General features: G+C 41.6%; 3 protein-coding genes and 2 long non-coding RNA genes across 12 annotated transcripts; 4 read left to right on the top strand and 1 right to left on the bottom strand.

The window, feature by feature from the left end:
• Positions 1-17,435: 17,435 nt before the first annotated feature.
• FAM20B (FAM20B glycosaminoglycan xylosylkinase) lies at positions 17,436-35,414 on the top strand. Of its 2 annotated transcripts, none has more exons than XM_060774433.2 (8): positions 17,436-17,454; positions 23,236-23,763; positions 24,293-24,379; positions 26,259-26,368; positions 28,591-28,762; positions 30,289-30,480; positions 30,793-30,852; positions 33,713-35,414. In XM_060774433.2, exons 2-8 carry the CDS (start codon positions 23,387-23,389, stop codon positions 33,942-33,944), a joined length of 1,230 nt encoding a protein of 409 aa, XP_060630416.2. In that variant the 5' UTR covers positions 17,436-17,454; positions 23,236-23,386; the 3' UTR covers positions 33,945-35,414. The 2 variants fall into 2 exon arrangements, with proteins under 2 accessions (XP_060630416.2, XP_060630415.2); XM_060774432.2 differs by lacking the exon at positions 17,436-17,454 and adding an exon at positions 17,622-17,694.
• Positions 35,415-44,505: 9,091 nt separating this feature from the next.
• ABL2 (ABL proto-oncogene 2, non-receptor tyrosine kinase) lies at positions 44,506-104,999 on the top strand. 4 transcript variants are annotated; one of them, XM_060774436.2, is made up of 11 exons: positions 44,506-44,968; positions 76,702-76,872; positions 78,493-78,788; positions 81,526-81,798; positions 83,062-83,146; positions 84,660-84,837; positions 86,431-86,615; positions 87,926-88,078; positions 91,411-91,500; positions 94,402-94,575; positions 98,503-104,999. In XM_060774436.2, exons 1-11 carry the CDS (start codon positions 44,722-44,724, stop codon positions 100,194-100,196), a joined length of 3,546 nt encoding a protein of 1,181 aa, XP_060630419.2. In that variant the 5' UTR covers positions 44,506-44,721; the 3' UTR covers positions 100,197-104,999. The 4 variants fall into 4 exon arrangements, with proteins under 4 accessions (XP_060630419.2, XP_060630418.2, XP_067323746.1 ...); XM_060774435.2 differs by having other exon boundaries at positions 94,321-94,575; XM_067467645.1 differs by lacking the exon at positions 44,506-44,968 and adding an exon at positions 71,866-72,040 and having other exon boundaries at positions 94,321-94,575.
• On the bottom strand, positions 93,977-133,470 carry TOR3A (torsin family 3 member A). 4 transcript variants are annotated; one of them, XM_060774438.2, is made up of 7 exons: positions 133,013-133,462; positions 124,850-124,951; positions 122,277-122,542; positions 119,919-120,094; positions 117,217-117,341; positions 115,201-115,474; positions 93,977-94,492 (listed from the first exon to the last, which is right to left on the bottom strand). In XM_060774438.2, exons 1-6 carry the CDS (start codon positions 133,350-133,352, stop codon positions 115,224-115,226), a joined length of 1,260 nt encoding a protein of 419 aa, XP_060630421.2. In that variant the 5' UTR covers positions 133,353-133,462; the 3' UTR covers positions 93,977-94,492; positions 115,201-115,223. The 4 variants fall into 4 exon arrangements, with proteins under 4 accessions (XP_060630421.2, XP_060630422.2, XP_067323748.1 ...); XM_060774439.2 differs by lacking the exon at positions 115,201-115,474 and having other exon boundaries at positions 133,013-133,470; XM_067467647.1 differs by lacking the exons at positions 93,977-94,492; positions 115,201-115,474 and adding an exon at positions 107,880-108,207 and having other exon boundaries at positions 133,013-133,470.
• Positions 109,588-110,216, top strand: LOC137096943 (uncharacterized). The gene is made up of 2 exons (XR_010909833.1): positions 109,588-109,752; positions 109,896-110,216. It is a non-coding gene; the product is annotated as an uncharacterized lncRNA (long non-coding RNA).
• On the top strand, positions 110,812-111,422 carry LOC137096944 (uncharacterized). The gene is made up of 2 exons (XR_010909834.1): positions 110,812-110,865; positions 111,217-111,422. It is a non-coding gene; the product is annotated as an uncharacterized lncRNA (long non-coding RNA).
• Positions 133,471-144,179: the final 10,709 nt, after the last annotated feature.

Below are 144,179 nucleotides of genomic sequence, written 5' to 3'. Positions count from 1 at the left end.
CAATAAAGGAAATCCGTAAGCATGTCAGAAATAACCTGCAAAACTGTGCAGTTATCTTGAATAATTTTTTTAATGAAGTGGAAGTGGCAAAAGTTGGAAGTTGTAGCAATGTTTCCATCTGTCTCGATGAAAGCAGAGAAGTAAAGCTGGGGAAAATGATGCCGACAATATATATCCTCCCAAATGCATTGCATCAGTACTTCTGATTTACCACACCATGGCCAACATTGGAAGAAACTGCCCTCTGCAGGCTATTAACAGGGTTCCCCCGTTCATAGAAAGGGACGGCCTAACAATTGCTTGAGAACTGGTTTGAAATGAGATTGAGACAATATCATGCCGATCAGGAGCATTTCCACTTATTTATTTATTTACTTACTTACTATATTTGTATACCGCCCCTCTCAGCCCGGAGGCGACTCGAGGCGGTTTACAGTTGGCAATCAATGCCCCACAAATAAAATACAGTCAAAAACAAAAATTCATGGTTAGGAAGGTGCCTCAACTCTTATACAATCATCTCTTTATTGAAAACGAGGTGCATTCCAACACATTCCTAACACAATAAGATGGTTGCTGAAGGGATAGGAAATGTATGTGGTCCTTCTGATGTTGCTGGAAAAGTCACCTAGGCACAATCTACACTACTGTATAATCCAGATTGTCAAAACAGATAATCCAGATCAGGGGTCTTCAAACTTTTTAAACAGAGGGCCAGGTCACAGTCCCTTAAACTGTTCGAGGACTGGATTATAATTTGAAAGAAACATGAATGAATTCCTATGCACACTGCACAAATCTTATTTGTAGTGCAAAAAACACTTAAAAACAATACAATAATTAAAACAAAGAACAGTTTTAACTAATATAAATTTACTAGCAGTCCCCTGCCATGCGTTGCTGTGGCCCAGTCTGGTGATATGGAAAATAAAGTAATTAGAAAGTGCTGATTTCTAATATATGTAATGGCTTTATGCTTGTGGGTAAACAGTATTTCTTGATGTTTCTTTCACAGTGTTGACGTAGAGATTGTCTGGTTTGCCTACTCTGGAACATGCAGCATATAATTGTCCATCTTTAGGAGTCCCTTTCAAATCTATAATACTTTATCTGTGTGAGTGTGAATCATATATATCTATCTATGGCTGGATGGCTCTCTGTCAGGAGGGCTTTGATTACGTTTTCTTGCCCTGGTGAAGGGAGTTGGACTGGATGGCCTTAAGTATCTTCTGTTGGTCATGGGGGTTCTGTGTCGGAAGTTTGCCCCAGTTCTGTCATTCGTGGAGTTCATTCAGAATAGTCTTTGATTGTAGGTGAACTATAAATCCCAGTAACTACGACTCCCAAATGCCAAGGTCTATTTTCCCCAAATTCCATCTGTGTTCATATTTGGGCAAATGGAATATTTGTGCCAAGTTTGGTCCAGATCCATCATTGTTTGAGTCCACAGTGCTCTCTGGATGTAGGTGAACTACAACTCCCAAACTCAAGGTCAAAGCCCACCAAATGCTGCTAGTATTTTCTGTTGGGCATGGGAGGCCTGTGTGCCAAGTTTGGTACAATTCCATCGTTGGTGGAGTTCAGAATGGTCTTTGATTATAGGTGAACTATAAATCCCAGCAACTACAACTCCCAAATGACAAAATCATAATTTTTTGAGTGATAGTCACTCCTTGTGTTGTGAGATGTTTTGTTGCCAAATTTGGTGTGATTTCGTTCTTTTGTTTTTAAGGTACTCATTATGCACAGAGCATTTTTATATATATAGAAGATTAGTATTTCAATGAGAAGTATGGGCCTGCTTTTGGCTGATGATATAGGATTGTTGTTGTTGTTGTTGTTGTTGTGTGCTTTCAAGTAGTTTCAGACTTAGGTTGACCCTGAGCGTGGGCCGGGTAAATGACCTTGGGGGGGCGTATCTGGCCTCCGGGCCTTAGCTTGAGGACCCCTGATCCAGATTATCCTCCTGAACTGGATTATATGAGTCTACACTGCCAAATAATCCAGTTCAAAATAGATAATCTGAATTTTACATGGCAGTGTAGATGGGGCCTTAGTCTCAGCACCTGACAGTGCAGGAATTCACCACTCAACCACCACTGAGAGATGGCAAGCTATCCTCTGTATCAAAACCCGCAGTGAAAGATAATCCGCCACCTTCCAAGATAGTCCATTGTAAATATTGTAGTCCAGAAGCATCTGGAGGGAAATGCAAGACTTACTGTCTCATCTTTTTGTCTGCCATCTTTCCCATCAATTACCTTGTCTTTAGCAAAAACCTTCAGGGACTGGTTGAGAGAGAGACACATACTTTAATTTATGGGGTTTGGGGGGGGGGGGTAGCATTCTTGCAAGGAACACATTTCATCCTCCCCTGGAGCATCAAGGGATTTTAGTCATACTTTCTTCGTTCATACTGTTCAGATATTTACTGTGGAAAATCTCCAGGGAACTTTGGCTTTGGGAACACATATTCCTTCCGAACACTGTAAAAAATATGTCAGCATTGTCTGTGGGAAAACATTCATTGTTCAAAGCAATGTCAGTAGCTCACTCCGCTGCCAAACTGCAATTTATCCAAGTTTATTGTCTCCAAATGTGAATTACTGATCATCACATCACATGCTTTTCTCACAGAATTCCAAGTATAAACAGTGCTTTTTAAACGCATACATATCGTTCCCTCTCCTGTTAGGAAGAGGTCAAGTTTTGATACAATACTTTCTGCCCATTCAAATGCTTTAGGAGATGAAAGCTTGTACAGAATCACACAGAAAAATTATATCTATCAGTACATAATCCCATGAAGGATTATATGAAATCACATTGAGATTATATGCTTTATGACATCGATTTAGGATCAATGAATGTATTCATTTCTCTGCCTGCATTTGTTAAAATCAACAATTTCAATCTTCTATATAAATAAATTCAATCTTCTATATAAATAAAAATGTAATGTTCGTTTGTGGGATTAACGTAACTCAAAAACCACTGGACGAATTGACAGCAAACACCTAACAACCCAATGTATGTCTTTCACTCAAAAAAATTGATTCTGTCATTTGGGAGTTATAGTTGCTGGGATTTATAGTTCATCTACAATCAAAGAGCATTCTGAACTCCACCAATGATGGAATTGAACCAAATGTGGCATACAGGACTTCCATGACCAACAGAAAACACTAGAAGGGTTTGGTGGCATTGACCTTGAGTTTGGGAGTTGTAGTTCACCCACATCCAGAGAGTACTGTGGACTCAAACAATGATAGATCTGGACCAAACTTGGCATGAATATTCCATATACCCATATATGAACTCAGATGGAGTTTGAGGGAAATAGACCTTTGGGAGTTGTTGTTCAGCTAAACCCAGAGAGCACTGTGGACTCAAACAATGATTGATCTGGACCAAACTTGGCACAAATATTCCATATGCCCAAATATGAACATGGAGTTTGGGGGAAATAGATGTTGACATTTGGGAGTTGTAGTTACTGGGATTTATAGTTCACCTACAATCAAAGAGCATTCTGAACCCTACGAATGACAGAATTGGGGCAACCTTCCCACACAGAACCCCCATGACCAACAGAAAATGCTTAAGGCCATCCAGTCCAACTCCCTTCACCAGGGCAAGAAAACGTAATCAAAGCCCTTCTGACCAAGAGCCATCCAGCCATAGATATAGTTAGATATATATGATTCACACACACACAGATATAGTATCATAGATTTGAAAGGAACCCCTAAAGAAGGACAAGACCACCATATGTTATACAAGGATCCTGTCTGCTGCTCACATTTCCAACACATGTTAGATGTGCCTTTGTTAGGTGCATTTGTGTATTTTCAGGTTTTTGTGTGTTTTTCAAATAAATGATCCTTATACTTAATGTATGCCTGAAATAATGGTGCCATCTTGTGGTTTGGGAGGGAATGGCAGCAAAGCATTTCCATCTGGATTTCTCTAGGTTGCATATGAGTTGAGAAATGAGGACAATGGCATTTAGTTAGTTCGTTAGCTACGCCTCATCCTTTAGCAACAGATCTCAGAATGGCCTACAAATAGCATTAAAGCAGGTTAAATGGTAAGATAATTTGGTACTGTTCCATTATCTGGGTGGAGGTCAAAAGGGGGTGCTAGAGAGAGAGGGATAGTCCATTTAATGGGAGTGGGAGGTGGGTTGAAGGAGTAAAACCATTTCCTACTGTTTTCCTGTTATTTTCCCCACCCATTTCCCCATTGTGGAAACAACCCCCATTTATGATCTGTGAAGGGGTTGGGGGAATAACCAGCGAAAATGTGGGAAATAGTTTTCCTCCTTCAACTCCAGGAGCCCCCGCTGGCGCAATGGGTTAAACCCTTGTTCTGGCAGGACTGAAGACTGACAGGTCAGAGATACGAAACCGGGGAGAGCGCGGATATGCTCCTTCCGTCAGCTCCAGCTCCCTCTGCAGGGACCTGAGAGAAGCTTCACACAAGGATGGTAAAACAGCAAACATCCAGGAGTCCCCAGGGCAACAACCTTGCAGACAGCCAATTCTCTCACACCAGATGTGACTTTCAGTTTCTCAAGTCACTCCTGACATGAAAAAAAAACTCACTCCCTGTAAAATGGACTATCCTTCTCTATCTAGCACCCCCTAGTGGCCTCCACTCGGATAATAGAACAGCACTGATAATTCATATAAGGTAAAATATATGGAGCTGCCAGATGTACAAGCTGGGTTCAGAAAAGGCAGAGGAACAAGAGACCAAATTACCAATATCTGCTGGATAATGGAGAAAGGCAGGAAGTCTCAGAAAAACATCTATTTCTGTTTCATTGACTATTCTAAAGCCTTTGACTGTGTGGATCATAATAAATTGTGGCAAGTTCTTGGTGGTATGGGGATACCAAATCACCTTATCTCTCTCCTGAGGAATCTGTATAAGGTCAAGGAAACACAGATATCTATAACAATAACAAGGACCAAGGAGCAACAGTAAGAACTAACCATGCAACAACAGACTGGTTCAACATTGGGAAAGGCGTATGGCAGGGTTGTATACTCCCACCCAACCTATTCAACTTGTATGCAGAACACATCATGCAATGTGCGGGGCTTGACGAAGGCAAGCTTAGGGTAAAAATTGCTGGAAGAAACATTAACAACCTTAGATATGCAGATGACACCACTTTGATGGCAGAAAGCGACGAGGAGTTGAGGAGCTTTCTAACCAAGGTGAAATAAGAAAGTGCAAAAGCTGGGTTGCAGCTAAACATCAAAAAAACCAAGATTATGTCAACAAGAATGATTGACAACTGGGAAATAGAGGGAGAAAACGTGGAGGCCGTGACAGACTTTGTATTTCTAGGTACAAAGATCACTACAGGCACAGACTGCAGCCAGGAAATCAGGAGATGCTTACTTCTTGGGAGGAGTGCAATGACCAATCTTGATAAAATAGTGAAGAATAGAGACATCACACTGGGAACAAAAATCCGCATAGTAAAAGCAATGGTATTCCCCGTAGTAACCTATGGGTGTTGGAACCGGATCTTAGGGAAGGCTGAGCGAAGGAAGATAGATGCTTTTGAACTGTGGTGTTGGAGGAAAGTTCTGAGAGTGCCTTGGTCAGTGAGAAGATCCAACCAGTCCATACTTCAGGAAATAAAGCCTGACTTCTCATTGGAGGGAATGATAGTAGAGGCAAAGATGAAGTACTTCGGCCACATCATGGAAAGAAAGGAAAGCTTAGAGAAGACAATGATGCTGGGGAAAATGGAAGGAAAAAGGAAGATGGGCTGACCAAGGGTAAGATGGATGGATGGGATCCTTGAAGTGACTGGACTGACCTTGAAGGAGCTGGGGGTCGTGACGGCCGACAGGGAGCTCTGGCGTGGGCTGGTCCATGAGGTCACGAAGAGTCAGGAACGACTGAACGAATGAACAACATATGGAACAATATATAGCACAGTGTTTCTCAACCTGGGGTCCCCAGATGTTTTTGGCCTTCAACTCCCAGAAATCTTAACAGCTGGTAAACTGGCTGGGATTTCTGGGAGTTGTAGGCCAAAAACACCTGGGGACCCCAGGTTGAGAACCACTGAATAGCACAAAGCCCATATCTTCCAGAACTTTCTATAGAAACAGGAAACTGTGGATAATAGTGAACATTGCTGAAATGAACAAAAGCCACCATAGCATTATGTTGAAGGGAAGCAGCAGCTTGTAAATATATGATCAGCAAGACTTCGTTTTTATAAAGGAATTCCCAGCTCACTCTTATGATCCCTACAATCCCTACATGTGACTACATAAAATGCAGTCATCTGATGCACATGAAGAAAAGTTACTGGGTTTTGGCCCTGCTCCCAGGAATTCTTTTTAAAGTATAGTCTACAGTCTTAAAGCTTTTTTCCTTGTTTTATTTTAGCTGAAAAAAGAAACCAAAGTGATAAGAGAACATAGAATCATAGAATCAAAGAGTTGGAAGAGAGCTCATGGGCCATGCAGCCCAACCCCCTGCCAAGAAGCAGGAATATTGCATTCAAATCACCCCTGACAGATGGCCATCCAGCCTCTGTTTAAAAGCTTCCAAAGAAGGAGCCTCCACCACACTCTGGGGCAGAGAGTTCCACCTCTGAACGGAAAATGGACTCATCTCTGAAAAAGGGGCAGGAAGGAAAATACCAAGTAGAGGGAGCTGAAGACAACAGCCTTTAAAACATGTTTCTAATGTCCACCTTCATGTGTTCTTTGCACCACCTTCACCTGCCAGCTGGAGACATATTTTGTTCTTATTAAGTTCTGGCGTGCTTTTCATCGTTCTCTCCCTCCTCCACTTGCGTATTTCTTTTTAAAACTGATTCAGCCAAGCCCATTGTGGGGTATTGACAGAATCCAGAACTGGTTTCACATCTGGCTTTCATGAAAATCATAATCAGCTTTCCTGTCTTCAATGGATGAGGCCTGGAAGACGTTTATGTGGTTTCCACACACACACAACACACCAGCCCCCTTCACTCCATGAAAAACAGAATTTTGCCTCTTCTCCTCCACAGACACTTCAGCTGGCCTGTGCTCTGGTCAGCTGGCTGTGGTTCAATCTGAAATGAAATGCTTATTTGGATATCTGGTGGCTCTTGGATGGGAAGGCAGGGGTGGGAGCAACCAGACGAAGCGGAGAAGGAACTTTGTGGTTAGCAGACCATTTGGCTGATAGGAGATAGGATGATACGAATTTTCCTGTTGTGGTGCCAAGCAGGTGTTTGCGAGCGTCCAGAGAGATGAGGGAGAGAAAAATCTACGTGAGAAAAAAAATGGGGAGGGGGGTATATGGAATAGATTACTAGAAAACGTAAAAGAAATGGCCTCTTTTGCCAGATTTGCTGTGCTAAAAGTAAAAAAGTATTCTCGTACTATTTGCTCTCAGCTTCCATTCACTGATGGAATACAGGGTGAATCCACACCTGCAAAATAATCCATCTGTATCTCAGACTAAGTCTTTGTCAAACACATTATGTTCCTCCAGTTTTCAAATGAAAGCGCTTTATGCTAGCACAGGGCTTTTTAAGCCTTTTCCACTCGTGGGCCCTTTTTGCTTGATAATTGTTTATACGACTCCAGATATTTAGGTATATAAAACAGGCATAAAAATAAAACATAGACTAACAATGGTATTAGCTTAACTGTGTGACCGCATTTCCGTCTATGAACCTACACGATCTCTTCGATCTTCTGGAGAGGCCCTTCTCTTGCTCCTGCCCCCATCGCAAGTGCGACTTGTGGGGATGAGGGAGAGATACGTTCTGATAGGTAAGTTGGACCGAAACCATTTAGGGCTTTCAATATTAATGTCAAAAATATGCAGTATGATTTTACATAGGATTTCTGCTACATTAGAAGACAAATATCACTTAAGTAAAATAAACATTAAATATTAAATAACCAGAAAAATAAAATAAGATGTAAACACTATACTAATCTGGAAATCTGCTATTGCAATACATCCAGTAGTAAATTCCCATAGGTCCAATACCCCATTAGACCTGGACTTTTCAGGAAGGCTCAGATCTAATGGGGTATCTAATTAATTCGGAACAAACAAAAGAAACTGGTTTGTTCCAAATTTATTGGGTCTACTGGAAGCGTCATTTGGACACCTCCGGCAAAACCGAGACAAGTCCTGGTTTTTGGGCCTCTGATGCACTTAATATAATGGTAACTGGCTGATTTCCTTCCAAGTTGGTGTTTTCCCTCCTGTTAACACATGAACAGTTATCATATCAGTTATCATATTACTATTAATGTATTGTTATAAGTGTCTTATTTTAACTTACTACGTGGAGTGTGATTAGGTCTTGTCAGGCCTTGTTGTTCTGTTTCATATTGTGATATGGCCTAAGGGCTAATCAATAAAATTACTGCCACATGAACAGTTGCATGATGGCTCATAGATAGTTTCCAAACTGTTTTTAAGCCGTTTCATATAGAGCATGTTTCAGTCATTTAAGTCTCAAGGTATGATCAATTAGGCCTTCTGTCATAATTTTGATTGGTGACAAACAGATCTAGCTGTTTGGTCATGACAAGTCTGAATGTTTGTTTGCTCTTTAGTCTCATTCAGCCAGTTTTAAAGAATTTAGATTTGTAATTTAGAATGAGCAATGTTTAGTCTATAGCCATGTAGTTGTTTTAATCTGCATAATGTACATCCTGTTTAGGTTCATGATTCAATAGAAAAAGTTTGTTTCTTTAAAAGCACATGTTTATCAAAAATGAAGCCAACACACATAAGAGTCCAATTCCAGTAGATATTGGTTGCTGCTAAGTGCTCATCAAAGGCTCAGCCATTTGGTTTGAGCAGTATCCCAGGACTACTTTCCTCCATTACATAAGAGAAAGGCAAGAAACATGTGGATAGAAACAGTTATGAAAGGGGAAAAGGCACAAGAATAGAAATCAATCAGGCACTGGAGAATAAACATCTGGTTGGATGGTCTTGGGTTCTGGCATCGCAAACTTGCCTTGCTGGGAGCTGGTGCATGTCAAGATAGCCAGTATTTTTATTGCACCAATTTTTGCTGGAAGAGTTTTCAGTAAGTAAAAAGTGCTATTAGCTCACGACTTCAGTTTGGACATAACTCCTGACAATCCATTAATGCCTATGATTGTTATTATTATGATTTTCTTATGGATGATTTGTTCCTCTTATGACACATTAACCATCGACCATAGTTGCATGGACTTTTGTTTTTAAGCATTTTCATGAATGCTGTTTTTAGATTTGATCCCATCTCCAAATACAGGTATTTCAAAATCCAAAGAAAAATCTGACATTCAATCACTTTGAGTCCCAATCAGAGGCGGCCATAGGTAATTTTCAATGGTAAGCAAACAGTATCCCCCCCAACCAATCACTGATATATATTTTCTGTTCGTCGTGGGAGTTCTGTGTGCCATATTTGGTTCAATTCCATCATTGGTGGAGTTCAGAATGCTCTTTGATTGTAGGTGAACTATGTTGTTGTTGTTGTTGTTCATTCGTTCAGTCGTCTCCGACTCTCCATGACCTCATGGACCAGCCCACGCCAGAGCTCCCTGTCAGCTGTCACCACCCCCAGCTCCTTCAAGGTCAGTCCAGTCACTTCAAGGATGCCATCCATCCATCTTGCCCTTGGTCGGCCCCTCTTCCTTTTTCCTTCCACTTTCCCCAGCATAATTGTCTTCTCTAGGCTTTGCTGTCTCCTCATGATGTGGCCAAAGTACTTCAACTTTGTCTCTAGTATCCCTCCCTCCAATGAGCAGTCGGGCTTTATTTCCTGGAGGATGGAGTGGTTGGATCTTCTCGCAGTCCAAGGCACTCTCAGAACTTCCCTCCAACACCACAGTTCAAAAGCATCTATCTTCCTTCGCTCAGCCTTCCCTAAGGTCCAGTTCTCACATTCATAGGTTACTACAGGAAATACCATGCTTTGACTATGCGGATCTTTGTTGCCAGTGTGATGTCTCTACTCTTTACTATTTTATCGAGATTGGACATTGCTCTCCTCCCAAGAAGTAAGCGTCTTCTGATTTCCTGGCCACAGTCTGCATCTGCAGTAATCTTTGCACCTAGAAATACAAAGTCTGTCACGGCCTCCACGTTTTCTCCCTCTATTTCCCAGTTGCCAATCATTCTTGTTGCCATAATCTTAGCTGCAACCCAGCTTTTGCGCTTTCTTCTTTCAGGTGAACCATACATCCTAGTAACTACAACTCACATATGTCAAGGTCTATTTTCCCCCAAGAGCGCCTCAAGAGTACCCCTGGGCAAAATCAACTATACTGCAAATGCTTACTTTGCGTAATGGTTGAGCTGCTCCTGGTCCCAGTAACTTCAGATAAGGGATACTCAACTTTTATATACCAGAGACCCAAATACCCAAAAAGCACCAGATCCCACATGATCAGCTGTGGTTAATACTGGGATAGAACCAATGAACAGCAGGTGCCATAGGCTCCTTCTATTCTGCTATATAAAATCTAGATTATCTGCTTTCAACTGGATTATATGGCAGTGTAGACTCATAGTATATAATAGTAATATATTAATAATTTAATTTTTATACACCACCACCACCTCCCCAAAGGGACTCAGGGTGGCATAAAAGGGGACAAGCTCAGAATACAGGTTAAAAAAAACACAATAAAATAATAATAATAATAATAATCTATAGAAATAAAAATGTAATGTTCATTTGTGGGATTAAAAGAACTCAAAACCCACTGGACAAATTGACACCAAATTTAGACACAAGACACCTAACAACTTAATGTATGTCCTTCACTCAAAAAAACTGATTTTGTCATTTGGGAGTTGTACTTGTTGGGATTTATAGTTCACCTACAATCAAAGAGCATTCTGAACCCCATCAAGGATGGAATTGAACCAAACTTGGCACACAGTTCTCCCATGACCAACAGAAAATCCTGGAAGGGTTTGGTGGGCAGTGTCCTTTGGTTTTGGAGTTGTAGTTCACCTACATCCAGAGATCACTGTGGACTCAAACACTGATGGATCTGGACCAAACTCTACACGAATACTCAATAGGCCCAAATGGGAACACTGGTGGAGTTTGGGGAAAATATAATCTTGACATTTGGGAGTTGTAGTTGCTGGGATTTGTAGTTCACCTACAATCACAGAGCATTCGGAACCCCACCAACAATAGAATTGGGCCAAACCTCCCACACAGAACCCCCATGACCACCAGAGTGGGCCACAGCAATGCGTGGCAGGGGACTGCTAATAATAAATAAAACTTTATTTGTACCCCGCTACCATCTCCCCAAGGGACTCAGTGCGGCTTATATGAGGCCAAGCTCACAGCCCATCAATAAACAAAAACAATAACAATAGTCAATACAAAACAGTTAAAATAAACTCAAAAACAAAAAATACACAATAAGCAATAAACAATAACAATATCAAAACATACAGCATTTAAAACCTATGGCCGGGCCAAATGTAATAATTAAAATTTAAAATGCTGGGCATGAACAAGGTAGAGTAAACTAGGATGGGGTTTTCAGAGAAAGATGAGGGCGCGCAGACAATCTTAAATCAATATTAAAGTGCATTTGAGGACATAGCGATCAAATTAAACCATAAAACAGTTACAAACATCATCATAAAACAATCTTATGGCTGAGGTAAATGGGTTCAGGTTCAAGTAAACAGGAAAAAAACTTCCTAAAAGTGGGGCCACTGGAAAGTGCACGATTCAAATATCCAAGGGCTAGGAATATCCTTAGAAAGTATCATAGTAAACCCATAGGAGGGCCACAATAAAGTGCAGGCTCCAGAATAGGATCAAGATAGTTCTCTAGTGGAAAACTGCCTAATCAAAAGCACAACGTGACAGCCAGGTTTTTAGTTCCCTACAGAAGGTGGACAAAATAGGAGACTGTCTGATCTCCTTGGGGAGGGAGTTCCAAAGCCGGGGGGCCACCACTGAATAGGCCCTCTCCCCAGAGGCGGCCCTAGGTAAATTTCAATGGTAAGCAAACAGTATTTTGGTGCCCCCAACCAATCACTGATATATATTTTCTGTTCATTGTGAGTTCTGTGGGAGTTCTGTGTGCCACATTTGGTTCAATTCCATCATTGGTGTTCAGAATGCTCTTTGATTGTAGGTGAACTATACATCCCAGTAACTACAACTTGCATATGTCAAGGTCTATTTTCCTCCAAGAGCTCCTCAAGAGCGCCCCTGGGCAAAATCAACTATACTGCAAATGCTTACCTTGCGTAATGGGTTGAGCCACCCCTGCTTCTCCCTCATCCCCACCAACCACGCTTGAGATGGCGCTGGAAGTGAGAGAAAAGCCTCCCTGGATGATCTCAGGGTATGTACTAGTTTGTATGGGAAGATGTGATTGCGAAGATAGGCAGGTCCTGAACCATTTAGGGACCTGCCTATCTTCGGATAATCCAGTTCATAGCAGATTATGTGGATTATCTGCCTTGATAATTAATATTATGTTATAATTGTTCTGCTTCCCCTACGTCTTCTTTTTCCCTTAAGATTGAATGTCTTCAGCAGATGAGATCTATTTTCATCTGTTTTAAGTAGTCTTTTACAAGGTCCCAGTTGGTTTCTTTCTTAGGTAAGCCTTGGTTAGATGAAAGCCAATAGCTGAGTTGCCTAAGGGCTGAGAAGTGCGGTATACAAATAAAGTAAATAAATAAATAAGTCTGTCCATATTTTAAAGGAAGGAACTGGTAAAATCACCTCTTAGTATGAAATTCATGAGGTCTTAGGCAAGGGTTACTCATAGATGCTTTTGCCAGTTCCTTGAGTCTAAAATATAGCTATAACACCCAATATTAGTTGGCTGCCCCCCATCCACGTACTAGCCTGAGTTGACCCTGTTTCTTCAAGGATCGGACTGAATGTAGTTCCTTGCGAGTACATAAGATCTTCCCTGAAACACAGAAATTGGGATGCTAGAGAAACACTATTTTTTGCAGTTATTTCTATCCTACCCTTCATGATACATATCCTGCCAAGGCAGCTTAAGTGGCAGCATGTCACATTAGATGTTTTCTTTGTTTCACCGAATAAATAGACATGCATAGATTTCTGAACATCTCTTTTTATACCCAGTTCTCAGTCAAATTGGCACCATATCAAAAACATTACCATTTCTGCTGACTGCCATTCTTTTAATTTTAATCTCTTAACTGAAAAATTAAAGAAGACAATAGTTAAATTTTGTGTAGTTGTAAACTACTTTGAGCATATTATGTGTACGAAAAGGACATACAAATCAACTTGAAACTCTAAAGCATAATAGACTAAAATTCTTCACTATAATAAGCCACTTGTGCACCTCTGGTTTCATCTTATCCGCATTGGTATCAAAACGAATGCCAACCTTTCTTTGCAGGGAGGTAAACTTCCTTCTCATATGAAATGTGCATTCTTCGCCTTCTCTTCATTTTTTTACATCTTTGACAAAGCGGTATGTTCAGATTAGTCCACGTTGCTCAACGTTTGTTTAAGTAGGAGGGTTATAGTTTGCTGCGCACATTGACTTAGAAGAGTCATATCCTTGAAGGAGCTGGACTGTTCCTTCAGAGTGGCTGAACAGGAAAGGAAAAAGTAAGTAAATCACTTTATGTGGTCCAACTACTCTGTAACTTGCATCAGAAGGCTGTACACCATGGGTTTAGTGTGAAGTGGGTCCAACTGTATCATTGGACCCACTACAGGCCCTTCCACACAGCCATATAACCCAGAATATCAAGGCAGAACTGGATTATCTTGAGTCCACATTGCCATATAATCTAGTTCAATGTGGTTTTTATGTAGCTGTGTGGAAGGGGCGTACACTGCCATATAAAATCCAGATTATCTGCTTTGAACAGGATTATATGGCAGTGTAGACTCATATAATCCAGTTTAGAGCAGATAATGTGGATCATCTGCTTCGATAATCCTATTATAAGGCAGTGGGTGGCACAGTGGGTTAAAGCACTGAGCTGCTGAGCTTGTTGATCAAAAGGTCGCAGGTTCGATTCCGGGGAGCGGCGTAAGCTTCCGCTGTCAGCCCTAGCTTCTGCCAACCTAGCAGTTCGAAAACATGCAAATGTGAGTAGATCAATAGGTACCGCTCCGGCGGAAAGGTAATGGCGCTCCATGCAGTCATGCCAGCCACATGACCTTGGAGGTGTCTACAGACAACGCTGGCTCTTAGAAATGGAGATGAGCACCACACCCCAGAGTCAGACATGACTGGACTTAATGTCAGGGGACTACCTTTACCTAAGGCAGTGTAGATCCTGCCCATGATTGAAACTTCGCAGAATTTAGTGCAGCAAGTTGCAGTAATAGCGACTCATGGTGGCAAGGTTTTGCAAATTAATTGTTTTTTATTATTACTGTAGCGTGTATACCCAGTGTTGTGCTGGTATGCATTTTCTTTGTAGCTCTTTCTTTCCTTCTTCCATTTCCTACCTCTCTTTCTTTCCTTTCTTTCTTCTTCCCTTGCTTTCACTCATACATATTTCCCTTCCTTCCTTTTCTTTCTTTTTTTCCTTCCTTCTTTTTCCCTCCTTCCTTCCTTCCCTTCCTTCCTTCCTCTTCCCTTCTTTTTCTTTTTCCCTCCTTTTCTCCATTCTTTCTTCTTTCCCTTCTCTCTTCCCTTCCTAGTTTTCTTTCCTTCCTTTCCCTCATACCTTTTTCCTTTCCTTTTTCTTTCTTTCTTCCCTCTCTTCTTTTCTTTTCTTTCTTTTCTTCCTCCCTCCCTCCCTTCTACTAACAGTCAATCCACTTCACTCCCTTTATTTCCCAGTGACAGAGGGCCACTTCATCTAGCCACAGCCAGTCTGCTTTTTTCCTTTTCTTTCCCTCTGCTCTAGGCCTGAAAGGAGTTGTATGTATGTATGTATGTATGTGTATGTATATGTGTGTTTGTGTGTGTGTGTATGTGTATGTATGTTCAAATCCCTCAATTATCATCAGTTGGATAATGAAGGATACATGCTCCAAGTTTGGTCTAGATCTGACACACTGTTTAGACATGCATCATTTCGCAACACAGTAATTCAGTTTTTCTAGCAAACCACAAGTTAAACTAATCCCTTCTAAGAGATACAGACATATATGTAAATTGTAACAACAAAATGCATGGGAATATAACATATATGAAAACCTTTCACACACACATATATGGTTGGTTATGTCACATAGAATCAGGAGTGTCTTGTTACATTCGTGTGACATGCCTACACGCTGTAGCCAACAACTAATATGTCATGGCACACAGTTTGGAAAGCACTAGTCTCCATCAAACCATTAGAAGCCTTTGTGGCAGGCATGTAGCCGGGGGGCGGGGGGGGGGACTTCAGCCCCCCCCCCGAAATTCTCATGGTGGTTCGCGAAAAGGCCTTACTGGTGCATTATTTAAACTGTTATTCATATCATGATCTGATCACCATAATCAATATATCCCATATGCATGGGGGTATTGGGGTAATGATACAAAAGGTTTGCTAGGCTAGACCCTCTTTCACTCAGACTCAGCCCCCCCCCGAAACCCCCCCTGAAAAAATTCAGCCCCCCCCCCCCCCCCCCAAACGAAATCCTGGCTACGGGCCTGCTTTGTGGTAGCAAGAAACAAACATGTCCATACTTTGACTGTTAGATATACCAATATTAAATTCTATCAATGATTGTTAGCTATGAGAGTTAAACTAAATGTTGAGTGAGGGAAGGAAGATGGCAACAGGCCGAGAGACCCTCCACACTGTAATCGCAGTTTGATACTTTACCTGCCAAGGTGCCATTCTATGGAAGCCTGGGATATGAAGATTGTTGTGGCCCCACAATTGACAGAGCCTCCTCCTACACTGCCATATAATCCTGATTATCAAAGCAGATAATCCACATTATCTGCTTTGAACTGAATTATATGTATGAGTCGACATTGTTAGATAATCCAGTTCAATGCCGATAATCTAGATTTTATATGGCAGTGTAGATGGGGCCAGGGAAGAGTAAAAATCTCAAAAAACACACATTCCATAATCTAATTGCCATGGAGGTTAATGTGATGCCAGGCAGAATACTGGAGTCGGGCTCGATCTGCACTGCCATATAAAATCCAGATCATACTTTGGACTGCATTATATGGCAGTGTACACTCAGGCCCCTTCTACATGGCCATATAATCCAGATTAGCAAAGCGGGTAAACTACTCTATCTGCTTTGAGCAGTGGGTTAAATCACTGAGATGCTAAACTTGTTGACCAAAAGGTCGCAGGTTTGAATCCGGGGAGCGGTGTGAGCTCCCGCTGTCAGCCCGCTTCAGCCAACCTAGCAGTTTGAAAACATGCAAATGTGAGTAGATCAATAGGTACCGCTTGGGCAGGAAGGTAACGGCGCTCCATGCAGATTGGCCACATGACCTTGAAGGTGTCTATGGACAACGCTGGCTCTTCGTCTTAGAAATAGAGATGAGCATCACCTCCCAGAGTCGGACACGACTGGACTTAATGTCAGGGGAACACCTTTACCTTTATATAAATATAGTATATTTATATAAATATAGTGTGTGTGTGATATATATATAGGTTAAAGGTAAAGGTTGTCCCCTGACATTAAGTCCAGTCATGTCTGACTCTGGGGTGTGGTGCTCATCTCCTGCTAAGCCGAAGAGCCGGCGTTGTCCATAGACACCTCCAAGGTCATGTGGCTGGCATGACTGCATGGAGCGGCTCAGCACTTTAACCCACTGCACCACCGAGGGCTCCATATATATATATGGGTATAAATATAGGAAATAAATAATAAATACCTTTACCTTATATTGCCACATAATCTAGTTCAAGACAGAAAATCTGGATTTTATATGACACTGTAGATGGGGGCCTCATTTAATCCAGTTCACAGCAGATAACGTGAATTATGTGCTTTGATCATCTGGATTATATGGCAGTGTAGATCCAAGCCCCTTCCACACAGCGATATAAAATCCACATTGAACTGGATTATATGGCAGTGGAGACTCATATAATCCAGTTCAAAGCATATCACGTGCATTATCTGCTTTAACCATGTGGATTATATAGTAGTGTAGGCCCAGCCTCGTTTCCCTTTAGTTTCCCCCCGAGGTGCTGTCCACGTTCCCTGGAAACATAGTGCTCTTTAAAATAGCGCTTATGCCTACAACTCCCAGAATCCTTCCACGCCAGGCATTCTAAGCGGAGGCTTCTGGGGTTTGAAGTCCGACCATGAGCAAGGCATTTCCATGCAGCCAGGGGAGGGTTAACAGAAAAGAGGACAACTTAGCAGGGCCCCGTCCCGTCTTCCCGCGTGCCAACGCGAAAGGGGCGGGGCATGACCAGCGCGGCGTCCTATTGGGTGAGAAACACGGAAGGACTCGAAGGAAACCGGGCGACGGCGGCCTGCCATTGGTGAGAGAAGCCCTCCTCAGAGCTTGGCGGCTTGCGAAGCCCTGAAGCGCGAGACTAGTCCTGCGCTTTGTTTGGTTCGGGTTGGGGACGTTGAGGGGGAGGCGGGGGCGTGGCCTTTCTCGGGCGCTGCTATTGGATGGCGCAGGGCCGGGCGAGGGGGAGGGGGGAGAGAGAAAGAGAGAGAGGGGAGGGCAGTGGCGACGGCGGAGGCCGGCCCGGCGCGAGGGCATGGCGCGAGGGGTAAGTGGAGATGGGAGGGGGGTGAGGGAAGGGGCAGGCGCGCGCACAGGAGGGAGTCAGGCCTAGCGCCTCACAGACCAGGAGGAGGAAACGCTGAGGAGAGATAGAGAGCAAGGGCTTCCTGAGCATACGCAGAGCGCGCACCCACGCAGCCCGCAGGGAAAACAATTACAACATACCCTCCAGGGAATTCAAAAAGTACGATTTGCCTTTGAAGAGAACTAAACTCGGGTGTTTAGTCCTTCCCCTCAGAAGGATACACAATGAAAACATGCACATAACTGACTCCCTGTGTTACCTTGTGATGGCAACAGAAAGAAGGACTATCCTTAGTTGTTGTAGGTTTTTTCGGGCTATATGGTCATGTTCTAGAGCAGTGTTTCTCAACTTGGGGGTCGGGACCCCTGTGGGGGTCACGTGGGGGTGTCAGGGGGGTCGCCAAAGACCATCAGAAAACACAGTATGTTCTGTTGGTCATGGGGGTTCTGTGTGGAAAGTTTGGTCCAATTGTATAGTTGGTGGGGTTCAGAATGCTATTTCATTGTGGGTGAACTATAAATCCCAACAACTACGACTCCCAAATGGCAAGGTCTATTTTCTCCAAACTCTATCAGTGTTCACATTTGGGCATATTGAGTATTTGTGCCAAGTTTGATCCAGATCCATCACTGCTTGAGTCCACAGTGTTGTCTGGATGTAGGTGAACTACACCTCCAAAAATTCAAGGTCAATGTCCACCCGACCTTCCCAGTATTTTCTCTTGATCATGGGAAGTTTGTGTGCCATGTCTGATTCAATTCCATCATTGATGGAGTTCAGAAGGCTCTTTGATTTAAGGTGAACTATAAATCCCAGCAACTCCAGCAATACCAAATGACAAAATCAATCACCCCCAACCCCACCAGTATTCAAATTTTGGGCATATCGGGTATCTTGGGTATTTGTGTCAAATCTGGTCCAGTGACTGAAAATACATCCTGCATATCAAATATTTATATTACAATTCATAACAGTAGCAAAATTACAGTTATGAAGTAGCAATGAAAATAACATTATGGTTGGGGGTCACCACAACATGAGGACCTGTACTAAGGGGTCGCGGCATTAGGAAGGTTGAGAACCACTGTTCTAGAGGCATTATCTCCTGACGTTTCGCCTGCATCTCTGGCAAGCATCCTCAGAGGTTGTGGGGTCTGTTGGAACTAGGAAAAGGGGTTTATATATCTGTGGAATGACCAGGGTGGGACAAAGGACTCCTGTCTGTTGGAGCTAGGTGTGAATGTTTCAATTGACCACCTTGATTAGCATTTGATGGTCTGGCAGTGCCTGGGACAATCTTTTGTTGAGAGGTGGTTAGATGTTCTTGTTTGTTTCCTCTGTGTTGTTTTGCTGTTGTAATTTTAAAGTTTTTTTAATACTGGTAGCCAGATTTTGTTAATTTTCATGGTTTCTTCCCTTCTGTTGAAATTGTCCACATGTTTGTGGCCAATTTCAAGATCAATACCCACCAAACTCTTCTAGTGTTTTCTGTTGGTCATGGGAGTCCTATGTGCCACGTTTGATTCAATTCCATCATTGGTGAAGTTCAGAATGCTCTTTGATTGCAAGTAAACTATAAATCCCAGCAACTACAACTCCCAAATGACAAAATCAATTTTTTGAGTGATAGTCACTCCTTGGGTTAGTACAGGGGTCCACAAACTTTTTAAACAGAGGGCCAGATCACAGTTCCTCAAACTGTTGGAGGGCCGGATTATAATTTGAAAAAAACATGAATGAATTCCTATGCATACCACATATCTTATTTGTAGTGCAAAAATCACTTAAAAACAATACAATAATTAAAATGAAGAACAATTTAACAAATATAAACTTATTAGTATTTCAATGGGAAGTATGGGCCTGTTTTTGGCTCATGAGATAGGATTGTTGTCATTGTTGTTGTGTGCTTTCAAGTCGTTTCAGACTTAGGTTGACCCTGAGCGAGGGCCAGGTAAATGACCTTGGAGGGCCGCATCCGGCCCCCGGGCCTTAGTTTGAGGACCCCTGGGTTAGTAGGTGTCTTGTGGCCAAATTTGGCGGCAATTCGTCCAGTGGTTTTTGCGTTATGTTAACCCCACAAACCAACATTACATTTTTATTTATATAGATTTTATTTATGACATTTATATGCCGCCCTTCTCACCCCGAAGGGGACGCAGAGCAGCTTACAAGATATATATACATTGTAGTCAATATATTATATTATTAGCATAGTACAATATCAGTATTAAATATTACTATATTGTGCTATTCCATTATATTGTAATATTATTAATAATATTACATGTAATATAAATATATAATTATAATATCATGTTATTATATTCCATTACATTATAATATTATAAATATTATATGTATATACAATATATTACATTACATAATTAGCATAGCATAGGAGACAAGGTGGAACTGTCCCCTGGTCCCCTCTCTCTTCACTGTGGCCCAGAGCACAGTGCTGGCGGGAGGAGTCTCCAACTTATGACATATGCAGGAGACAATATATGAATATTTTATTGTTTTTATTGACTTTATATGAATTTATATTTTACACGCTAATGTTTTAATTGTATGTTGTTGGGGGCATTGAATTGTACCAAATGTAAACTGCCCTGAGTCGCTTTCGGGCTGAGAAAGAAATAAAGAAATAATAAATATTGTGGGATTTTCTGCCTTGATATTCTGGAAAGGCCCTGGATCTACAGTGGCCTATATCCCAGGATCTGATCCCAGATTATCTGCTTATCCCAGATTATCTGGCATTGTAGACTCAGGGCTTTGGCCCTCCAGGTGTTTTGGACTTCACATCCCAGTAGGCTGTCAGGAATTGTGGGATTTCAAGTCCAAAACACATAGAGTGTTATTTGGAAGACTTGAAAATTAAGTGCATAAATAATACCAGTTGGAATTTTATTTTTGCAGTCTGGCTGGATCTTTGTGGTGGTAGTATTTCTGGATCAAACATCCTAATACAAGAAGGAATACAAGAAGCAATTAGTTTTGGGTAGTGTAGTCATGTAATATTCCTGCTGATCTGGAAGTGCATGTGTGTTAGAAAATTGGATTATATATTTCACCATGAACTGTGATATGTGTGTGTGTTAGAGGGAGTCATGTAAAAAATAAATCTTCAATTGAAAGATAGCCACTAGCAGGTACTTTTAATAGTTATTAGTGTTGGTCCAAATAATGGCTTTGGTGCCAAAGACAGAACTAGTTGTTCCTGGTGCTAAAAAAAGTTCCTTCTAGTAACATAAAGCTATACAGAGTATGGAATTGTATAAAATCCACATTATCTGCTTTGAACTGGGTTATATGGCAATGTAGACTTAAGATAATCCAGTTCAAAGCAGATAATGTGGATTTTCTGCTTTGATAACTTGGATAACCTGGCAATGTAGAAGGGGCCTTTATATGTTAATCGTATTCACAGTAAACAATATATGTACCGTAAGTCACAATACAAGTTACGATCTTTATGTAAAACATGACCAACATCTTCCCAACCACCAAACCTCATTCCTTTTAAGTTGGGTATCCACATGCTAATACAAGTTGACCATCCCTTATCCAGAAATCCAGAATTATTTGAAATAGTTCGCATGAGCCGTTTAGACAGTAGCAGCTTTACTTCCTAATGGTGGAAGCTTTATTTCATGCACAAAATTATTAAAAATATTGAGTATAAGACTACCTTCAGGCTATGTGTTCCAAAATAAAGGCAACAACATGCTTTCAGTCTCAGGCATTTTGGATAAGCAAAATTCAACCTGTAGTGGGCAAAGCCAGAGGCAAACACTCTCAAAAACCGCCTCTTATTACTCCAAAGCTCCCATGTTTTTCTTTCTTTCTTAGCTATCATTAAAAATGAAATTTTAGTCCTGGAATGGAGACTTTAAGGAAATTAGCACCTGGTGTTCTTTCTTGCACTCACATTTACATCCATTCATTCACAAGCACTTACTATGGTATATACGCACTATATTCCATGTGTTCACTATATTCCATTTGCTTGAATATTTGCAGTAAAGATATAGAGAGATTTTAAAAGTGCAGAAGCAGCCAATTCCATACTTTCCAAAACCACCACAGGCACTTCTTAGAAGATACAGATTATATTTCTGTACAGCAGTATGGAAAAACAATTGCAAAGTGTATGTCTGTTTCAGCTCTTGGTTTATTTTCACTGGGTAGAAGTACTAGACAGACTGACTGTTGATAGTGAAAATTTCAATAGGATTAGAAAGGAAATGTGGTGTCTAATGTCTACATTCTAAGATGGTTAAAGGCATAGGTGAGATTTTCCACTCTTACTCTTCGCCCATTATCCAAAGAGTATAACTTTTATTTCTCGTGTCAGGGCAGCCAGTCAGTATAATCATATCCAGCATATATGTGTATTTCTTTACTTTCTGTTTCTTCTTCTTCCCTACCCCTTTAAGTATGTTATTTCTCCTGTACCAGTTTACCCATTATGAAAGTGGATCATTTTATTGTCATTTTACATCACTCATCAACTAAACAAAATCAAAACTCTAAATGAAATTTGTTACGAAATGTAGTGGCCCCACCAAATATGTGGGACCCCATGCATTTGTGAAAAATCCACATATTATTAAATGGAAATGACATGAACACACATTTCAGTGTTTACATTGATGCCATTAAATCATATGGGGCACGATGATCCAGGTCCCAATCTTTCTTAAATGTAGTCACTCTCACCCCTGAAACTAACACTAGAGTGTATGGTCTCGCTCAAAGACTGCTTAACTTCCTGAAGTCTAAAAATGTAAAAAGACACACTTGGGGATTTTTCTAACTTTTTCTGTGAGAACTACCTTGTGGCCTAGAAGATGGTATTGATTTTCACACTTTGCATACATGTTAGCATGGTTCCTGTCAAATGTGCACATTTTACCCTGAAAAATCAAATGTACTATTGGAATTATGGAAGTTGCCATCCAATATCTGGGCAACCACATATTGGCCATCTCTACACTAAAGCTTAGTCTATTGTCAAAGTGATGAGATGTTGCAAGCCATCATCTGTGGTCCATCCTCCTCCAAACTGCACCAGGATGGAGAGTGGGTCATGGGGGCTCTGTGTGCCAAGTTTGGTCTTGATCAGTCATTGGATGAGGGTCACAGTTGTCTCAGAAAATGAGTTAAGGTACTGCAAGTCCCATCATCCATAGTCTGTTCTCCCCCAAACCTCACCAGTATGTTGAGTTGGCCATGGAGGCTCTCTGTGCCAAGTTTGGTCTTTATTGGTGTTTGGAGGAGTGTCACTGTGAATTGAATGTACCATTGGAATTATGGAAGTTGCCATCCAGTATCTGGGCAACCACATGTTGGCCATCTCTACACTAAAGCATGATTAGCTTAGTCTATTATACAAAGTGATGAGATGCTGCAAATCACCATCCTCCATTATACAGGTTCGTCTGACTGCTGAAATATATGCATTTCAGTTTTGTTTTGTTTTTTATTCTGTAGGAATTCCAGAAGATGCAGCATCAACTATGGATCCACTGGAGTGAACATTAGGAATGACATCCATAAAGTACCATCCTGCTTTTCATCTTGCTTTGTGAGAGACTCTCCGTAACCTTTGGATGAACATATCAAAAGAGGATCCCTTGTCATCATGAAGTTGAAACAACGTGTGGTGCTTTTGGCAATCCTTCTCGTCATCTTCATTTTCACCAAGGTTTTCCTCATAGATAACTTGGATACGTCGGCAGCTAACCGTGAGGATCAGCGTGCCTTCCACCGTATGATGGCAAGCTTGCGGGTGGAACTGGATCCCCGACTTGACCACACCTTGCAGTCTCCCTGGGAGATTGCCGCTCAGTGGGTGGTGCCACGTGAGGTATATCCAGAAGAGACTCCAGAATTAGGGGCAGTGATGCATGCCATGGCCACAAAAAAGATAATAAAAGCAGATGTGGGCTACAAAGGCACCCAGCTGAAGGCATTACTCATACTGGAAGGTGGACAGAAAGTAGTCTTCAAACCTAAGCGGTAAATACTTCACTATAGTTTTCCTCCTATCATCTTAATGACTTCTGTGAGGGTTTCTCAAGTCTCAGGAGTGCCTGAGCATAATTCCCCAATGGAAGAATTAAAAAATGAAGATAAACTAGAAAGTAGGCAACTTGCACATCAGTTCATCAGTGTAAAAACATGAGGAAAGAGGCCCTTGAAATGACTACATCAGTGTAACTTCAAACATGGTTTGATGTTGTGTATGAAATCAGCCATAAAAATATGTGCCCTTTCCCTTCTTCCAAGAGAAAATCAGTTCTGTTTGATCAAGAGAAGCTGGAAAGACTATGTAGTGGATCCACTGGCAGTTGCTAACTCTTCTGATTGCAAAAAAGATTGCATGTTTCACTATGAGATAATTTTAAAACAGGAATGACAAATTAACATTCTATTCCTTTCTTTGTTGATTATCTTGTGGTAATACAGAAGGCTAGGTTTTCTTTTATATCTTGAAGGATTCTAGTGCAATTTTCTCAATACTGTCTCTTCTCACAATGCCTTTTAGATATGCCAGAGACTACGTAGTAGAAGGAGAGCCATATGCTGGGTATGACAGACACAATGCCGAGGTGGCAGCATTCCATTTGGACAGGTATATAAATATTGGATTACAATTCACTTTTCTTTGAGATGAGAAGTAGAATGATAAATTACTTCAAACACAAGTTTTTTTTAAAGAAAGGAATTCACTAAATTGCGAGAAAATTGCTGGCACTGATGGATTTGTTACCCTTTATTGCAGAGCTTTCATTTCATGTTGGTGACACACTTTTTAGACATGCATCCTTTTGTGAAATCTTTCATTTATATTTTAAGATATATATGGTTTATTGTTTACTAGCCGTCCCCTGCCACGCATTGCTGTGGCCTAGTATGTGTATATGTGTTTTGTGTGTGTATGTATTTGTGTATATGTGTATATATGTGGTTTTGCGCATGCGTTGTAATGTATTTTTGTTTTTTGGTCTTTTTTAGTCTCTTCTGCTGTGTTTTTCAGTGTTTTTACGAGTAATGGTCTCGCATTGGCCTGATTGGTGTATCGTGTCCAAATTTGGTATCAATTCATCCAGTGGTTTTTGAGTTATGTTAATCCCACAAACGAATATGACATTTTTACTTATACAGATTTCATATAGGTTTCTCATTATGTTTGCATGTCACACCTACACACTGCAGTCAACACACTAATATATCATGACAAAGAGACTGGAAAGTTCTGCTTTAGTGCCATGCTTGTCAGTGGTGCAAAACTACTTTGTTTGGTATGGTTATCTAGCTGTCAAGAGACAATTTAGGAACATTTATGGTTGTGACGATAGAGACACCATCATAAGTGTGAACATTTATGAGATTGTAAGTCCATCCTATGACATTGTAACTTCCTAACTTGATGTCAGCTATATTATCATTTGATTTTATTTATCATACTAGAATGAGAGACAATACTAAATTCTTAGTACATTAGAATTGCTCCAAGTGACCAGACATAGGAGCTGAAAATAGAAATTACTTACACTGTCCTGTTTAATCAAGCCAGATTAATTAAAACTGTAGAGTAATCATTTTTGTCGACTTGCTTATACAGCTGTAGTAAAGCAGTAAGAGCATATTCTGAGGGCACATGATGCAACCTGAAGCTACATTAGTTTGAGTCTGGTCATTACCTAGAATAGAGTCTACTAGGGGGACTGGTTGCAGTAGGCCCTTGGTATCCACTGAGAGTTAGTTCCAGGACCTCTGTGGATAGAAAATCCATGGATATCCAAGTCTGTTCATATCCAGTAGCATAATAAAATGGTGTCACTTTTATAAAATGGCACAATCAAGGTTTGTTTTTTTGAATGGGGTAGCAGATATTTTCAGGCTGTGTATGGATATGAATGGCCAACTGAATACCATTTTGAGTGCTTCGATGCACAAAAGGCAGCATATAAATGTGTAAATAGTATTTGCTCTCATCCTGTCTTTTGTTTTGTCAGGACCCAGATGAGCAATAGATAATCCTAGGATGTAGCCGATACTAGCTAACACATATTTTGGTACCTTAAATGTTAGATCTGTTTCTGGATATATTTGACCTGCTGATTCCAAACATGCCACCAGTTTTCCCCTATCAGCTCTAGTATTTGAGATTCTGAATTTATGCCTTTATCAGTTGCCATCTGCTTACCCATAAAAAATCATGATGACCCTATCTAAGAAACTAGAGCTGATGCAGTCTAGCCAATGCATTTTCTGAATCAGTACCCCAAATAACTACAAGAACAGGACTAAAAAACAAAATAACAATTAGAGATATGTAATCCTTGGGTTTTTTATTTGCAAAGATTAAGTTAAAGTATCAGTTATTCTCAGAAAACATGACGTTCTAAATTCTTGGTGTTTTTGTCTCAGATATTTAAGAATGAAGATTATTCTCCATTGCATATTCACATCTTTTGTTTCCTTCCTGTCCTTTGTCCTCCAAATAGAATTTTAGGTTTCCGACGAGCCCCTCTGGTGGTTGGTAGATTTGTTAATCTCCGTACAGAGATCAAACCTGTCGCCACAGAACAGCTGCTCAGTACCTTTCTCACATTAGGTACGTGGCAGTTAGTATTGTATTGGTGCATACAGTGGTCCATAGCTGGTTCTTAAAAGGGAAGATGGAAAGAAAAATGGTGATCTACATTACACTGCAGTACTGTCTTCCTTCTTGTTTCACAGATTGCTGTATATAAAAGAGGGCACCTTCTGTTGAGAAGCAGTTTTACTTCTTTTTCTGTAAACTGAGACAGTAGTAGAACAAGCCTGAACACACATTCTTCAGTAAGAATTTCAGTAGATTATTTTGAAGCAGTAAATCATGTCTAAAATAATACACTTATAAGCAGTTAAATGTTCTGTAACATGTACTAGAAGATCTTCAGACTACGAGGGCCTGGCTTTATAAAAGAGATGGTTTCTACAAAATAGTTTTGTTTGCATACTTGAACCAGAATGGCTCCCATTGCATTCAGTCAGGCTTTCCTTTATCAGGTATAGAAAGTCTTTGGAAATATGATCAGTGTGCACCTAGCCTATGTTCATTTCCTGTGTACTCTCCCTTCCTTTTAATTCTTATTTTTAAATTTATATTAATACCACAAATATCTAACTATCAAATTATCTTATTTGTTCCGAGATATTCTATTAATTTCTATGTGCAACTCTGAGGCAAACTCATCACAAGATTTTGTTGGCAAGTTTAGTTCAGAGGGTTTTTTTGTATTTGCCTTCTTCTGAAGCCAAGGGAATGTGATTTTATGGAGGTCACGCAGTGGATTTCCATTACTGAGCTTTTGGAAAATGGCTTTCATAACCTTTTGGAAAAACACTTTTTGGAGACCATAACTTTTTAGAAAATCATGACTTTTCAGAGAAGAGCCAAAAACCTTTTAGAATAGAATCTTCTCTTGTGGTGTAATAATAATAATAAACTTTATTTAGACCCCGCTCCATCTCCCCCAGGGGACTCGGTGCGGCTTACATGAGGCCAAGCTCATCAGTGCAGTACATACGTTGTAATACAAAAACATAACAATACTAAAACATAAATATATCAAATGCAAAGAAAAATAATAAACGCCACAGACAATATAAAACATACCTTTAAAAACAGAGAATTTCACTGGGCAGGGCCACATTCAAGGCTAAAAAAATTTAAAAACTGGGAGATAGGACAATATAAATCACCAGGATGAGGATCCGAGAATGAGGGAGGATTCAATTGCACAAACTATAAATAAAGTGCTTCTAAGGACGTTTAGTGCAAAGTTTGGTCAAGGAGTTCTTACATTCAATCACTGAAGACACATTGGAATAGCCAGGTTTTCAGGTTCCTTCTGAAGATTGCTAGCATGGGGGCTTGCCTAATATCTCTGGGGTGTGAGTTCCAGAGCCGGGGGCCACCACAGAGAAGATCTTCTCTCTTGTCCCCGCCAGTCGTACTTGACAGCAGGCGGGAGCGAGAGAAGAGCCTCTCCGGAAGATCAAAGAGATCGTGTGGGTTCATAAATGGAGATACGGTGTACAACCAGATAAAATTATGCTAGGCAATCATTTCAGTTGTTAGAGTGAATAACCTGTTATCCCGGATCTGTTAGGTAAACAGAGATTTGCCAGTGCATAAAAACAGCAAAGATTTAGAAGGGTTTTTCAGTGCCCAAAATATATATCCTCTCCCATAAAACAACTTGTTTTTTATATCATGTAAACAAGAGACATAAATGAAGTAGGCTTGGAGAGAAATAACATATTTGACTAACTCACAACCTTCATGCGTTCAGCATACACAGGTACAAAACTTATCAGTCCAGTTTCAGATATGTTTGAGATAATTCTCTGTGCCATCCAGCCAGGACATCTTTCTTATAACAAAACAGCTATCAACAGGTCACATAGTCAAAAGGAGAGATAGGAAGAGCATGTGGTCTGCAGCCCCTTCTAAAACTTCTTAGGAACCGTAGGGTAAAGGAAGCTGCACATCAGGGCATACATACAGGAAACAGTAAGCAACAGGATCATACATAAATATATTACTAGAGAAGGCTTGAAGAAAGTTGTCATTTCCAGCATGAACAGGAATTCAAACCCTATTCTCCAGAATTGGAGTCCAGTGCTTAAACCTCACTTCATCATGCTGGCTCTCCTAACAAAGAGAATAAATTTGGAGCCTTGAGCTTGTAGGATGGAATTCTTCTTACGTAGACAAATTCTAAACATCGGAAGCTTCAAAAAATACTAACAGCACATTGACATGGGATTTTTTTCCTTGCTTCCAAGGGAATAATACTTGCTTCTATGGGAAGTGCTACTATTGTCGGGAAACAGAACCAGCCTGTGCTGAGGGTGACATCATGGAGGGATCAGTCACATTGTGGTTGCCAGATGTTTGGCCACTTCAGAAGCATCGGCATCCATGGGGCAGGACATACAGGGAAGGCAAACTTGCCAGGTATGGTATTTTTCACAGTATACATCTCTTTGCCATTTCAGTTGGGCAATCCAGAAAATTTGTAAATACTCATAAATCTCTGCTACCTCATTGCCCTTAACCTAGCCTAGCTCTATTATAGCTAGTCAGCAGGCCCTGGAAATTAATAGCTCCAGGCAGTACCCTGACCATTAGTTAAGGCCCTATGTTCTGCACTTTACCCACTTCCCCGGCCCAGCCCTGTCATATCTGTGCCTCAGGCCTTGGAAATAAATAGCTTCAGGTCCTGCCCTAACCATCATGCAGGATCATGCTTGCACTTTATCCATTCCCCTGGAACTCCCTTCCTGGCAATATTAGATCAGCTCCCTCCCTCCTGTCTTTCAGAAGGATGGTGAAGACCTGGCTGTGGGACCAAGCCTTTGGGGCAGTGTAATGAGGCAAAATGGTGTACTGATATGGTTTTAAAGCAATTTTTAATGTGGATATAAATGATTTTAATGTTTGTATATATTTATGGTTTTATGTCCCAGCATTGAATGTTTGCCGTATATATGTTGTGCTCCGTCCTGAGTCCCCTGTGGGGTGAGAAGGGTAAAATATAAATGTTTTAAATAAATAAATAAATAAATAAATAAATAAGATGTCCAAATTTTGTTCAACTATTGGTTGCTGGGGTTGGGGGAGGGCATTTCTCTCCCTCCCCCTTTACTATCAGTTATAAAAGGTACAGCCTAACATTGACTTTAGACTATAGGCATTCACAATGAGCTTTATGCAATACTTTATGCACCCATCTGCTTTTTGTGAATTTTCATTAAACTATTAAGAATGCAGAGACTCTGGGGAAGTAGAATGGAGAATTAAGAACTCAGGTTATACTGAGGAAACAAAGTAACATTTTGTCTGGAAGAGAAAAACAGTTTGCTCATGAAACAAGATATGAGAATGTTAATCAGATCTCTACCTGAATTGACAGCTCTCTCCTGTGTCAGGATCTAGTGGGTATTAAAATAATTTGACTTTCATGTTTCCATAGACAACCCTGGTATCCCAACACATCAGCAGAAGGGATAAATCTGAATATGGCAGCTAAGAGATTATATCATTCTGAATAGCTCTAAAATAAATATAGATATTTTTTTTTCTAAACCAGGGCTTCTTAAACTTTTTCCACTAGTGACCTCTTTCTACCCAATTAATTTTTGTGTGACCCCAGGTATATAGCATATAAAACAGGTATAAAAACCAAAATGTTTACTGATAAATCTACATTGACAATGCTTGCTAAACAGGCTGATTTTCCTATTTAAGAAGTACAGCTGAAGCATATACTGCAGAATCCACTATAAGCGCTTCACGTTGTTGCTAACAGAGGTATAAAAGTCTAAAACAGCCACTAGGTGACATTCAGAAACATTTTTGTGATTCCAACATTGAGCTATTTGGGGTCGGGACCCAATTTAAGAAGCAGTGTTCTAAACATTTTATGCTGCACAATCATTCTTTAAATGTTTACAATAACCTGACTCTCTGTCCCATTGCAGGTGGGAATATGATGAGAGCTACTGTGATGCTGTAAAGAAGACCTCGCCATATGACTCAGGCCCACGACTCCTTGATGTCATAGATACGGCCATCTTTGATTATTTGATTGGGAATGCTGACCGACATCATTATGAAAGCTTTCAGGATGATGAAGGGGCCAGTATGCTTATTCTTCTTGATAATGCCAAAAGGTAGGAGATATGTAAACCTCTGTCACATTCTCAAAGTACTTTAATGGCCTTGTTTATCATCATTACTATGGTATTATAAGCTCTCCCAATGCTTTTATACTTTTAGTGATTAGATCAAACCGTATAAGTAGTGAAATTCTGTAAGCAAAGTTATCAACCTGTTAATACCAGTACTGCTGATTTACTTCAGCTTGTATGTGCATTAATTGGCATGGTGGGGATGATTTCAACATTGTAGATTCCTACTTAGCTTTGTAGCAGAAGTAGACCATTTCAGAGAACTCAACTAATTTTAATCTATTTGTGTTTCAGTTTTGGCAACCCTTCCCTGGATGAGAGAAGCATTCTTGCACCTCTTTATCAATGTTGCATGTGAGTAAAGGACAAAAAAGCTAAGGATCTTACATAAATACAATTTACAAACTTTAGAAAAGAGTTTGGTAGTGATCAGTGCCTAGAATCCAAAAGTCCAGGGAGTATATACATATATCTGATTGTTAAGCCACCGCTATTGAGAGAATGAGGTAGCAGTTAGATTTGCAGAATCTAAACCGAATGTTGTGTTGATTTTGGGAAGTCTTTGAGTTGCCAGCTACATGTAAAATGTATAATATCAAAAGTAGCCACTCCTCTAAATCCCAGGAACAACTACCGTATTTTCTGGCATATAAGACGATTGGGCGTATAAGGCGACCCCCAACTTTTCCAGTTAAAATACAGAGTTTGGGATATACTCACCGTATAAGACTACTCCTCCTCCAACGCACACCAAATAAAAATTTAAAAAGCATCAGATTTGATTTCAATATGGTAATTTTCCTATTACTGTACCTCCTTCTCTGCCTCTCAGATCTCGCACATGCGCACCTGCATCGCTTCACTGCAGTCTTCAGGAGCGAGATCTGAGAGGCAGAGGAGGAGGTACGGTAATAGGATACAAGGGCGGGCCAGACAGATAAAAGAGTTGTGTTTTTCTGGGCCCAGAGCCACTCTATCTCTTTTTTCCATACCCCGGGCACCCCGAATGCTTGCAGCTTGTTCCGCCCTTCACTTACCCCTTCCCTGTGAGGCGGCCCTTCACCTCACCATCGGGACCGCATTAAGTTCACGAATCCTGATGAATGGATTTTCTTCTACCGTACTTGTACAGAGTCGCCCTTAATGCTTTCATACAGCCACTGCATATGGCAGGGACTAAATATTTGTAATATTCTAAATATCTGTGAGTGTAATAATTTAGCATGTAGACTACAGTCTATAACTACTTATCCACTATACTCAGAGAAGCTTACTTAGGTTTGTAGGTTTTTAAAACTGAGTTTCAGAGCTAATATTGTGACTAAGAGAGATCTGCAAACTCTTCCAGTCTCACCTTTGTTTTTAAAATTCTAGATTATCTTAAGCTCTGCACTTTTCCCTGAGGATAATGTCCATTAATATCAGGCTTCATTTTAATATAGCATCCTTGGTATATAATTCTTTTTGCAAAATGTGATCCATGTTTCTGTGGTTCTCTTCCCATTTGTCATTTATATCTCATCTGTAAGGCCATCTTGGCCTGACTGCTGTGCTTCATTATCAAGGCATCCTATTGCAAAATTCCATTATGGAGGCTGTGATCCAAAAGTAGTTGTTCACTAGAAATGGTTCGCCTTTAGGTTTCAGACAACCATCCTTGATTCTGGTACTCCAAAACATGCAAGGAATACAGTGACATTCATGTTCTTCTGCTAGGCTGCACACAGATAACCAACTGACCACAATGCAAATAGAAAATTGGACTAAAGATGTCTTTAATCTGATCCAACAGTTTTCTTTATAGGTGGTTGTTCTTGTTTAGAAATGGTCTTTATTTGCAATCTGGATTTCTTTTTGGATCAAAGTAGCATAGTTGTTTTGCACGCAGAACAACACTATAGCTGGCAATTCAACACACCTTGGCTTTGCCATAGAACTGGCCTGCACAACATGTGCCCCTCTAGATGTTTGGGATTCCAGCTCCCAGAAGCCCTAGCTAGCTTGTCCAGTGGCCAGAAATTCTATAAACTTGCATTGAAAACACCTGGAGGATTACAGGTTGTGCAGGCCTGCCATAGAGCCAGCGTAGACCTTCCTCCCATTAACGTTCGGTGATGGATGAAGTACATGAAAAAGTGCTTCATCATGTCATATAACCAGTTACAAAATTATGATATCTGCTGAGGCCAATATTGGGCTGCAGGGACATAGCTGTGGACAGGCATGTAGCTGGGGAGGGGGGGGGCTTGAGGGGCTTCAGCTCCCCCCCCTCGAAATTCTCAGGGTAGTCCGCAAGAAGGTCTTACTGGTACATTATTTAAATTATGTATATTCATATTGTGATCTGATCACCATGCTCAATATATCCCATATGCATGGGGGTATTGGGATAATGATACAAAAGGTTTGCTAGGGTAGATCCTCAGCACCCCCCAAATCAAAATCCTGACTACGGGCCTGGCTGTGGACATAGCTGTATAACTTCAAATCATGTTCTGTCTATATTTTCCAAGTTCTATGTATGCTTAGAACTTGGAACAGAACAGTCCAGTTTATAATGGATACTGCAAAAGACAGACTGTATGTAGTTTTCATAGTTTCCCATCGTGGTCACTTGTGAATTCGCACATCCCCGCCCATCCTCCCCGCTGTTTGTCATGCCTCGGTTTTTCTGGCTGCTTCCACGGCGGAAGAACAGAAGTGAGGCGGTGGCTCCGCCCACCTGCTACTTATACTTGCAAGGGAAGAGTGGGCGGGGCCAACCGCCAAAGTTTTTCAAATCTATCTAGAAGTTTCCGAAGCTGTCTGCTCAGGCGCAGAAACTACCATATGTGCGAATTCACAGGTGACCACTCGGGTAACTACGGTTACAGGTAAACAACCTATATTTCCATCCCATCTTTTTTTCCCCAAGGACAATTATCTCTTATCCATTTGCCTGTGAGGTTAGACAAGGCCAAAAAATTGAGTAGACTTAAATCATTCGTGGCTGAACTTTGATCTCATCACTTAAGTCCACAATGTTATTCACATCTTTATGTGAAGTGTGTGTGTATGTGGCAAAATATGAACATTCCTGTCCATTGTTTTGTTCAATTCTGAATGAATATGCTTCACACGATGAGCCTATGTGAATAGTTTTTAAAGGACTGGCTGTGTCCCTCACTTTCATCTCTGCTTTGGTTTGTTACACATTCTTCCTTTTCTTTTGCAGTGTCCGAGTCTCTACTTGGAATCGGCTCAACTACCTGAAGAATGGAGTGTTGAAATCTGCCTTAAAAACTGCCATGTCACACGATCCTCTCTCTCCTGTGCTCTCTGCCCCTCATATGGATGCCCTGGACCAACGGCTCTTGAACATCTTGTCTACAGTAAAGCAGTGTACAGAGCAATTTGGGCCAGACACCGTTCTGGTGGAAGATAGAATGACACTTTCCCATTTGTAGCTTTAACAGACGTTGGTTGGATTCTTTGAAAGGAAAAAAGAACAATTAGAAAAACAGCACAATTGGCTCTGCATGGCTACGAACAAGACGGATTGGGACTGCCAACACCAGATTTGCTGCACTCAAGAAGAAAGCCTCAGTGGTTTGAACGTTCTGCTGAAGACAAGGAACTTGCTCTCAGGTCACCCAATGTCGTTTTTTGGGATGTCCATTGCTGGCAGTGGATGTTGCACTGAAAACTCTCCTGGGATGCCTTGAGGAAGAAATGGGAATTGGGGCATTAATATATACTGGTTCTTGAAAAGAGCCATAGGTCCCTCAACTGTTGCGAATATATTAATTTAGTACAGTTCAGGTTTGTAAAATCAAGGCATCCATGCTGGCTACCTAAAGAGGCAGATATGGCTGCTAAAGATATCTCTTGGTGTCTGTCCTGACACACATATCCGAAGGATTTTGTCTGGAATTTTCTCAAGAGCCAAATGAAGGAGCATACAATTTCCTGTGTCAACTCAATTCTAAAATGTGAGGGGGAAAAACTGTAATCTGTAACCCATTGACAAGATTGAAAGGATTCGGATTTGCATGATGCTGCAAAGACTCTTACCAGTCATGGAAGTTAGAAACTACTAGTCAAACTTGTGCTCCCATGTTCAAGGTTCTTGTTGCCTTGATAAAGAATACTCTTTGATTTTTTTTTACAAAAAAAAATTATGCAGATACAATTGAAACAAATCATTCTTCAAAAAAGTGGGAAGGATCAGGATGACTCATCATATCTTCTCATTTCTGATAGCTTTTCATGTTGCTGAAATTCGCAGGAATTTAAAAGAGAAATGCTACCAGGGTCTGAATAATTGGGAATTTGATTAATATGTCATGCCCTGAGGTCACCACCACAGGTACCATGATACCACATGTGACATTCAGTCATTTTTTAGGGCTGAGCTGAACCTCCAAGGTTTTTCAGCAGACTTTTAAACACAAGTTGTGATCCAATGGTTTCATGACCATTACCCTGGAGATGTAGCTTGTATTTGTAGCTTCAGGACATGTTAGATGTCTCTTCTCTGATAGTCCTGAGGATTCCTCCTCTGCCATATTTAAGGAACTCTGTGGAACCTTATTTCTGTGTGTCTATCTTGACATGTAGTGTCCATATGTTTTATCACCAAACTTGGTCAGAGATCTCAGCACTTTTTTTAACAGATTAATATTCCTGAAATCAGTATATGGCCTGCCAGTTAGGCAGAACCTAAAAACCAGGCTGAAGGCTTTGGGCAAAAGATGCAACAGAGTTAGATTTGCAGATTAGGGACTTAGAGCACACGGACAAGAAGCAAAATAAGGATGTAATAAACTTCCAATAACTATTCGAGATTTGGAGCATTTTAAGACAGTTATCCAAGTTACAAGTTGTCCAAAACAGTAGTTAACTCCAAACCATATCTGTAGCAAGCTGTCTGCTTGGACAAAAAACAATTCACCAGTTTGTTGATTAAGGTAGCCATCTTGAATTGTAATAAGAGGCATCAGTTAACAGTTGCGAACATAAAGTTCAGTGGACCGCAGCATGAAAATATTGAGTCAAGTGCTAAGGTAAGATATTTTGGACATATCAAAAGCCTGCTATGACAATTACTTGGAAATGGAATATATACTGTTACTGATGGAAACATCTTACAACTTTGGGTTGTTGTAGGTTTTTTTGGGCTATATGGCCATGTTCTAGAGGCATTCTTTCCTGACGTTTTGCCTGCATCTATGGCAAGCATCCTCAGAGGTAGTGAGGCCTGTTGGAACTAGGAAAAAAAGTTTATATATCTGTGGAATGACCAGGGTGGGACAAAGGACTCTTGTCTGCTGGAGCTAGGTGTGAATGTTTCAACTGACCACCTCGATTAGCATTTGATGGCCTGGCAGTGCCTGGGGTAATCTTTTGTTGAGAGGTGATCAGATGTCCTTGATTGTTTCCTCTCTCTTGTTTTGCTGTTGCAATTTTAGAGTTTTTTAAAATACTGGTAGCCAGATTTTGTTCATTTTCATGGTTTCCTCCTTTCTGTCGAAATTGTCCACATGCTTGTGGATTTCAGTGGCTTCTCTGTGTAGTCTGACATGGTGGTTGTGAGAGTGGTCCAGCATTTCTGTGTTCTCAAATAATATGCTGTGTCCAGGTTGGTTCATCAGGTGCTCTGCTATGGCTGACTTCTCTGGTTGAAGTAGTCTGCAGTGCCTTTCATGTTCCTTGATTCGTGTTTGGGCAATGCTGTGTTTGGTGGTCCCTATGTAGACTTGTCCATAGCTGCATGAGATACGGTAGACTCCTGCAGAAGTGAGAGGATCCCTCTTGTCCTTTGCTGATAGTTTGTATGTTGTGTTTCCTCATCAGCTTCCCTATGTGGTCAGTGGTTCCCTTGATGTATGGCAAGAACACTTTTCCTCTGGGTGGATCTTTGTCTTGATTCTCGTGGCTTGTTCTCGGTCTTGCAGCTCTTCTGATTGCTCCAGTCACTGCCAGGCCATCAAATGCTAATCAAGGTGGTCAGTTGAAACATTCACACCTAGCTCCAGCAGACAAGAGTCCTTTGTCCCACCCTGGTCATTCCACAGATATATAAACCCTTTTTCTTGGTTCCAACAGATCTCACTACCTCTGAGGATGCTTGCCATAGATGCAGCCGAAACATCAGGAGAGAATACCTCTAGAACATGGCCATATAGCCCGAAAAAAACCTACAACAACCCAGTGATTCCGGCCATGAAAGCCTTCGACAATACATCTTACAACTTTGTTGCCCCCATATTTCCTTTGCCCTTATGCAATCAGGCAGCTGCATGCCATTATGAAACTTGATCCAATGTGGTTAACAGATGCATACTTCCGTGCTATGTGACACAGAACTTGTTTTGTAGCTCTGAAATATTTGGAAGAGGTTACTCTTGTCTGAACTGATGAAGAAGCTGAACGAATCAAATAAGCTTCAACGTTGGCATCTAATGAACTGGAACTAGAGTGCTCACAATTAAAAAAAAAAATAAGAAACTAACTTATTACGAAGATAACTTATTTGTGTGGCAGCTGAAGCAGAATACTTGATCATTACACTTCTTGGAGCTACCAGATGGTTGTCTTTGGAATGGAAGATATTGAGAGAAGAGAAAACAATGTAATATCAGCTGTGTCATATGTTTCCCTAAGGTTGGAATCTGAATTTTAAAAAGTATTACGTGAATAAAGATTTTAATTTAAAAAATAGTGGGTTTTTCCCTCCCAGATTGGTGCATAGGAGTTCTCCAAAATTTTCAGAGCAAGACAGGGGCCATTAAACTAGAAGTCCATCCCATTTTTCCTCTTTGCATTTTCCCAAGACCGAGGTCATTTTCTCCTTGCTGATCCTAGTTTATTTTTCACCAATCTGGTGCTTGTAACTTCATGTTTTTAATTTTTTCCCTTTCTTATTCAACGTATTAGTTTTTCCTGTTTCTGTTTGAGAGTATTTAGTGCAGGGAGAGATATATGTCTTCCTTTCACACAATATTTTTTTAAAATCTCTTATCCTCTGTTGTATGCCGGATTTTACTGAAGTTGGCTTTGATATCTAGAAGGGCAAAAATACATTAACTATTCCATTAGAGTAATGAGGAAAATATCTCAAAGTTGTACAAGGGTTGAATGAAAAGTAATGCCTCCACCTTCATAACTCCTCAACAGATGGCAGTACTGGTATGCGGCAGGTACTGGCTTGTTCAGTAGACTCTTATCTACAGTTCCATTTTGGTGGGAAGCCTTAGCATTGAATGGTTGTGTTGTTAAAATGCGAAGTATGGAACCCTGCGCAGGTGGTTGGTCAATGCGACTTAAGCAACGTGCATTGAATTCTTGACAGCAGAAGGTGTCACCCCAAAGGAGATTCATCAGAGAATGCAAGCTGTTTATGGTGATTGTGTTGATGTGAGTACTGTGCGTTGTTGGGCAAGTAAATTTAAAGATGTTGAGGTGGGAACATCTGACTTGCGTGACAAATGAAGAGTTGGACGTCCTGTGACAGCAACCACCGAGTTTCGCAAGCAAAAGGTTGATAGATTGATTCAGGACAATCGTCGTATCACTCAGAGAAATTTCACAAGAATGTGGGTCGCATTATTGCTTTGCTTGGCTATTGGAAGATCTATGCACGATGGGTACCCAGGATGCTGATGCCTGAAATGAAAGCGCACAGACTTGAAACTTCAGAGACTGGATCCCACCACCATACGACATCCTCCATATAGTCAAGATTTAGCACCGTCTGACTTCCAGCTGTTCCCAAGAATGAAAGAAGATCTGCGGGGACATCATTATGCTTCAGATGAAGACGTTGAGAGAACTGTGAGACGCTGTCCACAAAGTGTCCACTTCTTCAGAAAACTTGTTCATTGTTGGCAGAAATTTATCTAATTATCTGGTGATTATATGGAAAAGTGAATAGTGGTAGTTAAAGAGCACATTCTAAGGATTATTTCTGCGTTTGATTTATTAAAATATTCCCATCCAGGCCCAAGTAACGAAGGTGGAGGCATTACTTTTCATTCAACCCTCAGGTGGGATGAACAATTTTATTGTGCCCTCAATAACTGCAGCAGCAAAGATGGATCTTGGATTCTATCAGCGGGTACTATCAGGGTTCGGACTGAATAGTTTGGGCTAACCAACTTAATCCTCAGAGTGTGCTGCATCTGTTCAGTATGGGTAAGGATTTTGCTTCTACTGGACAAACCGGTTTGGGCTGTTGAGCCATAATCGAGTGGACTCCTTTGAGAATAGAGTGAATTTTATTGCACCAGAGGATATGGAGCTTGGTCATCATGAACACATTTGTTGGTTCTTACTGTGTAATGCCTCCGAAAAAGTCTAATCCCAACTTGCTTTTTTTAAAAAAGTTATTGAACTGCAATATCTATATTTACCAGGAGAGGGAGCTAACTACATGTCTTGGCTTCTAGCAAGGAAGGGCTACTATAATTTCTGAAGTGCCTGCTACTAGATACTGAGATATCTTTAAAATCACAGAGTGAATCTACACTGTAGAATGAATGCAGTTTGACACCACTTGAATTTCCATGAATCATTGGAACAGAATCCTGGAAGCTGTAGTTTGGTGAGGCACCAGTCCTTTTTGGTAGAGAAGGCTAAAGACCTTGTCAGACTACAACTCCCAGGATGTCATAGCATTGAGCCATGGCAGTTCAAGTGGAGTCAAACTGCATTCTGCAGTGAAGATGTATCCATAGACAACTTCAGTAGGCACTCCTGATTGTGCTTTTCTTTAAAAGAATTTAATCTGAACATGGAGTTAAAGTAGGTGGGCAACTAAAATGATCAAGGGTCTGGAGAACAAGCCCTATGAGGATCGGCTTAAAGAGCTGGGCATGTTTAGCCTAAAGAAGAGAAGGCTGAGAGGAGACATGATAGCCATGTATAAATATGTGAGGGGAAGTCATAGGGAGGAGGGAGCAAGCTTGTTTTCTGCTTCCTTGGAGACTAGGACGCGGAACAATGGCTTCAAACTACAAGAGAGGAGATTCCATCTGAACATTAGGAAGAACTTTCTGACTGTGAGAGCCGTTCAGCATTCTAGGGGGCTTGCTTCTTTCTTCAGCTTGAAACAACATCAAAGCAAAACGCTCACCAATATATCCAAGCAGGCTCCTAAGGAAAAGCAATATTAGTGTGTTGGTTGCCTCTGGAGGAGGAGGAGGAGAAGGTGACAGTGGAAGACTATATGAAACGGAATTATACATATTACATAATAGATATATATTATATGAAATTCTTAAAGGGGGTTGGTTTAACCTTAATTTGCTATTAAAATTGAATTATTGTGTTCCAAAGGATGCAGGTCTAAAAAGCGTGTCACCAACATGAAAAGTTTGGAAAGCTCTGCTTTACGGAGATACGGTACAATAAGACTGGCTGTTACTAACAGTGTATTCCATTCTAAGACACATCCCAACACAATGAAACATCTCTAAAAATGAGGTATGCCATACAATTGCGGGTGTTTTTGAGATATATATATATATATCTTTTTTCTGTTGGTACTGAAATTAGTGTGTGCCATATAATCCAGTTCAAAGCAGATAATCTGGATTTCATATGGCAGCGTAGAAGGAGCCTTAGCTCAATGGTGCCTAAGGGCCTTTCCAGATCAGATTGCAGATTTTCTGCTTTAAACTGGATTTGAGTGCACTGCCAGATAATCTGGGATAAACAGAAAACCTGGGGTCGGATCCTGGGATATAGGGCCTCTCTGGAAGGGCCCTTACAGTAGAAGTACAGTATTTGCTGGAATGGACTCAAAGTATTGTTCCCGGAAGCATGCCTTGTTCCTCACCTTTAAAAAATGGATGAATAATCAGCCTCAATCCAGATGCAGTCATATACATATACAGATTGAGTAATGACCGTGAAAAGGACTATGGTTAAGCAACTGCTCTTAAAAGACGTACGTCTTGTGCAAAGCAGACGTCAGCAGCTTCACACCTTACTGACATCGGTGGGGAGGTAGGTAGGATCACTGCCTTAAAAGGGAAGGCTACCTACTCTTTCTTCTCAGCTTGACAGTTTTTCATACAGTACAAACAGAAATTAATCCATATTATTTCATTTTTATGGCATTGAATGTTTGCCAGTGTTGTTTGTGTTTTTTGTAAGCTGCCCTGAGTCCCTCTGGGGAGAGACAGTGGGTTAGAAATATACCTGCGGAATGTCCAGGGTGGGACAAAACTCTTGTCTGTTTGAATCAAGTGTCAGTGCTCCAATTGGCCACCTTGATTAGCATTGAATGGCCTTGCAGATTTTCAACAGAAAGGAGGAAACCATGAAAATTAACAAAATCTATATAAATAAAAATATGTTCGTTTGTGGGATTAACATAACTCAAAAACTACTGGTCGAATTGACACCAAATTTGGACAGCATACACCTAACAACCCAATGTATGTCCTTCACTCAAAACATTTGATTTTATCATTTGGGAGTTGTAGTTGCTGGGATTTATAGTTCACCTACAATCAAAGACCATTCTGAACTTCACCAATTATGGAATTCAACCAAATATGGCACGCACGACTCCCGTGATCAATAGAAAATACTAGAAGGGTTTGGTGGGCATTGACCCTGAGTTTGAGAGTTGTAGTTCACCTACATCCATAGAGCGCTGTGGATTCAAACAATGATGGATCTGGACCAAACTTGGCACAAATATTCCATATGCTCAAATATGAACACAGATGGAATTTGGGGGAAATAGACCTTGATATTTGGGAGTTGTAATTGCTGGGATTTATAGTTCACCTATATTCAAAGAGCATTCTGAACCCCACCTACAACAGAATTGGGGCAAACTTCCCACACAGAAAATACTTAAGGCTATTAAGTCCAACTCCCTTCACTAGGGCAAGAAAATGTAATCAAAGCCCTCCTGACAAAGAGCCATCCAGCTATATATATATATATATACATATGATTCACACACAGAGATATAGTATAGTATTCACACACACACACACACACACATGTGTCTATGACAGATATAGTATCCTAGATTTGAAAGGGAAGTCTAAAGAAGGACAATTCTATGTTGCATATTCCAGAGTAGGCAAATCAGACAATCTCCACATCAACAATGACAAAGAAACAGCAAGAAATACTGCTTACCCACAAGCATAAAGACATTGTATAGATTAGAAAGCAACACTTTCTCATTGCTTTATTTTCCAGATCACCAGACTGAACCACAGCAACCTGTGGCAGGGGACCGCTAGTCAGTAAATAAAGAGCAACAATCAAAAAGAAATTAAAGAACAACACTCAAAAATCAGGGGAATTCCAGAAAAGAAACTATGAGGGCCAACTAACACATCCCAACAAAGTATTCCCCCAGGCAGGAAGCAGCCAGGCTTTAAAGCTGCAAGGCTATTCAATGCTAATCAAGGTGGCCAATTGCAACATTCACACCTCCTTCAAGAAGACAAGAGTTCTTTCTCCCACCCTGGGCACTATTCCACAGGTGTATATATATACTAGCCATCCCCTGCCATGCGTTGCTGTGGCCCAGTCTGCTGATCTAAAGAATAAAGTAATTAGAAAGTGTTGCTTTCTAATATATGTAATTTCTTTATGCTTTTGGGTAAACGGTATTTCTTGTTATTACTTTGTCAGTGTTGATGTGGAGATTGTCTGGTTTGCCTACTCTAGAGCATGCAATATAGAATTGTCCATCTTTAGGGGTCCCTTTCAAATCTATGATACTATCTCTCTCTGTGTGTGTGAATCATATATCTATGGCTGGATGGCTGTTTGTCAGGAGGGCTTTGATTATGTTTTCTTGCCCTGGTGAAGGGAGTTGGATTGGATGGCCTTAAGTATTTTCTGTTGGTCATGGGGGTTCTGTGTGGGAAGTTTGCCCCAATTCTGTAGTTTGTGGGTTTCAGAATGCTCTTTAATTGTTTTGTTATTCATTCATTCAGTCATTTCTGACTCTTCGTGACCTCATGGACCAGCCCACGCCAGAGCTCCCTGTCGGCCGTCACCACCCCCAGCTCCTTCAAGGTCAATCCAGTCACTTCTAGGATGCCATCCATCCATCTTGCCCTTGGTCAGCCCCTCTTCCTTTCTCCTTCCATTTTCCCCAGCATAACTGTCTTCTCTATAATAAAATAAACCGTTATTTGTACCCCACTACCATCTCCCGAAGGATTCGGTGCGGCTTACAAGAGGCCGAGCCCAATTACAACAATAAAACAACAACAACAACAATACAGCAAATTAAAATCAAAAACAAGGCAATAACTTTAGCTTTCCTGTCTTCTCATGATGTGCCCAAAACTCTTTGATGGTAGGTGAACTATAAATCTCAGTAACTACAACTCCCAAATGTCAAGGTCTATTTCCCCCAAACTCCATCTGGGCATATGGAATATTCGTGCCAGGTTTGGTCCAGATCCATCATTGTTTGAGTCCGCAATGCTCTTTGGATGTAGGTGAAATACAACTCCTGAACACCACTCTTTAAACTTGGAGGACCATCATACTCGGAAGGAATCCCACTGGAGCATTGCAGCGCACCCAAATACCTGGGAGTCACTCTGGACCGTGCTCTTACCTACAAGAAGCATTGCTTGAATATCAAGCAAAAAGTGGGTGCTAGAAACAATATCATACGAAAGCTGACTGGCACAACCTAGGGATCACAACCAGATACAGTGAAGGTATCTGCCCTTGCGCTATGCTACTCTGCTACTGAGTATGCATGCCCAGTGTGGAACACATCTCACCACACTAAAACAGTAGATGTGACTCTTAATGAGACATGCCGCATTATCACGGGGTGTCTGCGCCCTACACCACTGGAGAAATTACACTGCTTAGCCGGTATTGCACCACCTGACATCCGCCGGGAAGTAGCAGCCAATAGTGAAAGGACCAAGGCAGAGACATCTCCAGCTCATCCCCTGTTTGGGTATCAGCCAGCACGTCAACGACTTAAATCTAGAAATAGTTTTCTAAGATCTACAGAGACACTCACTGGAACACCTCAGCAAGCGAGAGTCCAAAAGTGGCAGGCTCAACCCCAGAACCTCAACCAATGGCTGATACCAAATGAGAGACTCCCCCCTGGGCACACAGAGGACTGGGCAACTTGGAAGGCGCTGAACAGACTGCGCTCTGGCACCACGAGATGCAGAGCCAACCTCAAGAAATGGGGCTACAAAATGCGAGTGTGGAGATCAGCAAACCACTGACCACCTGCTGCAATGCAACCTGAGCCCTGTCATATGCACAATGGAGTACCTTCTTGCGGCAACACCAGAAGCACTCCAAGTGGCCAGATACTGGTCAAAGGACATTTAATCAACTACCAAACTCACACATTTTGTATTTTGTCTGTTTGTTTGCTTTGTTCTGTTAGAAATGTAATATAATTTCTCTGGTTGCCCTTACACGACAAATAGATAACTCCTGAACGCAAGGTCAATGCCCACCAAATCCTCTCATTTTTTTCCTGTTGGTCGTGGGAGTTCTGTGTGCCACGTTTGATTCAATTCCATCATTGGTGGAGCTCAGAATGCTCTTTGATTGTAGGTGAACTATAAATCCCAGGAACTACAACTCCCAAATGACAAAATCAAAATTTTGGAGTGATGATCACTCCTTGGGTTAGTAGGTGTCTTATGGCCAAATTTGGTGGCAATTCGTCCAGTGGTTTTTGAGTTATGTTAATCCCACAAACGAACACTGTATTAATAGTTTCCAACAGACCTCACAACAACCTCTGAGGATGCCTGCCATAGATGTGAGCGAAAGGTCAAGAGAGAATGCTTCTAGAACATGGAAAACTCACAGCAAGCATCCTGTCGGTCTTTTCAGTAGCCTTTGAGGAAACGGTGCTGAGAGGGGGCGTGGCCTGAGCGGAGCCCCGCCCACAGTGGGGCGTGGCGGGAGCTGAGGCGGAGCGCGGTTGGCGCTGGAGGACCGGAGGTGGGGGTGAGGGGGCGTGCGCGCGGCAGGGAAACAGGGAGGGAGCCCTTCTGTCCCTGGCGCCGAGCTCTGTGGTTAAGATGGCGGCGGGGCGCGCGGGGGCGAGTCTGTGAAGGAGGAGGAGGAGGCGGAGGCCTGTCCGGAGGAGCCCTGTGGGGAGCCGGGCGGAGCCGGGCGGAGCGGCATGTGAGGCGGGCGAGGGCGCTGGCGAGGGCCCGGGGCAGCAGCAGGAGGAGGGCCAGGGGGGCCGCGGGGATGGGCCAGCAGGTGGGCCGCGTCGGGGAGCCGCCCGCCGCCGCCGCCCTCCAGCCGCCTCAGCAGCCTCCTCAGCAACAACAGCAGCCGCAGCAGCAGCAGCCTCTGCCTCTTTCTCAGCCGCAGCCCAAGGGCCTCCGAGGGAGCAGCAGTGGCACCAGCGCGAGGCCCGGCGCGCGGAGGAGGGAGGCGGCGGCGGGGGGCCCCCGAGGCGCCGAGAGCGGCTTCAACGTCTTCGCCCAGCACGGTGAGCATGGAGGGAGGGGCGGGCAGCGGGGAAACCTCCCCTCTCTCTCCTCTCTCCTACCCTACCCTTCCTTTTCAGGGGCGCCATTGAGAGCGAGGGGGCGGCTGTAGAGAGAGATAAGCAACAACCACCCTGTCGCTTCAGACAAAGGTCCGCCTCGCCCCTCTCTTTCCGCGGGAGTCTCCCAGGAGGAGGAGGAGGAGACCAGGCCCCTTTCGCTTCGCATTCCTTGCGTGGGATTGTTCTGCCTCTTCTTCTCCTTTAGGCACTTCCCTACAGCTGTATAAAATCCACACTCAATCGCATTATATGCTAGTGTGGACTCGGATAACGGAGGACCCTTCCACACAGCCATGAAACCCACAAGATCAAGGCAGATCATCCACAACGTCTGCTTTGAACTGGGCGATCTGAGTCCACGCTGCCATATAATAATCCCAATGATATTATATACTGATACTATATTCTATAGATTGTGGTATAATAGCACAATGCAATAATAATATATAATATCCCAGAGTACTTGCAAGGTATCAGCACAAACACAAAACACTCTATGCGTAATGTCAAAGTGTAATATCAAAAGAGCATATAGTATTCCATTTACCAAAATCCCCAGTGCATCGCTCAATTCAGTGGCACACAGCAAACTCAAAAGGAGCAGCCGCTCTCAAACGTAACAGTTCTATGTCTGGATAAGGATTCCACTGTATATAGGCTTCAGGGATATATTCAATAAGAAAAATCATATAAACACAGTAAGCATTGAGTCATGAGGCTATATGTAGACTGAAGACAATAATGAAGATGGAGCACCACTCTCAAAACAATCTTCATGGAAAAAATCCAAATCAAGTCCAGTGAAAATGGAGCACTGCTTCTCAAAATAAGTCTTCAAAGGAAAAGTCCAAATGGCATTCAACAGGGGTGCCCGGGTATTTTTGTACCTTGTTTCAGGGAATTGCTTTGAGAGTGGTGCTCCATCTTCATTATTGTCTTCAGTCTACATATAGCCTCATGACTCAATGCTTACTGTGTTTATATGATTTTTCTTATTGAATGTATCCCTTTTCAACAGAGGCTGGATGGCCATCTGTCAGGGGTGATTTGAATGCAATGTTCCTGCTTCTTGGCAGGGAGTTGGACTGGATGGCCCATGAGGTCTCTTCCAACCTTTTGATTCTATTCTACAATTCTATGTATGTATATATATATACCTTGTAAGCTGCTCTGCATCCCCTTTGGGGTGAGAAGGGCGACATATAAATGCCATAAATAAATATAATATAATAATTATATATTAAATTCATATTACTAATAATATTGCAGTATAGTGGTATAGTATAATAATAATAATAATAATAATAATAATAGAAACAACTGGAAAAGCTGACACGATATGAGGATTTAAAAATGGAACTGGAAAGTCTCTGGCACAAGCTAGTAAAGGTGGTCCCAGTGGTGATTGGCACACTGGGTGCAGTGCCTAAAGACCTAGGACCCTTCCACACAGCCATGAAACCACAAGACCAAGGCAGATCATCCACAATGTCTGCTTTGAACTGGGTGATGTGAGTCCACGCTGCCATATAATAATCACAATGATATTATATACTGATACTGTATTATATAGATTGTGGAATAATAGTACAATACAATAATATATAATATAACAATTATATATTAAATGTTATATTGCTAATAATATTGCAGTATAGTGGTATAGTATAATAATAATAATAATAATAGTAATTAAAAAAGAGAGAAACAACTGGAAAAGCTGACACAATATGAAGATTTAAAGATCAAACTGCAAAGACTCTGCCACAATATATAATACAGTAATTATATATGAAATGTCATATTACTAATAATATTGCAGTATAGTGGTATAGAATAATAATAATAATAATAAAAAGAGAAACAACTGGAAAAGCTGACACGATGTGAAGATTTAAAGATTGAACTGCAGAGACTCTGACACAAGCTAGTCAAGTTGGTCCCAGTAGTGATTGGCACACTGGGTGCAGTGCCTAAAGACCTTGGCCTGCACTTAAACACAATCGCCGCTGACAAGATTACCAGCTGCAGAAGGCCACCTTAATGGGATCTGCAAGCATCATTCGCTGATACATCACACAGTCCTAGACACTTGGGAAGTGTCCGATGTGTGATCCAATACAACAGCCAGCAGAGTGATCTTGTCTGCTGTGCACTCACCTTATTGTGTTCCAAATAATAATAATAATAATAATAATAATAATCTATATAAATAAAAATGTAATGTTCGTTTGTGGGATTAACATAACTCAAAAAACACTGGACAAATTGACACAAAATTTGGCCACAAGACACCTACAAACCCAAGGAGTGACAATCACTCAAAAATTGATTTTGTCATTTGGGAGTTGTAGTGGCTGAGATTTATAGTTAACCTACAATCTAAGAGCATTTTGAACTCCACCAACAATGGAATGGAGCCAAACTTGGCACACAGAACTCCCATGACCAACAGAAAACAATGGAAGGGTTTGGTGGGCATTGGCCTTGAGTTGTAGTTCATCTACATCCAGAGAGCACTGTGGACTCAAACAATGATGGATCTGGACCAAACTTGGCAAGAATACTCAATATGCCCAAAAGCGAACACTGGTGGAGTTTGAGGAAAATAAACCTTGACATTTGGGAGTTATAGTTGCTGGGATTTATAGTTCACCTACAATCAAAGAGCATTCTGAACCCCTCCAACGATGGAATTGGGCCAAACTTTCCACACAGAACCCCCATGACCAACAGAAAATACTTAAGGCCATCCAGTCCATCTCTTCACCAGGGCAAGAAAACGTAATCAAAGCCCTCCTGACAAGGAGCCATACAACCATAGATATATATGATTCACACACACACATATAGTATCATAGATTGGAAAGGGACCCCTAAAGAAGGACAATGATATGTTGCCTGTTCCAGAGTAGGCAAACCAGGCAATCTCCACCTCACTGCCAAAGAAACAGCAAGCAATACTGTTTATCCACAAGCAGAAAGACATTACATATATTAGAAACCAATACTTTCTCATTACGGTACTTTATTTTCCAGATAACCAGACTGGACCACATCAACGCATGGCAGGGGACAGCTAATAATAATAATAATAATAATAATAATAATAATAAGCTTTATGTGTACCCCTCCCCTCTTCCCAAGGGGACTCAGGGCAGCTTACAACAACCAACAGATAGAGAAAATAATGTAAGCAATAAACAACGATAAACAATTACCACTTCATAAAATTGAAATGACACATGATTAAAAGCTATTTGCTGTCTAAAAACAGAATAAATATAAATATCCTATAAACCAGTCAGTTCATGTTATAAAGCTACCCAACATTAAGATTAAAGGTCCTGTCTGATAGGTTAGATAATATTCTAGCCCAGTGGTTCTCAGCCTGTGGGTCCCCAGATGTTTTGGTCCTCAACTCCTAGAAATCCTAACAGCTGGTAAACTGGCTGGGATTTCTGGGAGTTGTAGGCCGAAACACCTGGGGACCCACAGGTTGAGAACCTCTGCTCTAGCTGTTATCAAATGCCTGCTTAAATAGTTAGGTTTTCAACTCCTTCCTAAACGTTAGAAGAGTGGGTGCTTGCCTTATTTCCTTAGGGAGAGCATTCCAAAGTTGGGGGGGGGGGCACTGCTGAGAAGGCCTTTTCCCACGTCCCCATCAACTACACTTGTGCTATGCTAATAATATAATATATCGCATATACATATAATATTGATACTTATATCGTAATGTAATACAATATAATACAACTTTTTCCATTTCAGGAGAGACTTGAGAAACTGTAAATCGCTTGTGGTGTGAGAGGATTGGCCGTCTGCAGAGACGTTGCCTAGGGGACACCCGGATGTTTTACCATCCTGTGGGAGACTTCTCTCATGTTCCCACATGAGAAGCTAGAGTTGAGACGGGAGCTCACCCGGCTCCCCAGATTCTAAGCACCAACCTGTCGGTCACATAATACAATATAGTAATATCTAATAATATTGTAATATGGTAATAGTAATATTAAGTATAATTAATACTGATAATATATAATCCTATATTATTACACTGATTTATTATTGTATATTTGAAGTTATATATTTTTTATTTTGAGCGGCTTTGAGTGTCCATATGGAGAAATAAAGTGGGATATAAATAATATAATATAATCCAGTTCAATGTGGATTTTGTATAGCAGTGTAGAAGGGGCCTCAGATGATCCAGTTCAAAGCCGATATTGTGGCTTCCAATGTGGTTAATTACTGGTTTTAAGGATGTATATTATATTTGTAAATAAGGTTTTATCACTGACAGCTTTAGATAATCAGTTGCTATAATTTATCAGGTTTTAATATGTTTTAATTTTTTACTTTGTATGTTCTTATGGTATTGTCAACCACTTTATGTCTTGCCTTGGTGTGGGAGAAAAGCAGGGTAAAAATCAACTCAAATACATAATCTGCCTTGATATTCTGGATGATCAAGGCAGATGCGGAAGGGCCCCTAGACAGATTGATTGAGAATGCTTTAATCTTTGTGTTGTCCAAGGCTTCCCTAAATCACTGCATTGCTATGAGTTTTTTCAGGCTGTATGGTCATGCTCCAGTAGCATTCTCTCCTGACGTTTCGCCTGCACTTGTGGCAAGCATCCACAGAGGTCTTTTGGAAATGCTGCACTCAGCAAATGATCAGAGGGTTCCTCTATCCACTGCAGAAGTCTACTGTATACCATGCAGCTGTGGACAAGTCTACATCGGGATCACCAAATGCAAAGCACATGAAAGGCACTGCAGAGTCTTAGGCCCCTTCCACATAGGTGTATAAATCCACATTGAACTGGATTATATGGCAGTGTGGGTACAAATCCCAAAGTTCAAAGCAGATACTGTGGATTATTTGCCTTAATATTCTGTGCGGAAGGGCCCTTAGTGGACAACAACTTGCTTGTGAACCAACAATGTGATGCAGCAGCTAAAAAGCCAATGTGATTTTGGGCTGCATCAAAAGGAGTATAGTGTCTAGATCAAGGGAAGTCACAGTGCCTTTGTATTCTACTTTGGTTAGACCTCACCTGGAATACTGTGTCCAATTCTGGGCACCACAGTTCAAAAGAGATTGACAAGCTGGAACGTCCAGAGGAGGGCATTAAAATGATCAGAGGTCTGGAAACCATGTCATATGAAAAGTGGCTTAAAGAACTGGGGATGTTTAGTCTGCAGAAGAGAAGGTTGAGAGGAGACTTGATAGCTATGTTAAATATCTGAAAGGATGTCATAAGGAAGAGGGAGCAGGCTTGTTTTCTGATGCCTTGGAGACTAGGACTTGGAGCAAATGACAGCAAAGTAGATTCTACCTGAATATTAGGAAGATCTTCTTGACTGTAAGAGCTGTCCAACAGTGCAACTCACTGCCTTGGAGTGTGATGGAAATTCCTTCTTAGGAGGCTTTTAAATGGGCTGGATGGCTATCTGTTGGGGGTGCTTTGATTGTGCTTATTTGCATAGGTCAGGATTGGACTGGATTGCCCACCTCTATGATTCTATGAGTTTTGGGTTTACATTATGTTGCTGCTGTATTTTGATATTTGTGTTTGAAATATGTCTTTTATAGTTGTGTGTATTTCGATGTGTTGTGTCCCGCCTCTAGCCCTTAGGAGAGGTGGGTAACAAATAAATTTTCTGTTTAAGGAGCTCCACTGGCTGCCGTTTATTTTCCAGGCCCAATTCAAGGTACAGGTTATCACCTATAAAGCCCTAAACGGTTTGAGACCCGCCTACCTTCGTGACCGTATCTCTCTCCATAAACCAACCTGGGCCCTTCGATCTTCAGGGGAGGCCCTCCTTTCACCCCTGCCAGTCTCACAAGCTCGTCTTGTGGACACAAGGGAGAGAGCCTTCTCCTCTGTGGCTCCCCGGCGCTGGAACTCATTACCTGGAGAGATCAGGAAAGCCCCTACACTAGAAACTTTTAAAAAGAACCTTAAAACCTGGCTCTTCCGCTGCGCCTTTGGTGAGTAGGTGTACAACATGACACTACTGCTCCCCTCAACACTTCTGTCACTGGAGTACACACACCCCTAATGGAAAGTTTGGTTTTACAACCCTGTGTTTCTTTATGAGCTCCCTGCAAATAACTTGCTCCTCTTCTTATCTCATTCGAGGTTTTTAACATTTTATCCTGCACATGTGGCCCACCCACTGTCACCGTGATTGTGTTTATTGTAATGTTATTTTGTTACTGTATTCATGTTTTTTAATGTAATTTTGATGCTGTTGCTTGTTGCTTTTTTTGTTTGTTTGTTTCATTTTGCTGTAATATGTTGTCCGAGCTTGACTTCATGTAAGCTGCTCCGAGTCCCCATTGGGGAGATGGTGGTGGGGTATAAATAAAGATGATGTTGATGACGATGATGATGATGATGATGATGATGATGATATTCTTATTCAACCAACATGTGAAGGGGAGACAGTAGTGGGAAATCGTCGTTATCTGCTTTAGATCCCTGAAGGATCAGGTGCTCTGAGGAGGGCAAGAACTGGGTTGCTGTGAGTTTTTCAGGCTGTATGGTCATGTTCCAGTAGCATTCTCTCCTGACGTTTCACCTGCATCTCTGACAAGCATTCTCAGAGGTTAAGACTTGATTGGGTTGGCCTGCAGGAAAAGAGAGGTTTCAGTTGTGTTTTAAATTCTGACCGCTGATTTAGTTGTAGGACCTCTTCAGACAGGTCATTCCACAGTGTGGAACAGCCAGTGAAAAGGTCATCTGGGTGACGGTCATCAGTCGGGTTTGGGCTGTTTGGAGTAATCCTCCCCCGAGGACCTCAGTGTATCTTGCTGGTTTTGTGAGTCACTGCTGACTTATTGGTTGTTGTCTTGTCTTCCTTTGGTATAAGATCCCTTTCAAGGCAACTTCCGTGATATCTTAAAGTTATATTCATAATTTACTGTGCAGCGGCCAAAACTGGGTTTCAAGCTGCCCAGAATATAGTCTTTGCTGTTCATGAGGGATTTAAAAAATTGTTTGCTGGCATTGTTATGCCCACTCAGCGATCCTTACATTAACCGTCTGTTTAACAGTGATCTTTGTTGGCACGGATGGGGCAGAAGAGAACTCTGTGTGTCCTATCTTGGGAGAAAGCCAGCATCCCTCTTAGCATGCATCTATGTCTGGGAAGCTGCGGGTGAGCTTCAATGCAATTCAGGGCAGAATGGTTGGAAGCACTGAGATTAAAAAATGTGGTTGGTTTCTTAATTCTTATTCTTTCACAATCTCTTGACATACTTCAGTTTCTAGGGTCATATGCAGTTTCTCTTGTTGCTACTATTTGATCAGATCAGTTGTTTTAAAAAAAATCTTGTGTGGAACCCAAGTGGCCAACAATCATTTGTTTTTAAATTAAACCTTTGTATAAGTGGAGTTTGGTTCTTCATTTAGATTTCACAGGATAATTTCCTATCTTTAGTGCGATCATTTGAAATGCCTTTGGGGGTATTTAGCATATTTGGCAAGAACGACTCTAAATTCCCGCAGACTAATCTTTTTGATCTCCTGATTTGAATATTGTAGGTGGACAATAAGTACTTTAGCCCAAGGGAAAATATATGTGTTTATAGCTGTATAAAGGTACTGCTTTAAGCAGGTATATATGTTTGCCTATTTTGAACACGTGGTTTCAACCTTTACTGTCTTTGAAAAATAATGTGCCCTTTCCATGTGGATGTGAATGCTATGGAGCTTTTCATTTCTGCACAGAAAACTGTGGAATTCTTTCAGGGAATGCACAGCATTTTTATGTAGTGTAGCCCAGATCTTTTCAAATATGCCACAATTCCCTGCTTCTGAATCAATTGAGAGTAGACGATACCAAATAAGCAGAATTGGGTATGCATTACCGAAGAAGATTTGAATGGATGGATGAATCTTGAGGGAAACACTCCAGTATTGTCGAAGGCTTTCATGGCCGGAATCACTGGGGTGTTGTAGGTTTTTTGGGCTATATGGCCATGTTCTAGAGGCATTCTCTCCTGACGTTTCGCCTGCATCTATGGCAAGCATCCTCAGAGGTTTATTTATTTATTTATTTACTTACTGTCCTTGTATACCGCCGTTTGTCAGCCTAACTGGCGACTCAACGCGGTTTACAACAGAATATACAGTACACAGTATACAATTAAAACCGTAAAAAACATAATACACAATATTTCACATAAATCACAATCCAATACATCTCCTAACTAAAATCGTGGTCCAATTGCATCATCCATATTACCAATCCGTAGTCAACACATTCATTGCACCGAATTAACCAAATGCCTGCTTGAACATCCAAGTTTTTAGTCTTTTTCGGAATACCATCAGCGAGGAGGCTGATCTTACCTCCATGGGAAGGGCGTTCCAGAGCCGAGGGGCCACCACAGAAAAGGCCCTGTCTCTCGTCCCCGCCAGCCGCACCTGTGAAGCAGGCGGGATAGAGAGCAAGGCCTCCCCAAAAGATCTTAGGGTCCTGGTGGGCTGATAGGCCGAGATACGTTCGGATAGGTAGGTTGGGCCAGAACCGTTTAGGGCTTTAAAGGCCAACGCCAGCACTTTGAATTGAGGTTGTGAGGTCTGTTGGAACTAGGAAAATTGGGTTTATATATCTGTGGAATGACCAGGGTGGGACAGAGAACTCTTGTCTGCTGGAGCTAGGTATGAATGTTTCAACTGACCACCTTGATTAGCATTTGATGGCCTGGCAGTTGTTTGGTGTGGCTTGTTAGTGCCTGGGTCAATCTTTTGTTGAGAGGTGATTAGGTGTCCCTGATTCTTTCCTCTCTGTTGTTTTGCTGTTGTAATTTTAGAGTTTTTTTAATACTGGTAGCCAGGTTTTGTTCATTTTCATGGTTTCCTCCTTTCTGTTGAAATTGTCCACATGCTTGTGGGTTTCAATGGCTTCTCTGTGTAGTCTGACATGGTGGCTGTCCAGCATTTCTATATTCTCAAATAATATGCTGTGTCCAGGTTGGTTCATCAGGTGCTCTGCTATGGCTGACTTCTCTGGCTGAAGTAGTCTGCAGTGCCTTCCATGTTTCTTGATTCATGTTTGGGCAATGCTGCGTTTGGTGGTCCCTATGTAGACTTGTCCCCAGCTGCATGGTATACAGTAGACTCCTGCAGAAGTGAGAGGATCCCTCTTGTCCTTTGCTGAACATAGCATTTGTTTGATTTTCTTGGCGGGTCTGTAGATAGTTTGTATGTTGTGTTTCCTCATCAGCTTCCAAATATGGTCAGTGGTTCCCTTGATGTATGGCAAGAGCACTTTTCCTCTGGAACACTTTTCCTCGTGGCTTGTATTGCAGCTCTTCTGATGTCCGAGGTGGCGTATCCATCGGCCTGTAAAGCCCAGTTTAGGTGTTTGCTGAGGTTGCTCAATGAGGAACTTTTAAAAACGTCTCAGGGCTTCAGGATTCCCTGAAGCAAAATTTGAAATTAAGTAGCTTGCTGTTTATACTTGCCCATCCTAGGAGGGGAAAGGGAAATACAGCACTTGAAAAATTGGGGAACCTGTTACCTGACCATCATGAGGACATATTGCTAAGATACTTCCCTGTATAACACTTAATAGGTTATCTGAAGGAATGTATCACGAACCTGCTCATTTATTGAAATCTGTGGAGTTTCTTCTCTCTTCTCATTACCATGTCTGAAGAGGACATAGGAGGGGGCTTTCTTGGTGGCTGCTCCAAGGCCCTGAAACTGTAGGGTATTAGACTTAGGCCAAAAACAAAACAAAACCCCAAAATGAAATACACAGATCCAGGATGGGTGACGCCTGGCTTGACAATAGTACATGTGAAAAATATCTTGGAGTCTTAGTGGACAACACGTTGAACTTGAGCCAACAGTGTGATGCAGCAGCTAAAAAAGCAAGTGGCATCAAAAGGAGTATAGTATTTCAGTCAAGGGAAATCATGGTAAATTTCTCTTCTGTTTTGTTAGGCCTCACCTGGAATACGGTGTCCAATTCTGGTCACCACAATTCAAGAAAGAGATTTATAAGCTGCAATGTGTCCAGAGGAGTGTAACTAAAATGATCAGAGGGCTGGAAACCATGCCCTATGAGGAGTGGCTTAAAGAGCTGAGGATCTTTAGCCTACAGAAGAGAAGGTTGAAGGAGACACAATAGCTATGTTTAAATATCTGAAAAGATGTCATAAGGAAGAGGGAACAGGCTTGTTTTTTTGATGCCCTGGAGATTAGGACTTGGAACAAATTACAGGAAAGGAGATGCCACCTGAACATTAGGAATAACTTCCTGACTGTAAGAGCTGTTCAACAGTCCAACTCACTGCCTCAGAGTTTATGGAAATTCCTTCTTAGAAGGCTTTTAAACGGAGGCTGGATGGCTATCTGTGGGGAGTACTTTGTGCTTTTCCTGCATGACAGGGGGTTGGACTGGATGGCCCATGTGGTCTCTTCCAACTCATATGATTGACTATGAACTCCCCATAGAACTGATCATTGATACTTGAATTATTATTTTACTTTAGTACAATGTAACATTTTAAGCAGAATTTGTTTTATCTATTGTAAGCCACCTTGAGTCCCAGACTAGAAAATGGTAGGTTAGAAATAAACATAATAATAATAATAATAATAATAATAATAATAATACCACAGTGCATCATAGCCCAAGTAACAAATATAGCAACGAATCCTATTTGTCTTTTAAAGCATCCCAACAAGTAGGGATTCATATCTACTAATGGCTAATATACAGAGTAAAGGAGAAACCCATATATCACAGTGCCACCATTGTAGCTTTCTTGTCATAGTACCGTTAAATGTATTTCTTCCTGGGTCAGGAATTGAAGACCTGCCTTTGGAAAAAAAATTCTTCCAAAGCTGCCAGATGGAAGTGTCATGCTGGAGTTTATTCCTGATTTCAAACCAGGAATTAATTGGATGGAGGAAAATGGTCCCACGTACATTTTGATTGTCCAGAAATAGTCATGAAAGAGCCAGTGAGAGAGAAACTAAACCCTATTGGTAATACCTAGCAAAACTGGCCTTAGAGGCCAATTCGTATAGATAAAACATTGTTCTTGTGGGTTGTTATGGTGGAGCCAGAAGGCTTTTCCTATACTAGACTTTCCCTTATGTTGTTTGGTTCCTCCTTCTAGTGTGCATGTTCAATTTCTCTGTACTGACATTGTATTTCTTTCTATGTGCAGAAGGTCCCTTCACGTACTGCACACCATCCAGTTTCTTCTGATGCCAATTTACAACCACTCCCATTGAAACTCTTACAGAAACAATCCTATTCTCTTTCGCTCTGTTCCCTTCATGCATTCTTAAAAGAGTGAGGGACATATTTGTTTGGTTCATGCCTCCATGTTTTATCCTCAACTTATCCATGGGTCAATACGAAATCAATAATTTTGGTATCTGCCTTTAACATATACTTGGGCATATACGATAACTTAGCAAAATCGAAACATATTAAATGTGAGGAATAGAGTCCCAGGACAATGCGAAGTATGTTATTTTCTTGTTGCTTTTATCATTACGAAGTACTACATGCAGTGTGCTTCTAAAATACATGTATAAAATAAAGTAATAATGTGAAAATATGCATGAAAGCATATATCATATACATTCGTAAGTTGAGTGTACAGGGTTCCCTCACTTATCGCGGGTGTTGCATTCCAGGACCACCCGTGATAAGTAAAAATCTGTGAAGTAGGGATGCTCTCTCTGTCAGTCTCTCTCTCTCTCTCTCTATATATATATATATATATTGCATTCCGAGGGTGAAGCAGAAGCAAGGAGAGATTTAAAAGCATTACACACTTTTTTTTTTGCTAACTATAAGGAAGGGGCTATAAGGTTGTGATTAATATACTGCTTTGTATCTCCTCTCTTTTTTATGAATGAAACACTCCTCAAAACAGTATGTAAATTGAAATAGTAACTCTGTTTTTTTTTTAAAGTATGTAAATTACAGCTGCTTTTATTGGCTGCCTCTCTCCCAAGGGGGAGGGTGAAACCCCCTTCCACACTTCATCATTGCCAAGAGGCGGGATTAGAATGCCGCTCTGGGCAACGGCAACCATTTAAAAACTGGGAGACAGCTTCACCTCTGAGTCTCATTGGCAGCCCAATAGGGTAAACAAGCTAGGATTGACAACTGCTGGCAGAGCTTCAGGCCAATGGCGGGCGTACTATGCATGTGCAGAACGAGTACTGCAAAAACCCGCAAAACAACGAGTCCGTGAAAAGCGAACCACAAAATAGCGAGGGAACACTGTACTATGTTTGGTTGCAGCTCCTTACTGAGTACACAATAAATGACAAAGCTCTGTGTATTTGAAATAGGACCAAATAGTACTATCTGCTTTTACAGTGATGCATCTGAGAGTAATGGAGTGTATGTATTGTAGCCCTTCTAATATAACTGAATTGTTTCCTGGGGAAAGAAAAGAAGACACCTTCTGGGATATTTGGCTTCTCTCACAGCACATGTTTCACTTGCGTTTCAGTGTCTCCCTTTTTGATGTTTTCACGTCCTATCACCCTTTGCCTGGCTTTGCTGTTGAACTCCCAACAGTACGACACAAACAAAAACCTGGAGTGCTGGAGTGCTTAGGCTTTCCCACTGTTGAGATTCTATGCACACATTCTGGTTCAGTAGCAGGTTATTAACTTTATGGTGTGACTCACATACAGTAAGGGAACAATTCTGGCATTGTTAATTTCAGCCAAAGAAACATTTTGGTAACTTGTGGTTGATTCCCAGCATCCCTGCCCATGATATACACTTGAACATGAATACAACAGCAACAGCAAATGGATTTTGTTAGCATATTACAGAAAATGAATATGAGAAAAGTATAAGTAAACTTCCTGCAAAATTATGTATAGAGGCTTTTCGTATATTCAAAGTGCTTTACATATTCTCTTACCATTTTCAATTGTAGTTGTATAGTAGCTGAATATTGCTTGGGGTTGGAATTTTTGTAGTAATAATAATAAATAATAAACTTTATTTATACCCCTCCACCATCTCCCCAGTGAGGACTCGGGGCAGCTCACATGAGGCCAAGCCCAAACAACAAATTACAATAAAATAAAATACAATAAAATTAAAACCGAAATGCAAACAACAACAACACAGTAAAATGCAAAACATATGAATACAATAAGCAATGTACACAAAACATAAGAAAGCAATAAACAAACATAATGACAGTGAGCAGGCCGCATGTACAATAAAATCATTTTAAAACTCAGGGTGAGATAAAAGGAGCAGATTATTTGCAAGGGAGAACTCATAGAGAAACAGGGTAGTAAACAGACCTTCCTACAGACCTTAGTACAGCTCAAAAGTCCTGCTGCATCATTTAAAACTTCCATATAGTCTAGTATCCTGTGCATCCAGTCATGTATCCTAAAGCAGGGGTCCTCAAACTAAGGCCCGAGGGCCGGATGCAGCCGTTCAAGGTCATTTATCCGGCCCTTGCTCAGGGTCAGCCTAAGTCTGAAATGACTTGAAAGTACACAACAACAACAATCCTATCTCATCAGCCAAAAGCAGGCCCATACTTCCCACTGAAATACTAATACATTTATCCTTGTTAAAATTGTTCTTTTTAATTATTTTAATTTTAATTATTGTATTATTTTAAAGTGTTTTTTTGCACTACAAATAAGATATGTGCACTGTGGATAGGAATTGATTCATGTTTTTTTCAAATTGTAATCCGGCCCTCCAACAGTTTGGGGGACTGTGATCTGGCCCTCTGTTTAAAAAGTTTGGGAACCCCTGTCCTAAAGAAGCATCAGTCTGCTGAAAGTACCATATATATCTCTCCCATTATGTGGTCTCCCAGTATCAGCTATATATCAGCAATATAGAAACAATATTTCTATATTGTTTCTTTTCATTGTCATTTTCTATAATATTTCCAGGTCTACAATATTCTTTTCACATGCAGTAATCATAAGCCCACATATTACTCAATTTGAGCTGTATCATGGGTCATTATAAAGTAATGGTGTCTACAATGTATTACCATTTTCACTGCCATCACTGGCTTACATGATATTTTATAGAGTGATCCACTGTAATGCCCAAATCTTCCATTGCTAATCAGACCCGCTTCAAATTCAAAGGTTATAGCAAATGTGCATCCAGATCATTGTTGGGTGAGATGTTACAAAGAGGCAAGGATAGGATGAGGAAATGTTGACTTACTTTTAACACATGGTCAGAAACTTTTCATATATATTTGGGGAGAGCTGGATTGCAGATATCCTGCTGTAGACTTACATAAATATCTGTGACTTCCTCCTACAACCTACATCATTTCATCTGAGGTTGCTGATACTGTCTTCATGACTTCTATGTCATCAGCCTCTTTCCCAGATATTGGTAACATCTGACTTATTGAAGACATTTCCAGATCTTGAAGAGTTTTGCCCTTTCTGTGACTAATATTCTTATTTGGAACTAGCCATCCCCTACCACGCGTTGCTGTGGCCCAGTCTGGTGATCTGGAAAATAAAGTAGTGGTTTCTAATATATGTAATTCCTTTATGCTTGTGGGTAAACAGTATTTCTTGTTGTTTCTTTGTCAGTGTTGATGTGGAGATTGTCTGGTTTACCCACTCTGGAACATGCGACATATAATTGTCCTTCTTTAGGGGTCCTTTTCAAATCTAGGATACTATATCTCTTTCTGTGTGTGAAGCATATCTATCTATATCTATGTCTGGATGGCTCATCATCAGGAGGGCTTTGATTACATTTTCTTGCCCTGGTAACGGGAGTTGGACTGGATGACCTTAAGTATGGTGGTTCTGTGTAGAAATTTCGCCTCAATTCTGTTGTTGATGGGGTTCAGCATGCTCTTTGATTGTAGGTGAACTATAAATCCCAGTAACTACAACTCGCAAATGTCAGGGTCTATTTTCCCCAAACTCTATATGTGTTCATATTTGGGCATATGGAATATTCGCGCCAAGTTTGGTCCAGATCCATCATTGTTTGAGTCCAAAGTGTTCTCTAGATGTATTGTCGAAGGCTTTCATGGTCGGAATCAGAGGTAGTGAGGCCTGTTGGAACTAGGAAAAAGGGTTTATATATCTGTGTAATAACCAGGGTGGGACAAAGGACTCTTGTCTGTTGGAGCTAGGTGCGAGGATGCTTGCCATAGATGCAGGCGAAACGTCAGAAGAGAATGCTTCTAGAACATGGCTATATAGCCCGAAAAAACCTACAACAACCCTGTTCTCTGGATGTAGGTAAACTACCACTCCCAGACTCAAGGTCAATGCTCACCAAACCCTTCTAGTATTTTCTGTTGGTCATGGGATTTCTGTGCCCCAAGATTGGTTCAATTCCATCATTGGAGTTCAGAATGCTCTTTGATTGTAGGTGTACTATAAATCCTAGCAACTGCAACTCCCAAATGACAAAATCATTTTTTTTGAGTGAAGGACATACATTGGGTTGTTAGGTGTTTCGTGTCCAAATTTGGTGTCAATTTATCTAATAGTTTTTGAGTTCTGTTAATCCCACAGACGAACATTACATTTTTATTTATATAGATTTGTAAATCTTGGTTACAAACATAAAAGAGAATTTTTATTCATATTCCGGTTTTTAAAATCCTGAAGGAAAACAGTCTGTTTAAAGCATATAATAACAGGTGGGATTTGTTGCCAAATTCAAGTCTTTTTCTGTTAGATCAGTATTGTTCTTCTGCCAACTTTGTTTACATTTGATAAGAGGAAAGCTCTGTGAAATTCCAGCTTGTGTTTAAAAGGTAATTCCAACTGAAATTTGCTGGCCTCTGAGTCAGTTCTTAAGGAATATTGTCCATATGCTAAAGATAAAAATAACAGGAACTGAGCAGTGTCATGGAGCCTCTCAGTTAAATTTCCATGGAAACAAAGGCAATAATCCTATTGGTGCATTGTGCTGGAAGCTGCACTTATCCAAGTTTGTGCTGTGATGGCAATGGCAGGCTGACAAAATCTGCTGGCTCCACATGGTCTTTTTTCCAATGCCTTACTTCCTTCATGGATATTGAGCCCATGATCTGTTTCTCCCTGCTGCCACAGTTTGCAGTAGCCTAGTTATGGTGGTATGGTGCACTAAAAAGATTTTGACTTAAAGCTGCACAACCTGTTTTATATGAATTCACATCTTCTGTGGCATACCTTTTCCTTGGCCTGCTCACAAGGCTTAACTCAGGTCGGCAAAAATATAAGCTGTGTAGCTGTATAACAGATTACAGGTTGAGCATCCCTTATCTAGAACTCTGGAATACTCTAAATACTCAAATTTGTCATAATAAGTGACTGAATTGATGGCATCTTTGCTTTCTGGTGGTTCAGAGTGCACACATTTTGTTTCATGCACAAAATTATTAAAATATTATCTATGAAATTATATTTTAAGTTATATCTTTAATGTGTATATGAAATATATATGAATTTCATGTTTAGTCTTAGTCCTGTTTCCAAGACTTTCATGTAAGTATATGAAAATATAGGTATTCTAAAATTCCAAAGAATCTGAAATCCAAAACACTTCTAATCACAAGCATTTCAGATAAGGTATTCTCAAGATACAGTGAATAATCTGCCCACAGGTTACAGATTATTTGAACTAATTTTAAATAGCATATTCTGCTGGACATTTCCAGAACAGCAAAATATTATGCATATGTTGATTATTTTGGTGTACTCACTGTGTTTCTTGTCGAAGGAGCACTGCTCATGACAGTAAGACATTCACCTGTTCTGTAGATTATAATCTGTTGTATAAAATGGTCTTGAATTATATTTTCATTTGATCACTATCAATCACCATGTTTGTTTTGACTCAAAAATGCCTAGTTCTTTTTTGGTGTTTGTACCATTACTGGCATAGCACATCGTGCATACAAATACACTGCTGCACAGAGTTTTGGACTTCATGTGATTAATTGTTTTGTGTGCTGGGTATTCCTGCACTTTTTGCAATTATTGTTAAGTTCATACCTCCTTAGTGTCTTTCCAAGATATCTGTATTCCAAGATATCTGTATTTTATTTTTAAACTGAAAGAGTATTCCAGAGTTCTAGATATGTGTTAATTTTCTTAACACTAACTCCTCTGTCAGTTCATTGATAAATATCAGCAGACACATAATATAGCATTTAATCATGTTATAATTAGTATTACTGATACAATGGCACTCTGTAGAAAATGGGATCTGAAACTGAGAGGGCTTACCTATGCATGTGACACTGCCTCCTGTGATGATCCAGATTTCAGAGGTCAGCAAGGGAATTTCATGGATTTCCAGTGTGTAAGCCTCTCGTGACTAGAAGTATCATTTTCTGGCCTAGTAATTGTGAAATTACTAGGCCATAAATTACAATTTATTTAAGAACCCAGTGCCATTATGGTTTCTGAAGATAAATTCTGTTTAATAACTGTGTCACAAAACACTTGTGGTTTCTTTTGGACAGTAGTAATAAACCACAACACAAAGCTGTATTATATTAGCTGTGGTTTGATCTGCCACACAGATATGTATCTTGAAACACAGTGTCCCTATTTATAAATGATGATTGTCATTTTTAAGCAATTAAATTGAAGTTTAATTTAGATTTGTTTTTGATTCTGATGTCTTCTAATGCCAAACATGTAGGAAATGCAGAACCCACATTTTCCTTTCTGACACTAGGGGTAGGACATTAATATAACCTCAATTAGATTTGGGCCATGTAACACCGGGAGCCCCCGGTGGCACAGTGGATTAAAGCGCTGAGCTGCTGAGCTTGTTGACCAAAAGGATGCAGGTTTGAATCCGGAGAACGAAATGAGCTTCTGCTGTCAGCCCCAGCTTCTGCTAACCTAGCAGTTCGAAAACATGCAAATGTGGGTAGATCAATAGGAACCGCCCCGGCGGGAAGGTAATGGCATTCCATGCAGTCATGGCGGCCACATGACCTTGGAGATGTCTATGGACAACACCGGCTCTTCAGCTCAGAAATGGAGATGAGCACCACACCCCAGAGTCAGACACGAGTGGACTTAATGTCAGGGGAAAACCTTTACCTAACACCATACTTGACTTTTTCTTTCAGGATGTGTACCTCTGATTTCACATTCAACCACCTTCATGCTGTCTACAACACTGTGCTGATGTGTTTTCTGCTGTTGTATTACTATAGAACAGTTTTTCTCAAACAGTGCTCCTCCAGGTGTTTTGGTCTTCAGCTCCCAGTAATCCCAGCTGTCTTACCAGTTGTTAGGAATTGTGGGAGCCAAAGTTCAAAACATCTGGAGGAGCACAGTTTGAGAAACTGCTACAGAAGGATGTAATAAGCTGGAGCGAGTCCAGAAGTAGGGTGACTAAAATGGTAAAAATTGTCATAAAACCATGTGTGATGAGAAGTGGTTTAAAGAACTAGAGAAGATAAGGGAAGAAGTGACATGATGTTGTTCATTCGTTCAGTCGTCTCCGACTCTTCGTGACCTCATGGACCAGCCCACGCCAGAGCTCCCTGTCGGCCGTTACCACCCCCAGCTCCCTCAAGGTCAGTCCAGTCACTTCAAGGATGCCATCCATCCATCTTGCCCTTGGTCGGCCCCTCTTCTTTTTGCCTTCCACTTTCCCCAGCATAATTGTCTTCTCTAGGCTTTCCTGTCTCCTCATGATGTGGCCAAAGTACTTCAACTTTGTCTCTAGTATCTTTCCCTCCAGTGAGCAGTCGGGCTTTATTTCCTGGAGGATGGACTGGTTGGATCTTCTCGCAGTCCAAGGCACTCTCAGAACTTTCCTCCAACACCACAGCTCAAAAGCATCGATCTTCCTTCGCTCAGCCTTCCCTAAGGTCCAGCTCTCACATCCGTAGGTTACTACAGGGAATACCATGGCTTTGACTAGGCGGATCTTTGTTGCCAGTCTGATGTCTCTACTCTTTACTATTTTATCGAGATTGGACATTGCTCTCCTCCCAAGAAGTAAGCGTCTTCTGATTTCCTGGCCACAGTCTGCATCTGCAGTAATCTTTGCACCTAGAAATACAAAGTCTGTCACGGCCTCCACGGTTTCTCCCTCTATTTTTCAGTTGTCAATCATTCTTGTTGCCATAATCTTGGTTTTTTTGACGTTTAGCTGCAACCCGGCTTTTGCGCTTTCTTCTTTCACCTTGATTAGAAGGCTCCTCAGCTCCTCCTCGCTTTCGGCCATCAGAGTGGTGTCATCTGCATATCTGAGGTTGTTAATGTTTCTTCCAGCAATTTTCACCCCAGCTTTGCATTCATCAAGCCCCGCACATTGCATGATGTGTTCTGCATACAAGTTAAAAAGGTTGGGTGAGAGGATGCACCTTGCCGTACGCCTTTCCCAATCTTGAACCAGTCGATTGTTCCGTGGTCAGTTCTGACTGTTGCTACTTGGTCCTTGTACAGATTCCTCAGGAGAGAGACAAGGGGGCTTGGGATGCCCATCCCACTAAGAACTTGCCACAATTTATTATGATCCACACAGTCAAAGGCTTTAGAAGAGTCAATGAAGCAGAAGTAGATGTTTTTCTGAAACTCCCTGCCTTTCTCCATTATCCAGCGGATATTGGCAATTTGGTCTCTCGTTCCTCTACCTTTTCTAAACCCAGCTTGAACATCTGGCAACTCTCGCTCCATGTATTGCTGGAGTCTTCCTTGCAGGATCTTGAGCATTACCTTACTGGCATGAGAAATAAGGGCCACTGTACGGAAGTTGGAGCAGTCTTTCGCATTTCCCTTTTTTGGTATGGGGATATAAGTTGATTTTTTCCATTCTGATGGCCATTCTTGTGTTTTCCATATTTGCTGGCAAATGGCATGCATCACCTTGACAGCATCATCTTTTAAGATTTTAAATAGTTCAGCTGGGATCCCGTCGTCTCCTGCTGCCTTGTTGTTAACAATGCTTCTTAAGGCCCATTCAACCTCACTCCTCAGGATGTCTGGTTCTAATTCATTCACCACACCGTCAAAACTATCCCCAATATTATTATCCTTCCTATACAGATCTTCTGTATAGTCTCGCCACCTTCTCTTGATCTCTTCAGCTTCTGTTAGGTCCCTGCCATCTTTGTTTCTTATCATACCAATTTTTGCCTGAAATTTACCTCCTGGAAGAGGTCTCGTGTCCTTCCTATTCTGTTGTCTTCTTCCACTTCCATGCATTGCTTATTTAAAAATAGTTCCTTATCTCTTCTGGCTAACCTCTGGAATTGAGCATTTAACTGGGCATATCTCCCCTTATCCCTGTTTCCTTTTGCTTTCCTCCTTTCTTGGGCTACTTCCAGTGTCTCAGCAGCAGACAACCATTTTGCCTTCTTGGTTTTCTTTTTCTTTGGGACGTACTTTGTTGCCGCCTCCTGAACAATGTCTCGGACTTCTGTCCATAGTTCTTCTGGGACTCTGTTTACATGATAGCTATGTTTAAATATTTCAAATGATGTCATACTGAACGTTGTTTTCTGCTACTTTTCAAGAATTGATTCAAACTACAAGAAAAGAGGCTCCTTCATCTCACTATCTGAACTGTTTGACAGTGGAATGCACTGCTTCAAGAGTACCCTTCTTTTAAGGTTTTAAAAACAGAGGCTGGTCATCTGTTGGGAATGCTTTGATTGTGTATTCCTGTATGGTAAAAGGTTGGACAGGATGGACCTTCTGGTCTCTTCCCATTCTTTGATTCTGTTATTCTAGCAATGAAACAGCCCATATAAGTTTTCTTGTTGTCTGCTATTGCAGGGTCTTTTATATCCCTTCCCCGACTCTACTACATTTCCAGCACAATTCTGTACTTGTAAATACTGTAAATAAATACTTGTGCTGATTGAGTGCAAAGATCTTTATGGAGCTCTATATAATTACATTCAGTTGCATATGGGTATGGGGCTGTTCTGATCAGCAATTCTTGAAAGACTGGTTTGAACAAATTTTTATTGAACAGACAAAGGTCTGGAATACTGCTGGGTTTGCAGGGATGTTAAAGGGAATGGCCATGTCCAGCTTTTAACTTTACATGTGAACAAGCAGTGCTTGTGTGAGGCTTTAGTGATGTAGTGAAGTTGAAATCATATACATTTTTGTATACATAAGATAGTAACCTGAAGCCAAGTGGTTTTCTTAAAGATTTATCTTCTCTTGTTAGAGACTTCTGGAAGAAAAGCAGAATGAAAATGTTTCAGATAAATAAATCTTGTTTGCTCTACTATTAATCATTGTTTTTCATATAGGAAAATACTCCAGTAGGAAGAAAAAATTAGTTGTTAGGATCCCAAACTATCCAAAACCTTGAAACTGAATATTCATATGCTCATTATAGCTAAATTATTTCTTAGGTCTTAAATAAACATTTTTTTAAAAATTAAGAATGATACTTTCCTTAAAACTTGTAACTTTCAGATATTTGTGGGTCTATATAAAATGACTAGAACAAGCTATCTCAATTTTCTTTTATATTGCTGCTTGAGAAGAAGTTGTGAATAGCAATATAGGCAGGCAAGGTTCTTCTGGAATATGGCTACCACTATCCACACCACAATCTTATGAGTCTTTGCTAGGACAGCTAAGGATATACAGTTGACCCTGACTTTCACAGGCTTAATTTCAGTGAAATTGATTATTCATGAGCTCTTGTAGCTGCTGCTTAACTTGCAAAGAGCTGTTGCTCAAGTTGTTCAAGAAGCAGCAACATTGCACTTGACTCCACACCTTCCATGCTGAATAATTCATGCCATATGTGCTGGCCTTGTTCTTCCATTTCCTGTGCCCTGCATGGTAGTGGTACTGCAGTTACTGAAAGAGGTGTTGGGAGCTGTTCCCAATATACCCTGGCTCTACCTTCCTCCCTTTCTCTCTCCCCCCCCCCCCCCTTGATTCATAGGACTTCTGTGGCTGAAACGTCAAAGGCTTTTCAAGTAGCAGAAGCAATGGGAGGAGCTGCTGCTGTCACCACCTGTGCTAGATTTGACCTTAGAAAAGGCCTTAGATGTGAGAGATCCCACAGGGCTTAGCTGGTGATAGCTCCCTCTTCCTATACTCCTCCTTCCTGTTTTCTTTCTTGCCAACAGCTGCATATCGGAATTATTTTGGGGTTTGAAATACATTTATTTGCACACTAGCTCTACCTGCCACGCGTTGCTGTGGCAAACCTTCCTTCCCTCTTTCTCCTCCTTCTTTCTTTCTTTCACTCCTTCCTTCCCTCCCTCTTTCCTTCCTTCCCTCTTTTTCTTTCTCCTCTTCTTTCTTCCTTCTCTACCTGTTTCTTTTCTCGCTTCCTTTGCTCTTTGGTTCCATCTTTCCTTGTCTCTCTCCTTCCTTCCTCCATCCCTCTTTCTCTTTTTTTATTTCCTTCCCTCCTTCTTTCCCTTTCTCTCCTTCCTTCTCTCCTTCATTCCTTCTCTTTCTTTCTTTCCTTATTTCTCTCCTTCTCTCCTTCTTTCCCTCTTTCCCTCCTCTCCCACCTTCTCTCCTTCTTTCTTTTTCTACCCTTCTTTCTTTCCTTCTTTCCCTCTTTCTCTCCCTCCTCTCCCATCTTTCTCCTTTCCTTCTCTGCCCTTCTGTCTTTCCTTCTTTCTCTTCTTCCCTCCTTCTTTCCCACTTTCTCTCCCTCCTCTCCCACCTTCTCTCCTTCCTTCCTTCTCTACCCTTCTTTCTTTCCCTCTTTCTCTCCTTCCCTCCTTCTTTCCCTCTTTCTCTCCCTCCTTCTCTCCTTCCTTCCTTCCTTCCTTCTCTACCCTTCTTTCCTTCCTTCCTTCTCTCCTTCCCTCCTCCTTTCCCTTTTTCTCTCCCTCCTTCTCTCCTTCCTTCCTTCTCTACCTTTCTTTCTTTCTTTCTTTCCTTCCTTCCTTCCTTCCTTCTCTCCTTCCCTCCTTCTTTCCCTCCTTCTCTCCTTCCTTCCCCCTTTCTGTGTATGTTTTGTGTGTGTGTATATGCATATATGTGTGTATATATGTGGTTTGTGTATATATATGTGGTTTTGCACATGCGTTGTAATTTTTTGGGGTTTTTTTTTGCTTTTTAAGTCCCTTCTGCTATGTTTTTCAGTGTTTTTATGAGTGATGGTCTCTCATTAGTCTGATAGGTGTATTGTGTCCAAATTTGGTGTCAATTCGTCCTGATGAAGGGAGTTGGATTGGATGGCCTTAAGTATTTTCTGTTGGTCATGGAGGTTCTGTGTGGGAAGTTTGCCCCAGTTCTGTCGTTCGTGGGGTTCAGAATGCTCTTTGATTGTAGGTGAACTGTGAATCCCAAGGTCTATTTTCCCCAAACTCCTTCTATATTAATATTTGGGCGTATTGAGTGCTTGTGCCAAGTTTGGTCCAGATTCATCATTGTTTGAGTCCACAGTGCTCTCTGGATGTGGGTGAACTACAACTCCCAAACTCAAGATCAATGCCCACCAAACCCTTCCAGTATTTTCTGTTGGTCAAGGGAGTTTTGTGTGCCAAGATTGGTTCAATTCCATCGTTGATGGAGTTCAGAATGCTCTTTGATTGTAGGTGAACTATAAATCTCAGCAACTACAACTCCCAAATGACAAGATCATAATTTTTTGAGTGATGGTCACTCCTTGTGTTGTGAGACGTTTTGTTGCCAAATTTGGTGTGATTTTGTTCATTGGTTCTTTTGTTTTTAAGGTACTCATTACGCACAGAGCATTTTTATATATATAGATGTACATAATGAGAGATCTTGGAGATGAGACTCAAGTCAGAACAAAGTATTCAATTTTGTTTTTATATACCTTTAACCATCAGAAAGAAAAGGTGTCAGCGACCCATGTGGGCAATTTTGGATTTTGGACAAGAGTTCTTTGCCCCACCCTAGTCATTTCACAGATATATAAACCCAGTTTTCTAGTTCAAATAGACCTCACACCCTTTGAGGAAGCTTGCCAAAGATGCAGGCGAAACGTCAGGGGAAAATGCCTCTAGAACATGGCCATGTAGCCCGAAAAAACCTACAACTACAACAACCTAGAAATAACTTGAATTGCTTTCTACTAGAAACAGGTCTATAGTGATATTATGTGGCTTTCACAGACATTTTAATTCTCTGGGAATCCAACAAGAGTATGATGCCACTGATTGTAAGAGGTAACTGTCCTTCACATAGAAACCAACAAAATTATCTTTTTTTTAAAATGCAACATTATCTAGCATAGTTTTTCCTTTCTTACTCAACTCTATAGACAACTGGATGTTAAGCCTGGTTACTCACAGAGACACTTGCAAAGTAGACAAATGTTAGTATGGCCTCCCAGGACAAACAGCTGATGCTGTCCTGACCAATCCTTTATGGCATTCTGCTCATACCATCACTGTGGCAGCAGGCTAGAATGATGTAATACCAGCCAAGTTCATCTCTGTGTGGGAGGAAGGCTCTTAAAATAAGGGGTCCCTTATTGTAGCTCAGTATCAGTGCATATTATTTCTTTCATTTGAGCTGGAAGAAGGTCACTTGACTGTTTCCTGGGTAATAGGCAATGGGTTCAAGCTCACTCCTGTTTCCCTTGTTCTGGAGGAAAGCAGCACTTTGGTATTCTTTGCAAAAACTATGTATCTTTATAAAAGATATAATTTACTTTTTGATATGAACTACAGGTATCCCAAATAATGTGTTGTCTTGGAAGGGGAACTTGTTTTTTTTTCGCTGAAGCACACAAGAACCTGATTATTGTGAAGATGCTTTTTTTCTATATAAACCGGCTGCATTTATTTCAAGTCTACAGCACACTAGTTCATTTGAGAAACAACTATACCAGACAGTTTCCCAAACCACTAGCTAAGAAAAATAGCCTTTAGCCTCATCCTGACTTCTCCATTTAAAATGTGTGTTTCTTCCCTAGCAAGTGACATTGTTAACTGCCAAAAACATTCTGTTCCAACTTGTGCACTTAGCTGGAAGGGTTACAGTAAAAGTTTAAATCATTTTTATTACCTGTTTGCTTTGGAAGGAATGCCTTTCTTTCTTGTTACCTTTACCGTTGGGCTTTCCTTAGAACTGTCAGTCTCATGCATGTGTGATTTCCTTGGGAAACCAAAGAGGTTTTTGTATGTGCTCAAGGAATGCTCTACTTCTTCTATATTCTCTTTTTCCCCTGCTTTCACCAGCACTCTTTCCTTTAACTGAAGCAACATGATTCCTTAGGCTCAATCCAACCACTATCTTGGGAAAAAAAGTTTTATTTTATTTTGTTGTTTCTTCTTATTTAAAATTACCCTCTATACTCGTGTACACACAACTTCCATACACCAAAAGACCTTTTGAATCAAATAACACCCCTGTTGACCCAGTCCTACTGACATTAAAAAATAATACTTTCTGTCTTCTTCCGTAATTATCTAATACAAAAATGTTTCTGTGGTGTTAATTTTTTTCCTTGTCATAACGAAAATAGAAAAGTGAGTGTAGATTGAAAAAAATACCTACTTAATACTTCCTACCCTCTCACTGCTGTTTTCTTCATAATAAAGAAATCTATCATTCTTATCATATATCTTCTTATTTATAGTAGATTACATTTTCAAAATCCCTTGAATATCATTGGGGATCCTGTTATTCTTGTCACTACCCCCCCCCCATTTTGTTTTAACTACATATCTGTGGTGCTTATTTACTTTTACTAATATAAAAAATCAAATTGTTTTATTTTCTTCTTTTAAGACAGGGGTCCTCAAACTTTTTAAATAGAGGGCCAGGTCACAGTACCTCAAACTGTTAGAGGGCTGGATTATAATTTGGAAAAAAAATGAATGAATTCCTATGCGTAGTGCACATATCTTATTTTTAGTGCAAAAACACTTAAAACAATAATTAAAATGAAGAACAATTTTAACAAATATAAATGTATTCGTAATTTAATGGGAAGTGTGGGTCTGCTTTTGGTTGATGAGATAGGATTGTTGTTGTTTTTGTTGTTGTTGTTGTTGTTGTTGTTGTGTGTCTTCGAGTCATTTCAGACTTAGGTTGACCCTGAGCGAGGGCCGGGTAAATGACCTTGGAGGGTCGTATCTGGCCCCCGGGCCTTAGTTTGAGGACCCCTGTTTTAAGACATCAATAAAAGGCTGCCAATAGTCTTTATATTTGTGAGAGTCTGGCAATTGTATAAACACAAGTCAATAGGATGTTTAAAATATCCTACCTTATACCATTATTTTATCCCCATTCCCCACATTCCATATTAATCAAAAATTATTTTGAAAACCCTTTTTGTAAAAACCAAGCAGATAATAAGGCAGCCATCCGTTGTGTGCAAAAAAAAAAAACAAACAAAAACACTTGGTTATTTATTTGGCCAGTGGAAGAATAAATTGCAAGACATTTTATTATAATTATATTTATCAATACCCAGCTTTATCTCCCCTGAAAGGGACTCAAAGTGGCTAACTAATTTAACTAAGAACTTCATTTGTGGAGAAATCTATACATCATGAAATAGGAAAGGTAGTCACTAAAGTGTGTACTATCATGCTATCAACTAGTTATGCGTTTAATGGGAAATAAGCATTTTAATATGTGTTGCTCAACTAAGCTGGGAAAAATCTTCCTTTTCTTCAAGCGGTTTTAATCTTCGGCAATGGATGAATAAGGTTTCATTGCTACTTCCTGCCAGTTCAAGAAATATTGTGACTTGCAATTTGCTATCCGCCTCTTAGCTATCAAAAAGAGTGTCCCCCTTCCCAAATCTTCCAGCTGCTGTAAAGAATGCCTTGCTGACTTTCTTCCCCTCCCACACCAACAGCCTTGCCTTTCCTGTTGGCTCTCCTTCTCCTTGGTAGAAATCACATGTGCATGACATGCCAAAGCCCAGGGAGCAGCATTCTAATTTGTCCTAAGCAGTTGAGTTGGCTTTCTCTTAGAAGCAGCATGATTCTTGGGACGGTTCTTCAGTCAAGTAGCTTTGGCAAAGAGAAGGATAAGCAGCTGCCTTTCTTTTGTGAGAAGGCCCATGAACCAACTCGATCTGATTTGAGAGGTATATTTGAAAACTGTATCCTTTTCTGTCCGTACTGAGGATTTATTATTTCAGATTCTTAAAAAGATAAACTGTATTTTGTTTGATGGCTGCATGGTGATGTTTGGGGATGCTTACAATCTGCTTCTCTGTGATTTTTTTGTTGTTGAGATGAAAAGTAATTCCATGAACAGTTTTGCAGAGAGTTTGAGGAAGCATTTCAGGAATAGAATCCAATAAGGATCAATCTTTTCACTCTTTACAATAATCTGTGCCTTGGTAACACAGCTAATAATTAGATTGCTGCTTGATTGTGGGACTGATGTGCTGTAGTGGGTCAATGATTCCTTCATACTGCTGACTGATTTATGTTTTGCATTTGGGTTTTGTTACTACCATACCATAATGCAAGGGAACTACCCAAAGATAGGAAGGATCTGTGTACATTTATGAAAATAACAAGCAGCTATAGTTTATATTTAAATGATAGCATCCTGTAACATCTGAACTAGCAAATTTATGATGGTATGTTCTATGCACTTGTAGAGTTCTTCAAATGCACAGCAGTTTAGTCTGAATCAAAGGTATATATGATAGAATAGATGACTGGGAGTGGAATTGTAGAGGTTAATAGCAGAAGGAAATAAAAGGCACAAGGGAAACGTGCTATCATGATTTTTTCATTTTTCCTTCAGATTTCATTGTCTACAAATTCTGCCTAGTTGTGTGCATTATTAAGGTATAGATAATGTTGTAGTGTTATTAAGTTATCAATAACGATAAAATAGTGAAGAGTAGAGACATCACACTGGCAACGAAGATCCGCATAGTTAAAGCAATTGTATTCCCCGTAGTCACCTACAGATGTGAGAGCTGGACCATAGGGAAGGTTGAGCGAAGGAAGATAGATGCTTTTGAACTGTAGTGCTGGAGGAAAGTTCTGAGAGTGCCTTGGACTGCGAGAAGATCCAACCAGTCTATACTTCAGGAAATAAAGCCCGACTGCTCATTGGAGGGAAGGATACTAGAGACAAAGATGAAGTACTTTGGCCACATCATGAGAAGAAAGGAAAGCTTAGAGAAGACAATGATGCTGGGGAAAATGGAAGGAAAAAGGAAGAGGGGCTGACCAAGGGCAAGATGGATGGATGGTATCCTTGAATTCTTGAAGTGACTGGATTGACCTTGAAGGAGCTGGGGGTGCTGATGGCTGACAGGGAGCTCTGGCGTAGGCTGGTCCATGAGGTCACGAAGAGATGGAAACGACTGAACGAATGAACAACAACAACGTTGTAGTCCACAGAAATGCATATTGTTACCAATGTGTTCGTTGTTAAGGGACTATAAGGTTCTTTTGGATACCTTTGTGTTTCAAGTTACAGGAGTGCATGAGTGGAGGGAGGAACACATTAAATTTTGCGTGGGATGGTATTTTCTCATATGTTATGGAGAAATTTCTTAAAAGAGAATTGTCATCTTTAAACATGAGTTCAGATTCTGAATTGTTTATCGGTATCAACTCTCTCTTGTAACTTCCTGCTGTGGTGCCTGTGGGAGATTTCGAAGATGTAGTCAGTCAAAACAGTAATTGTTTACTTTGAGCAGTAAAAATTAGCTTTCAGAAAATATGTCCAGCATCATGAAAAGGCTTGAATGATCTTAACAGGAATGAGGAAGTGCCAATGCAGAGTCATCAGCCATAGAAATATTGATAGGGTTAAAGTTCTGCCTCTTGTAACAGATCTGTATCAAATGCAAAACGTCTCTTTACTACAGCCATTCCTGCTAATGTATAGAAATTTACAGAAAGTTAGATACAACAGCTCCAGATTCAATTACACAGTTTGATTTTATGGATCTAAAAGACTTCCAACAACAACAATAGGAAGAAATAATGGCAGAAATTTAGTTCCCTGCTTAATTATGTCTGCCTTCACTGTGTCTGTCAGGAATACAGTAGAGTCTGCATGCCCTGACCAATGCTTATTGTAATAGGAAATTGCAGCAATTTTCTGCTTGCACAAGACTGAGAAACGTAGGATAGCAGTTAAATAAATAACAAAACAAACAAGCAAACATATGCTATCAAAATGTCTCTTCCATTGGAAACATAGATGGCCATAAACCCACTTCTAGTTTTGAAAAACATTTTTAAAAACAGGTTGTACAACTTATTTAAACTGTTCTGCTCCTCATGGAGATTTCTACAAGAGGCACCTCACTTAGATCTGGGGTGTCAAACTAATTTCTCTCGAGAGCCAAATCAATTTTAAGGTTGCCTTCAAAGAACCACTGAATTTATGAACAGAAAATCCATAGATACAGAGAGCCAGCTATGTATCTTTTTCCATGGTGGTCATTGCTTTTTAAGTCCTCACATGTTATTGAGTGACAACTCCCATTGCTTTTGATTACACTATGTATCACATTATAAATGACATTTTCCAATTTGTTCTATCATAAAAACACGGAAAAGGTTTTGCTTGCCTTAATTGGAATTATGACAATGTAACATGAGCAGGTTTTTATGAGGTACTGTGTTTGAAAGTGCCCTCATGTCCTGAGAATGGTACTCTTGTATGACAGACTTTAAGACGTAGTATGTGCCTCGTATGTCATATGATAGATGTTACATATGATTTTGTTATTGCCAAAAGTAACTTGCCAGTGTTAAAACAGAACACCCCCCCCCAAAAAAAACCTAAATTTTTTAGTGCTTGAATACTCATTTTTTACTTTAAAAAGTAGACAACTGGGATACAACTTATGACATTTCATACCTGTATACATGTCTCTGTCTAAGAGCAGTTTATTCATATACCACAGCCCCATGCCCAATCAGTTGGATGGGAAGTGTGCAGGGTATTTTCTGTGCAGAAAAAGCCATCTTGGTCTACCATTGGCCAGAGCACAATCTCATTGCTCTCTGTATCTATTTGGTCGGGTTACTAAGAACAGGAAGAAAGTATTGTGAATGTGTAATCTTTCCTAGTATAACTCTGACAGTGGTGTGGGTGATAAGACATTTCAGCAGCAGAAGTGGCAGCCTAGACACCTGTAGCAGGCAAAGGCTACATCATTTGCTTGTGTGTTTTAAAGTAAAGACACTATTGAAGCCTACTTTTTCTAACATTTCAGAAAGAAATGTGAGCAGTCTGGTGTAATGGGAGCATAAAACTCTAAACATGCTTTTCTCTCTATTTAGCTACTTGTAAAAGCTAACTAGTAACAAATATTGCTAATTATCATTTGAAGAGCTTGTTTCCAGAAAGTACAAAATCCATTTGAATAAATGTTACAGAAGCTTTTTTAAGTGCTGAGGACATGTATGCTTTTGTTATAAAATTCAATTTTCCAAGCTCTACATTTAATTGCTTTGATACATGTTGTTTTGATCTGTACATAATATTCGATTCGTAGCCAACAATGTGCAGCTACCTATGACTGCCCCCTCCCCACACACACACACACACACACTGTTGGCATTGGTACTTTCCCCTCTCCACAGAATGACCTTCAACTTTCCTATGGGTGTATCAAAATCCATACTTTTAACTGCAAAACCTGCCCTCAATTTACACATGATGTCACCTTATACATGAATATATACAATAGCTTTTTCTTATATCTCTTCTCCTGTCCACTCCAATGTATACTTTCTTAAATCCCTATATATTTGCCATATATGATACTTCTATAGGCACATGTACATTATTCTGCCTAAAAGCATAATTGTTGACATGTAACATCAAGAGCTGATGGAATTCAACCTTCATATGATAATCTTCCTAGATAAATATTCTTCTCAATTAGCCTTTTGGGATATTCTTGGATTGTAGATAAGGAAACCTCTAACAGTTGGCAAAGCAAGAAGAATCTCTAGAGAGCGAATCCTCAGGTTAAGTGTTATTAAGAGCAGCAGAATGGGGAATAAATCTCACCCATTGGACACTGTTGTTTTTGCACAGCTCTTGTGCATGTTACCTTCCCAATGTGTTGGGTGACATGTTAATGATTGAAGGAATACTATTGCTGTCTTTTAAACCAAGTTTTTAACATCTTGTTCATCCTGCTGTCTATACGCTTCAGGTTCAGCCTATCTTCGAGATCACATCTCTGTCTACAAACCGGTGCGGGCTTTGAGATTGACAGAGGAGGCCCTTCTCTCAGTCCCACCACTGTCTCAAGTGCAGTTGGTGGGTACAAGACAGAGGGCCTTCTCTGTGGTGGCCCCCCGGCTCTGGAATACCCTCCCAAAAGAGATTAGATTAGCCCCCACCCTTCAATACTTCCATTCCAACCTGAAAACATGGATGTTCGGACAGACCTTTGACCTTGAGTAGGCTGAATGGGCCCATATGACGCTGACACTTGGCACCTGTGAATTGACGGAAGTTAGTTTTATCTACTGTTGTTTTATCTACTTTTGTACTGTTTTTACTGGTTGTATGTTATATGTGCACCCTGGAGTGCTTTGTAAGCTGCCCCGAGTCCCTTCGGGGAGATGATGGCAGGATATAAACCAAGTTATTTATTTATTTAGTTAGTTAAGTAAGTAAGTACACTCTGCTGTTGTGCTTACGAATTGAATTTACATCTTTTTACTTAAGACAAAATTCAAAATGTCAAAAAAATTTCAAGGATACGGATACTAAATAGTTGCTTCTTGTTTTTTCCTCCAGAGGCACTGCACCGCCCCTATGGTTGTGATACTGAACCCCAGGCACTGAATGAAGCCATCAGATGGAGCTCCAAGGAAAACCTTCTTGGTGCCACTGAGAGCGATCCCAATCTTTTTGTTGCACTTTATGATTTCGTAGCAAGTGGTGACAACACACTCAGCATCACCAAAGGTAAGCAACCCAAACTTTGTCTTCTGAGGATGGGTGGGTGATGGGGGTGGTACAGGATAGAGAAAATAAGCACCTTGTTTTCATCCTTGTGAAGGTTTGTAAAGACAGTAGTAATACAGCATTTGGTGTTGTTAGCTTGCGAAAGGGAAGAAGAAGGGTTTGAAACATAAAGGATTATCCAGAGCAGTAGATAGCACTATGCTTTGCCAGTGTGTGTCCTGTCTTTCTTAAATTGGTGATCATACTTTTGCACAATTAAAGGGTTGTTAACTCTTTCCTACCCTAGCGAAAACTGATTTTTTTTCCTAACTTACATAAAATTCAACTTCAGAATAAACCTACAAATCCTGTCTTGTTTGTAATCCAGTGATTTCCTGTATATGTAAAGTTAAGGTTTTTTACTCAGTCCACTTTATGCGTACTTCCTTTGGATTGCACTTTGAATAATTTGAAAAACTTGGCTAGCGCAAGTTCTTTTCTGAACTCAATTTTTAGAGATTGATGGTGTAGTTCTGTACATATCTGATCCAAAAATAAATTCCACTGATTTTTTTGGTACCATCTCAAGATTGCAGTCTTAATTCCATTTCCTTTTTTTTATATTGACAACTTGTTTCATCTGTTTTAACAGTATTTTTCCCCCCAAAACATAATTTCATGTATGTTCTTCATCTTCCTCTGGCGTGGGCATAGTGCCTCACTTAAGAGTTTCAGTTTCCCATACAGACTACTTTCAGAGTCAGAATTACTCTGTTTCCGTGTGTCATATGTTGGGCATGTTAGTGTACATGAGTCAGTACAAGCAGTTTTTTTCCCTTGCCCATCATAGTTAGTGAAACTCAAGAACTGAGTATTTTACATGGTTGAAACCATGTTCAGAAGGAAAGAATGATGGATATTTGCAGGTGTCTTGTTTTGGCCTCAGTCCATAAAACTGCTGTTACTCCTACCTCAGAAAGTGCCTTTAGTGCCTGCCTCCCCAGTAATATTTTTCTGATCTCCTGTCAGGTTGAGCATTAAACTAAGAAGGTGCTTTGCACTCTGGTGGTTTTACCTAGATAAAAGAAATACTATTATTTTGATTCTGTTAAATCCTGCTGCAGATTGTGATATTGCTGGACTGAGATATTTTGGGAGGATCTGGAATGACACTGGAGAGACCCCCCAGGATTATTCTTTAATAATTCCCTTAGTTTTTCACAGGGAAATCCAAAAGCCGATTCTTTATTGTCTGGGACTCTTTTTACACTGCCATATAAAATCCAGATTATCTGCTTTTAACTGAATTATATGGTAGTATAGACTCATATAATCCAGTTCAAAGCAGATAATGTTGATTGTCTACATTGATAATCTGGATTATTTGGCAGTGTAGAAAGGGTGTGATAGATTCTTTGTTGTAGAAAATCTGACTGGCATCCACCTTGACCTTTATTATTGGGTCAAAACAAATGGGAGATGGTGGGTGAAATCCTACTCAGTTTTGGTAATATGGGTTGTTAGTCTACTGTTGTTTGGATGATGTATACAATTTCCAACAAAGTCCCAATAAATTTCAGATCACCAGCACCATAATAAATATCATTTTACCTATTTGAAGTTTTGCCATCTTTACTTTAGGTGAGAAGCTACGTGTACTTGGTTACAACCAGAATGGTGAATGGAGTGAAGTACGCTCTAAGAATGGGCAGGGATGGGTGCCAAGTAACTATATCACCCCAGTGAACAGCCTGGAGAAGCATTCCTGGTATCATGGACCAGTATCACGCAGTGCAGCAGAGTATCTGCTGAGCAGCCTCATAAATGGCAGCTTCCTAGTTCGGGAAAGTGAAAGCAGTCCAGGACAGCTGTCCATCTCGCTCAGGTACGAGGGACGTGTTTACCACTACAGGATCAATACCACAGCAGATGGCAAGGTAAATGTGTTTGGAAAATCTGTTTTGTAAAAGTTAAAACAATATATTTTCACTTTTAACACTTGTATACCAGAGCAATGTTTGTGTATGTTTGAGTGCATGCGCTTGCCGCAATAACTGTTTAGCAATGTCTCTCATTAAACTATGTACCATTTTCTGCTGTTTCTATCATAGATGGAGGAAAGTGTTTGATCTGTTAAATTCTTAACCAATAGGTAGAGAGAAAAGGAATCCTGAAAATGCAAACCAACACTATCCTTATGACTAAAGTTTCTATTCCAACCAAGATTCTTAGTTAGCAGAATAATTATTGATGCTGAATAGTCAGTAAATCTATTAGCTATTTGTTTGCTTGCTTGGTTTTGGTGAAAGAAGAAGAAGAACTTTATTTTTCTACCCTGCCGCCATCTCTCCGAAGGGACTCGGGGCAGCTTACATGGGGCCCGAGCCCAAGGCAGAATATAATTAAAAGCAAAGCAATAAACAATTAAGACAGCATAAAACAGCATAAAACAACATAACAATAATAGCTAGCAACAACAATAAAAACAGACTAATTTTGGAGGGTGGGAGGAAAACCACTACGTGAACTGGTTAAAGGATAAGGTGGTCTAGTAAGGTGGATAACAATGTATAACGGCATAGGAAATATCATGGAAACAGCAAATTAACAGGATCAGTTAATATAATATAGGACATCAGATTGAATGACAATTCAAGACATGATACAGGTCATGGCAATAGAAATGGGGCTGAAATCAGAAGGGATAGGGATGTTTGGGTTGTAATTCCCATGGAAAGGAGATAAAGTAATTGATGGCCCCTGTAGCAGCAATAAATATTGAATTTGTGTTCTGCAGGAAGGGAAGAAAATTGCTGCAATAGCCACAGTAAAAATAGCAAAATTGCTGATCCCTAACAATATGATTGCCAAAGCTGGGAGATTGTGAACTGCTAAGAGATGCCCAATGCAGTTGTGGCAAAAGCCATGCTTCAAATTACAAGCAGTGGGGCAGGGGAAGAAATAACTGCTGTAAAGACTACAAGTCTGTTCAATGGACTTGGAGGAGAAGACCTTTAGCAGCAACTTCCCAGCAGAGCTTGCTATCCCATAATAGTTTATAGGTGCTGTAGGTTGCCCATCACTGGTGTAGTTGCATTTTATTGTACCCATTGGCAGCCCTAGCTGTCCCTGTTATGTGTGCATGTATGTGCCTTCAAATCATCTGTCGACTTGTGTCAATCTCATGAATTTCAGAAGGTTTTCTAAGGCAAGAAAGAGGTTGTTTTGATATTGTCTTCTTCATGTGATGAATATTATGAAATCAGTGAAGAAATAATGCATTTAGTGTTTCCTCTGCTACCTGTTCAAGCATTAGTAGGTGTTGATGGAATACTTGTTGTTACAGCATGGGGTTTTTCAAGTTTTAATTTTAATATTATCTTTCTGAATTGATAGAATTGCTTAAGCCATAGCTTGCTGGCTGAAATGCAACAATAAGGTGTAATTATATTAAACTGCAGAGTGCCATATTAAAGCTCATTCAACGAGGAAAATAAGAGTATTTAAAGTATCTCTGTTGCCCACCCTTAACTATACAGTACTAGTAGAGTAGTAATATCTTAGAATTTTGACTTTGTAGTAGAGTTTCGATTTGCATGGAACATACATGGCCTGCATTGGCATAAACTTAGCAAGACGTGCTTCTGAGAAAAAAATAGATAGGTTACAAATGTTAAAGAACAAAATGAACTATTCTGAACACATACTTATTTATTAGTATACCACTCCACTTTATGAAATAATATGTATTTGATAACTACTAATGTGATTATAGACTTGAATAATGCAGAATTGTTCCTTCAAAATAGCTTATTTAAGATCCATTACTACCAATTTTGAACTTAGAATTATCAATTTTAGAAAACTGAAGACTTTTCTAAATTAAAACAAACCATGCAGCTCATTCATGATAGTTTGTTCTTTGTGTGTGCATTTGCGTATTTTCAATCATTTCACTTGATGAGGGAGAATGGAGAATTTGACAGAAGTGAAAAGCAAGATATGAATGACCATGTTATACGTAAGGATTTACCCCAACATATTGCCATTATACTGGTGAGGGAGACGTGTTGTATGCCTGAAACAAATACTCAAGCATTCTCTATATTTTGCAATATTTGAAAATACTTGCCCAGAATTAAGATCTGTTTCCCACCCCCACCCCCCACCCCCTTTGGTAATCCATCTGTACATGGAGAAAATGCTATTGCTATTTTTCAGTCTTGTAAGTAAGATTATTTGCAGCAGTATGAAGTGGTTGAAACAACCCTATTTTGAGTACCCTTTCAAAAGTTTCCGTGAAACATCCTGAAAAATAGAACAATGTTTCCTGGTAGGTTTATTATTTGTTTGTTTGTTTGAGAAATTTATGTTCTGCCTTTCTCTGAGCACAAACCCAAGGCGGTTACAACAGAATAAAAACATACAATACAAAGTTAAAACAACCCATTAAAAGATAAGTACTATATTTGAAACAGTAAACATAATTAAAACCGCATGAACATTAAAGGCAAGATAAAAGCTCAGAGCTTCTATTACCACTTACTTGGCTTAATTAAACTTCTGTTTAGTCAATTCTTAACCTTTTGGAGAAATACCTTACCTGCCACATACATTGCCTTTCTGGTCTTCATGCCTCTTGTTGTGCAACTTACTCGGGTTCTTGTTTAATAGGTGTATGTGACAGCTGAAAGCCGCTTCAACACCCTGGCAGAGCTAGTTCACCATCACTCAACAGTAGCGGATGGCCTGGTGACAACCTTGCATTACCCAGCACCAAAGTGCAATAAACCCACTGTCTATGGCGTATCTCCCATCCATGACAAGTGGGAGATGGAGCGAACAGACATCACCATGAAGCACAAGCTTGGGGGAGGACAATATGGTGAAGTTTATGTTGGAGTATGGAAGAAATACAACCTCACTGTTGCTGTGAAAACACTCAAGGTATGTTTTTGTATTCATGAAATTGTCTACTTAACATGGAATTGAGGAAATATAAATGCCTGATTGAAGTAACTTGCAACATATGCTGTATTTAAAAGGCATGTCCTCTAAGTTTTAGATGGGTTATAACAACTCAAGGGATGTTTAACAGTACAGCTTCTAAAAGATGCATAATTACAAACTCAGGTTCTTTATCAGGATCCAAAAAACATAGGAATTCTATGAAAATTTCCTGAAATTATTTGGCCTTCTGTATTCCAACAACACAATTAAACATGATTTTTGTTCCTGAGTTATAAATGTCATTTCCTAATTGGTTCTATCATAAAAACATGGAAAAGGGGTTATTAAACTGCCAAAACTTTGTTTTTGTGGGGCATCCTGCAGCACATTTTGCTATAGTTTTTTTTAATTAATATTTCATTGAGTCTCAATCAATTCAGCACAGTTTGTGGCAGCCACAAAAGCAAAGTTTCTGGAATATATAACAGTTACTTTCATAGTAAGTACTGCATAATTAAACAGCAAATAAGAATAATATGCTCAGTTTGAAATTACATTACTTTGGTTTGTAAAACCCTCTCTGTGATCAAGATCTTTAAACATATGCTTTCCTTTTTAGTTGAGGAAGAAATTATAGTTCAGCATGCTTTGTTTTTGTTTTATATTATGTGCCATCAAGTGAGCTTTAATTTATAGAAGTCCAGTAAGTGAAAGCCCTCTAAGAGCCCAGGCTTTAATAGCCTTGCTTGAGTTTCAAATTTGGAGCCATGGATTTCTTGATGGAAGCAGTTCATCCAAAAAGTGTTCTTAGTCTTTTCCAATTTACCAAACATTATCAATTTTTGCAATTACTTACATTTTCTCAAGAGATAGCTGAATTACAGTTGCCTCTGTTTAGCCATTGTGGCATCTTGTGAGAGTTTAGGCCTGATTTCCTCTTGGAGGCATTCATTTATCTTTTTAACAGTCCATGGTATCTGTAAATCTTTCAGCAACATATCTCAAGTGTATTAACATTCTTTTTGTCAGTGTTTTTCCCTGCCAAGTTTTTATAGTCCAACACAGAAATCCAAAATACTTATGGCACGGACAATTCTGAGTTTGGTATTTTATGATAGCATTAAATATGGTATATATTTTGTAGTATGATTCATAATTAAGTTGCATTTATTTTATTCAAATGCTACTCCCTATGATCCCCTTCCCCCCAGACAATTCATTGTGATTATTAAAAGGACAGATGTCTTATGTCCCTTTCAGGAAGACACTATGGAGGTGGAAGAGTTCTTGAAAGAAGCTTCTGTTATGAAGGAAATCAAACATCCAAATTTAGTGCAGTTATTGGGTGAGTGTTCACCTGATTACAACAATTTTGTACTGCTTTCTTTTTCAGTTTTACTGTTCATAATAACGTACTTGTACTCAGAATTGCACTACAAGGACAGCTGGGTATAGTATTTAATTTGTACTTAAGTTCAGTTAGAATGCAGAGACCATATAGTGTCATTATGCCTTCTTGGCCTGCCATACCATGGACAATGGGTTGAATTCAGATTTAGGTGTGTATGTCAGCTGGCAGAAGCAGACTTTCCCACATGATTTTTCCCATGACAGCTCGTGAACCTCCTGAAAAACCCGAAGAAGGTCTGGGTAACCCACATAATGGAGTGAAATGTCATGCAGTCAGAGAGAACTGTTCTTAGAAATCAGAAAGTGGCACTATCATAGAATGAAACCTTTTGGCCCATATTGATCCCAATGAAGCCATTCATACAAAGCAAAAAGCCCACAGACCCAAGTTATGTAGCTGTTTGCGTTCCATGTGAATCATTGAACTACAGGTTAGAGCTACACAAATTGAGCTCTCTGTGTTAGAGCTATATTCAGTGTCTGGACATCAGTGGAACCAGAAACCAGACAGGCAGCCAAAAACATATATTATTATTATGTTTATTATGTTTATTTATATCCCGCCTTCTCTCTCCGTACGGAGACTCAAAGCAGCTCACAATTAAAAGTATTACAACATAACTTAAAATATGCAGTATACAAATACCAAAATAGTATCTGAATAAAAATGTTATAGCCTCCCGCCGGAAGGACAGCAGGGAAGGGGCCATTCTGGCTTCCCTGAGCAAGGAGTTCCAGAGTCAAGGGGTAGCCACCAAGAAGGCACGCTCTTTCGTTCCCACCAATCAAGCTTGGAATGTAGGTGGGACTGAGAGAAGGGCCTCTCCTGAAGATCTCAGGGCCCAGGCAGGTTCGAACAAGGCGATGCAGTCAGCCAAATAGCCTGGATCTGAACCATCTAGGGCAGTGGTTCTCAACCTGTTTTGGCTTTCAACTCCCAGAAATCCTAACAGCTGATAAACAAAATATCCCGAGACTCACACGTTGAGAACCACTGGTCTAAGTCTTAACCAGCTCTTTGAATTTTGGCCAGAAACAGACTGGGAGCCAGTGGAGCTGCTTCAACAGGGAGGTTGTTGGCTCCCTGTAGCCTGGTCAGGTTAAGGTGGTCTTTATAGGCCACAGCTACCCCATCCACTCCCCCCCCCCCACATGCTCATTGACATAGTACCCAGGTGGGAGAGCCAGAGCCCAGGTTGGAACTGAGTCAGTTTGTCCATCTCAACTAGTTCAAAAATCTTTATCAGCCATACTTCTTGTGTTGGGATAACTGGTTCTTTTCATCTCTATGCATTTTGGTTTCATTGATGAGAAGTCTGGAAATCCTTCTCTCTATCACTGGAGGAAGAATATAAAATTGCTCCTTTAATTTCTTTGAGATTGTGTATTCTCACTACCATATTTTAGGAAATTTTATATCTTAACAAACTGTTCCATTCCCCTGCCAGGTGTGTGTACTCTGGAGCCCCCGTTTTACATAGTGACAGAATACATGCCCTTTGGGAACTTGCTGGATTACCTGCGTGAATGCAATCGGGAAGAGGTGACTGCTGTTGTCCTGTTGTATATGGCTACCCAGATATCTTCTGCTATGGAGTACTTGGAGAAGAAGAACTTCATCCACAGGTCAGAAGAAAACCTTAATTTTTATAATGAAGAAAAGTTACTTTTGTGGGGGAGGACAGTGTTTTATTAGGACAAAAGTGGCCAGGCTGTTTGGAAGTTTAAAAAAAACAATTTTTAAGATTTTATTTCAAAAAGATAATACACCAACCATATATATTGCAGACATATACACATACACATACGTAGACAACCCGCCACCCACAGTACTGTTTGGAAGTTTAAGTCCAGCAGTATATGTATGCATATGATGTGTTGTGTTAATAATAATCATAAACATAATTTTCAGACTTCCCAATTGACAAAATTTATTAAGTCATTTCTACATCTTGCATCTTGATGTCACTATTACAAGGGTCACTCCAAAAGTAACGCACTGTTTGCTTGAGGGCACGGAAGAATCCTTAGCACTTCCATTCAAATTTAATTCAGCTCACTCCTATTTATGGCATTGTCATAGCAGTTCCTGATTTGTGAGAATGAGGCAGTGGGGAGCATCCACAGGAGACTGTGTAAGGTGTATGGAGATGACACTGTCAATCACAGTACTGTTAAGTCTCTAGGCACACATGTCATCTGGTGAAAAAGGGCATGCCAACATTCAGGATGCTCCATGAAGCAGCAGACCACACACCACACAAAGAACTGACAGCGTGGAGGTTGATATATGTATAACTCTTAAAGAAATGTCACTCCAACTGGGCATTAGAGAAGCAAGTGTGTGCAGAATACTGAAACAGTTGCAGTTGAAGAAGGTCTGTTCAATGTGGGTCTCGAGGAAGTTAACAGTTGCACACAAGGAAACCTGAAAAATCCATATGCAGCAAATGCTAGAATGAAAATGATGGAAACAAATTTCTTTCAAGAAACATGGCTGAAAATGAAATATGGATATACCATTTTCAACCAAAGATGAAGAGATTATCAATGGAGTGGCATCATGTGAATTCTCTCAAGAAAAAGAAATTCAAAGTTACACCTTCAGCAAGTCATGACAACTGTCTTCTGGGATTCAGAAGGAGTCCTGCTAGTGGGCATCATGCCTAAAGGGACCATCATTAATTCAGAAGTGTATGTGGAAACTCTTAATAAAGTTCATGCTTGCCTGCATTGTGTGCATGCACACCGGTGGAAACAAGTTGTTTTGCTGTTGCTCAACAATGCCCAGCCACATGTCAGTCGGCAAACTCAGTGTGAGATAGAAAATCTTGGGTGGGCACAGTTACCACATTCACTTTATAGTCCTAATTAGTCACCATCAAACTACTATCTATTTAGCAAATCGAAGAACTCCCTGCATGGAACAACATTTGAAGATGATGATACTCTTGTAGCAGCAGCCGAACAGTGGGTCAGACGAGCCAATCCAGAGTTTTACCGTGCAGGTATACAGGCTCTAGTTCCAAGGTGGTGTAAGGCTGTTGAAAGGGATGGGGATTATGTGGAAAAGTGACATTTTGTTTTTAAAGCACATCTCAATGTACTGTATAAATAGCAAAAATGTAGAATAAAATTGGGGTTTTTTAAAAAAAATGTGTGCATTACTTTTGGATTGACACTATTCATTGTAATTTTGTGATTGTTTTGCTTGTACAGGGATCTTGCGGCTCGTAATTGTTTAGTTGGAGAAAATCATGTGGTGAAAGTGGCTGATTTTGGATTAAGCAGACTGATGACTGGAGACACATATACAGCTCATGCCGGGGCAAAGTTCCCTATCAAATGGACAGCACCTGAGAGTCTGGCCTACAACACATTCTCAATCAAATCAGATGTTTGGGGTAAGGCAAGAGAAACATTTGTATATATAGAGTCCCTCTAGTTGTGTAAATAAGAGTTATAATGTGGGGTTGTCAATACCTGTATTTGCGGGGCTTGCAGTAGGCTCTAAACCTCAGTTCAAAGGCTAATGCCTCAAAGACAGATCACCTCCCAGGTGTTCAGGTAGCTGATACATATTGTTAGCAAAAACGAGGGGTAATACAGTATATACTCAAGTATAAGCCTAGTTTTTCAGTCCCTTTTTTAGGCTCAAAAAGCCCCCCTCAACGTATACTCGAGTCAAGGTTATTTATATTTACTCTGTTATTAGTATTATTTATTATTTAATATTTTACTCCATTTGTTATTATTATTACATTTACATTTTACTCTATTATTATCATTATTACATTTATTATTTTACTCTATTATTATTACATTTATTTTTCTCTATTTATTATTGTTTTATTACATTTTTTGGCCTCTATTATTATTACATGTATTATTTTACTCTATTATTATTACATTTACATTATATTACTCCATTATTATTTTATTACATTTATTATTTTATTCTATTATTATTACTAATATTGTTGTTATTACATTTGTTATTTTACTCTATTATTACTGTTATTATTACATTTCCATTATTTTACTCTTATTATTTTTATGGCATTTATTATTTTACTCTTTTTATTATTATTGGAAGGCAACACAAGCACATTTACACTGAAGAAGGTTAGAATAATGGTTTAATCAGAGTTCGACATAAATTATAGTTTTATGTTAAAATTCAGAAACATTTCACCTCCTGATGACTCAATTAATTTAATTTTAATTGGTATCTATTTTTTATTTTGAAATTGGCCCACAGCTGCTGCATTTTCCACCCTTGGCATATACTTGAGTTAATAAGATTTCCCAGTTTTTTGTGGTAAAATTAGGCACCTCGGCTTATATTCGGGTTGGTTTATACTGAAGTATATACGGTAACTTGATAGCCATGGTTTAGTTAACACTGTGCAGATCCCAAAGACCAATGTAACTTTGAATTATAACTTAAATTTTTAAACTTTTTGGTGGGCAAATTTCCTACCTTGTTTTAACAAAGATCCAGTCCCCAAAGGCTAGAAAAAAATGCTGTAACTATTGTATTACCTGGTTTTTGTCCGTCTTCTTAGTAGATACGGCTTCATATATTTCAACGAAGTTAGGTTGCCATATCCAAAAAATGAAATCAGCCAAAATTATCTTCAGCATATAATTTTTATCTCTTATAATTAGTAATCAATGAACCTGACTTAAAATAACATTGTTTAATTTGCAGCTTTTGGAGTCTTGTTATGGGAGATTGCCACCTATGGAATGTCACCCTATCCTGGCATTGACCTCTCTCAGGTTTATGATCTGTTGGAAAAGGGCTATCGAATGGAACAGCCTGAAGGTTGTCCCCCAAAGGTCTATGAACTCATGAGAGCATGTGAGTATTGTGTTCTTATTTTTACTTCTGGAAGCAAAGTACAAATTAGGTAATGAGAGGAAATGTAGTAGCACAGGAAGGCCTTGCTGTCCTACTGTCTCAGCTGTCATTTATTGTTTTACCTATAAATGTCAATAATCCTAGTAGTTCCCAACCATTTCCTTGTTCACAAATGGTTTCTGGAGACCTGTTACTAGTTTATATATTCTGTAAATAAAATAACAGGAGCAATGGATTGAGTGGTCTACCGACACTGATTTCTGTGCAACAAACACCCATGATGCCTAATGCAGTAGATTGAATAGCTTCAAGAAAAGCACAGTTTGTGACCTCATGCTGACAGTGGAAAAGATCCTAGAAGTTGTATTTCTGCTGAAAACATTGGGAAACTTGCAAGATAGGTGGTTCGGGCCCCGCCTATCTTTGCAATCGCATCTCCATCTATGAACCGGCACAAAATCTTAAGATCCTCCAGGGAGGCCCTCCTCTCGCTCCCACCTCCGTCACAAGCACGGTTGGTGGGTACAAGTGAGAGGGCCTTTTCGGTAATGGCCCCCCACCTCTGGAACGCCCTTCCAAGGGAAATAAGACAGGCCCCATCCCTCCCCTCTTTTCGTAAGAGTTTGAAGACTTGGTGGTTTCAGCAAATCTTCGAGAGAGACCAGTGCTAGCTCAGCCTAGTCCCTCTCCGGACACGACCTAGCCCCCTACATATTACCCTGGTCATTCTCCTAACAGGCCCCTGGAAATAGCTTTTGTCCCTGCTTTTTGTCGTTTTACCTATTACAGTACTTTACCTATTACAGTACTGCTGGTCCCATCTTATTTCAATCTCTATCAGTCTTGACCCAGCCTTTTAATTGTTCTAACCCATTGCTTTTCTATGCCCTAACAAATAGACATGAGGAGCAGGCAGGATTTTTTTCTTTTAAGATTATGTGTTGTTAGGTAATTTCATGCTTATGTTGCTGTTATGGTTATTTTTTGATCATGTTGTGACTCTGTATGTTTTGATTTTGCTGTTTGGAAACCACCCTGAGTCCCCTCAGAGAGGTAGAGCGGTATATAAATAAATTATTATTATTATTATTATTATTATTATTATTATTATGAGGGCACTGCTGACCAAGGGAGCATACCTTTCCTGCATCTGCCCTGTAGCTCCCTGGGCATGTATTTCTTTTCTTAAATGGCCAACCATAAAATAACACATCTATTTATTGCCAAAGGCTTTCATGGCCGGAATCACTGGGTTGTTGTAGGGTTTTTCAGGCTATATGGCCATGGTCTAGAGGCATTCTCTTCTGACGTTTCGCCTGCATCTATGGCAAGCATCCTCTGAGATGCAGGCGAAACGTCAGGAGAGAATGCCTCTAGACCATGGCCATATAGCCCAACACATTCATTATTTAGGAGATCAAAACCTTAAAATTTACAAAAGGAACAGTAGTCCCTGGGTCCTCCCAAAAGCCAGAAAAAGTAGTAAGGTTCCTAAGAACTTAAACTGTATCTGGAGTTTGGGTTGACAAACTGCCAACTTTATCGATCTTTATAGATTTCCAAGCTGGGCAACAGAATTATTGAGATTGGTAATACATAAATACAAAATGATACGTTTTAGGGGGGAAACCTTGACCAGGTATATGCTGGTTTATGTCTGCACTGGGCTGTGATTTCACAAGAATGGGGTCATGGCAGGAAGGACAGTAAAATCATCGGCCTTTCCTGTCACAATAGTGCAAAGTGCAAATCTATTCTTTTAAATTATTGGTAAGGGATTGCACATGTCAAGTACAATGTTTATTTATTGCAAAACATACCCTTCTCTTCCAAACAAAAGTGCATAAAATAACATTGAAATAATGAGATCTAATAAAACTAGTAAAGAGATAGCAGAGTATAGAAGAATAAACATTCACAGTATCAAAACTATATACAGTAGCAGAAAAAAAGAAAACAGGAAAATATTCTTTCATAAAAAGCAGAAAAGAATATAAAACAGTTCACATCAAAGGCCTCTCTGAAAAGCTAAATCTTAATTTGGCAATTAAAGATCGTCAATCCTGAGATTAGGAAATTGTTCCACAGAATTAGTACCACAAGCAAAAAAATCCACCAGATCCCAACTACTCCGGAATGAATATCTTAAGTCGTGCATAGAAATTAATAGGTAATTGTGTAGATTCAAGAGTACTGCAGTGATACATTCAGGGTTCCCTGCATCATATAGTAGCTTCATAGCCAAATGCTGTGCTAGTAGACTATTCAGAACATTTTCTGAGGATGGCTTTGTAGGGATCATTTTATCATAATCCAGTCATGAAGTTATTAAAGCACTAGCATCCCCTGCCACGCGTTGCTGTGGCCGTCTGTGTATATGTGTTTTATGTGTGTATATGCATATGTATGTGTATATATTTGTGTATATGTGTATATATTTGTGTATATGTGTATATATGTGGTTTTGCACATGCGTTGTAATGTTTTTTGCTTTTTGGCTTTTTAAGTCTCTTCTGCTGTGTTTTTCAGTGTTTTTATGAGTGATGATCATTCATCGGCCTAATAGGTGTATTGTGTCCATATTTGGTGTCAATTCGTCCAGTTGTTTTTGAGTTATGTTATTATTATTATTTATTATTAACTTTATTTGTACCCCGCTAGCATCTCCCGAAGGACTCGATGTGGCTTACAAAGGCCAAGGCCTCAATAAAACAACAACATGACAATACACACAGCATTATAAAGCAAATCAAAACATTAAGCAATAACAGTAAACAATAGAAACAGTACACCATGACACAATAAAATTAGGGCCGGGCCGAATGTAACATTACATTTTTATTTATATAGATTATTGATCATGGCTAGTTTATAATGACATTATATAGGTAGATGTGTTTAAAATCCTGGATATAGTTCTGCTACACCTCAACAGTCAGAGTTGAAAGAGAACAAATAAAATATTTTCCCTACATATTGAAGCTAAACCTTTTTCTGAAAAAGGATGGGAAAAATTATGAGTGAATCACATAGTAGAGAGGAGATGGGATTTTTTTCCTCTTTGTTTCTTCCTGGTAAAAATAATTCTGAGCCAGATTGATACTCGTTGGTTACACTACATAACATTCGTAGAAGCTTCTTTAACAGTTTTAAGGAATCATGGTTCTCAAAAATATTGAAAGTATATATTTAAAAGTAACAGTGGAAGCAGCCCTTCTTGTGTGATACACACTGTGTGAATAGTGATAAAGTTTCTGTAATTACTAGCAAATGTTTGGGTTTTTTTTTCTTGCACACACTGGGTGATGTCTGCATTTTCCGTTATGTGGTAGGCTGGAAATGGAACCCTCTAGACAGGCCTTCATTTGCTGAGACTCATCAAGCCTTTGAAACCATGTTCCATGATTCCAGCATCTCTGAAGGTGAGAATTCTTTTTGTTTCTTTACTTTCAATGCTCTGTACTTAGGATCAAAGAGGCCTAGAGTTGGAAGACTGCAGGTCCAACCTCCTGCCATGCAAACTTATTTTTCTTCTTCTGATACAAAATGCTGAAATGTATGCCCATTGCAAAAGAGGCAAGCTTGTTTTCTATTGCTTCAGAGACAAAGAATTATTGTTTTAATGCTGTTGATGTATTGTTTTTAATTATGATTTATGTTTAATTGTGGTTTTCTGTAATTGTTTGTATTGGCATCGTATTGGTGTGTAACGTAAGGCATTGAATTTTGCCATTATCTATGTGTAAACCACTTTGAGTCCCCCCTGGGGTAAGAAAAGCGGTATATAAATACTGTAAATAAAATAAATAATAAAAATAAGAATAGAACAATGGATTAAAAATACACAAAAAGATATTCTGTCTAAATATTACAGCAAGAGCTGTTTGGCAGTATAATATAGTGCTTTGGAGTGTGGTGGAGCCTCCTTCTCTGGATATTTTTAAACAGTCTGGGTGGCTATCCATTGGGAATGATTGGATTGTGTATTCCTGGATGGCTCTTTTGTGTCTTGCAACTTTATGGGTCTGTGATTCTTTTCTCCCATGCTTTTCCGGCAGTTGACAGTTTTCCTTGTATCTTTCTTTAAACTTGATTTCTAACTGGAAAACGGGCATGCTACATTTCTGTCTCCTTCAGCCTAACACTAAACGGTAATCTGCACAAGCAGGTGGAAGCATGGGCTGGCACACTCTTTCTTTCTTTCTTTGTTTTGCTTGTATGCAGCAGGAGAAACTTTAGAACATTGCTCGTGTTTTATTACATTTGAATCTGGGAAACCCTTGCAATTTATATTTATTTATTTACTATATTTCTATACCGCCATTCTCAGCCCGGGGGCGACTGATGTTTACAGGAGGCACAATTCGATGGCCATAATAATACAAAACAGTTAAAACATTTAGACATAGATCTTAAAAAATCACTAAATAATAACACTAATAAAAACATAAATCCTCCACATTTCATTAACAAAATCATTATCCAGTCACATTGTCCAGCCATTCTGAGATCAGAGTTTGTCTGCTACACTGCATTTGGGAAAGCCTGCTCAAATAACCAGGTTTTGACTCTTTTACAAAATGATAAGAGGGTGGGGGCCGATCTAATGTCCCTGGGGAGGGCATTCCACAGCCGAGGGGCCACCGCTGAGAAGGCCCTGTCTCTCGTCCCCACTAGCCGAACCTGTGAAGATGACGGGACTAAGAGCAGGGCCTCCTCAGAAGATCTTAAATTCACAAACTAGAAAGGGGTGGGGGAGCATGTGAGCCGATGGCTCGTGCTTGTTCATCTTTAACACTAAACATGTTTTGAAGAAGAAAAGACTTGTAAGAATGGCAGCCAGATTACTAACGGGAGCGGGGTACAGGGAGCGCACAACTCCTTCGTTGCACCAGCTCCACTGGCTGCCAACTAGCTTCCGAGCTCAATTCAAAGTGCTGGTTTTAACCTACAAAACCCTATATGGTTTACCTGTCCAAATGTATTCTCCCCTATGAACCACCAAGACAATTAAGATCTTCTGGTGGGGCGCTGCTCTCGGTCCCGCCACTTTCACAATCGCGTCTGGCGGGAACGAGAGACAGGGCCTTTTCTGAGGTGGCCCCTCGGCTATGGAACTCTTTCCTGATTGAGATCAGATCTGCCTCCTCCCTCTTGTCCTTCAGGAGGCTGGTGAAATCCTGGCTATGGAAGGAAGCGTTCCCAGAGTAATGCTACAGAACAAAGTTATCGACCACACATACGGACTGAGTTGGACATGATTTTATATTGGCTATTTGGCTTATTTGTAATTTTAATCGATATGTATTTTAACTTGTTATTATATGTTGTTATTAGATTGTACTATTAGCATTGAACCCTTGCTGTCTGAATCCCTCTACGGAGGTTGAGAAGATCGGGATATAAAAGTTTTAAATAAATATTATTTTTTTTGTCATGTCTGGAGCGACTTGAGAAACTGCAAGTCGCTTCTGATGTGAGGGAATTGGTCGTCTGCAAGGACGTTGCCCAGGGGACGCCCAGATGATTTGATGTTTTTATCATCCTTGTGGGAGGCTTCTCTCATGTCCCCGCATGAGTAGCTGGAGCTGATAGAGGGAGCTCATCCGCTTCTCCCCGGATTTGAACCTGCGACCTGTCGGTCATCAGTCCTGCCGGCACAGGGGTTTAACCCACTGCGCCACCGGGGGCTCCTATAATAAATAAATAATAAATGGTCACAAAAAGTGAATGTTCTCTGAGACATGATGCATATTTTGCCCAGAAAAGGGATAAGGTTAAGAGAGAGCGAACTCTTGTTTACCCAACATTTCACAAGCTACAGAAGTGTGAGCAGCCGCATTTATCCCACTCTACCCTAATTCAGAATGTATGCTATTCACATGCATATTCTCTTTCTCTCTCACGCACACATACAACAACCTTCTAATTTTATCTCCTGTTGCATAAGACCTAAAAACACGAGGAGCCCAAACATGATTCCACTTGTATATTCTCTTTTCAGAAGGATTAACAAACGATAGCCTTTCTACCGGGACAAATCGCTTGCTTCTATTAAAGCCATAATATTTAACTGCTTAGTCTTTGTAGAGCATTCTACTAGAGCTTTGCTGAGAAAGAGTACCAAATCTTTGTTTCTCTAACATAACTGTGTTGCTGTTTTGGCATTTTGAGATTCTTAACCTTGATCCCTTTCTATGCTTGCTGAATCTCTCGGTGATGTTTCTTTTTCCCTTGTCCAGTGCCTCTCGTTAGCACCCAGATCTGCTTTCCTCTTCCCTTGCTGCTCTCTGTTCCAACTATTCCCCTGATGTTTCTTACAGAAGTGGCAGAAGAACTTGGAAGGACAGCTTCCTCTTCATCCATAGTTCCATATCTGCCCCGATTACCCATGCTTCCTTCCAAGACACGGACCTTGAAAAAACAAGCAGAAAATAAAGAGAATATTGAAGGAACCCAGGAAGCTGTGGAACATTCTCCTTCCAGTTCTGCACCAGGTATGCGATATAAGCAAGAAATATAGGACTATATAGATGCAGCTTTTTCATAAACATGTTAGCTGGTTTTTACACTCTGGCCCTTGAAGGCCTTGATTCCAAGACGGGACTAATCAGGAGCTGAATGCACCACATTCTTCGTTTGGGGGCTGGTTCTTTCATTGGAGATGCCTGATGTTGCACAAACTGACACTGTTACTCATGACACAAAACTTTCCCTTCCCTGCCGTAATGGTAAATTCCCCCAACCTTGTCCGTAGCAGATATGAGAGATTTTGAGGAAAAGAGGGAGTCTGTTCCTCATACATTGTCCATCCTCCTGGCAGACAGACCGTATATACTCGAGTATAAGCCAACCCAAATATAAGCTGAGGGACCTAATTTCACCACACACAAAAAATGGTGAAACATATTGACTCGAGTATAAGCCAAGGGTAAGAAATGTAGCTGCTACTGGTAATCGTCATTAGGTTAAATGTTTTTGAGTATTTACACAAAACTGTAATTTAAGATAAGACTGCCCAACTCTAATTAAACCATTATTCTAACCTCCTTCAATGTAAATGTGCTTACCTATTACCTAATAATAAATGTAATAACATGTAATAATAATAATAAAGTAAATAATGGAAATTTAATAATAGTAGTAATAGTAATAATAATAAATGTTGGGATTAACTTCACAATTCAGCAGCAGATCAGTTGCACAACTTCAGCACTTCCCAGTAGCCTCTTCCTGCACAGTATTTTCAGTCAACTGCTCCCACAGCCTGCAGTCACTCTGGAACCTTTTACAGACACTTGGGCACATGCCCTGCCATTGTCAGTTTTACCATTGTCTTTCCCCCAGTCTAGATGATATTACAAACTTACCACAGCATACAGTTATATCTTGTCTTAGCAGACAGGTTCTTTTAATTACATATAGCCTTCGACGAACAACATCACAGCACAAGGAGAAATATACACTGTACATGACTTCCTTATATACAATTCTATACAATTACACATAGCAATCTCTGATTGGTTCCCAACTCATTGACTCAACTCAAACCCAGGATTGCATCATTCACAATCACCTGGACTAAGCCAGAACACATTCCCCAAATGAAGTTCTATATACATTTAATGCATGACTCAGCATTCCCAAGAGAAGCCCATTAGCAGTGCATGACTCAGCTATATTACATTGCAATACATTGTAAAACCTGACAGTAATGTAATAATAATAATAGAGTAAAATAATAAATGCAATAAATATAATAATACAGTAAAATAATGTAAATGTAATAATAATAAAGTAAAATAATAAATGTAATAAAAATAATACTAATAGCAGAGTAAAATAATAAATAACCTTGACTCGAGTATAAGCCGAGGGGATTTTTTTCAGCCTAAAAAAAGAGTCTGAAAAACTAGGCTTATACTCAAGTATACACAGTAATTGGTCTTTGTGGGCAAAGGAGGCAACTTTGAATGTGCTCGGTCAAATGTTGGACTGTTCTTCATATGCAAAGATGGGGGTGGGACAAGATTTTTAAAAAGCTTAAGGAGAATTAAGAATTGTAAGTAAGCTTACGTTCATAGTCCTGGCACAGGAGTAATATATAATATAATAATAACTTTATTTTTACACCCTGCCAACCATCTCCCCATGGGGACTCGGGGCAGCTTACATGGGAGAAGCCCAAAAAATTACAGGTAAAAACACAAAAAATTAAAAACATCAGAGAAAATATAAAACAATCACAATCGTAAACAACATCAAAACATTGTCGAAGGCTTTCATCGCCGGAATCACTGGGTTGTTGTAGGTTTTTTTGGGCTATATGGCCATGTTCTAGAGGCATTCTCTCCTGACGTTTCGCCTGCATCCTCAGAGGTAGTGAGGTAGGATGGCAAGCATCCTACCATCTATGGCAAGCATCCTACCTCTGAGGATGCTTGCCATAGATGCAGGCGAAACGTCAGAAGAGAATGCCTCTAGAACATGGCCATATAGCCCAAAAAAAACTACAATAACCCAACATCAAAACTATGGCTGAGAAAAAAACATAGCTGAGGTTCAGGCACAATGAGTGTAATACATCCTGAAGGGAGTGCAAGAAAAGTACAACAATCAAGTAGACAGGGCTGGAAAAACTGTCATCAAAAGTGTTGAGGTAGATGATAAGAGGGCCGACATAAAGTGCTTAACGTAAGTAGGGACAGGAAAATTACTGGTGGACTGCTTAATCAAAAGCACACCAGAACATCCAGGTTTTTAGTTGTCTCCAAAAAGAGGACAAAGTAGGAGCCTGTTGATCTCCCTAGGGAGGGAGTTCCAGAGCCTGGGGGCCACCACTGTGAAGGCCTTCTCCTTTGTCCTCACCAACTGAATTTGAGATGGCAGAGGGAGAGAGCAGTGCCTCTCCAGATGATCTCAGGGTACGCACTGGTTCATAGGGGAAGATGCGATCGCAGAGATAAGCAGGTCCTGAACCATTTAGGGCTTTAGAGGTGATAACCTGCACCTTGAATTGGGACCAGAAACTTATTGGAAGCCAGTGGAGCTGTTTAAACAGGGAGGTATATAACCTGCTCCCTATAACCAGCTCCCATAAGTAGTCTGGCTGCTGATCTTTGGACCACCTATAGTTTCCGGTCCGTCTTCAAGGGCAACCCCACATAGAACGTGTTGCAATAATCCAACCTAGAGGTGACTAGAGCATGGACCACCTTGGCCAGATCAGATTTCACGAGGTAAGGACACAGCTGGCGCACAAGCTTTAACAGTGCAAAGGCTCTCTCAGCCACCGCCGACACCTGAGCATCAAGTGTCAATTACTTGAACTAAATTTGTAACCCTGCCTGTCTCCTTGCCTCTTCACCATGTTATGGAAAACGGAATGTCCAAAAACGGTTGGGTAAATCTGTGATCAGAACTCCATTCATAGTGACCATTGCATTTTTCAGAAAACAAGAATTAGCTTAGGCAACAGGCTGGAGAATGCAGTGCATTTCGCCATTTGCATTTCCAGTGCAAATGGTAAAGAAGTAGCTCTCAGATATGGAGATCCCTTGGTTGCCAGCTTTTCTGTATTTAGGAAAAAACAAAGCACTCCATGATTTTCTCTGTACAGGGAAGAATGAAATGGATATTGGGGGACAGGTGATGTGTGATGAGGGAAGAAGAAAGATGAGAGGAGACACTGGTGTTATTCAGTTCAAGGTAGATAAAGAACATTGGGCTGCAAACCTGGATAGAGTTGAAAATGATAAAGGTTCCCACATCTCAAAAGTGGAGGCCGCTAAAATAATTCCCCAGACTGCTGTCTTTCCTGTGAGAAATGACAAGCACAGTATATCTGTCTGCAAGTTTTCTCCTGTGGGATAAAAAGCAAGATAGGTGCAGGGATTCTGATATGTCTCTCTGCAACTAAGGCCCGCGGGCCAGATACGGCCCTCCAAGGTCACTTACCCGGCCCTCGTTCAGGGTCAACCGAAGTCTGAAATGACTTGAAAGCACACAACAACAATCCTATATCATCAGCCAAAAGCAGGTCCACACTTCCCATTGAAATACTAATAGGTTTATATTTGTTAAAATTGTTCTTCATTTGTATTGTTTTTAAGTGGTTTTTGCACTACAAATAAGGTAATTACATTGGAATCCATTCATGTTTTTTTCAAATTATAATCCGGCCCTCCAACAGTTTGAGGGACTGTGACCTGGCCCCCTGTTTAAAAAGTTTGAGGACCCTTGCTCTGCATTGTTGTTAAAATCTATGGAAAATCCAAACTGTGTAATTGCCACCTGACAATGTGCAGCAAGGCTACCTAGACTAGACAAATTGCTTTGTGTTCCTTTGTTGAATTATAGTTCCAGTCTGCATAAGTACCTTGACTCCATAGTGGCAAGTATATATTCTCTCTCCCTTTCTCCAGGATTTATTAGAAGCACACAGCAGACCAGTGGATCTCCAGCACTACCTCGCAAGCAGAGAGACAAGTCCCCCAGTGGCCTTCTTGAAGACACTAGAGAGACAACTTTTACTAGAGACAGAAAAGGTGGTTTCTTTAGCTCGTTCATGAAGAAAAAAAATGCCCCCACGCCTCCAAAACGCAGCAGCTCATTCCGTGAGATGGAAAACCAACCTCACAAGAAGTATGAGTTGACAGGCAACTTTTCAGGAGCTGGCCCTTTGCAACACATTGATGGATTTTCATTTACCTCCTCCCAGCAGGATGGGACCCTTTGCTCGTCCAAGTGCTATGTTGGGGGCTTTGCACAGCGGAACTTCTATGGTGAGGATGGTGGTGGAGGGAGCACTAGTAGTGGTGGAAGCACTGGTAGCGGGTGGTCGGGCCTTTCAGGCTTCTTCACTCCACGGCTAATTAAAAAAACACTGGGCTTGCGCACTGGAAGGCCCACTGGTGCTGAAGAAGTGTCAAAGCCTTTCCCTCGGTCCAATTCGACATCGTCAATGTCCTCAGGTCTTCCTGAGCAAGAGAGAATGGCAATGACCCTTCCCCGAAATTGCCACAGATCCAAAGTTCAGCTGGAGAGGACAGTATCCACCTCCTCTCAGCCAGAGGAGAACGCAGGCAAGTCCAGTGATCTGCTCTCTAAAAGGTGTGAAGAAGTCTCCACTTTGACCAGAGACAGACCAAAAGCCAAACTTCTGTCAAGAGGAGCTGTTCCCCCCAAGACCTCTTCTGTGGATGCGGCTATTTCAGAAAAAGATTGTCTGGGATCAACGGCAACAGCAAGCCTGAAGAGCAAAGAGAAGAACAGTGGGACACGGCAAGGGTCAGTCGAAGGTGAAGAGAAGACAAGCTGGCCTTCTCCAGCCAAGGCTGCAGTCTCGCTTCCAACTACTCACAATCACAAAGTGCCCGTCCTCATCTCACCCACTCTAAAGCATACTCCAGCTGAAGTGCAGCTCATTGGCACAGACTCTCAGGGGAATCGGTTCAAGCTCTTATCCGAGCATCAGGCCACTGCTTCCAGTGACAGGCCCAGACGGATAAAACCAAAATGTGCTCCTCCACCACCACCCATCATGAGGCTTCTTCACCAGCCTCCCACTTGCTCAGATGCAGCAGACGAATTGAATAATGGAGCACTGGTCCAGCAGGGGCAGGGATCCAATGAGGGCAGCAAAAAGACAGCAGTGGCACCTGTGAGTGGGAAAGCTGGAAGGCCCATTATGCCTCCGCCTCAAGTGCCTCTGTCCTTATCATCCACCTCGCCTGCCAAAATGGCCAACGGCACGGCAGGAGCCAAAGTCGCGCTGAGAAAGACCAAACAGACAGCAGAGAGAATCTCAGCAGACAAAATCAGCAAAGAGGCGCTCTTGGAATGTGCAGACCTTCTCTCAAGTGCCATTGCAGAGCCCACCACAAACAGCCACCTGGTGGACACTGGTCACCAGCTCTTAGATTACTGCTCAGGCTACGTGGACTGCATCCCCCAAACACGCAACAAGTTTGCCTTCCGGGAAGCTGTGAGCAAACTGGAACTCAGCCTGCAGGAACTGCAGGTATCCTCGACGGCTGCTAGTGTGCCTGGGGCGAGTCCTGTACTTAATAACTTATTGTCTTGTGTTCAAGAAATCAGTGATGTTGTCCAGAGGTAGCTACTGTCAAATAATCTGGTTAGGAGGGGAAAATGTACACCAAGAGGAGGGAGAAGTGTCGGGATGACTACTTCTAGTGTGTGCGCGTGTGTTTTCTCCTCCATTGATGATTTTGAAAAGAGAGACTGATACTTGAGTAAGTTTTATGTGAAGTACCTCAGATCACTGAGCTCTCGTGTTTACAGGTTCATCTCAGTACATGGGACGGAGGGGAGGGTTCCAAGCCTCAAGGGGTCAGGCGGTTGCAGCCAAGAAGGGAAGAATGTTAAGAATTTGCTCTGGCTGGAAAGTGCACCTGCACAAGGGGAGCTTGTGCTCTCGTCCAGCAGGTTGACACATGGACAACAGAGCCTTTGTTTTGGGAAGGGCTGCTGTGCCCTGTGATGTTACCCAACTGACCAGAATTGTTGATGGAGGGGTCAGGGATTCTTTTCTGCACTACTGCATGTTTCACTTCCCGAGATCCCGAGTTCAGAGGCTCCATTCAAAGTGGAGTTTTGACGGACCTTCTCAAGAGGGAATAAATTAATTTTGGGGAAGGCCCATTGCATTAAATCAGTATATGGAAATTCGGGAAGTTGATGCACTAGCCCACCTGGCAGAACTTCCACAGTGCGTCTTGCTGCTGTAATCAGAGATACAAAAAAACAAAAGATGAGCTGATGTACGAAACACATCCCTTTTTGTCATTGTCCTCACCTCTTTTACCACGCACGTTCACTCGCTCACAACGTCTGCAGTGATAGTTGGGCAGATTTGCATTTCACACAATCACATCACTGGCTATCATCACCTTTTGGGTAGTGTAGCATAGGTGTCTATTCTGGAAATCACTTGAGTGGTTTGAAGCTGTAGCACAAACTGACCAGCACGTGTCCAAAAGCTGTTAAATTCTGTCTGTTTTTGAAGATTGCTGTAACACTGGCTCCTTCTCCTTCAGTAAGCCTTGAAGGGCCACCCTTGGATCAAAGGCACTGCAGAATGCTGCTACTGCTGCTCTCTACATTCCTTTTTAACAAATGCCCATCTTAATCCAGCCATAGTTGTCAAGGGAACCCAAGGCAAGAATGTCTACAGAAACTCCATTGGGCAACAGTGGTGACATTCACAATTCTTACTCAAATCTAGATATTTTCCTCTGTTCAGAATTCCAGTACATTTTGGTTACCAGGAAATGCCCTTCATTATGTAGCATTACTGGAAGGGGAACAATGTAGCAGGGTGGGAGTTTGCCCCCTTTTGCTTTGTACACTTGAAATTGTGGTAAAGGATAGCAAGTTATGGAGCTCAGTTCATGCAGGAGGTGGGGGGAGATGATGGTCTTCATTTGGTAGAGATCTGTGTGCACACATTTTTCCCTTCAGACCAATAGTTTGTCATGTTGCAGGTGCCCATTTTGCTGTCGCACCTCTTTCTGACGAGGGCAAATTGAGTATCCCTACAGTATCAAAATGTCTGTATGGTGGGATGGGTGATGCCCCCGATCATGCCAACCACTGCTGCCAAGTAAATCAGAAACAAGCCTTGCTTACACATTCTGATTTCAGCTATTCATCCACTCCCCTCAGGAAATCCTCGCTTTTGACAATACCCACATAATATCTCTCTGTTTGATTTAATTTATAGAAGTATATGTAAAGTCTACAGTATGCTGCTATTCATGAGACATCTCTTCTAAGAAACACAAGAACATGAAACCTCACTTACGTCCAGTACAGCATGTCAAAACTGTTCCCTCACAAAGTGGTATTTTTGTCTTTTGCTACGGCTGAGTTAGCTACACTGAAAGGTTAAAAGCGTGTCAAGGTTTTTTTTGTGGTGAATAATGTATATGGCATGGGAAGGAAGTGCTTGTTCTCAGAATCCACTGAAAGGGTCTTTTGCTCCAGGCGAAGTGTCTTTCCAATACATTCTTGCTGGTGAAGGAAGGAATTTTTGGTTTGGGAGCCATATACCCCCTTTTATCGCACACTCAAAAAATCAGCCACATTTATCACTACCTTCTTAGTCTGTGTTAGCATGATCGGTCAGCTATTTTCAAGGTTTGATTTGCTCTGCACCTTAAACTTTATGAAACATAACATTTTTATTTAAAATATTGAGATGAGATATAATGTTTATGTTGTGCAATTTATTTTTTATATTGAACCCCTGTACATTTGCCACACTTTGGGGAGTTTATTGGAGAACTCGAATGGCATCAACTCTGACAAATTATTTGTTGCTCTAATATAGTGGTTCTCAACCTGTGTCCCCAGATGTTTTGACTTTCTCCTCCCAGAAACCCTAACAGCTAGTAAACTGGCTTGGATTTCTGGGAGTTGTAGGCCACAACATCTGGAGACCCACAGGTTGAGAACCACTGCTCTAATAGGTGCATGATGTTGTAAAACATTAAAGGGACCAGATTGCTTTACAATGCAGGCTCACTGAATTAAAACTGGGCACATGAAGGTTTGGATGACTGGGTACAAACTATATGCATGAAATGAAAAATAACTGACAGGAAACAGTGTCCTGAATATTTCTCCTTCCATTGATCCCCTGCATTTCTCTCCTGAGTTGTAAACTTTCCCTGAGGATCTAGGAAAAGAAAAGCAGTGTCTTGGAAGAGCGCCTCACTGGGCAATGCTTGGTTTCAGGGTCTCATACCCTCCCATTCCCACTAACCCCACTTCCCAAACAGTCTTTCATCATTCCCTGGTCACTGAGCATGCTCTGTCCTCATTGGACTGTTTATGGGTTTTCTTTTGACCCCCTCCCCCCAAGTATGGATTTTTTTTTAATTGTGGAAATTATGGAAACTTCTCTCTTGTGTGTGTTGGCACTATCATTTTGATTCAGTAAGAACACCCAGAGAATTGAGGTTGCTATTAGTGTATATGTGTGGCGGGGGGACTTCCCTAGTGCATAATTATGAACTAGTTTTCTGTAGTTCAAATGTATCTGCCACATGTTGTCTAACATCTGCAATTGTTGGATGCCTAGTTACAGTACAACAGCATGTCATCCTGACCTCTGTGATGTTTCTTGGAATTACGGAAGTAGAACTTTTCTTCTGGTTCATTCCAAACACAACCGTTATACAGGATGCAGCAGCATAACTTCCTTTTTTCAAAACTTAATAAAACTCGTATGAATCAGAAAAAAAAGTTATAATGTAGGCGCATACCTAAAGTTTTGTTTTACGTAGTTTTGAAGATCAAATTAGGTAGGTGACGTCCCCCATTCTCTATACACTGAGTAAACTGATTTCTGGTGTTTGTCATGACCCTTGCCAGCATAGCAGGCGTTAACGTTGGCAATTTCTTCCTGGATGTTGGTCTTCAAATCTTGTAGGGTCCTTGGACGGTTCACATAAACACGGGATTTCAAAAAACCCCATAGAAAAAAATTACAAGGGGCCAAATCTGGAGAGTGGGCCGGCCACTCCAAATCTGCTCGAAAAGTAGGTCTCAACGGCAAAAGCACGCTCCTCCCTGTTCCAACGCATGATGGCGACTGAACTGTGTCAGGATAAAACTTTATGCTCTCGCCTCTCGAGCGAGACCACTAGCGCTCCGCTACGTCTTCAACTGATTAAATGGCGCACATTTTTAAAAGAAGTTATGCTGCTGCACCCTGTAGTTCAGTATCCCTCTTCATCATAGTCAGTGACATGTAGTGTCTGAAAATCACTTTTTAAATCATTTTATTCAATTATTTAATAACTAACTTGGACAAAATTAAAAGGTTGCAAGAAAGGACACTGTTCCATTATCTGGGCAGAGGCCACAAGGGGCGATAGAGAGGGAAGAATACTTCATTTTATGGTGGTGGACTGTGGGTTGAAGGAGTATAACCATTTTCACGTGTTTTCCTGTTACTCCACCCACCCATGCCCACTCGTGGAAACAACCCTCCTTTATGATATTCAAAGAGGGGAAGGGGAATAGCCAGTGAAAGGGGGGGAAATAGTTTTCCTCCTTCAATTCTCCCTGTAAAATGAAATAGCCTTCTCTCTCTAGTGGCCTCTGCCCAGATAATGAAGCAGTACCCAAGAAAGATGTTAATGTAAGTAGAAGCTCTTAGAGCAGTGGTTCTCAACCTGGGGTCCCCAGATGTTTTTGGCCTTCAACTCCCAGAAATCCTAACAGCTGGTAAACTGGCAGGGGTTTCTGGGAGTTGTAGGCCAAAAACATCTGGGGACCCTAGGTTGAGAACCACTGTCTTAGAGAGAACAGATGGGAGTGTCTTGGGTTCATCCCATATAGTCAAAGCAGAGGCAGTACAGACATAGATTGTTCTCAAAAGAGCAAATATTTGTTCTGGGTATCATGTAATTTCTGAAATGGCAATCAAGGCCTCTTAATACAGGTGCTCCCCATGTTTTCCATATAAGCACAGATGTGGCCGTGCAGATCTACTCAACCTTCAATCATCCCTCAACTAAGTGTTGCAATACTCCAATCTTCAGAGGCCACATTCTCCATCCTTGGTTTAAGAGTATTTTGTGATCAAAAGTAGTTCTGCTATTCCCTATCTATAGATCCAGTGCAGAGTTCTAGGCTCCTCCATAAACTATTATTTTAAAATGCGTTGTTATGGATTGCATTGATCCCTTTTACCACCAGTGCTCCCAAGAGAGAAACCAGATAGTTAATTCTTGAATGGTAATAACACAGTTGTGAAGAGATCTTTTTCAACTGCTGCATTTTCTTAACAGCCACAAAATGCATGGCATAGGTGCACTTTCTGCCAATGCAAGAGTTTGACATTTCTGCCATGTTGAGAAAGCAGGCCTTATCTAAATTATGTATGTTTTTTTTAAAAAAAATGCTTGAATCTGTGCTTTGATTCCTTTTGCCTTTGTCAGTATGCTGCTACAGGGATCTGAGGGATACATCCTTTTTTCATTCTGTTCAGTGGCTGTTGTCTTTTTTTTTAAAGTCAAATCCTTGCTTTGGTCTTTCAGAAATGAGCTGATCATGATCTTGACATTAGTTGCCAAAAACGTTTTAGGTGGGTCTACCTAATCTTATCTGGATAATCCATACGAAGGCAAATCACGATCGGGAAAGACACTTTTTTTCTCTTTCAAGCAACTTTCATGCCTCAGCTGTATCTTTCCTTTGTACCTTATTAGACTTTATTCCGTGTTCTTGGTAGCTTTGCATGGGATCATAGTTTAATGGCAGAAATAAAGAGGGGCCATGAAGGCTGGTGGGAAGGAGATATTGTGGATAAAATATACATGGCAGCAACACTGCTAAAATCACAGGCCGTGTATTTTTTTTAAGGTGAGATCTTTGTAAATGAAACTGTGACCAGGAAACCATTGCCTGTTCTATGTATTGTCGAAGGCTTTCATGGCCGGAATCACTGGGTTGTTGTAGGTTTTTTTGGGCTATATGAGCCCGAAAATAAGGAGGGAATGCCTCTAGACCACGGCCATATAGCCCGAAAAAGCCTATAACAACCCAATGCCTGTTCTATTTGCACTGTTTTGCTGGAAGTTTGTACAATCCGTGACATGGTGTTGAGATCAAAGCTTAACATTTGTGGGAACCCTCCGGTGAGTGAATTGTGCTTCTGGATCATTTTAAGTATGTCTTGTGGACATGGATTGCTTCCCTACTGTTTAGTTTTGACTAATCATAAGATTTACGCATTTTTTTCATTTTAGTATTTTCTTACATGATTCCTACGGCAGCATCACATTAGAAATGTAAGGAACAAATCTGTGGTTTGCGCAGTTTGTATCCAGTTCAACATATGCTTTTAATGGGACAGTTGGGAAGAAGGGCTGATCTGCTGTCGTTGCGTGCATTTTCTGGAATTACAGCAGTGAGCCTTGCCTCTTAATTCAAATTGTGCCCACAAAATGCAATGCAAGACCATGTTACAAGAAGGGAATTGTAATTAGAGAAATAGATTTTTGAGCAGATTCCACAGGACGCTTCAGCCAACAGAAAATTGGCCAAGGGCACCGTTGTCATTGGGGTCTGTTGTTTAAAGGAGTACTTTAACAAATGCCTCTGCTCTTGCAGGTATGTAGATAATGTACATGTTCACCAGGAAGGTTTCAATGTGCACCAGCATGCTATGACATAGACACTCTGCCTGAGACTGCTTTCATGGGCAGCAAGTTTTGATATTTCTAAAATCTTATCATCTGTAGTAGATGATCAAAGCACTAAGCTTGGAAATCATTCCAAACAGGTATTTACCTGGAAAGCCACAAGTTTATACAGTTTCTAGGGTTGGATGAAGTGGCATCAGTAGTGTGAAGTCCTTGCTCTATTATTGATTTGAATGTTTGTCAAAAGGAGAGGGGAGGAACAAAGGGCTTCATGATCTCCTTATTGAAAGTGACAAATATACTGCCACACTAACCAAGATCACTGCATACATGTAGAATGCAAAGGTTAATCATTTCCTCTGTACTGAGAAGGGTATTTATTTGGGGGATGGGGTATCTTTGGGGGGGGGGACACCTTTCTCAGCATTCAAAACTTGATATTTAGGGGAGTTAAGAGTCAGCTTTGCCTCCCTGACATGCCTTTTCTCCCTGTTCTTCTGATCTGTACTGTCATGTCCTCAGTGGAACACTCCATGTAATGATTCACATTTGCCTTTGTTGGGTTGATATAAACTGGCCCTAAACTGTAACGAAACATACTGACCACCTCTAGTTCCATCTTGGAGCACAGAGCTCTGAACATTGAGCAGACAACATCATCCTAGTTTTTCACATGATTCAGAATGCAGGCCTGAGAAACACTGAATGTGATAAGTACCAGATAGGTTCATGAACTACCACTTTCTGACCCATTCTTAATTCAATACTGAATCTGCACAGCTATATTCAGGAATGCTCATCAGATGAGAATGCGGCCTTTCCTTGTGTCCAGGAAGGGCAACCTCTTACCAATGCCCAGTTTCTCTGTAGTTGCCAAGGGCCAAATGGCCCAAGAGTGTGTGGTGCAAGTGGTGGGCATCCAGGGGAGGGAAAGGGAGGGAGGGGGCAGGGAAATGTCTTTTCAGGACTCTAATCAACCCTGCACGCTAATTAGCAAATAGTTGAAATCACTGAGGAAAGTTTTTGTTGAAACCGAAAACATGCTGATCACACTAAAGAACCCACTCTTCCAGTGTTGTCAATTGTTACTTTGTTTTGTTTTTCATTTGTTGTTATAATATATTTGGTTTTTTTCTAATTTAAATTCTCACTATTGCCTGACTGTGAACTGCAAACAGTGTTAACTTGATGTAAATAAGGGCCCTTAGAGGTGGTACCTCTGGCTGTTCCACAAAGATTTTTTGCCAAGTTGCATTTTGTTTTAAATAAAAGTTGCAATATTTTATTGGCAAATAGTTTGACAGATGCTTTTATTGTTGAATTAACCCTTGAGATACTATAGAAGAGAGAATGTGATGGCAGAGGGAAAACTAATATTGAAAGCTGTTCATTCGTTTCTGACTCTTTGTGACCTCATGGGCCAGTACACACCAGAGCTCCCTGTCGGCCATCACCACCCCCAGTTCCTTCAAGGTCAAGCCAGTCACATCAAGGATGCCATCCATCCATCTTGCCCTTGGTCAGCCCCTCTTCCTTTTTCCCTCCATTTTCCCAGCATAATGTCTTCTCTAAGATTTCCTTTCTCCTCATGATGTGGCCAAAGTACTTCACCTTGGCCTCTACTATCCTTCCCTCCAATGAGCAGTTGGGCTTTATTTCCTGAAGTATGGACTGGTTGGATCTTCTGGCGGTCCAAGGCACTCAGAACCTTTCTCCAACACTACAGTTCAAAAGCGTCCATCTTCCTTCACTCAACCTTCCCTATGGTCCAGCTCTAACATCCATAGGCAACTATGGGGAATACCATTGCTTTAACTATGCGGATCTTCATTGCCAGTGTGATGTCTCTACTCTTCACTATTTTATTGAGATTGGGCATTGCTCTCCTCCCAAGAAGTAAGTGTCTCCTGATTTCCTGGCTGCAGTCTGCATCTGCAGTAATCTTTGCACCTAGAAATACAAAGTCTGTCACTGCCTCCATGTTTTCTCCCTCTATTTCCCAGTTGTCAATCATTCTTGTTCATTCATTGAAACCTAAAATCATACAAATCAAAATTGAGTGGGGACTAGAATGCTGGGATGTGCCAAGGATACAAAAACACCCTGGACAATCATGCCCCTGTTATTAATTGGTAATGTGAATGCAGATGCTTTAGCTTGCCCACACATCACTATGATCTACTAAAATGGGAAATAATCCATCATAGCTAAAATCATGGATCAAAATCCTGCAGATTTGGTGGGTATATTGTAATTAGCGCAACTGAAATTGATAAATTGAACAGGTAAGTGGCAGCTAAGGCCGGCACCATTGTGACTGAAGAGTCAAGCTACTATGTTTACAACTGAAATAACAGTACAGCTCTTGGCATAATGCAGTTCTATGGTAATTGCATGTGACATGTAGTCTTGAAACACTAGGTGCCATTTGTCAGTTGAAGCTTCAGCTAATGACTTTCATATATAAATTGACCATCATGGCTCAATTATAAAATACAGGTACAGAGGCAAGATTAATTCAAATGCACCAGTAAGTGTAGAAACTGTTCAGTTTGTTGATGCATCCAAGTGCTAAAGATTAATACATAAGTCATTCTCAGGGCACATATTAAGAAATTGCAATTTTAATAATGCTAAATGTCAGAAGGCAAGACTTGTAGTTTAGTGATTAAACAAATGAACTACAAATTGCCAAGACTGGTTAAAATCTTGTTTCTCACAGTAGATCTTTGGTTCTCAACCGGTGGGTCCCCAGGTGTTTTGGCCTACAACTCCCAGAAATCCCAGCCATTTTACCAACTGTTAGGATTTCTAGGAGTTGAAGGCCAAAACATTTGAGAACCACTGCAGTAGATGACGGTTGGTTTTTCAGCTTTCAACCTATTCTAGGAGTTGAAGGCCAAAACATTTGAGAACCACTGCAGTAGATGACGGTTGGTTTTTCAGCTTTCAACCTATTTGTAATATGAATAGCAATCATTGTGTGTGTTCGCATCATTTATTTATATAATGCCATTGACGGACATGGCACTTTAGAAGTAAAACACTTGAAAACAGTGGGCCCTGCCAAAGTTGTACAGTCTAAAATATATGTATGTACACATACATACATAAGAAAAGGAAGGAATAATAAAAATATAAAACTATACAATTGTGAAACAAATTATCCAGATAAAATACAAAATATACAGTAGAATAGAAAGGTAACAAATACATATTGTCAGAGTATTCCAGATTCTCAAACAAAATTAAATTAAAATTTCCAAAGCTTGGGAAAACAAAGTTTTAATTGAAGTTTAAAAACAATGAGTGAAGAAGCGGTCCATAAATATTCAGGGAGGCAATTTCAAGTGCATGGAGCTACAAGTGAAAAAGGATGAACCCAAGCCAAAGAGGAAGAAACCTTTGGTTGACCGAGAAGCCTGGAGTTCCTGGAACACAGATATCAAACTAGAAGAAATGAGGTAAGAGGAAATAAAGAGGGGAGATAGTAAGGCAGTGATTCTCAACCTGGGGTCCCCAGATGTTTTTGGCCTTCAACTCCCAGAAATCCTAACAGCTAGTAAACTGGCTTGGATTTCTGGGAGTTGTAGGCCAAAAACATCTGGGGACCCCAAGTTGAGAACCACTGTAGTAAGGGATTTTGGCAGCTAAGTCATTAAGATTGTACTAAACCCTAGAAGGGGGTAACCAATGAAGAGTTATAAAAATGGGCTGACATATGCAAAATAATGGGGCAAACAGATAACAGAAATGAAAACCATAAAACTAAGGTCAGATCATGGAAGACCAGACAAAATATTACAATAACCAAGGCTGGATGGTCCTTGTGGTCCTTTCAGATTCTATGAGCTAAGGCAGGCCTTTCCAAACTGTGTGTCATGACACATTAGCCTGTTGGCTGCAGTGTGTAGGTGTGTCGTGAGATTCTATGTGTAATAAGCAAATCGTGTTTTTTTTTTAAATAAATAAATGACAGGTTTCCATGAGATATGTTGTGCCCCCATATAAGTCATCATTACAATTCATGTACATGTCTGTATTTTATTGGGGGTTAGTAACCTTCGATTTGCTAGTAAAAATTACTGTGTCACTAAATTATATAGGTCTTCAAAAAGTGTGTCACCAGCATAGAAGTGTTTGGAAAACTCTGAACTAAGGTCTTAGTAGAGGAAGCAAAAAGAAAATGTCTGATTTTAGCGATGTTATAAAGAAAAAAACCATCATGACTTTACTGCGGAGTCCCCGGTGGCACAGTGGGTTAAACCCCTGTGCCGGCAGGACTGAAGACGACAGGTCGCAGGCTTGAATCCGAGGAGAGCGCGGATGAGCTCCCTCTGTCAGCTCCAGCTCCTCATGCAGGGACATGAGAGAAGCCTCCCACAAGGAGGTTAAAAACATCAAAACATCCGGACGTCCCCTGGGCAACATCCTTGCAGATGGCCAATTCTCTCACACCAGAAGTGACTTGCAGTTTCTCAAGTCACTCCTGACATGACAAAAAAATGACTTTACTGCAACCTCCACATTAGCAATGGACAGAGTCAAGAGTGAATGCTTCACTGCAGCATACATGGGAACATTATTAACATGTATGTAGTAAAGAAGGCCTTATTCTTCCTACTAATTATCCAGATTATTTCCTCTCATTGGCCCCGAAATGAACAACCACAGACCCGTATCTAACATTATTGTTGCCTCCCATAGCATTGCACTTAATTCCCGGACCCCCTAGAATTTTTGGGCTTGCACAAATCTTGGCCCGGCCTTTTAAATTTTTAAATATATGTGTGTTATGGCGACAATTTTTATGCTTATATTTTGTTTTGTTAATCTTATGGTTATGTTATTTTTTTACTTTGTATATTTTGTTATGTTACCTGGAAACCGCTCTGAGTCCCCTCGGGGAGATGGAGTGGTATATAAATAAAGTTTTATTTCATTATTATTTATTATAAGGATTAAATAAGGTAACATCATGTACTGTAAACACTGGCAAGCACTCATATTAGGTATGTAGAGAGCCGAAAGAAATTTTTGAAAAGGTGTAACATGTTGAACTTTAGGTCTCCACCTCTCAAGTTTAAGTCTCCACATCTGAGAAGCCTAACAAAATTGCTCCAAATTGACAGAGGCATTTTTGCAGACCACCAGTCTCTTCAAAATGCAGCACCAGGATGCTAATTTGCATAAGGCCCATGGGTAGTTATTCAACTCTTTCCTCCCGTTTTTTGTCAATAATGTTGCCATCCCCCAAAATGGACTCTTTCATAGGTGCCAAGTTTGACCATGCTTAAGCTTGATTTTACCTAACGATAGATGAGCTGTATCATTGTGATCACTTATGTGGTCCTTCGTAAACTTCCAACTCACCTTAGGATTCCAGTTGGCGAATGGTCTTTGCCCATCCTCCCCAAAGCCTGTGCTATGCAGTCAGTTCTATCATTTTATGAAGAGCTGGCTATCACCCTTGTATCTGCAAGTAACTTCAGAATAGCATAAATGCCCTTATTCAAATCATATGTACATCATCATCATCATCATTTAATTACTTATTAATCGCCCTCCATCCAAGATGCTCTAGGCGATTTACAAGCTAAAGATAACCATATGTAGTGAGGGAAACCTGACAATTGAAGCCTTTCCCGTTAGTTCATTATGGGACTTGAAGCCAAATTTCTCATGACTCAAGGCTATCCACATTGCTTCACTGCCAGAACTCTGAACAGCTCTGAAACTCAGCCAGTTTGCCAAGTCTAACAACCCAGTGGCAGATGTTTGCAAGTCCAATGTCCATGCAGATGATCCGTTTCCTTTTTACAACACAGACTACATTGGAAGGTATTTTTGACCTACAGATCAGAGTTCTGTTCAATTCTCTTAGTCATTGTAGCCTTGGTCACACAAGGTTTATCATTTGGCAGCCAAGCCAGACAGCAAATAGCTCACTGTATTTTCTTTGGCGAGCAGCTGTACGGTGTCAATAGCAAACTGAGCCAATGCGAGTCTATTCTGAGTTCTGGCCAAAGTACCTTTCTGAAGAAATACCTTCACATTTGTCATGGAGACCATTCAAAGTCAAAACTAGTGTTGTACAATTTAGAGAGCATGCGAATGATGGCCCATGAGTTGGAAGAGACCTCATGGGCCATCCAGTCCAACCCCTGCCAAGAAGCAGGAAAATTGCATTCAAAGCACTTCCCCGACAGATGGCCATCCAGCCTCTGTTTAAAAGCTTCCAAAGAAGAAGCCTCTACCACTCTGGGGCAAAGAGTTCCACTGCTGAACAGCTCTCACAGTCAGGAAGTTCTTCCCAATGTTCAGATGGAATCTCCTTATTTCAGTGTACATTGTGTCAAGTATCCTCCGGATTCAACAAAAAAAGACAGAAATCTCAGATGCTGGCTCCTGCTTTCCACTGATGTTATGGCTCCCCTGAAAAAAAGTGTCCTAATTTGGATTAATTACTATGTGTGAAGTGGGACTGCACCACCCACACATATGCTTTATACCAGGGCTTCTTAAACTTGCGACCTCTTTGGCCCAAGAAATGTTTACATGACCCCAGGTATATAAGAGAGGTATAGAAATCAAACATTTACTGGTATCTTTTTTTTTGTCATGTCAGGAGCGTTGAGAAACTGCAAGTTGCTTCTGGTGTGAGAGAATTGGCCGTCTGCAAGGACATTGCCCAGGAGATGCCCATATTTGATGTTTTTATCATCCTTGTAGTAGGCTTCTCTCATGTCCCCGCATGAGGAGCTGGAGCTGATAGAGGGAGCTCATCCGCCTCTCCCCGGATTCGAACCTGCGATCTGTCGGTCTTCAGTCCTGCCAGCACAGGGGTTTAACCCACTGCGCCACCGGGCACTCCTACATTTACTGACAATAAATCAGCATTTGCAAAGCTTACTAAATAGGCTCATTTTTCTTTTCATGGAATACAGCTGAAGCATTTTCTTCAGAGTCCACTGTAAACATTGCACATTGTCGCTAACAGATTTGTGTAAACGAGCGACATTCAGAAACCTTTTACTGCTGCTAAATTTTTTGGGACTCCAACACTGAGTGAAGGAAACCCTAAATGGGGGTCAAGGTCTACAGTTTAAGAAGCAGTAATCTCTACTGCCGCCAGACCTGTAGATATTAATGCATAAGGCAATGTTTGTATAGGGCTTATGGGTGAAGATTTGAGCAATATTACCATTATTACACTTAATATTGTGCAAATAGCTGCACTATTCAGGACTACGGGGATTGTTTTATGGTTTTAATAACTGTTTTGATATTTGATGATTTGAATATGATTTATGTTTAAAGTGTGGTTTTACTGTTGTAGTTGTAAGGCATTGCATTTTTGCTCACTACCTCTGAGGATGCTTGCCATAGATGCAGGCGAAACGTCAGGAGAGAATGCCTCTAGACCATGGACATATATCCCCAAAAAAAACCTACAACAACTCATTTTTGCAATTATCTATGTGTAATGAGTCCCCCTCGGGGTGAGAAAAGTGGTATATAAATACTGTAAATAAATAAATACCTAGGCCTAGAGGAAACACTCCGAGGGGGAGTGGGTCTGCAGCTCTCCAGATGTAAGGATGCAACTTGCACAACAACTCCATTTCAAAGCTGGCTTGGCCAGTTGGGAATGGCAATCCATGAAGCAGAGAGCCACAGTGATCCCACGCCTGCCCTACACCCACATCTGCTGACTAAGCACTAAGTTTACACCGCAATGAGTCGCCAGTAGGCTGAGAATTGCGGTATATAAGCGTAGTAAATAAGTTACATTTGACCCAAACCAGTATTCTATCTTAGCTCAAGTAAGTAGATGTATTGTTGAAGGCTTTCATAGCCGGAATCACTGGGTTGTTGTAGGCTTTTTCGGGCTATATGGCCATCTTCTAAAGGCATTTTCTCCTGACATTTCGCCAGCATCTATGGCAAGCATCCTCAGATGTAGTGATGATGCCTCACTACCTCTGAGGATGCTTGCCATAGATGCAGGCGAAATGTCAGGAGAAAATGCCTTTAGAAGATGGCCATATAGCCCGAAAAAACCTACAACAACCCAGTAAGTAGATGTAGTTTGTGTTTTGTACTGCAAACGACTGGGTAACTGCCAAGTTTTAGTTTACAAAGATGTTTCAAATTCCATCCAACACCACCTCTTTCCTGCAAACAGTCCTGAATTTATCAAATTGACAATGTAGGCTTATTGCTCAATTTCAATGCCAGGCTGGAAGTGCCACACTGAATTTTGGCCTTTGTCACCACTCTCCCAACACAGATTTTGAGTGCTGCACTGTGACCCTCTTGGCTTTCAATTCCTTGGCGGAAAATCAAGAACTGTGTGTCTCCATTCTCTGTGGCATATATGCGTTTTGGAAGGCATCGTATGATCATAGCTCTCCCGTATGTCATTCAACTAGCCAAATCTTCAGTACTTTTTAAAAGGTGTTGCAATGCCTCCCCGGTGGCGATAGGATGCTTCCTTCTATACTATACAAGGGTATAGGAAGGGGAAGTAGCTTATTGCACTGTAAGCAAACATTCTAGTTCCTTGTTCAGCCACGTCATTAAAAATTCCAAGCAGGAATTTACATTTTAAAACAGTCTCAGTTGTGTACAAAATGTGAAGAAGCTTTACTCCTTTTGCAGTTGAAGTGTCTTCCTTGCAAAACACTCATTCAGAGAATGTTCCACAAGCAAAACTTTCCTCTTCGGTAGCACCTTTCATGTAGATTCCAGCTACATGGCAGTCTTTAATTCTTCCATTTTCCTTTAGCAATTTCTTCAGTAATTTCTCCCCTCCCATTTCCCATATCCCAGTAACACATACATATTAGGGAAAGGGAGTAGCCAGTGACAGTGCAGGCCTCGCACAATGTACTGAGCCTTTGTGCAAGAGGAAACAGAATAGGTTGCATGTTGCAATACCTGTGCAGTGAAATCCTGTATCGTCAGGGAACAAAGAAGTTTATACGCTGGGAAATGGATTTGCAGCCTTGGGCAGAAAAGAGCTTCTCCTCCTTGGGTACAAACACCATCATCCTTGCAACCTCGTCCAGTGCCTCTTCAGTGAATGGAAGGCCCCGTGTTAGAAAAGCATCCCGGGCACACAGCCTCACGTGGCGGTATTCCAAGGGCAGGAAGGGTACTAGGAAGTCTATGAGGTTCTCTTCTAGAAGGCTATTTTGGGTATAACCTTCATCTGGAAAAATATATATATAACAGTTACAGAATGGATCTCCACAACATTGTACACTTGCTTTCATAGTATCACAGAGTTGGACAAGACCACAAGAGCCACCCAGTCCAACCACATTCTGCCATTCAGGAACACACCATCCAAGATGGATATTCAACCTCCAAAGATGGTTCCGCCATACTCTGATGCGGCTCATCCTTGATTTCCTGGATGACACCCCTGTCATCTTCTAATACAATGCATTTGGGAGATGACCCAGTGGAAGAGAGTATATTTATTTGTGAAAACTCACTGGCAAAAGGGCTAAAGAACTGGAGATAAAACCTACAACAACCCAGAGATACAAGTTCTCTATTAAGAAAGTTTTTAGCTTGTAAACTTTTAATGAACACAATGTGAGAAATGCCAGATATCTAAGCTATGGTTAGAAAAGAAAGATGTACCAGAGATCAAAATGCAAAAATAATATTACCCAATGGAGGGTGCCAAAATGTGTAAAACAAAATCATCCTGTTTTATAGATTAGATTACAGCCTTCAATTGAAGAGACCATGAAAATCTATAGATTGTACTGATGTGTGACTTACATTTTGGACAACAGATCGGTGTCAGGAAATATACAGGCAGTCCTTGGGCTATGGACAAGATTTTTTTTTTTCAGTTTTGGGTAGCATAGGGAAGGGTCAACATCCCTGGAACATGTGCTTGCTGTCTATGACCTAGTTCAGAAGATTTAACCTGACTTTTTCTTTCCCTGTGACAACTGGATTTTGAAAAAACTGGGTTGTCATAGAAACAAGGATTGGTGAGAAACTTCAGTGAAGACGCCTTTTCCCCTTGACAACTCTTGCAGGAATGAATTTTCCTTTCCAGGGGTAGATTTCCCCACATTTCCTATAGTTTCACTCCATTCTTATTTTTTTTAATTAATAAACTTTTATTTGAGGAAAAATAGTTATGTAGACATATACTATACATTTCCCTCTCTTTTATTTACATTCAACCCTGTGCTCTCCTGTACACCCCATTCTTAAATATGACTCATATGTAAGTCAAATGTCTGTAACTCGAGGACTGCCCATTATGGTTTTTAAATCCTTGTGTGTTATTGTTTATTGTTTATATGTGATTTATATTAATTGTATCATATTTATTATTTTTTTGTTTATTGCTTTTTTGTTTATTGATGTGTTGTTGGGCTTGGCCTCATGTAAGTCGCTCCAAGTTCCTTGGGGAGATGGTGGCAGGGTATAAATAAATTATTATTATTATTATTATTATTATGGTTTCCTATTGGCAAACGGTTCAACCAAGGTTGCATTTCATCACCCTGTGCAATTTACACGCATAACTTGTATGAAATTTATTATTTATTTATTTACTTTGCTTATATACCGCTGTTCTCAGCCCGGGGGCGACTTACAGCGGTGTACAACATACAAGAACAAGGTTCAAAAGTCAAGACACAATCTAAAAAATCAATCTAGCAATAACCAAAGACATCATCATCAAAAACATCAATTATGAAATTCATAATTAAACTCTGAAACTGTAAAATAACAGAATTTCAACATGTGTTTGGAAAAGAAATTGATATATAGGTGAAATACCCCAGAGGCTTGGAGGAATGCAAATCCTTATTTCATGAAAACAGTGGCCTTTCCTACATTTTTAAAAATACTTCCCCCCAATTCCAAAGAGGATTGCGCTGCAAATGACAGTGTTAGGAACAAGCAGCCTCTCACCTGTAGCTCCCATCAGCTCCGTCCGCAAATATGGCTCTAAGAACTCCAGGGTGATTTCCTCTCGGGCTCTGCCCGCTCGCCAGAAGTCCAGGGCTACTTCATTAATAATATTTCCCCCTGTGTTACTGGGTGCAAAGAAAGAACATTAACATCAGCAGAAATCAATGGTCCCATAATATTATTATGCATTGCAGCACACCCAAATACCTGGGAGTCACTCTGGACCGTGCTCTGACCTACAAGGAGCACTGCCTGAACATCAAGCAAAAAGTGGGTGCTAGAAACAATATCATACGAAAGCTGACCAAACTTGGCAAGAATACTCAATATGTCCAAAAGTGAACACTGGTGGAGTTTGAGGAAAATAAACCTTGACATTTGGGAGTTATAGTTGCTGGGATTTATAGTTCACCTACAATCAAAGAGCATTCTGAACCCCACCAATGATAGAATTGGGCCAAACTTCCCATACAGAATCCCCATGACCAACAAAAAATACTGTGCTTTGATGGCCTTTGGCGACCTCTCTGGCACCCTCTTACGGGTCGACCCCCAGGTTGAGAAATACTGTACTAACAGAATACCTAGACTACTTCACATTGACAAAATGTGACATGTAAGATATGGCAGGCCTCCTAGAACACACTAAAGTCAGTCACACATATTGGAGACTGGGCAGTGCTGTTATCTTGTTGCCCTCCAGATATAGTTCGACTGGAGCTCCATTCACTCTTGACCACTTCCTATTCTGGCTAGGTCTGAAGGGAATTATAGTCTAACAAACTCCAGAGTAACACCATCTTGGAAGGCCATTAACCAAGAAGTGATTGATTTTCTTAAGCCTCAGCCATGCGGTTCAAAGGTGGCACACATCCAAAGCACTTGCAAAGTCAACAGAAGAAAAGTTGGCATGAATCCTACTAGTTTCAAAGGGCACGTGGATGAGATATGTTGAAACAGGCCCATTTGTTTTTCACATCCGGGAACAGCTATCAAAAGTTCTTCCAATTTCAGAGAAGGTAGGCAAGGATTTGAGTGCAATTCATATATGTAGTCTTCGAAGGATTCAAGAATAAATTTCAGAAAGGAAACATATTTTCATCGGGTTATAGCTCTTCTCCCTCCTTCTGAAACAAAGTTACTTCTATCTTTTCCTTTGCATTCCTGCTATTATTATTTTATAAATATTACCCTATTTCCAAATGGGAATCATCTTCCAGAAAGGGTTGTTGGACATATATGCTTGCAGAAGCCCTGGATGCATCATTAGATTTGTGCTGGCTATTCATCCTTTAGAAAGATAATCCTTCTTTTTTTCCCTTTTCTTTCTTTCTTTCTTTCTTTTTTTTCTTTCTTTCTTTCTTTTTTTTTTTGCTACTATATTTATTTATTTACTTACTTACTGTATTTGTGTACTGCCCCTCTCAGCCTTCCGGCGACTCGAGGCAGTTTACAAGGCAAAATTCAATACCACAAAAGCACAAGTACAATTTTAAAATGTTAACATAAATAAAATTATAACCTCAATAAAACATAAGTTGATAAATCCTCATTAAAACATTGTCCAGTCCCATCGTATAGTTATTCCGTTTTCCTATGTCCATTACTCAATATTTGCAAATGCTTACTCAAACAGCCATGTCTTGAGTTTTTTCCGAAATGTTAGGAGCGAAGAAGTCGATTTAATCTCTTTAGGGAGGGCGTTCCATAGCCGAGGGGCCACCGCTGAGAAGGCCCTGTCACTCGTCCCTGCCAGACACACTTGTGACAAAGGCAGGGCTGAGTGCAGGGCCTCCCCAGACTATCTTAAAGTCCTTGATGGTTCATGAGGGGAGATGCGTTCGGACAGGTCAGTTGGGCCAGAACCGTTTAGGGCAGCATTTCTCAACCTGGGGGTCGGGACCCCGGGGGGGGGGGGTCATGAGGGGGTGTCAGAAAGGTCACTAAAGACCACCAGAAAACAGTATTTTCTGTTGATCATGGGGGTTCTGTGTGGGAGTTCAGCCCAATTCTATTGTTGGTGGGGTTCAGATTGCTCTTTGATTGTAGGTGAACTATAAATCCCAGCAATTACAATTCCCAAATATCGAGGTCTATTTTCCCCAAACTCCACCAGTGTTCACATTTGGGCATATTGAATATCCGTGCCAAGTTTGGTCCAAATCCATCATTGTTTGAGTCCACAGTCCTCTCTGGATGTAGGTGAACTACAAGTCCAAAACTCAAGGACAATGCCCACCAAGCCCTTCTAGTATTTTCTGGTGGTCATGGGAGTCCTGTGTGCCAAGTTTGGTTCAATTCCATCACTGGTGGAGTTCAAAATGCTCTTTGATTGTAGGTGAACTATACATCCCTATACATCTCAAATGACAAAATCAATCCTCCACCAACCCTACCAGTATTCAAATTTGGATGTATCAGGTATTTGTGCCAGATTTGGTCCAGTGAATGACAATACATCCTGCATATCAGATATTTACATTACGATTCATAACAGTAGCAAACTTACAGTTACGAAGTAGCAACAAAAATAATTTTATGGTTGGGGGTCACCACAACATGAGGAATTGTATTAAAGGGTCACAGCATTGTGAAGGTTGAGAACCACTGGTTTAGGGCTTTTTAGGCCAAACTTGGGGGGGGGGGGCTATCATGTGGTCTTCCTTGTTTCCCACTACCTTTAGCCTTAACAAGTTCCTCACCTCAGGAATAAGAAGATAGATCGCCGGTAATTCACCATATCAATGCTGTCATAATGATCCACGTAGGGTTTCAGAGCCTCAAGGAGGCCAGAATGAAGCTTCTCCGCCTCATCAAAGATGAAAAGGGACTGCTCACAGCCTTGCACTGTCTCACTGATCTCTCTTGCTAGCTGGACCTGAATGGGCACATGAAAGTGGTGTGAGCTGCACAGCAGAACACTGATTTAATACTAACATATATATACAGTGTTGCTTAGATATGCACTTATTAGAAATACTCATTGTTAGCAGACAGACAAACTGTCCTCCTACATACCATCCAAAGGAAGAGAACGAAAGGAAGTGGGATGTCCCCTTGGTTGTGATTGCGGTTGCCGTTGTGCCTGCTCTTTCGGCATTCTGACTGGGCCGAGCAGCGGTCTCAGGGCCCTTCCACACAGCCCTATGTCCTAGAATATTAAGGCAGAAAATCCCTCAATATCTGCTTTGAACTGGGTTATCCGAGTCCACACTGCCATATATTCCAGTTCAAAGCAGATAATGTGGGACTTTTTTCAGCTGTGTGGAAGGGGCCTCACGGACGAAACTTATCTCGCAATAGCTGATAACTTATTATTGTGAGAGCATCTGGAGCCTTTCTCAAGATTTGGGGAGCTTCCTGCCTGACTCAGTTTTTGTGATTAGGTCCCTGGTCCTGAAAAGAGTGGATTTTTAAAATTTAACCCTCCCCCCCAGTATTTTAATTAGGATAATTTATTTATTTTGTATCAAAAGCATTGCATAAATTAGTATAAAACTGATAAAAATAGAAGGGAACAGAGGTGCCTAAATATCTTTTGACCAAAAACGGGCAACAGCAACAGCATTGTCTGTAGCCTCCAACAATTCTTCCTCTATACATGAGGCAGGGCATAGTGGATGAGCATACAGATGCGGAGTTGTCTGTTCTGCTCCACAGTCACACAAGGTGTGGGATTCTTTTAGGTAGTGCCATTTTGCCAGGTTGTCTTTTGATCTGCCCACTCCACTTCTGAGTCCGTTTGGTGACTTCTTGGTTTGCCCCTGGAGGAAGACCCTCGTGGGGGACCATCCAGTTGGGATGTCCTGGTCTAGCTGCCCAGAGGGATACCCTTGCTGTTGCGAGGGGGACGCCAAGAGGAGTGGTAGTTCTCATAAAGCTTTTCCTTGATTTGAGTCTATTGGGAGGAGGCTGGTAGCCATGTAATGGATGGCTTTCACAGTGTTCAACCTTATTTCTCTCACATTTAGCAGCAATTTCCCGTCGCACATTGAGGCGGGGAGGGGGCAATGCCACCTAGCTTATCAACAGGTGTAGGTTTAAGACATCCTGTGATTATTCTGCATGTTTCATTCAACATTATGTTCACCTGCTTTGCATGGGCAGACCTATGCCAAACTGGGCAGGCATACTCGGCAGTTGAGTAAGACAAGGCCAGGGCTGATGTTCTTACTAATTTTGGGTCTGCACCCCATATGCTGCCAGTAAGTTTCCGCAGGATGTTATTGCATGAAGCTACTTTGTACTTGGTTTTCAAGTAGTGTTTCCTATATGCTAGTGTTCGATCTAAGGTGACACCAAGATATTTAGGATGGAAACAATGTTCAAGCTCTTGACCTTCCCAGGTCAATTACCATAATGAAAGGTCTGTGTATCAAATTTGGTCCACACGCATCAAGCCAAGCTGAAGCCTTTCAGGTACATACATAGATATTTTCACTTTTATATACAGGCAGTCCCCAATTTACAACATGTGACTTAGGTCCCTTCCACTCAGCTGAATAAAATCCCACATTATCTGCTTTGAATTGGAATACATGGCTGTATGGACTCAGATAACCCAGTTCAACTTAAGAACAAACTTACAGAACCGTAACCTGGGAAATGCCTGTATATAGTTTTTGATATTCCATCTTGTGGGATATAATTCTACAATTCTCACAAAATAGTTTGCAACAACTAAAAACTGCAATGTTTTACAACAAATGCTTTAAAAAAAAACTTGCCAAATTAAACAACCAAGGCAAACAAATAATTCAGTTGTTAATCTCAACTAGAGTAGGCCCACTGACAGAATCAGCAGCTGAAAGGTAAAGTCATGGTTAAGAAAATTCTAAAATTAAAAGTCTGGTTGAGAGTAGTAACTGGATTGATATTTAAAACACAAAAAGGAATAGTCAACTTCTGCCATAGTACTATGACTAATAAAATGTTATGAACAGAGGAGCAAAGATGGCAGTTCAGACCAACAAATGCCAAAACAATAAAGCCATACCAGGGATTTCCTTCCATATCATACTTGCCTACCTGTTATCCTATTCTGAAACTATTTTTCTCACCTTGTATATGTCCACATATTTGGTATGAGGGAAGTGAAACTGAGAAATGAAGACTCTGACACAGTCACTCTTCAGGCCATCCCGGTACAAATGTTCTGCTATCATTCGAGCCACAAAGTTCTTCCCCGTGCCAGACCAGCCATGGAAGGAAAGAGTCAGTGCTTTCTCTGGATCTGGTGTCTCCAGGAAGCCCTGAACAGCCTTCAGGACAACATGTTTCACCAGATGTTGACCATGGAGTCGACGGCTCAAATCCAGTTCCAGCCCTAAAAGGGAAAAAAAAAAAGGAGGGGGGGGGGGGAAGAGAAGGTCCTTTTCATATCATTTTGGAGTTGCCAAAGGTGCCCTTATTAAAAAGTCATCCCCTAAGATAAAGGTACAATTGACTTTTAATACAAAGAAATATCAAGTAAGACTAGAGCTTGAAAAACATATTTTTGACCACAATTCCCAGAATACTGATGCTAAGATATTTAATAGTTGTTCTTCTTTTGCGCCCTCAAAACCATTCCCAAACTTAGAATGAGATTAATACGGTGTAACCACCCAATTATTTGCTAAAGTCAACACACCCTAGGTACAAATATGGAAGCATAGAAAGATGGAATCAGGTGTCAAACAGGGATGTGTTATTGCCCCAACTTTATTCTCCATCTTCATCGCTATGATACTTCATCTTGTTGACGGGAAACTTCACTCCTGAGTGGAAATCATCTATCGGACAGATGGCAAGCTATTTAACCTCAGCAGACTGAAAGCCAAAACCAAGGTTGCAACAACATCCGTTATAGAATTCCAGTATGCTGATGAACACATCATCTGTGCACATTCAGAAGATGACCTACAAGCCACTCTAAACACCTTCGCTGAAACATATGAGAAGCTCGGCCTGTCATTGAACATTGAGAAAACCAAAGTGCTGTTCCAGCAGTCACCAGCCATTCCCTCTCCAATGCCAGAAATACAGCTTAATGGTGTAACATTAGAAGATGTTGACCATTTCCGCTACCTTGGCAGCCACCACTCCACAAAAATCAACATCGACATCGAAATACAACACCGCCTGAGCTCTGCAAGTGCAGCATTTTTCTGAATCAATCAGAGTGTGTTTGAGGACGGGGACATCTGTAGGGATACCAAGGTGCTTGATTATAAAGCTACTGTCCTCCCAACCCTGCTATATGCCTGTGAAACGTGAACTGTCTACAGATGTCACATGCAACTCCTAGAACGATTCCATCAGCACTGCCTTCGGAAAATCCTGCAAATCTCTTGGGAAGACAGGTGGACAAATGTCAACATGCTGGAAGAAGACCACCAGCACTGAAGCGATGGTCCTCCGCCATCAACTCCACTGGACTTCAAAACTCTGGCATAGACACTGAGAACTGGGAAGCCCCGGCCCTTGAGCGCTCCAGCTGGAGGTCAGCTGTGACCAGTAGTGCTACAGAATTTGAAGAGGCATGAATGGAGGGCGAAAGAGAGAAACGTGCCAAGAGGAAGGCGTGTCAAGCCAACCCCAACCGGGACTGCCTTCCACCTGGAAACCAATGCCCTCACTGTGGGAGATGATGCAGGCTCTATAATCACCTACAGACCCACCCTGGAGGATTATCCTACTTGGACAACAAGGAATCGCCTAAGTAAGTAAGTAAGTAAGAAAGCAGAAGCTCATCATTTGTGATTATGTTCGAAGGACTAATTCAGCTAAGGAAAAGGTTACTGATAGGACAAAGAATCCACATCAATTTATGTAGAATATTTAACAGAAATATAGAGCCTTTTGGTATCCTAACTTATCTGAACTGGGATATTGAATCATTACCACCTATAAAGGACCCAATTTTCAGAATTTGCAGACTGTTGGGGATGGAAATGGGTTCAGGATGCAAGTGGTAATCTTTACAGTTACTTACACTGTGCTTCATTACTGAAGTGAGATAGAACCTTTGAAATACTACCAGAACTTTGCACAAGTCAAGAACTGCTTAAGGAGAGCATTGATTCTTGAGACTTGGGTTCACATTCCTGATCAACCATGGAAACACGTTAGGTATCCTTGGGCAAATCACACACTCTCAGCCTGAAGAAGGCAAAAGCAAACCCCCTCTGAACAAATCTTGCCAAGAAAATCCCGTGATAAGGTCCCCATAAGCAGGAAACGGCTGGAATACACACAGCGATGATATATAGAGTCCCACAGGTCTAAATAAACAAGACAAAGTTGAGCTCAACACCTCAATATCTATTTACAAGCACCTTCGAATCAAACAGGAGTGATTCTTAAGCCCTGGCCAGGTAATTCAGATTGACAAAAGGGAAGAGAATTAAACCGCAATGTGGGGGACTGAGAAGAGGCTGAACTTCCAAGGAAAGAGAACTTGCTTCAGAGATCGGATTGTGTAACAGAAGAGTTCTGCACTATAAGGAATGCAATGGTAGTGCAAAACCAAATACTTTCAAAGGGGAAAAATATTCTGAAAGAAAACATGTACTGCAGCATATACACAGCTGTGTTAAAATACTCCTAAGGGAGCAGAAGGTTGTGCTGACTTAAAGAAACAAGTCTTTACCTGTTATATTATTGGTCACTCTGCAATCTCCTGTTGCACAGCACTTGCCAAGCCTGCAGTACCAATTGGAGACCATCTCAGTTACCATGGGCCAATTCCATCCTAGAAGAGAGTTGAACCAGATTTTTAAAAGACAGAAGTGCACAATTCCTATAGCCATGGCCCAAGAAGTTCATACTCCCCACTGTCACATCCATCCTTAAAACAGACTTGCAGAATTAACTTACTGAAGGACTGAGTCATTAATTTACCAGTTAATTCACTCTGAAGCAGCTCTGACTTGGGGGCAGAGAGATCTGTATTCTTATCTTTTAAACTAGGTTCAATAGGACTTGTTATCAGAAGAGCATTTCAGAATAACAGGACATTAATATGTCTACAAAATAGGGGTGCATCTAACACTGTAGCATTAATGCAGTTTGGCACCACTTTAACTGTCTTGTCTCAATGCTATGGAATCATGGGAGCTGTAGTTTTACAAAGTATTTAGCCTTCTTTGCCAAAGAGTGCTGGTGTCTCACTAAACCACAAACCCCAGAATTCCACAGCATTGGATCATAGCAGTTAAAGTGGTGTCAAACTGCAAGAATTCTTCAGTGTAGATGAAGAATTCTTGTGAGAGTTTTGTCTGGAAAAGAGCCGCTATGGCGCTTGTTGCTCAGTTAACTTCACAAAATTTGGTGAAGCAGTAGCAGCATCTGGGCACAGAGATGGCATAAAGAACATCCACACATTTCATAAAACAAAAGGAACGTGTTTCACTTTGCCCTCAGATTAGAGCTTTCCAGATTGTGAGTTGTGATACATTAGTGTATCGGCTCCAGTGTTTGGGTATGTCACGTGAATGTAACAAAAAATGACAAAAATCTTGAAAATATATATTGTAGTTTACAAATCATTCACACACACACACACATATATTATATTACTGAAATGTTTTCATGAGATATGTTATTTCTCCATACATTTTATTATTGTGTTTGTTGTTGCTGACTTTATATCTTGCCTTTCTCCCCATAGGGATTCATGGTGGCTAACAAATACAGGCAGTCCCCAAATTACGAACAAGACAGGTTCTGCAGACTTGTTCTTAAGTTAAATTTCTTTGTAAGTCAGAACAGGTACATTTTTAAAGTGTAACTCCAGTCAGATGTATATCTTTTTAGCTTTGGACAGCACGTCCACTTTGCCAGTAAAACTGAATGATTGTACCGTGAAATGATGAATGTCTAAAAATAAAATGTTTGGAAAGCTCTGTGTTAGACTGTGAACCTTTATTCATAAATGTCACTCATACCTGTCACTCCATCTTATCACATTGAGAAATTTCCCAGTCATAGGATACTTCAGCTTCTATTCAAGCATGGAGAGGCACTGAGCTCATCACATGAGTTAAACTACTTCCAGCCGTGGTTGAAAAGAGGCCCGAAATTTCTCATCACATTGAGAAATTTCCCCCTCCAAGGTCACTTCAGCCTCTTTTTGACCATCACGTGTTCCAAGATTGAAAAAAGGTAGAAATACTCTGAAATGAGGGGACTCAGGCCAGCAATTGTATTGAGCTCCTACCTCTTATTGCACTTTACTCCAATGTTTACAACTGAAAAACAGGTGGGATTAGAGCCATCAAAGCTTTCTGTCCTGTTTCAATGCCCAACCGTCAGAAGTCTTGTGTAGCCTATGGGGTTTGATGCATAACCATAGGATCCCATGGAAAGAAGTGGTATTAAACTGGTGTCAGACTCCTTTAATATAAGGGGCTTTGGACAGGGCAGGAGATGTCTTGGTTTTCGGAATAGTAATACAGATCTTGTGATTTTTGTGTGTGTCAGGAGTGACTTGGGAAACTGCATGGGAAGTTAGAGCTGAGAGCTCCTCACTCCAAACCGCTGACCTTTCGGTCAGCAGTCCTGCTGGCACAATGGTTTAACCCACTGCACCACCGGGGGGAGGGGGGGGCTCCAGATCTTGTGACGAATGTAAAAGATGACTGTATTGCTCACTCTTAGGTAAGTATGATAGGGAGGAAGAATGTGGGGCTACCCTTGAAGACGGCCCGGAAATCACAACTCGGCCAACACTCAACTCGTCCAACAACTCGTCCAGCAGCCAGATTAATAACTGGGGCGAATTACAGGGAGCGGTAAACCCTCTTGTTTATTTACAGTATTTATATACCGCATTTCTCGCCCTTGGGGGACTCAAGGAGCTTTAAGGAGCTTCACTGGTTGCTGTTTATTTTCCGGTCCCAATTCAAGGTGCAAGTTATCACCTATAAAGCCCTAAACCAGTGGTTCTCAACCTGGGGTCCCCAGATGTTTTTGGCCTTCAACTCCCAGAAATCCTAATAGCTGGTAAACTGGCTGGGATTTCTGGGAGTTGTAGGCCAAAATCATCTGGGGACCCCAGGTTGAGAACCACTGCCCTAAACGGTTTGTGACCTGCCTACCTTCGTGACGTATCTCTCTCCATGAACAAGCCCAAGCTCTTCGATCTTTGGGGGAGGCCCTCCTTTTGGCCCCTGCCAGTTTAACAGGCCTGTCTTGTGGGTACAAGGGAGAGAGCCTTCTCTTCTGTGGCCCCCCGACTCTGGAACTCATTGCCCGGTGAGATTAGGCAAGCCCCTACCTTAGAAACCTTCAAGAAGGTTCTCAAAACCTGGCTTTTCCACTGCACTTTCGGAGCGGAAAAGCCAACTATATACACTGTTGCTCCCCCTCAACGTTTTTGTTTCTGTAGTATACTTCCCCTGCCATATGAAAGTCTGTTTTTGTCCCCGTTTCTTTATGAGCTTCTCCCTCACAAATAATCTGCTCCATTTCTATTTCACCCTGAGTTTTTAGTATTTTATCTTGTACATGCGGCCCGCTCATTGTCATTGTGATTGTGAATGATTTTGTATTGTATTTTTATATTCCTTACTGTACTCATATGTTTTATGCATTTTACTGTGTTGTTGTTTTGTGCTTTGGTTTTAATTTTATTGTAATACTAGCCATCCCCTACCACACATTGCTGTGGCCCAGTCTGTGTATATGCGTGTTTGCGTATATACAGGGTGAGGCAGCATAACTTCCTTTTTTAAAATGCGCGCCATTCAGTCGGTTGAAGACGTAGTGGAGCACTAGTAGTCTCGTTCGAGAGGTGGGAGTATAAAGTTTTGTCCTGACACAGTTCAGTCGCCATCATGCGTCGGAACAGTGAGGAGCGTGTTTTTGCCATTGAGACCTACTTTTCGAGCGGATTTGGAGTGACCGGCCCGCTTTTTTTCTATGGTTTTTTTTTTAATTCCGTGTTTATGTGAACCGTCCAAGGACCCTACAAGATTTGAAGACCAACATCCAGGAAGAAATTGCCAACACAACGCCGGTTATGCTGGCAAGAGTCATGACAAAGGCCAGAAATCGGTTTACTCAGTGTATGGAGAATGGAGGATGTCACCTACTTAATTTGATCTTCAAAACTATGCAAAACAAAACTTTAGGTATGTGCCTACATTATTAAAAAAAAAATTCTGATTCATACAATGGGTTTTATTAAGTTTTGAAAAAAGGAAGTTATGCTGCCTCACCTTGTATATATGTGGTTTTGTGCTTGCGTTGTAATGCATTTCTTAAATTTCTTTTGGCTTTTTAAGTCCCTTATGCTGTGTTTTCCAGTGTTTTTATGAGTTATGGTCACTCGTTGGTCAGTTAGGGGTCTTGTGTCCAAATTTGGTGTCAATTCGCCCAGTGGTTTTTTAGTTATGTTAATCCTACAAACAAACATTACATTTTTATTTATATAGATGCTGTTGGGCTTGGCCTCATGTAAGCCACCCCGAGTCCCCATTGGGGAGATGGTGGCTGGGTATAAATAAAGTCGTCATTATTATTATTATTACTAGCTGTCCCCTGCCACGCGTTGCTGTGGCCCAGTCTGTTGATCTGGAAAATAAAGTAATGAGAAAGTGTTGGTTTCTAATATGTGTAATGTCTTTATGTCTGTGGGTAAACAGTATTTCTTGCTGTTTCTTTGTCAGTGTTGATGTGGAGAGTGTCTGGTTTGCCCACCCTGGAACATACAACGTATCATTGTCCTTCTTTAAGGGTCCTTTTCAAATCTATGATACTATACCTGTGTGTGTGTGAATCATATCTCTCTCTCTCTCTCTATGGCTGGATGGCTCTTTGTCAGGAGGACTTTGATTATGTTTTCTTGCCCTGATGAAGGGAGTTGGATTGGATGGCCTTAAGTATTTTCTGTTGGTCATGGGGGGTTCTGTGTGGGAAGTTTGCCTCGATTCTGTCCTTCGTGGGCTTCAGAGTGCTCTTTGATTGTAGGTGAACTGTGAATCCCAGTGACTACAACTCCCAAATGTCAAGGTCTATTTCCCCCAAACTCCATCTGTGTACATATTTGGGTGTATTGAGTGCTTCTGCCAAGTTTGGTCCAGGTCCATCATTGTTTGAGTCCACAGTGCTCTCTGAATGTAGGTGAACTACAACTCCCAAACGCAAGGTCAATGTCCACCAAACACTTCCAGTATTTTCTGTTGGTCATGGGAGAACTGTGTGCCAAGTTTGGTTCAATTCCATTGTTGATGGAGTTCAGAATGCTCTTTGATTGTAGGTGAACTATAAATCCCAGAAACTACAACTCCCAAATAACAAAATCATAATTTTTTGAGTGATGGTCACTCCTTGTGTTGTGAGATGTTTTGTTGCCAAATTTGGTGTGATTTCGTTCATTGGTTCTTTTGTTCTTAAGGTACTCATTATGCACAAAGCATTTATCTATATATATAAATCTGTTAGGTTGGTTATACCGGACAGGTAAACTCTAAACCCCCTCAACGAAACTGCACCAAAATTGCCATGGCCCTAGGACAACCCACTCGGTACAAACTAATCCACTCACAATTACAAACATCACAACAACACACTCACAAAATGGCAAAACAACAGAGCATGCGCACTGGAGCAAAGTCTCCAGCTCGCGCGCACACATGGCCGAACGGCCGAACGGCACTTCCCTCCCTCCCTCGCCCAGCACGAACACGTCGCCGCCACAAACACACACACACGCATCGCAACTTCCTCCCACCCCTTCCCTCCACCCCCTCCTTCATCTTACCCCTCCCACGCTGCCTCCAAGCCTCGCCGCGCCGCATCCCCACCGGAAAGACACGCCTCCTCCCTTCGCCCCACCTCTTCCCTCCCTGACTCACTCCTTCCCTCCTCCCTCCCTCCCTCCACCTCCGGAAAGACACGCCGGTGGGGATGCGGCGCGGCGAGGCAGCGGCGCTTGGAGGCAGCGTGGGAGGGGTAAGATGAAGGAGGGGGTGGAGCGAAGGAAGGGGGCGTGTAACCAGAGAGGGAGGGAGGAGGGAAGGAATGAGTCACAGAGGGAAGGGGTGGGGTGAAGGGAGGGGGAGACTTTGAAGACACGCCCCTCCGTTCGCCCCACCCCTTCCCTCCCTGACTCACTCCTTCCTCCTTCCACCCCCTCCGGAAAGACCCGCCCCCTCCCTTCGCCCCACCCCTTCCCTCCGTGACCTTGAGTATGGGAGTTGTAGTTCACCGACATCCAACTTCGCCCCGCCCCCTTCTCGCCCACACATGCACCACGCAACTTCCCCCCTCCCCCTGCTAAGCCCACCCACGCCGCTGCCAAGCCTCGCCCCTTTCTAACCCTGCCACCCTCTTCCCCCAGTCCAAGCCCCGCCACGCCGCTTCCTGCCCCGTCGAAAGCATCTCTCCGCCCCCTCCTTCATCTTACCCTGCCCATGCTGCCTGCACTCCTCCTCCTCCCACCCCACTCTGCCGAAGCCCCACCCACACCCACCGACGCCCCGCCCCTGCACTCCTCCTCCTCCCACTCCCCTCCGCCGAAGCCCCGCCCACACCCACCGATGCCCCGCCCCTGCACTCCTCCTCCTCCCACCCCCCCTCCGCCCAAGCCCTGCCCACACCCACCGACGCCCCGCCCCTGCACTCCTTCTCCTCCCACCCCCCTCCGCCCAAGCCCCGCCCACACCCACCAACGCCCCGCCCCTGCACTCCTTCTCCTCCCACCCCCCCTCCGCCCAAGCCCTGCCCACACCCACCGACGCCCCGCCCCTGCACTCCTTCTCCTCCCACCCCCCTCCGCCCAAGCCCCGCCCACACCCACCAACGCCCCGCCCCTGCACTCCTTCTCCTCCCACCCCCCCTCCGCCCAAGCCCTGCCCACACCCACCGACGCCCCGCCCCTGCACTCCTTCTCCTCCCACCCCCCTCCGCCCAAGCCCCGCCCACACCCACCAACGCCCCGCCCCTGCACTCCTCCTCCAACCCCCTCCGCCCAAGCCCCGCCCACACCCACCGACGCCCCGCCCCTGCACTCCTCCTCCTCCCACCCCCCCTCCGCCCAAGCCCTGCCCACACCCACCGACGCCCCGCCCCTGCACTCCTCCTCCTCCCACCCCCCCTCCGCCCAAGCCCCGCCCACACCCACCGATGCCCCGCCCCTGCACTCCTCCTCCTCCCACCCCCCCTCCGCCCAAGCCCTGCCCACACCCACCGACGCCCCGCCCCTGCACTCCTCCTCCCACCCCCCTCCGCCCAAGCCCCGCCCACACCCACCAACGCCCCGCCCCTGCACTCCTCCTCCAACCCCCTCCGCCCAAGCCCCGCCCACACCCACCGACGCCCCGCCCCTGCACTCCTCCTCCTCCCACCCCCCCTCCGCCCAAGCCCTGCCCACACCCACCGACGCCCCGCCCCTGCACTCCTCCTCCTCCCACTCCCCTCCGCCGAAGCCCCGCCCACACCCACCGATGCCCCGCCCCTGCACTCCTCCTCCTCCCACCCCCCCTCCGCCCAAGCCCTGCCCACACCCACCGACGCCCCGCCCCTGCACTCCTTCTCCTCCCACCCCCCTCCGCCCAAGCCCCGCCCACACCCACCAACGCCCCGCCCCTGCACTCCTCCTCCAACCCCCTCCACACTGAACCCCTATGGCCAAGCATAAAGAAGGGGAAGGAAGGAGGGATGCCAGAGACAGAAAGAGAGAGGGAAAGAGGGGAAAGGAAGGAGTGTGAGAGAGAGAGAAAGAGGGAAAGAGAGAGAGAAAGAGGGGAAAGGAAGGAGTGTGAGAGAGAAAGAAAGAGGGAAAGAGAGAGAGAAAGAGGGGAAAGGAAGGAGTGTGAGAGAGAGAAAGAGGGAAAGAGAGAGAGAAAGAGGGGAAAGGAAGGAGTGTGAGAGAGAGAAAGAGGGAAAGAGAGAGAAAGAGGGGAAAGGAAGGAGTGTGAGAGAGAAAGAGGGAAAGAGAGAGAGAAAGAGGGGAAAGGAAGGAGTGAGAGAGAGAGAAAGAGGGAAAGAGAGAGAAAGAGGGGAAAGGAAGGAGTGAGAGAGAGAGAAAGAGGGAGAGAGAGAGAGAAAGAGGAGAAAGGAAGGAGTGTGAGAGAGAGAAAGGGGGAAAGAGAGAAAGAGGGGAAAGGAAGGAGTGTGTGAGAGAGAGAGAGGGAAAGAGAGCGAGGGAAGGAAGGAAGAGAGGCCAGGCAGAGAATTCAAAACTCTTACTAAAGGCCACAGCAACGCGTGGCAGGGCACAGCTAGTATATATATAGATTATTATTATTGTCGAAGGCTTTCATGGCTGGAATCACTAGGTTCTTGTGGGTTTGTTCGGGCTATAGGGCCATGTTCTAGAGGCATTTTTCTCCTGACGTTTCGCCTGCATCTATGGCAAGCATCCTCAGAGGTAGTGAGGTCTGTTGGAGTTAGGAAAATTGGTTTATATATCTGTGGAATGACTTGGGTGGGGCAAAGAGCTCTTCTCTGCTGGAGCTAGGTGTAAATGTTTCAACTGACCACCTTCATTAGCATTTGAAAGCCTGGCTGAGCCTGGGGGAATCTTTTGATGAGAGGTGTTAAGATGTGCCTGGTTGTTTCCTCTCTGCTGTTTTGCTGTTGTAATTTTAGAGTTTTTTTTAATACTGGTAGCCAGATTTTGTTCATTTTCATGGTCTCCTCCTTTCTGTTGAAATTTTCCACATGCTTGTGGATTTCAATGGCTTCTCTGTGTAGTCTGACATGGTGGTTGTTGGAGTGGGTATTATTATTATTATTATTATTATTATTATTATGGCACATACATGGAATCTTGTAAGAACCTCCACAAAAGGAGGGGGAACCTTACCTTGCTGTTCCAGGATGACCTTGGCGCCCTTTTCTTCATCTTCTTCCTCCTCCTGCTTCTGCTGCTCTCTTGCTGCCAGGGCCTCCTTCTCCTCCTCCTCCTGCTCCCCTTCTTCTTCCCCCTGCTGCCCCTCTTCCTCGCAGTCCCTCTGCCAGACCTGGCAGGCCAAGAGGCGCCAGTACCTCTTGGAGAGGGCCGTGACGTCGCCCAGGTGCCGCCCCAGCTTCTCGTAAGGCCCGGGCAGGGCCTCCTCTCTGCGCTGCCGGACCTGGCCAAAGGGGAAGACGAGGCAAGCCGTGTGGAAGAGCAGCAGCAGCAGCAGCACCAGCCGGCACGCCATGGAGGGAGGCGGGGAAGGAAAGCAGCCTTCCTGAGGCGCTCTCCATGCCCGGCACCGGCGCTTAAAGGCCTCCTCTGGCCTTGCCAGCTCCTCCTTCTCCTCACGCAGCGCGCGCAGGAGGCGGAGACGGAAGTGGCGCTGATTGGACCACGTCGTAACCATGGAGACGGGCAGCGTCGTCGGCCTGCCTTCTCGCCTCTCACCCAAATGCTTAGGGCCCTTCCACACAGCCTTATATCCCAGAATACAAAGGCAGAAAATCCCACTCAGAAGTGTGGACTCAGATAACCCAGTTCAAAGCAGATATTGTGGGATTACACAATGCCTTGACATTCTGGGATATAGGGCCGTGTGGAAGGGCCCTTAGAGGCCCAGAAATGTTTGAGGCCTCTTCCACACAGCTGAATAAAATCCACATGGAGTAAATGGCCTCAGGCCTCTTCCACACAGCTGAGTAAAATCTCACATTTTCTGCTTTGAACTGGAATATATGGCAGTGTGGATTCAATGCACTTCCACACAGCCATATAACCCAGATTCTCAAGGTTTGAACTAGTTCAGTGTTTCTCAACCTGGGGGTCGGGACCCCTGAGGGGGTCGCGAGGAGGTGTCAGAGGGGTTGCCAAAGACCATAGGAAAACACAGTATTTTCTGATGGTCATGGCGATTCCATGTGGGAAGTTTGAGCCAATTCTATCATTGGTGGAGTTCAGAATGTTCTTTGATTGTAATGAACTATAAATCCTAGCAACTACAACTCCCAAAAGTCAAGATCTATTTTCCCCAGACTCTACCAGTATTCACATTTGGGCATATTGAGTATTTGTGCCAAGTTTGATCCAGATCCACCATTGCATGAGTCCACAGTGCTCTCTGGATATAGCTGAACTACAACTCCCAAACTCAAGGTCAATGCCCATCAAACCCTTCCAGTGTTTTCCATTGGTCATGGGAGCCAAGTTTGGTTCAAATCCATCGCTGGTGGAGTTCAGAATGCTCTTTGATTATAAGTGAACTATAAATCCCAGCAACTACAACTCCCAAATTACAAAATCAATCCTCGCCCAACCCCACTAGCATTCACATTTGGGTGTATTGGGAATTTGTGCCCAGTTTGGTCCAGTGAATGAAAATGCATCCTGCATATCAGATATTTACATTATGATTCATAACAGTAGTAAAATGACTGTTACGAAGTAGCAACGAAAGTAATGTTGTGGTTGGGGGTCACACAACATGAGGGACTGTATTAAGGGGTCGCGGCATTAGGAAGGTTGAGAACCACTGAACTAGTTTATCTGAATACTTACTTAGGTGATCCCTCGTTTTCCGAGGATGATTGTCTTCCAGTGTTCTTGTGGGTCCATATGTGGCCGTGGAGCCCTATTCTTGCTCTGCATCTTCTTCCGCAGTGAGGGCATTGGTTTCCAAGTGGAAGGCAGTCTCGGTCAGGGTTGGCTTGACGCGCCTTCCTCTTGACACACTTCTCCCTTTCGCCCTCCATTTGTGCCTCTTCAAATTCTGCAGCACTACTGGTCACAGCTGACCTCCAGCTGGAGTGCTCAAGGGCCAGGACTTCCCAGTTCTCAGTGTCTATGCCAGAGTTTTTAAGGTTGGCTTTGAGCCCATCTTTAAATCTCTTTTCCTGTCCTCCAACATTCCGTTCTTGAGTTCGGAGTAGAGCAACTGCTTTGGGAGACAGTGGTCGGGCATCCGGACAACGTGGCTGGTCCAGCGGAGGTGATGGCGGAGGGCCATCGCTTCAATGCTGGTGGTCTGAGTCCACACGGCCATAAATGGTTCCAATCTGGCTTACCTATCCGAACGTATCTCTCCTATGAAACATTTAGGACTTTAAGATCATTTGGAGAGGCCCTGCTCTCAATCCCGCCCTCCTCGCAGATGCGTTTGGCAGGGTTGTCTCAGTGGTGGCCCCTCGGCTGTGGAACACCCTTCCCACGGATATAAGATCGGCTCCCTCCCTTCTAACATTCCGCAAAATGGTTAAGACCTGGCTCTTCGAGCAAGCTTTTTCCACCTGAGCATAATTAGACGTAAATTAATACATGGAATGACTGACGATGCAACTGAACAACAATTTTAGAAACGAGGATCTTGTTTTTACAGATATATTTGTTTTTATAATACATTTTAAATGTTGAATTGTTTTTATAATTGTTTTAATCGTATTTGATATTTGTTATGGCATCAAATCGCTGCCGACTGTGAACCGCCTTGTGTCGCCTCTGGCAAAAAAAGGCGGTAAGTATACAAATGCGGTAAACAAATAAATATAACCCAGTTCAAAGCGGATAATGTGGGATTTTATTCACCTGTGTGGAAGGGGCCTCAAATAATCCAGTTCAAAGCCGATATTGTGGATTATCTGCTTTGATATTCTGGGTTATGTGGTGGCGTGGAAGGGCCCTGAGAGTTCAGAATTTACCTTATATAGAAATATCTTGGAGATGGGGCCCAAGTCAGAACATTAAATCCAATGTATGTGCCACCTCCACCATGGAGCCCCCAGTGGCGCAGTGGGTTAAACCCCTGTGCCAGTAGGACTGAAGACCAACAGGTCACAGGTTCGAATCCGGGGAGAGGCGGATGAGCTCCCTCTATCAGCTCCAGCTCCTCATACGGGGACGTGAGAGAAGCCTCCCACAAGGATGATAAAACATCAAATCATCCAGACGTCCCCTGGGCAACGTCCTTGCAGACGGCCAGTTCTCTCACACCAGAAGCAACTTGCAGTTTCTCAGGTCGCTCCTGACAAGACAAAAAAAAAAAACCTCCACCATATAGAATAGAATATTATTGTCATTGTGCTCTTGCACAATGAAATTCAATGCCTTCCCCAGCACACACCCCAAAAGCAACGCATCCATCCCTCCACATTCGCACCACCATCACCGCACAGCCCCCAATGCCACATCAATACGAAACCATGGAGTTCAATATACTGGTAGTTAAAGCTCTAGAATAAAAGCTATCTCTCGGGCCCTTCCACACAGTCATATAACCGGTCCACAATTTCACTTGATCACTTGGTGGTTTGAATTTGCCATTATTTTGACACATAAATAGCTCTCACGTGTCAAATAAGTTTTTATTTATTTTTCTTTTTATTACTATTATATCCTCCACGATGACATGATGGCAACAGTCTTGGACAGCAATGGCTCCCAAAGTGTCCCATTTAAGGTGGAATCGGGTGTCAAACAGGGATGTGTTATTGCCCCAACTTTATTCTCCATCTTCATTGCTATGATACTTCATCTTGTTGATGGGAAGCTTCCCACCGGAGTGGAAATCATCTATCGGACAGATGGCAAGCTGTTTAACCTCAGCAGACTGAAAGCCAAAACCAAGGTCACAACAATATCTGTTATAGAACTCCAGTATGCTGATGACAATGTCGTCTGTGCGCATACGGAAGAAGATCTACAAGCCACTCTCAACACCTTTGCAGAAGCATACACAAAGCTTGGCCTGTCACTGAACATTGAGAAAACCAAAGTGCTGTTCCAGCAGTCACCAGCCGTCCCCTCTCCAATGCCAGAGATACAGCTTAATGGTGTAACATTAGAAAATGTCGACCATTTCCGCTACCTTGGCAGCCACCTCTCCACCAAAGTCAACATCGACGCCGAAATACAACACCGCCTGAGCTCTGCAAGTGCAGCATTTTCCCGAATGAGGCAGAGAGTGTTTGAGGACCGGGACATCCGTAGGGATACCAAGGTGCTTGTCTATAAAGCTATTGTCCTCCCAACCCTGCTATATGCCTGTGAGACGTGGACTGTCTACAGACGTCACATGCAGCTCCTGGAACGATTCCATCAGCGCTGCCTCCGGAAAATCCTGCAAATCTCCTGGGAAGACAAGCGGACAAACGTCAGTGTGCTGGAAGAAGCAAAGACCACCAGCACTGAAGCGATGGTCCTCCAACATCAACTCCGCTGGACAGGCCACGTTGTCCGGATGCCTGACCACCGTCTCCCAAAGCAGTTGCTCTACTCCGAACTTAAGAACGGAAAACAGAATGTTGGTGGACAGGAAAAGAGATTTAAAGATGGGCTCAAAGCCAACCTTAAAAACTCTGGCATAGACACTGAGAACTGGGAAGCCCTGGCCCTTGACCGCTCCAGCTGGAGGTCAGCTGTGACCAGCAGTGCTGCAGAATTTGAGGAGGCACGAGTGGAGGGCGAAAGAGAGAAACGCGCCAGGAGGAAGGCGCGCCAAGCCAACCCCGACCAGGACTGCCTTCCACCTGGAAACCAATGCCCTCACTGCGGAAGAAGATGCAGAGCAAGAATAGGGCTCCACAGCCACCTACGGACCCACAAGGAAACCCACAATGGAAGACCATCTTACTCGTCCAACGAGGGATCGCCTAAGTAAAGTAAGTAAGTAATTGTATGTTAACATTGTCTGATAGAGCAGTAGCTCATATTTTATTGAATCAGTTCTTTATTGATAAATTATTTAATTTTTTTCAAGGTTTGATCATTATTAGCCTTGCAGCACATCACATAAGCAATATGAGGTCTTTATTTGACAACTCTTACTCAAATAAAGAAATAAGGATCCCAGAACTTTTGAACATGTTTTAGCCACATGCAGCTCCAAACTCAAAGAGGTGGGAAATCGAAGGTGTTCGGCGCAGTATATATCCCAGTATGCAGTAGCATAGCAGGTTTGTGCGATGTTCTATGTCTTTTCTTATAGTAGCTTTGTGTGGAAGTCAAATTCTTGCTGGAGTTCATGCACATGGCTTCTTTTTTTGTACATCTCCTGTGGAAAATGGGTGTTGGGAAGGGCCCTGCTGCCCCCTGGTTGCAGTATGCAGGCTTGCCATTTTTTCATTGAAATCGATTCTTTCCTGGCACACGGGAATACACCAAATACAACTTTAGAAACAGAGAAGACTGCATCCAATTTAATTTTGGATAATCAGGATGCAGCAACGAAATGTATCCAGGAAAAAATTAGCAACTGGCCTAAGTGTTGTAGATCTTTATTTGTTCAGAAGGGAGTCTGTCTTCTTCTGAGGCTGAGAGAATGTGACTTGCCCCTAAGTGACCCAGTGTATTTCCATGGCTGAATGAGGATTTGAACCCTGGTCATCAGAGTTGCAATCTTATGTTCAAGCCACAACACTAAACTTGTTTTCACAGAAATTATACTCTCTACAATAAGGAGATAGTAATTGTAAACTACGTTTCGAAGGCAGTCTGTGTTTATAATAACAGTCAAAATATGTATCTCTGTATGTATGCATTTTCAATCATGGCTTCCACATCCAGACTGCTATGTGAATCCCACTGATAAATGTGGACCAAACACAGCACATATACCCATCACGATCAACTTAAAATACTGGCAGAGTTGGGGGTTTTTTTGGGGGGGGGGGGGATGACAGAATCTGATGGGACTTGCAGTCAACAATATCACCGGACAGATTCGGGGATAAAGCGATTTACAACTAGGGAGATTTGAACCTGATAAGAGTTGCAGCCTGACCAGGTCTTGTGTTGATGGAAATTGAACTCCATGCTCTGTACAATTTTATAAATGGTCCCACTATGCATTTAGGCATTTTTCTAATGGGGACATTCATAAAATCCAAAACCAAACAATGACTATTTCTAATGAATAGCATTACAAAATATGTAAACTTGCACCAATGAGTACCTAAGCTAGTTAAAAATAAATATACTCTTCCTTGAAAACAAGAATTGGATGAGGAAGAGCATGATCTCTTGATTATGGATTTTGTTTTGTTTACTTTCAGGGTTAAAGCAGCAACATGCTGAAAGGGTCTTTGAATTAAATTAGCAATAGCTAAGCAAGGGGCTTTGAATTAAATTAGCAACAAATGAGAAATGTACTCCTTCTCTGTAGAAAAGGAACAGCACAGAAGAAAAAGTTTTAAAAACAAGAGGTGACATGTAGAGGTCATACAAAGTTTGAGCTTACATAGGAAGTTGGTTTGTGGTTAAGCGCAAAGTCTGCAGGCGCAAGACGGTACTTTCCATCAAGAGGTTGATGGGACAGGAAGAGTAAAGGTCAAAGTACTTTCCATGACAAAAATATTCTTTTTTACCTGAGGATATATAAAAGTTTGCAAAAACAGATGAGGGGGTAGCAGTCTGTGGAAGCACTTGCAGAAGTGCTGTCTGTTCACCTCATGCTGATCAGCTTCAATAAACGGTGCCTTACCTGAACCTATTGGACTCTGTGGATTTCTTCGAAAAGGGACCCCGCACCCTAAACCCGTGATCTCTTACAAAACTTTTTTTAAAAAGTTAAGATACTACTCCTAGTCATTGAACAAGAGATCCTATTACTTGGTGAAGTGGACATATGTCATCATACACTATAAACTGTTTTTTTCTGAGTTCACTCCATTTGACAAATCTAATTAGGCTCCAGTTGACATATTTTGCTTGCTCTAAATTTATGTCCAGACTTTAACATACGGACACATCCCTGAGAGAATAGCACTCTTCCAACATAGTGAATAGGGTCTCATACTGGATAGAAGCAGTTCTGGCAAAAGTGAATTTGTGCATTCAAATCAAGAAGCCACACTTCACTGCCTCCATTTGACTGACTAGGTCCAGGCAGCTTCGTCATGGAACGTGCAGATGTACTTTTCGCCTACACAATCACTTCCTGTACAACCTCCTAAAGCAAATATGTAGCTGCTGTGTTGGCATCGCTTTACTCCTTACGCATGCTATTTTACCATCTCTGCCTGATGAAGAAACTTTCAGAAGGTAGCATTTTGCACTTTTGAATTAGAATAAGGATACCGACAAGTTAGAACATGCCCCGAGAAGGGAGACATACATGATCAAATGTTTAGAAACCAAGCCCTGCGAAAAATGGTTTAGGGAGCTGGGTATGTTTAGCTTGGAAAAAAAGAAGGCATAGAGCAGGGTTCCACAAAGTTTTTAAACAGAGAGCCAGGTCATAGTCCTTCAAAATGTTGGAGGGCCGGGTTATAGTTTGAAAAAAAAATATGAATGAATTCCTATGCATGTATCTTACTTGTAGTGCAAAAAAAAAAAACAACAACATTTTAGAACAATACAATAATTAAAATTAAGAACAATTTTAACAAATATAAACTTATTAGCATTCCATTGGGTCTGCTTTTAGCTGATGAGATAGGGTTGTTGTTGTTGTTGTGTGCTTTCAAGCCGTTTCAAACTTAGGTTGACCCTGAGCGAGGGCTGGATAAATGACCTTGGAGGGCCGTATTCGGCCCCCGGGCCGTAGTTTGAAGACCCCTGGCATAGAGAGAGCATGATAGCTATGTTTAAATATTTGATAGGATATTTCTGCAGTTCTAGGATATGGAGCAAGGAAAAGAGATTCCACCTAAACATTAGGAAGAACTTCCTGATGCTACAAACTATTTGCCATATCCAGCCTCAATATGGTAGGGCCTCCTTTTAAGCAGAGGCTAGATGGCCATTTGTTGGGAGTGTTTTGATTGTGTCCTCCTACGTGGCAGGGGATTGGTCTGAATTGCCCTTATAGTCCCTTCCAACTCTATGACTTTTATTTAAAAAATCATGTCAGGAGCTACTTGAGAACTTGTAAGTCACTTCTGGTATGAGAGAATTGGCCGTCTGCAAGGACGTTGCCCAAGGGGCACCTGGATGTTTGATGTTTGACCATCCTTGTGGGAGACTTCTCTCAGGTCCCTGCATGGGGAGCTGGAACTGACAGAGGAAGCTCAACCTGTTCTCCCCGGATTTGAACTGCTACCCTATCCATCAGTAGTCCTGCTGGCACAAGGGTTTAACCCAGGGGTCCTCAAACTTTTTAAACAGAGGGCCAGGTCACAGTCCCTCAAACTGTTGGAGAGCTGGATTATAATTTTAAAAAAAACATGAATGAATTCCTATGCACACTGCACAGATCTTATTTGTAATTCAAAAAACACTTTAAAACAATACAATCATTTAAAAGAAGAACAATTTTAACAAATATAAACTTATTAGTATTTCAATGGGAAGTGTGGGCCTACTTTTGGCTATGAGATAGGATTGTTGTTGTTGTTGTTGTTGTGTGCTTTCAAGTCATTTCAGACTTAGGTTGACCCTGAGCGAGGGCTGGGTAAATGACCTTATTTATTTATTTTAGTTATTTTGGTTATTTCTACCCCGCCCTTCTCACCCTGGAGGGGACTCAGGGCGGCTTACAAAGGCACAATTCGATGCCGGCATCAACATAACAGTAGAATAAAAACAATATAGCAGCAATCAAACAATTAACAATCAGTTTCTACATTGCAACAATAAAACCAATAAAACTGATTTCACCGAATTAACACTCAGCGTTCACCATCTCATAGTCCAAATTTCAATTTCACTTTGTCAGTCCTGTCAATCCTAGTCGTCTAATTGTTCTTATCTAGTTGTCAGATTGCCCGAAGGCCTGGTCCCACAACCACGTTTTTAATTTCCTCCTGAAGGAGAGGAGGGATGTTGATGACCTAATTTCCCCCGGGAGTGAGTTCCACAGGTGAGGGGCCACCACTGAGAAGGCCCTGCTTCTCGTCCCCACCAACCTCACTTGTGATAGAGGTGGGGTTGAGAGCAGGGCCTCCCCAGATGATCTCAAACTCCGAGGTGGGATGTAGAGGGAGATGCGTTCGGACAGATACGCTGGGCCGGAACCGTATAGGGTTTTGTAGGCCAAAACCAGCACCTTGAATTGTGCTCGGAACTGAATCGGTAGCTAGTGGAGCTGACACAACAGGGGGGGTGGTGTGCTCCCTGTATGACGCTCCAGTGAGTAATCTGGCTGCCGCTAGCTGGACCAGTTGAAGTTTCCGAACAGTCTTCAAGGGCAACCCCACGTAGAGTGTGTTGCAGTAATCTATTCGGGATGTAACAAGAGTGTGGACCACTGTGGCCAGATCAGGCTTCCCAAGGTATGGTGCACAAGTTTTAATTGTGCAAAAGCTCTCCCGGCTACCGCCGAGACCTGGGGTTCCAGGCTCAGCGATGAGTCCTTGGAGGGTCGTATCTGGCCCCCGGGCCATAGTTTGAGGACCCCTGGTTTAACCTATTGCACCACCAGGAGCTCCTAATTTAGAACTTGTTTAGACTCTCATGTCCTTGCATGGGGAGCTGGAGCTGACAGAGGGAGCTCATCTGCAGTCTCCCTGGATTTTAACTTCAGTCCTGCTAGCACAATTGCGCCACTGAAAAAATGTATTAGCACAAAATATATTTTTGACTCCTTCGCAAGCATACAGCTTTGTGAAAGGTGCCATTAGGTGGTGCTGTATTATAAGAACATAAGGTTTGCTTTGCAGACGGTTCCTCGTCATCCAGAAGGCTGCTTCTAATAATAGCTAGCCAGGTACATCTGGAATTTTACAAGCAAAGTGGACGAGTGAGGAAATAATTTGTATCAAGCACCTGCTCATCATGCACACTGCTTCTAAACAGTGAGGCCCAATTTGCGGCCATGGTTAAGATAAGAACCTTCAATGAATATGTTGGTAATCCTTTTACCACTATTAATTACCTTTTACCACTATTAATTACCACTGCAATTCCCTTGGAGCAAGGACACGCCTTTCTTATACGTGACTTGTGAAGAGAACTTTGTGCACATTTACTTGTACATGCCCCGTCCTTGATCCAAGAAAGGCTTCCAGGGTGGCTCATATTATAAATATTACGGCATGGTTGTAATTTGTATTTAAATCTATATTTAAAAGATGACACACAAAGTAAAAGGGACAGGGAGGGGAAATAACAGGCCATCTCTTTATGTGATTTAGTCAGCTGAGGTCTTTCTACATTATTATATAGATCACTATATGCCTATGTTACATTATAAGCCATCATTTTCATGCCAAACACGGGAAGAAATTAGTGAACTACATGAGAAATCTATCCTTACTCAGCTATCCTTGTAGTAGTATCTAGAAGCCATTGTAATCTGAGAACCTAAAACTATAGCAAAGTGCTTCCCAAATTCTCTGATGTGTAAGACTGGAAATCCTGCACCACACACACACCAGTGGGTCAGGGATAGTCCCATATTTGTGCATATTATTATTGTAAACACACTGTAGTCTGACATGCTTATTTATCGTGTCAGGAGCAAACCAAATAGTTGAATTGCATTTTAAACAAACAACCAAATGAACAAACAAACAAAACACAAAGTTTGCAAGCTTGGTATTTGATTAAATGTCCTTTGACCAGTAGCTGGCCACTTGGAGTGCCCCTGGTGTTACTATAAGAACGTCTTCCACTGTGCATGTAGCAGGGCTCAGGTTGCATTGCAACAGATGGTTTGCTCTTCTCCACACTCGCATGTCGTGGATTCCACTTTGTAGCCCCATTTCTGAAGGTTGGCTCTGCAGCTCGTGGTGCCAGAGCGCAGTCTGTTCAGCGCCTTCCAAGTCGCCCAGTTTTCTGTGTGCCCAGGGGGGAGTCTCTCATTGGGTATCAGCCATTGATTGAGGCTCTGGGTTTGAGCCTGCCACTTTTGGACTCTCGCTTGCTGAGGTGTTCCAGCAAGTGTTTCTGTAGATATTAGAAAACTATTTCTTGATTTAAGTCGTTGATGTTGACTTCCAGAAGCAGTTTTTAGGTTTAGCATGTTACTGCCTGGGGAATCCTTTGTTGAGAGGTGATTACCTGTCACTGATTGTTTCTATGAAGAGAAAGATGGAGTAGCCATGGGGAGCCCTCTCAACCCAGTCATAGCAAATTTCTACATTGAACACTTTGAAAAAGAAGCCCCGGGAACAGCAACAACAGCAACAAAAGTCTATATGGT

The sequence above is a fragment of the Anolis sagrei genome, chromosome 4 (assembly GCF_037176765.1).
Source record: "Anolis sagrei isolate rAnoSag1 chromosome 4, rAnoSag1.mat, whole genome shotgun sequence".
Classification (NCBI taxonomy): domain Eukaryota; kingdom Metazoa; phylum Chordata; class Lepidosauria; order Squamata; family Dactyloidae; genus Anolis; species Anolis sagrei.
Note: the sequence above shows the minus strand (reverse complement) of the source record. Positions and strands in the feature narration are given on the sequence as shown.

Coding starts and splice junctions, on each gene's coding strand:
- ABL2 (XM_060774435.2), top strand. CDS start 44,722: ATGGGCCAGCAGGTGGGCCGCGTCGGGGAGCCGCCCGCCGCCGCCGCC. Junction 84,838..86,430: donor AAGAAGAACTTCATCCACAG/GTCAGAAGAAAA, acceptor TTGCTTGTACAG/GGATCTTGCGGCTCGTAATT. Junction 91,501..94,320: donor TGATTCCAGCATCTCTGAAG/GTGAGAATTCTT, acceptor TCCCTTGTCCAG/TGCCTCTCGTTAGCACCCAG.
- FAM20B (XM_060774433.2), top strand. CDS start 23,387: ATGAAGTTGAAACAACGTGTGGTGCTTTTGGCAATCCTTCTCGTCATC. Junction 23,764..24,292: donor GTAGTCTTCAAACCTAAGCG/GTAAATACTTCA, acceptor AATGCCTTTTAG/ATATGCCAGAGACTACGTAG. Junction 28,763..30,288: donor AGGGAAGGCAAACTTGCCAG/GTATGGTATTTT, acceptor GTCCCATTGCAG/GTGGGAATATGATGAGAGCT.
- TOR3A (XM_060774438.2), bottom strand. CDS start 133,352: ATGGCGTGCCGGCTGGTGCTGCTGCTGCTGCTGCTCTTCCACACGGCT. Junction 124,952..133,012: donor GGTCATCCTGGAACAGCAAG/GTAAGGTTCCCC, acceptor ACTCTCTTCTAG/GATGGAATTGGCCCATGGTA. Junction 122,543..124,849: donor AGTGACCAATAATATAACAG/GTAAAGACTTGT, acceptor TTTCCCTTTTAG/GGCTGGAACTGGATTTGAGC.